This window comes from Oryza brachyantha, chromosome 12 (genome assembly GCF_000231095.2).
Source record: "Oryza brachyantha chromosome 12, ObraRS2, whole genome shotgun sequence".
NCBI classification, from domain to species: domain Eukaryota; kingdom Viridiplantae; phylum Streptophyta; class Magnoliopsida; order Poales; family Poaceae; genus Oryza; species Oryza brachyantha.
In genome coordinates this window covers 13,141,127-13,282,467 of record NC_023174.2, presented here as the reverse complement: position 1 = coordinate 13,282,467, position 141,341 = coordinate 13,141,127, and the positions used below count along the sequence as shown (strand labels likewise).

The 141,341-nt window shown below is 40.0% G+C and overlaps 17 protein-coding genes and 1 non-coding gene across 20 annotated transcripts; 5 read left to right on the top strand and 13 right to left on the bottom strand.

Moving 5' to 3' along the window:
* Positions 1-347: 347 nt before the first annotated feature.
* Positions 348-3,058, bottom strand: LOC102722637 (UPF0481 protein At3g47200-like). The gene is made up of 2 exons (XM_006664553.1): positions 2,438-3,058; positions 348-971 (listed from the first exon to the last, which is right to left on the bottom strand). The coding sequence occupies exons 1-2, from the start codon at positions 3,056-3,058 to the stop codon at positions 348-350; spliced, it is 1,245 nt and encodes a 414-aa protein (XP_006664616.1).
* Positions 3,059-9,955: 6,897 nt separating this feature from the next.
* On the top strand, positions 9,956-11,481 carry LOC121056006 (probable sarcosine oxidase). The gene has a single exon (XM_040529643.1). It carries the CDS (start codon positions 10,052-10,054, stop codon positions 11,258-11,260), a length of 1,209 nt encoding a protein of 402 aa, XP_040385577.1. The 5' UTR covers positions 9,956-10,051; the 3' UTR covers positions 11,261-11,481.
* A 25,402-nt stretch (positions 11,482-36,883) lies between these two features.
* On the top strand, positions 36,884-39,844 carry LOC102722357 (pollen-specific leucine-rich repeat extensin-like protein 3). The gene has a single exon (XM_015842701.2). It carries the CDS (start codon positions 36,938-36,940, stop codon positions 39,413-39,415), a length of 2,478 nt encoding a protein of 825 aa, XP_015698187.1. The 5' UTR covers positions 36,884-36,937; the 3' UTR covers positions 39,416-39,844.
* Positions 39,845-44,547: 4,703 nt separating this feature from the next.
* LOC121056064 (protein RALF-like 22) lies at positions 44,548-44,877 on the bottom strand. The gene has a single exon (XM_040529871.1). It carries the CDS (start codon positions 44,875-44,877, stop codon positions 44,548-44,550), a length of 330 nt encoding a protein of 109 aa, XP_040385805.1.
* Positions 44,878-49,785: 4,908 nt separating this feature from the next.
* On the bottom strand, positions 49,786-51,658 carry LOC102722074 (rapid alkalinization factor). Its single transcript, XM_040529538.1, has one exon. The coding sequence runs from the start codon at positions 51,389-51,391 to the stop codon at positions 51,002-51,004; it is 390 nt and encodes a 129-aa protein (XP_040385472.1). The 5' UTR covers positions 51,392-51,658; the 3' UTR covers positions 49,786-51,001.
* A 9,572-nt stretch (positions 51,659-61,230) lies between these two features.
* Positions 61,231-64,315, top strand: LOC102721794 (5'-adenylylsulfate reductase-like 6). Its single transcript, XM_006664551.3, has 4 exons — positions 61,231-61,568; positions 62,858-63,033; positions 63,139-63,263; positions 63,656-64,315. Exons 1-4 carry the CDS (start codon positions 61,374-61,376, stop codon positions 64,063-64,065), a joined length of 906 nt encoding a protein of 301 aa, XP_006664614.2. The 5' UTR covers positions 61,231-61,373; the 3' UTR covers positions 64,066-64,315.
* Positions 64,316-64,919: 604 nt separating this feature from the next.
* On the bottom strand, positions 64,920-70,506 carry LOC102715075 (polyprotein of EF-Ts, chloroplastic). The gene is made up of 4 exons (XM_040529748.1): positions 70,377-70,506; positions 67,557-69,705; positions 65,935-66,646; positions 64,920-65,792 (listed from the first exon to the last, which is right to left on the bottom strand). Exons 2-4 carry the CDS (start codon positions 69,643-69,645, stop codon positions 65,186-65,188), a joined length of 3,408 nt encoding a protein of 1,135 aa, XP_040385682.1. The 5' UTR covers positions 69,646-69,705; positions 70,377-70,506; the 3' UTR covers positions 64,920-65,185.
* A 1,081-nt stretch (positions 70,507-71,587) lies between these two features.
* Positions 71,588-74,889, bottom strand: LOC102714792. Of its 2 annotated transcripts, XM_040529517.1 has the most exons (9): positions 74,688-74,889; positions 74,551-74,589; positions 73,911-73,964; positions 73,451-73,504; positions 72,883-72,936; positions 72,701-72,772; positions 72,495-72,599; positions 72,246-72,302; positions 71,588-71,910 (listed from the first exon to the last, which is right to left on the bottom strand). In XM_040529517.1, exons 1-9 carry the CDS (start codon positions 74,796-74,798, stop codon positions 71,845-71,847), a joined length of 612 nt encoding a protein of 203 aa, XP_040385451.1. In that variant the 5' UTR covers positions 74,799-74,889; the 3' UTR covers positions 71,588-71,844. The 2 variants fall into 2 exon arrangements, with proteins under 2 accessions (XP_040385451.1, XP_040385452.1); XM_040529518.1 differs by lacking the exon at positions 72,246-72,302 and having other exon boundaries at positions 72,495-72,605.
* Positions 74,890-76,008: 1,119 nt separating this feature from the next.
* On the bottom strand, positions 76,009-81,022 carry LOC102721506 (respiratory burst oxidase homolog protein B-like). Its single transcript, XM_040529558.1, has 11 exons — positions 80,466-81,022; positions 80,207-80,366; positions 79,741-79,789; positions 79,519-79,632; positions 78,990-79,421; positions 78,071-78,457; positions 77,883-77,981; positions 77,642-77,757; positions 77,437-77,539; positions 77,255-77,328; positions 76,009-77,054 (listed from the first exon to the last, which is right to left on the bottom strand). The coding sequence occupies exons 1-11, from the start codon at positions 81,001-81,003 to the stop codon at positions 76,424-76,426; spliced, it is 2,703 nt and encodes a 900-aa protein (XP_040385492.1). The 5' UTR covers positions 81,004-81,022; the 3' UTR covers positions 76,009-76,423.
* Positions 81,023-90,059: 9,037 nt separating this feature from the next.
* TRNAG-CCC lies at positions 90,060-90,130 on the bottom strand. Its single transcript has one exon. It is a non-coding gene; the product is annotated as a tRNA-Gly (tRNA).
* A 26-nt stretch (positions 90,131-90,156) lies between these two features.
* On the bottom strand, positions 90,157-92,495 carry LOC121055981 (riboflavin synthase). Its single transcript, XM_040529408.1, has 2 exons — positions 91,432-92,495; positions 90,157-90,621 (listed from the first exon to the last, which is right to left on the bottom strand). Exon 1 carries the CDS (start codon positions 92,386-92,388, stop codon positions 91,477-91,479), a length of 912 nt encoding a protein of 303 aa, XP_040385342.1. The 5' UTR covers positions 92,389-92,495; the 3' UTR covers positions 90,157-90,621; positions 91,432-91,476.
* A 1,530-nt stretch (positions 92,496-94,025) lies between these two features.
* On the top strand, positions 94,026-97,968 carry LOC102721226 (tryptophan--tRNA ligase, cytoplasmic). The gene is made up of 11 exons (XM_040529407.1): positions 94,026-94,405; positions 94,518-94,637; positions 95,137-95,322; positions 95,452-95,503; positions 95,612-95,764; positions 95,984-96,076; positions 96,610-96,690; positions 96,845-96,916; positions 97,298-97,366; positions 97,471-97,581; positions 97,767-97,968. Exons 1-11 carry the CDS (start codon positions 94,152-94,154, stop codon positions 97,815-97,817), a joined length of 1,242 nt encoding a protein of 413 aa, XP_040385341.1. The 5' UTR covers positions 94,026-94,151; the 3' UTR covers positions 97,818-97,968.
* A 1,002-nt stretch (positions 97,969-98,970) lies between these two features.
* On the bottom strand, positions 98,971-105,410 carry LOC102720940 (acyl-CoA-binding domain-containing protein 6-like). Of its 2 annotated transcripts, XM_015842910.2 has the most exons (16): positions 105,211-105,410; positions 104,560-104,739; positions 104,372-104,449; positions 104,088-104,198; positions 103,922-103,988; positions 103,778-103,839; positions 103,529-103,668; positions 102,851-102,977; positions 102,657-102,771; positions 102,334-102,422; positions 101,941-102,024; positions 101,722-101,868; positions 100,637-100,792; positions 100,182-100,241; positions 99,461-99,630; positions 98,971-99,315 (listed from the first exon to the last, which is right to left on the bottom strand). In XM_015842910.2, exons 1-15 carry the CDS (start codon positions 105,214-105,216, stop codon positions 99,472-99,474), a joined length of 1,581 nt encoding a protein of 526 aa, XP_015698396.1. In that variant the 5' UTR covers positions 105,217-105,410; the 3' UTR covers positions 98,971-99,315; positions 99,461-99,471. The 2 variants fall into 2 exon arrangements, with proteins under 2 accessions (XP_015698396.1, XP_006664611.1); XM_006664548.3 differs by having other exon boundaries at positions 99,219-99,630; positions 105,211-105,403.
* Positions 105,411-107,197: 1,787 nt separating this feature from the next.
* Positions 107,198-110,235, bottom strand: LOC102714518 (microtubule-associated protein 1A). The gene is made up of 3 exons (XM_015843067.2): positions 109,954-110,235; positions 108,198-108,325; positions 107,198-107,776 (listed from the first exon to the last, which is right to left on the bottom strand). Exons 1-3 carry the CDS (start codon positions 110,117-110,119, stop codon positions 107,492-107,494), a joined length of 579 nt encoding a protein of 192 aa, XP_015698553.2. The 5' UTR covers positions 110,120-110,235; the 3' UTR covers positions 107,198-107,491.
* Positions 110,236-111,246: 1,011 nt separating this feature from the next.
* On the top strand, positions 111,247-118,395 carry LOC102714246 (golgin candidate 6). The gene is made up of 18 exons (XM_006664019.3): positions 111,247-111,620; positions 111,909-111,961; positions 112,039-112,166; positions 112,272-112,471; positions 112,563-112,636; positions 112,722-112,791; positions 113,336-113,389; positions 113,491-113,586; positions 113,734-113,784; positions 113,860-113,949; positions 114,082-114,198; positions 114,288-114,359; positions 114,491-114,676; positions 115,023-115,123; positions 115,259-115,307; positions 115,660-115,725; positions 116,134-116,892; positions 117,696-118,395. Exons 1-18 carry the CDS (start codon positions 111,558-111,560, stop codon positions 118,260-118,262), a joined length of 2,796 nt encoding a protein of 931 aa, XP_006664082.1. The 5' UTR covers positions 111,247-111,557; the 3' UTR covers positions 118,263-118,395.
* Positions 118,396-118,628: 233 nt separating this feature from the next.
* Positions 118,629-124,219, bottom strand: LOC102720666 (acyl-CoA-binding domain-containing protein 5-like). Its single transcript, XM_015843182.2, has 17 exons — positions 124,001-124,219; positions 123,466-123,577; positions 122,800-122,878; positions 122,544-122,702; positions 122,355-122,432; positions 122,160-122,264; positions 121,912-121,978; positions 121,759-121,820; positions 121,542-121,681; positions 121,214-121,340; positions 121,023-121,137; positions 120,809-120,897; positions 120,487-120,570; positions 119,913-120,275; positions 119,395-119,841; positions 119,244-119,303; positions 118,629-118,963 (listed from the first exon to the last, which is right to left on the bottom strand). Exons 2-17 carry the CDS (start codon positions 123,510-123,512, stop codon positions 118,889-118,891), a joined length of 2,097 nt encoding a protein of 698 aa, XP_015698668.1. The 5' UTR covers positions 123,513-123,577; positions 124,001-124,219; the 3' UTR covers positions 118,629-118,888.
* A 5,478-nt stretch (positions 124,220-129,697) lies between these two features.
* On the bottom strand, positions 129,698-130,168 carry LOC102713969 (glutaredoxin-C15). The gene has a single exon (XM_006664018.3). The coding sequence runs from the start codon at positions 130,038-130,040 to the stop codon at positions 129,729-129,731; it is 312 nt and encodes a 103-aa protein (XP_006664081.1). The 5' UTR covers positions 130,041-130,168; the 3' UTR covers positions 129,698-129,728.
* Positions 130,169-140,434: 10,266 nt separating this feature from the next.
* Positions 140,435-140,746, bottom strand: LOC102713698 (putative glutaredoxin-C14). The gene has a single exon (XM_006664017.3). The coding sequence runs from the start codon at positions 140,744-140,746 to the stop codon at positions 140,435-140,437; it is 312 nt and encodes a 103-aa protein (XP_006664080.1).
* Positions 140,747-141,341: the final 595 nt, after the last annotated feature.

Genomic DNA, 141,341 nt, shown 5'->3' with positions numbered 1-141,341 from the left:
GCATCTAGAAATACAACCAACCAAACACTATCTCAGATCATCTAGGACATATTCATGTAAGCAACCAAATAAGATCAATTGGACTACTCTAGCCAGGCTAATAGTAGCCTAGATGAAAGATATGGATCAAGCTGGGGACATTAAAGCAACCAAACAGATCCATATATACTAATGGTATATCTAGTCTCCCCTCTAGGCTTTTTCCAGCACCTTATTTAAGGGCATGTTTTATTGCAACATATATACACACACGTGCATGTGTATATATACATGTACCTAAGATATATAGACCACTCTGTGGAGGAGTTTATCTTGTGATGAACAGTAAGTATATAGTTGGAAAACATTCAGGATTTGTAGACGCCGAGGACAGAATAGACGGTCTGCAGGAGGGTGGCGACAAGCAGGATGGCAGCAGCAATGAGGGAAATCAAAACACATGGGTTGCTCATGTAGTTATGCTCCAGGATGGCCCTCCACCTGTTCCAGGGCCGCCTGCAGTGAGCGTTCACCTTGCGGCGCACGTCGTGCAGCCTGCTGAACGGGCTCAGCACGGCCCCCTTGCTCAGGTTGTTGAACAGCTGCGCCGCCTCGGTGTCGCTGCTCAGCAAGTTCCTGATGATCCCCTTGGATCGCAGCAGCGCCACGTCCCTCTCGGAGTTGACGATGTTGTCCATGAAGATCATGTAATCCGTCGCCTCGCTGCCGGCGTCGCCGTGCAGCCGCTCGAACGCCAGCAGGTTGAGGAAGATCTTCTCGGTGCCGTCGTGGATGGAGACCGTCGGGAGGCAAAGCACGCGGCTTCTGTAGTCGATCACATGGGTGCCCCTGCACTTCTTCAGATGGATCCCTGCTTCCGTCAGTTCTACAGCACAGGGCATGCTCGACTCCCACCACAGAAGTTCTTGTGATAAATGTCCAATGGGTGGAGGCACAGTTTGTTCTCGATGATGTCTTCCCTGGGCATCTCTCTATCCTTGAGAGGGTCATAGACAAAATTAAGCACCAGATTGTTGATATCTTTCTCGCTCTGCACAAAGATATATATATAGTATAAGAGCTAGCTAGCTAATTAAGTTCACATGTTACTACTCTAATCACAAATATAATTTGACATAGGGTTATTCGAAGTTAATTTTTGCTACATAGAGCTATTGAATTTTGCTGACTATCGATGTTATTTGAACATTCGTTTTATTAAAAAAAGCAATGTAAGGATATATTGCTGTCACCCTTTTTATTATTAAATGTATATACTTTATGTATAACATATATTTTTATATTTCTTTTGAATAAGATGAGGTAAAATGTCATGTACAAAATCAACACTGCCTTATATATACCATAAAAAGGAAGTATCTCGCAGATTAATCATCACAAACTTAACGTCTCTATTTAGCACATGTTGATTATCGAATTAAGTCATAAATTAATAATGGTAGTACAAATAATAGAAGGGGTGTTACAGTAGTAGTATTAGGTTGTGTTCTTTTGATAAATGAAAGATTATCTAATTTTTTTATCACTATTTCATGGCATAAACAATGGACTTAACTACTATAAGGTTAAAAAAATCTATTTTAGAAATATCATATGATTAAATTTTATATTAAAACATTTTATAAAAATTACATCATTTAGTAGTTTGAGAAGCGTGCGTACAAAAACCGAGTAACAATCTACATCATTTTAGTGCAAATGAAACCATAGATAAGAGCAAGGCTAATAATATAGCCAACGAGCTGACTATAAGACTCCTTGTAGTCTTTTTTTAGCCCACTCATATAGTAGTTAACTCTTTATTATTAATATATGACTCACATGTCTCTCATATATGTCCATGACTATAAGATTACAGCTCACTAATCCTCTCTCTTCTCCCTATCTCCTCCACTATAAGATTACATGTCTCTCACAAAGGTTTGCGTTCGGCTGCCGAGATAACTTATCCATATTCTCTCGTTTTTCGTGCGCACACTTCCCAAACTATTAACGGTGTATTTTTTGCGAAATTTTTTTATACGAAAGTTGCTTTAAAATATCATATTAATCTTTTATTTATAAAAGTTATTAATCATGTACTAATCTATTACTACGTTTTCCGCGCTGGATAACTTACCCCAAAACAACTCCAAACCAACACGGCCAAAGTATGCTAATTCATATATAATATAATGCACTGCTAGAGAGTGCTACTTAGAGCAGGTACAATAGGAGACTATAGGCTGGCAATAAATATATTTTAAAGAGAAAAGAGAGGAGAGAGAGGGTAGTGGACTACTAATTTGTAGCTAGCTACAGCACGGGCTCGAAGACGCTTAGTGTGTATGATATATGAGACCATGTATTAATATTTTATAAGTAGCTATTGTATGAATTGGCTATTAAATTGACTACAGATGTATTGAACTTGCTCTTAAAATCAAGTTGTACATACCAATGGTGTGTTGCCGCGCCAAACTTGTTCAAGCCTATACAGTGCAAGCAGAGGGATCTGGTTCTCAATGACGAGCATGTCGCCCCGGATGCCCACCCACAGACAGAGCATGCCATGCACGCTGAACACCGGGTCGTTGGGCGCGTAGTCATCGGGCGCCCGCCTGTCCGAGAGCCCCTTCATCATCTCCAGCAGGAAGCACCCGTCCAGCACCATCATCTCCACGAACCGGCGCCTGCCGCCTTCGTCCTCGCGGCGCCATCTGCCGCCCAGGTTATCGTATGCGTCCAGCAGCTCGTCGGCCACGCCCGCAATGGCGGCCGCGAACTCACCGAGCCGCTTGCGGGAGCGCTTCACGATGTGCAGCACCGCCCGGCGCTTGTGCTCCTCCATGGGCCTGAGGAGCTCGTCGTCGTGGTGGAAGGGACCGAGCGACACCAGCCGCGGCCGGTAGGCGCCGTCGTCGGTGGCCATGTCCTTGAGCCACTCCGGCACCCGGTAGATGGAGGGCTTGCTCCAGCGCGCCGTCTCCGCCGCCCGGTCTGCGCCATCTAGCATCTTCTCCATCTCCACTACCCAGTCTTTGCCAGAACCAGCACTGACAGGCTTCTCACACCACATCTTCTATCAAGATCTCCTCACGCGGTCGATGGTGTGATTTCATGCAAGTTAATGTGAGCAGTGTCACTCAGCTCTGTTACATAGAATATATAGAGAGATGGAATGGGTGACTGGAAGATGCTTCCTTAAAGATGTAGTATATGCATACTTGACATAGAGGACAGGAATAAACTTTGATGAGAAAAGCGGATACGTATAACGACACTGAAGATAAGAATCAGAGAAACTGCCTTTACATGCATCAACAGAGATCGACAAGTACTCCAAAACCGCTATAATCGTACGCTGCACGCACGTGCATAGCTATGCTGTAAGGATTGAGTTAAGATTATAGCCATGATCAATATTTTGTGATTAACAATTGGCTTGTAAATTGATAGAATTTGGTTTGGAAACCGTTATAGTCTTGATGTCGGTGCGTGTAACTAATGTAGGTCATGTTGCGATATCTATGCCCGAAAACGGTTGGTTTGTCTCTAAATGTGCAGGTGGCTTGAGGTCAACTGTGGTCAATAGCAAGAAACATGACTAGTTTAACTAAGGTCTGAATGGTCAGGATGCCATGTGACACGGTTGAACTAGAGTCGTGATCCTTGGAGTTAATATCGGTTAATGGCGGCGGGATCGTGACTAGGCTCAACAAGGAGGTGAGGTCTAGACGATCAAAGGATGCTAGGTGACAATGTTCAATACGAAGTGATATATGGTAAAGGAACTCCGCATGGGAATCGGATTAAAATTGAACGAGAAAAGAAAAGCAAATATACAGTGCTACAGTAGATCGGTACTGTAGCACACAGATCGCTGCTTTGGTTGGATGTTGGGCTGTGTATGTGGCACGTGGCTGAAGGCCCAAGTAGCTGGCTAAGTGGATCGTTTGGATCGTTATGGTGGTTGGTTCATGCAGCAACAGCCGACAACGATCGAGTCCGATGCATACGCGAAAAACATGTATGGTTGTCGTACGTGTCTATGCATGGCAGATGCTGTACATGAGCGGGAGTTCGGTTCAGCGGGCCGTACGGCTGCGAGCGTCCGCGGCCGAGTCAAATATAATCTAGACATAGATTATTTTTGCTATAAATAGGTATCGAATGGTGGTATATCTTCGTGTGTGTTTTTGTGAAATTTAGAATTAGAAAATTAGAGTTTAGAATAGCCGTTGATTCTATATCGATAATTTTCAGAGAAGCGTTGTTGATGCGCTTTTTCTAGTTGTTGCAATAAAGTCAAGATCATTCAATCTACGTTTTCGGCTTTCATCTACTAGTGATTTTCTGGATTCCGATGATTTGCTCGGTGGCATAGGAGCGGCGTGATCCGACGATTTGATCGGCGGCACAGGAGTGGCGCGATCAAGGTAGCAAGCTTTAGTAAATTTCTTCGATAAAGGTAATTTTTTATTCCGCGAAAGATTTTTTGGTTTTGGTTTTTCTTACCATTCACCCTCTAGTAGGTTTATTTGATCTTGTTCGATGTTACAACATCGTTATCTTATCTTGATGTAACGATCATCTAATCATTGATGAAAGATTAAAAAATTACTCCATGTTACGTATTGTATAACTTTCTAATATCATTTAGGTTTATTCAATTATCATGCGGTTTGTATATACGTCTAGATTTATTATCATTTATATGATCCAGGTAAATGCTTAAAAATCTTATATTGTGAAACGAGTGGAGCATATATCTCCAACGATGTGGCTACAAAGTCAATATAACATTTTACCTGTGGTCAAGGTGAGTACAGCACATCAAAAAATAAACACATTGACTGATACTCCCTAAATATTCACCAACGGTCCGCATGGAGACAGCTGGTAAGATCATGAATAGTACCGTCCATGATACCCGACTATGGAAACACCTGTAATATCCGCTTGTGATTATGGCCTTATTTGTACGGTTGGTTGACTTAAGCATCATATCCACATGTGAAAATGACCTTATTTACTTGTACAGTCGGTCGACTTAAGCATTGTTCTCCTTAGAAACCAATTTTATAGCAATCAACTTATTTATAAGAGAACACCCCTACAGAGAGATTGTCAGTTAGGGCCCTCCATGGAACTTGCCTGCAGAAACAACTCAGTGCAGCTGAAGCGTTTCCATGTGAAAATGACACCATTCATACAGTCAGTCGACTTAATCGTTTGCCTGTGAAAATCATCTTATTTATAAAGGTGGTCAAGTTTGCTACGTAGGAACCGATTTTTTATATTAACTCGAATAAAGATAAACTTTATATCATAACCGTAGGGCTTCACGAGATCTGTAAATTTGTAGATCGCAATTAACTTTTCTTTTTTTTTACAAAATGTCATATTTTACGTTTCAAACGAACTTTGATGGAGACATATATGTGCTCGATATTAAGAGTTACAGAGATTGATGAGGTCTATAATAACTTTTTAGTTGATGATATTGTCATTTAAAGTCATTCTCAGTGCTAATTAAACAAGTGTTGCCACTTTTGAAGAGGTGAAACCGAAATAATTGTATCTTCAATTTAGAAAATAAGTGATTGGTATATTTTATATGTCCATATGTAGAAATACATTTTTACATTCTGAAATATTAGGCACCAATTTGTTTTACCTTTTTTGTATCGATTTTAAAAGACCGACATATTAAGACAGCCGCAAGCGGCATTTTACTCACCTAAGTTGATGACCCATCAATACATGCATTTTGTTAGAGTCGGACAAGTTCTCTCCATCTATAAATAATGCCTTCTTACCACCCCTACAAATGGTTGTTATATTAGTGCTAGTTGTTCATAGCTGGTGTTTGAAGCTTCAAATTGGGAATTCAGCATCTCTGTTGTTTTTAAGCAATCTGTGCAAACGCATATAAAACATACCTACGCCTGGACTTTTTAATTCTAGTTTATTTTCTAGATTTAACTTTTAGATCGCTACGAACACGTATGTAAATGTTTTATTTATCGATTATTTTTCATTTGTAAATGTGCCGTCGCTTTTTTTTTTCTTTTGAAACCCAAAAAAGACTCCCCCTACAAGCTATAAACAATGGGCCGGCAGCTATATACCTGTACTACCCGCAAGCATCTTGTCAAAGCGGAAAGGATACACCATTTAGGGGCAAGCAAGCATCTCAGTAGACATGCTTTGCTTCCTTACTGTGGCACTGGTTAGAGCGTATCTAATATATATGGACTACTTAATCTATATAGATGGGATGCATATAGGTGGTCTTTTACTATTTTAATTTATATGATATATAAAGATAGCGATGGATATAAGGTAGGACTCATAAATCCTATCTAATAGTCCTAGCTCCCTCATAAGAGAGAACAGAGATGAGAGAGATAATATATTTTAATCAATATCGGTAGGGGTAGCTCATCCTATTTTACTCTCTAAGACCCAATCTCAATGCATGTTTCATGAAAGTGTCATGCACATTAAATAGGGTGCCGTACCAGCAAAATTACTGACTTAGCAGAGTCATTAAAAAATGGAGTTTCATGAGATGAGAGAGCAGCTTCATTCCCATGAAACTCATCTGGCTCGGTCACCTAGTTTATAGTCTTGGTAACTTTACAATAAAACTATGCATTGAGACTAGGATAATGTCCTCTTTCATAATAGTAAAGTAGTCTATATAGAGCTATAAGGACCAATTTTAATACATATTATGGATGCCGTTAGGGCTCAGGCCCAGACGAACATGGAACCACGCTTTATTGATCTTCGAGTGGGACAGTGGAGGGATATATTCGAGCAAATAGGAACATCGCCCGTGCGAATGTGTGTGCATGCATGTCAGGCGCTAAATTTGGGACACTTATATAAGGATGAAATAGCATCAACGACATAGATTATTCGTGAACGAGCACGGAAGAATAAATGAACCAACAAAGCACAAATAATACCAGTGTAGCTACTAGCTGCTGCTTGGAGTGAACGAGGTCTCGAAGGGATCGAGGTTTACGGTGCAACTTCTTCGGTTTTAAAATATATCATTACAATTTATAAAAATTTAAATACATGGTATTACAATTTAAGATGTATTTATGATATGTCACCTCTTATTAGAGGTGGATATAAAAAACAAAAGACCGAACACAACTACATAAGACCCGTAAAAAAAAATCACGACCGAACTCAATAAGACCGAAATCTCGTCGTCTTGTCGGTCAGCAATTCGGGCGCACAATATGAGAGACCGATCTGGCTCTGATGGATTCCGTCATTGTAATTGGCTACTCCCTCCGTCGCTAAATATTTGACGTCGTTGGCATTTTTATACATGTTTAACTATTCATCTTAAAAAAGCAAAAATAAACAAATTTCAGAATGTGTAGAAAAAACATACAAAAAATAAGAATGTGTAGAAAAATTAAAAAAAAGGTTTCTACCCAAATCATTTTGTGTAGAGAAAACACATAAAAAATAAATTTGAGATTGTGTAGAAGAAAGAAAGTGTAAACAAATAAAAAAGTTAATGTGTATAAAAATATAAAAAGTTTCTAAAAAGAATGAGCTAGATTATAATAATCTTAAGCTGAAAGAAATAGGGCCTAAGAATGGGTAAAGAAATAAAAATTCTCTTCGGGCCGACCTGGCATGGACACCTCCTCGACTAATAAAATTTTACCCATACAATTATTGAAAAGTCTAGATTATCCCTCTTCCAAACCAGGACAAGCTGCCTCCTTGACTAGTTTGCACGGTCGTTTTGTCTAAGTGTCGCATTAATCTAGTCCACCGTGCTGAGTTATCAACATGTTAACCTATCTAACACATGGAGAGCTATAAAAATGTTAATACTTTACTTTCCAAAACCTTAGATTTTGACTATAAATCGGCACTGCTAGCCGGTTTTGGCATCATCCACACATTGGTCATGCTTCAAGATCAAGATCAATTAAGGCGCTGCAAATTAATTTACTGTAAAGCATCAGGTGACAGTTTATGTTGGCCAAAAAAAAGACACCCACTGAATGCACAAGCGTTGGATGAAGCATAAAAGCAATGGATGAAAATAGCTGAGGTTCCCGTGCTCTCTAGAACACAACACAATGAAACATACCCAAGTTCATCGGTTTTGATTATGAATGCAATAGGTATGGTAGGCATTGGGAGCATACTGCTGGCAGATCAACTCACTGATTTAGGGTTTTTCATCATAAGAACCTTATCGTGCACCTCTAGAATCTAGTATATACATGTATATCAACCGAAATGTTTCGATCCCAGAACCTCCGGTGGCATTGCAGCTTTACTTACACACAAAAGAGAAAGAATCGAACGACCTGGGCAAGCCATATCTTATACAGCATAGAAGCATAAACAAGGCCAACCATACCTTACGCTTGTTAACAGTTAGATCATAGAACTAATCTGATCACTTCTTAAAATATTGTATGAAATTCATTGTCCTTTTCTTTTGTTTTGCCTCGGTGTCAAATTTAGCACAGAGTTGCAGCCTGAGTGCTAAACGGTATTATACATTTCATGCATGTCTGTGCCAATAGAACTAGGAGCTGTCAGCAATCTTGTCTACATGGTCTCATTATTAATTAAAACCTGATCATTCCTATAGCAATTATACCTAGTGCTTGACCTGGATGGTAGCTGTGGATTCCTATAGCAGTTATACCTAGTGCTTGACCTGGATGGTAACTGTAGATTCACTAGTGACATAAGTGAGGAAGGACCGAATTTGCACATATATGTTTGTGTTTAGGTCTGTTGAAAGCAGAGGTTGTCATCGGTCCTGGGTCTAAACTAGCATTAGTGCCGGTTCTTGAACCAACACTATGAACTAGACACCGATGATGCAGAGAGTCATCAGCGCTGAACTCATGGTACCAATCTGAGGCTCGAAGGAGCATTGACTTTTTAAAATTTGGGGTGGAAAAAAAGACAAAACCAATTTTTTTTTCAATTGAGCTTATTAACTTTTCATGGTTGGATTCAAACTCTAGACCTCTCCCTCATGTCCTACTTGGCTATCAATATTGTTTATTTTGATCCTTAAAATCCAAGGCTTGCAGCATATATTTGAACATTAACACGGTTTCAAATAAAATGGATCTCATTATGAGCTACAATTTCATATAAGGTTTATCTCCATCCGAGTTCGGATGTTAAAGTTACATTAATCTAGCTAAAAAAATGTACTTCTCATGTAAGGAGCTTTGTCTGCATAGAAATTTCATGGTCTAACTACTCTTTTTGTGTTTTTTTATATTTTGCGTTTTTTGATATTTCTGCCGGTATTCATATGTGTCAAATCAGTATTTCGGAACGACGTGAAGATGTTTCTTATTTTTGTCTTTTGATGAACAATCGCTATTTCAATAGACGAAAACTTGATGTTATATAATATACTCGTATACATCGAAAACGTTTCTTACTTCTTAGTATGTTACAATTGTGTTTCACGTGGAACAATTTTTTAAGTAAACAGTGCAAGAAATTATTTATATGTGATAACTGATAAAAAAACGCCGGATTTGTAGACTCGTCAATTAAAAATAGAGCCCAGATCCACCCATGCATCCAATATATTTAGGAAATACTTTTGAAGAAACCGTTGCAAATCTCCATCTCACACGCAATTCCGCGAACCAAACTCCGTGTAACGACATGACAGTCATATTCCATCGATCCAATCTCATCCACCCAAAATAACCGAACACACCATAAAATTATAAATTTCATTCTGATATTATTTTCACTATAAATGTTTAACTATATAAAAGCGAAAAATATTAAACTATATAAAAAGTGACACTACGCTTTAATATTATTTCCAAGTTTTTTTCGTGAATATTTCGGAGTTGAGATAGATATTGGAATCAATTTTGATCTCTTTGATGGCAGACAATAAAAAGAAATTATATAATTCCCTGGAGATCGATCGATAACAAAATCTACCTTATCTCTATTGCGTTGCGTTCGTTGATTGATTCCGCTGAGATAGATCGAAACCTGAGTGTTCGGCCGGTGCAGCGCCATGGCGGCGGCCGACGGCGGCGGCGGCTTCGACGTGATCGTGGTGGGCGCCGGCATCATGGGCAGCTGCGCGGCGTACGCGGCGTCGGCGCGCGGCGCGCGCGTGCTGCTCCTGGAGCGGCTCGACCTGCTCCACCGCCGGGGCTCGTCGCACGGCGAGTCCCGCGGCGTCCGCGCCACCTACGCGGGGGCGCACTACCCGCCCATGGTCCGCCTCGCCGCGCGCCTCTGGGACGACGCCCAGCGCGACGCCGGCCCCGGCCACCGCGTGCTCACCCCGACGCCGCAGCTCGACATGGGTCCCCGCGGCGACCCCGCGCTCCGCGCCGCCATTGAGAACGGCGCCGCCGCCGAGGTCGACGCTGCCTCGGCGTCGTGGCCGGGCTCAGGGGTGTTCAGGCTGCCCGAGGGGTGGACAGCGGCGAGGAGCGAGCTCGGCGGCGTGATCAGCGCGACCAAGGCGGTCGCCATGTTCCACTCGCTGGCCACCAAGAACGGCGTCGTTGTCCGGGACCGGACGGAGGTGGTCGACGTCGCCAAGGCCACGCGCGGCAACCGATCAATCGCGGTGAGGACGTCGGCCAGCGAGGAGTTCGACGGCGACAAGTGCATCATCACTGTGGGCGCCTGGACCAGCAAGCTTCTAAGGTCGGTCGCCGGCGTCGACCTACCGGTGCAGCCGCTGCACACCTTCATCTTCTACTGGAAGGTGAGGCCCGGCCGCGAGCACGAGCTCACCCCGGAGGCCGGCTTCCCGACGTTCGCCAGCTACGGCGACCCGTGCATCTACAGCACGCCGTCGATGGAGCGCCCGGGCCTGATCAAGGTCTGCGCCCACGGCGGCGCGCCGTGCGACCCGGACAGGAGGGACTGGTGCGCCACCGGCGACGACCTGGCCGAGACAGTGGCACGGTGGCTCGACCTGGTCATGCCCGGCCACGTCGACACCGCCGGCGGGCCGGTCCTCCGGGAGTCGTGCATGTACTCCATGACCCCCGACGAGGACTTCATCATCGACTTCGTCGGCGGGGAGTTCGGGACGGACGTGGTCGTCGGCGCTGGGTTCTCCGGCCATGGCTTCAAGATGGCTCCTGCCGTCGGGAGGATCCTCGCGGAGATGGCGCTCGACGGCGAGGCTAGAACAGCGGAGGAGGCCGGCGTCGAGCTCCGGCATTTCAGGATTAGCCGTTTCATGGGTACATCGGAGTGAAAACTTGCTGAAAATAGAGCGATTTTACTGTCGTTCACAAAGTCACTGGAAATACTATATTTTATTTGCTATTTACTTCGTACATTGATACAAATTTCGCGTTTAAATTTTAATCATTAGATATATTTTCTGAATGATAGTAAAATTGCCATTGAAAATAAGTCAACGTCAATATTTAGGGTTCTCATTTAGCGATATCTCTCATGTGAAATGCCGTTATCACCGTGTTTAAAAATAATTATATTATGTAACTTATACTTGCTCTGTTCCATTCCAGTTAGTTCTGGCTCTACCTATATTCTTATAACATTGGTAATATCTGTCTATTGGATCCTTGGACACTCCCTAATTTAGAAAAAACTGCTTTTTATAAACGAAGTTTTTTAATCTTAGGCAACTGCATATCCCCGTAGAAAATCGCTAAAGCTTTTTCAGTGATATTTCCCCTAACCTTTTGCTAGAAGCACAAAGGGTTCCTCATTATGGTTTTTCTCCCTTTTTGCTGCTCGGAGAGAATCGCACTAGTGCTATTACGAGGAGTTAAATGAAGGTTGCGGTGGTAACTGCCACCACCACCTAATTTCATAGTGAATTTACAAATTACCTCTTTGACTTTTTAATAGTCCTCGCTCCGTTTCACAATGTAAAACTTTCTAGACTCGCATGATTCAATGGATGCTAATGAATCTAGACATATATAAATTATATATATTCATCAATTGATGAATTTAGACGATGCTAGAAAGTCTTACGATATGAAACAGAGGTGGTAAGAGACAATCAAATCCAAAAGAAATCATAGCTAAATATAAAATTTAATTAAGCTGAATATTCTCTAAAGAAAAAGCATGCATAACATATTACACAAAATATATTTTTATTTATCTTTTTAGGCAATAGTATAATATATTTTTTTCTTTTGCAATAGTATTATATATATATATATATATATTGTTAGAGATATGATCCGAATTATTATATGTAATGTATTTGGATTATATTACTAGTTTTCTACTAGGTTTCTCCTAACCGTTTCCTACTTAGAGTAGGAGTAGGATTAATTTCCTAATAGAATTCTATTAGCATTTTTCTATTAGGATTTCTTGATTTTCCCTTATATATATCCTTTGAAAGCTGCGGGAAGGATCTATATATTGCCGGTTGACGCTCGTGGTTCTTCCCATAAAGGTTTTCATATTAAATATGCTTTTTGGTTATACGTCTATTTCCCTAACAAATAGTATCAGAGCTATCCAATCTAGTCTACCGCTGCGTTCTTTGTCCTGCGTTTTGGTCGGCCGCGACGACGTCTACTCGCACGGTGTAGCCGCAATCTTCGCTTCTCGTCGACAGCCAGCAGGAGCAGCAGTACAAACATCATCGGGCTAGTATTGTTGCCATTGCACGGTCCCCGGGGCAGGCATGAAACAACAGCAGCGAAAGCTTGTTTGTTCGTTCATGTTCAAGTGTCAAAAGGATTTTTTGGCAGAATTTTCTACGTGCACATCAGCCTTCGTACCAAGAAACTTTCTTTTCTTTTGGAATCTATTATCATATTTTTGATCTGTAATTTTTCTCAAAGTCATCTACTAAATTAGACATGGAGAAGTTTGATGGCAAGATCAATTTCAGCATATGATAGATTCAGATGAAAAAAGTATTTTTTTTCTACAAGCTGGTGTTTGGAAGGGAAAAACAATTCACCGAGGAGATTTTGGCTATTCCCCTTTATCACTTTGATCAAATTTATCAGGAGATTTCAATACTTCGTTTCGCTATTCTATTGGGTTCCCCCAATTTATACAAACAATTTTAGGATTTGATCCTATGGCGAGTTTTGAAGTATTATTCAATGCTCTTGTTTTGATCACGTGATTTCAGAGGAACTGTTATGAGCACATGACCAATTTTTCATAAGGTTTATCGGGAGATCCAAGTACTTCGTTTTGGTTCGCATCTCTGTTGGGTTCCACCAATTTATACCAACAGGTTTAGGGTTTTATTCCCATTATGAGTTTGAAGTACGGTTCGCTGTTCCTGTTTAAAACAAGCGAGGTTCTCGTTGTCCTCAAGTTTGGTTCATGCTTATTATAGTCCAAAAGACTATTTGCCACCAGGTAATTTTATCTACATGAGATTTCTGGTGATTTATGATTTTTATGCTTCAAAGGAATTCGTCTCAAGGTGGAGATTGTTAGAGATATTATCCAAATTATTATCTATAATATATTTGGATTACATTACTAGTTTCCTAGTAGGTTTCTACTAACCGTTTCCAACTAGGAGTAGGAATAGGATTAGTTTTCTAATAGGATTCTACTTTCCTTTCGCTACTAGAACTCCTTGATTTCCCCTTATAGCTGCACGGGAAGGGCGCGACCGCCCGGTGTATTCCCCTGCTATTGTAATCATCACCTCATAGTGGTTATTGCCGGTTGGCGTCCGTGGTTTTTTTCCGTAAGGGTTTCCATATTAAATCTGCTTCTTGGTTATCTAGCCAATTTCCCTAACACTTTTGATTTTTCAAGCAGATCTTCTTGATGTGCTTGAATTTCTAGGGATTTAATTCAATCTTTGAAATTCACTAAGCAAAAAACATCATCAGAAAGAACATGACCTGTTCTTCTTCGGAAAACAAAGCAATGGAACTAACCATAGTAGCTACTTATTACATCATGAGTGAACTGAATAACGTTCTTGAATTCTGCATGTATGCAGTAGCATTCCATCAACAAAGAAACTCTAAGTGTTCTCTCTTATGAAGAGTCGGTCCATCCATGAGAAAATTAGAGACAAGGGGCACTTTCGAGGAACCAACATGCTCTAATGTGCCACTACTATTCCTGAAACCTTCCATGCTAACTATTGATTCGAAGTGACTACATTTTGTAGTTTCTTGCATAGCTAGCAGTTCAAACCCTAAAGTTCACACTACTTAACTTGAGGTTATTTGTTACCTGTACTATTTTCTTACAAGAATTCAATCGTTCATCTCATGGCATACGAGACAAGCTCAATGGTTTGCAAAACTCTAAATGGGCGAACATAAAAACCTTACTTGTTATCCCTTCTCATAAATAAAATAGTACTTCCACTGTCCTAAAATGATTTCTAGAGATAAAGTTTTTTTGAGATGAACGTAGTAGTAGCGAAGGTTGTTGTTAGTTGGAAAGTTGGGATGGCTGTGATGCCCTCTTAGAAACAAGTGATGTTGTCTTCGAAATGACTTCAAACAAATTTTCTTATAGCCAACGGCCAGGGCCATCAACAAAAAGTTCATTGTTGTGGTGTTGTTAGTGGCGGTGTCCTACCGGATCCACCAACCTTGATGGCTATGGCATGGCAAGATCTAGGTGAATGACTAGTCTATAGCTAACATATAACTTAGCTCCTCTGATGCATTATCTTCTACTTTCTTTCGACGTCATTTATTGGCAGTGATGCAAGCGAATTGTGTCGACACAAGGATCGATGCATGATTTCAGATACTCTTTTTTTTAGGTTTGAGGAATACACGTACAAACATTTAACTTCTAAACCACTAGGGATAATCTATGTCTAAGCAGATTCTTTGGAATCATATACATTATTACTATATATTTTCTCCGTTCCACGTTATAAGACTTTTTGGACTTGCTTAAATTCATATACGTGCTAATAAATCTAGACGCCTATACAAAACATATGCAAAGCATAAGTAGGAAAGATATGAGGCTAAAAGATTGTGAAATGGAGGAAGAGAATGAATAAGTTTGCAAGAATGGGATGATATTTTCTCATTTACTTAATTAAGATAGAAGATATAAGATGGCGCATGCGCACATTATCCATTGCGAATGAATGAAGGTGCTAGTTAAAACATCTAGCAGCTATGATCCATCTCTGAATTAGATACGAGGCATCTTAGCAACCACAGTGTTGTATGAGCGTATGATACAAGGTAAGATCTACAAGCCAGCAGTAGAAATTTTCCTGAGGCCTACCATTCATAGGCTTGTTGGTAGAGGTTTTGTAATGGATGCTACTGCATCAGGACTTAATTAAGACTGAATGAGAAATAGGTTGTTTTGAAAACATCATGCATATGTGATGTCTACTGTTCTAGGGCATTTGTATTGGTGCGAATAGAATGACCAATTAATGCAGGTTCTCCGATGCATGGATCTGTCTATATATCTATACCGATACCACTATATTATAAGTTTTCATGTTAAGGAGAAAGATATAACTATTGATTAGATAGACCATATCATCGTAATCGTATATTGTATTGAAATTCCATATTGTATAAACAAGGCACCCATACACGTCATAAGTAAATTTGTGTTTCACTGACGTACTTGACTCCAACATCCTAATTCTCTCCCCACCTTATGTCGGACCTAATTCTCTCCCCACCTTATGTCGGACCTCAAAAAGATTTTACTGCTTCTTAGATATGTCGTATCATCATAACCATATATTATATTAAAAAACAATATTTTATAAAGAAGTCATTGGAAATATTATGGAGTCTATTTTGATTACTTTGGTGTGCGCCACTACTACAAAAAAGTATTTTCGTAGGCAGTTTGGGCAGCCCGCCTACAAAGTGGTCCATTATCATAGAAAGAGCTAGGTAGGTTGTTTATCTACCTGCGAAGATTGCTTCTGACCACCTGCAAAGCGGATTTCTACTGTAGAGCATTAAACGGGTTGCAAATAATTCTATCTTTCTCTTTCATGCTTGCCTCCAACTTCCAAATTATCTCCCCAACATACCTTAATGTACGATTTGTTGTCGTGCCTAATTGCAGTGCTCTGAAATTTATTTATATCTCATTGTCTTAAGAGATCAAAACAAATCGACAAGCATTTGATCAACTTGCCTAAAAAATTCAATATTGGGCAATAGGCATGTGGTCATTAATCAGTTTGGTGTTCTAGAGTGACATGAGTCATGTAATTCGGTATTAATATTAGACGTTTAGAACTATCCAATTATTTACACCGTGCAGCCAACGCATATGAGAATGTGAGGCCACATGTTCGACCTCTATGATCGAATGGTATGACTACCCATGTTTGCTCCATTGTCCCTAAGGAAGTATTGAATAGAGCCAAGGTAATTCCATTCTTTATCTATTGCCTTCTAAATCAAGTGTTGCTCAGATATCTCTGGAGCAGAATGCAGCAGTCCAGTGCAATCTTCCTTCTCTACAGAATGGTGAGTGAACCAACATCTGCTATATCATTTCATTATGCTTCGCATGCCTATGTTTGAATGTACCAAGGGAAGATAGGTCGACATATATAAGGGAATTAATCAAGCTCCTTTTACCCAATCATGCGTTGTTGATATTTTTGCTGGAATATAAATTGAACTACTGATCATTTGTCATCAGCTTAAGCTTTTGAGTTGAAATGACTAGTCCATATAACTCCATATGATGTCAGAGCTAGAGTTCTCAAGTTCGAATCCTAGTTGATGTTCAACTAAAATAAAAAAAATTACAGCTCCTCTTCTATAGCACATTTAGGGCTTGAAGGGGCCTCACATTAGGGAGTGTTGAAATGTAAAAGTAAATTGCCCATATTTCCTCATCAGCTTAAACTTTTGGCTTGAAATGGCGCTTTGTTGTTCTAACATCTCCAATTTATTAATGGAAAGTAAGACTCAACCTTTTATTTACACATGTTTTTTTAGATGGTGGACAAGAGTAAAGTGCACGGTTGGTGACTAAACTTATCCATTGTATCATCCAGGTCTCCATATTTTTTAAATGAACACGTAGGTCCAATAACTAGTTCAAATATGCATTCCTGTCCCAAAATACCACAAACCATATAGGAACCTATGTGGCATGCCACTCAAACATTGACAGGGCTGGGAGGACCAAAACACATTATCAAATTCTAAGACATTTATATGGACTTTAAGAGTATGTTAACAAATTCCAAATGAATGTGCTCATTAGAACATGACAATGATCCAATGTTGATGTTAGATAGATGCCAATCATGCTAGCTCACCACGAGAATACATTATTGCCAGTGGGGAGGCCATAAATTCTCTAGAGCTTGGAAACAACTCACAGGAGCTCGAGGCATTGATGTTGGCACCATATCGGTAGCTACTTATTAACATGTTGTTTTATAGATTTTCAGCGAGTCGGTGAGACCAGGAAGCTGGGCCTGGATCTGTTGGTGGTTGGTGCTATATAGCTTCCAGAGGCCACCCATGCCTAAATCTATGGAGTGCAAGTAACATATATATGCCAGCTCAAGTATCATTTGCAATGTCGCCTCCACCTCCTCTGTAGTTTATATTGCTCAATTTCATCTTTCGATTTTAGTAAACTTTATAAGGGCATACTGAAATGCCACACAACTCAATTCCATTTGCTAAACTTAGTTTTGCATTTAAGCCACGTGGATATCTCAAATTAAAGAAAAAAAACCGCTTCGCTTGACAACATGTAGTTGTTGGCACCCAATCGCACCTAGACACATGCGAGCACTCTGTATGCAACCCGCAGCGGCACATACATATGTATATGCTGAAAATAAAGATGAAGGTACTCACAGGCACCCCTACAATAAATGGGAAATCTGACAAAGGAGCAAAATCAAGCTCCCTGTGTAGAACAGCATGGTATGATTGGCCTATTCAGGTGATAGAAACACAAGTGCTACCAGTTAGACTCCCGTTAACCTCTTTTCAACTCTGCTACAGTAGGAACATGTAAAGATGTCAAGACCAAAAGCTGAAACTGTACAGAAGTTCTAGTGTTCAACAGCGTAGAAACTGCGCATTAATTGTGTTTAGCACCTCTGTTAGACTGTTACACTTTAGAAGAAATCACATCATCAAAGCCTTCAGAAAGCTGAATCTTGATCTGCAGAAAAACATAATTCTTGGTAATGGTTTCAGAACTAGTTTTAAGTTTCCTGACAAACGTAACATAGGCAATTTCAGGTAAACTTAATTAGATCTATTACCAGTTTCACATTTCCTAACTTGATTGAAACAATGTAGGCAAGCTACAGGGACGGACACAAAATGGCAAGAACAAATCAGAGATTAGAAGGGGAAGAGATACAGAGATATGGGTCTTTGGTCACCCTGGGGTGGTAGCAACACCAAAGATGTTAGTCATGAATAAATAGTACCACTAGGAGTTAAAGTCCTAGCCTTTTGCATGAGAGATTTGATTTTTTTTTGACAATATTAGGATTGATATTGGATTATTTGACAACATGGTAAATTATTCTTGACTCGGATGGTCCCACGTATTATACTTAGAAGTATCAACATAAATAATTTAGCAACGAAGAAAGTGTCAAATCGTCAAGTTTATCCTTTTGACCCTTATCTTTTCGTTTATGTTTAAGCTTATGGATCAAAATTTGAATTCTCAGCCTTAATTTAAAGTTGATTTGGGGTTTTTTTTCACCATAATTAATTTTCCAGCATGATTTTTAATCACTAAAAACATGTATATAAAAGTTTTTATTTATAAATTATTTTTTTATTTTTAAATATGTCATTTTGCCTATTCGTGCACTTTGTTTTACAAGATGAACATCGTGAGCAACTAAACTGATAATAATCGTCAATAATAAACACTTAGCCATCTCTTTTTGGTTCATATTTTTTTTATAAAAATTTTCGATCCATCCATGAAAATTAGATATAGTCATACAGTGGGTCATGTCAAGTTAATAAAAACCTAAATAAAAGAATGCACAAAATCAAATCCATATCTCAACTGTAAAACAGCAAAGGAGCAGCGAAATCCTGGCTCCAAGACACACTTGGGGTGATCTTTTATCTTTTTCAAACAAAAAGTCAAACGACATATTTATTAAAAAAACGTTCAATCGATAGTACGTGATTGTTATTATGCAAACAAAGGCAAGCTGGTGAACGAGTCTTGGCTTAATAGAACATGAGGATAGCGTGACAATACTTGAGAGGCCAACAAAACTATTTGCAGGCATCATATTTATACTCAACAAATCTTACATATGATTTTTCTTCTAGGGTTTGAACCTGGTGGATCGGGGGGTTACACAAGCTACTCACATTTAGGAAATTCGATATACCGACACATAAAGTCATAAATATATTATTTTGTTCCTCGCAAAAAAAACTGCATATAATTTTACATTTACTTTTTCCTGCATGTAGTGGCTCTACCATGAGATCTAATTATGATGCTCTACGTAGCTCTACGCTTTCTTGGCTTTTCTCTGTAGTTTTCTCAATGATGTATTTGCAGATGGATTTGTGAAACTTAAGAAGATCTCAGTTACTAGCTAGTGATGTTAGTACCTAGTAATTAATCAATATGATCGACTTAAGGAAGTTAGTGCAATTAATCAGTATGATCGACTTAAGGAAGTTAATGCTCCGGTGCATATTCTCAATTGTGGAAACTCAAAGCCCATCAAGAAAGTTGATGGTTTCAGTTCAAACTTTCAATTCATGAAGTTCAATTCAAAACTAAACAGACATGGTGCACTGGTTTTAAAGAAATCAAACTGTAGAGATGTTGGAGCGTCCCACTTAGTATAGTCTCATATCACCCTAAACTGGTAATACTCGGCAGTAAAAAGATCACCCTAAACTATTAATACTCACACCACAAAACTTAAAGGCTCACCTAAAACTAACAGCACTCATATGAGTGAAAGTCTACTGGTACGATGAGATGCACTAAACATCACTCTAAACTTAGTACTCACACTAGCGAGAGACTCCTTTATAATGAGACTACAGCAGAGCATGATGTACCGCCTTAGTACGAGCAAGCTCGATGTTGCGTTCACTCTCATTCTCTCAAGATTACCATTAACAACAGCAAGAAGGACCATGAATAGAGTTGGGAGCAGCAGTCTGAGTTTGACGCCAAGATTTTTTGATCCTCCTCCTGTTGCGGCCTCTCTCCTACCCTCCTCCATTTCCATCCAACTGTGCTCTGCTGCTGCCTCCTCTTACACTCCTCTATTTCCTGCTGCCTCCTATTCTCTAGCTCCTGCTCCTCCAGATGCCTATTATTCTCTTTCTCCTCCAGATGACTCTTCTCATCCCCTCCTCTCTCCCACCCCATACTATCCTTTGCCTTCTTGACTAGATAGAACGAATCAACAAATCAGCAATCCATCGAGATATATAACTTTTATATTTTGATATATATAAATATAAATTTATATTTATAAATATATATAATGTATGTTACACAGGATGAATCCATGTTAATGTGCAGTGCACGATTTTAGGTATACTACCTTTGATCTTCTGATAACATCTAGTGAACAGGTAGGCCCCAGTCCTAGCCAGTATCTGTATAGCAGTGGCTGAAAGTGTTGTTGATGTCATCAGCCCTTTCTTCGGTTCCGACGATATTACCTCTCATTTCATATTTAAGACTTTTTTGCTATAACTAGATTCATCTATTAATTAATATTATATATATATATATATATATATATATATTCTTTTAAATTTATATGAATCTCGGTAATACTAGAAAGTCTTACACTGTGAGAGGGAGGTGGTACCATTTTGATCCGTTCATATACATTCCGGTTTGCTGTGTACAAGGGGAAGAGCCTGACATAACTTTCAGATTATTTTCAAGGAGAGCTAAATAACACTGAACACCTAGCTGTCAAAATATTGTTTTAAAAAAATCACTCCACGAATCCATGAACAAACCACACCTATTGACAATCATCACCTGTCCACAGGTGAGAGAAAAGTCACAAATATACTAATTAAGCCCAACCATAATGTAGCACTTACCAAAGTTAAACCTGAACATAGAGGCATGCGTTAACTGCAAATTCAGTTACAGAATCTGAAGTATTGTGGATTTGCACTTGAACAAAACAAGCCAGGTAATAAGGGACACCAACTCTGAAGTAAGTGATGCTTTGGACATATTACTGTATGATCAACCTGACAGTGCTAAAAACCAACGCTTGCAAAACTCAAAAAAGAAAAAAAAACATTGCAGCTGTACTTCTCATAAAATGTTAAGCTGTTTAGGGAAAAAAAACATTAGGAGATTTCAAGGCATGTACAGGGTAACTGGTCACTGCTGGATCATCAAAATGTTTGAGCAACAGCTGTGAAACTGTCTGTCCAAGCTCACATATCTCTTACTATAAAGGTGTGACTCTGCACAGGTTCAGGATGGAGAAACAGCACAGCAGCTAGGATCGAACTCTGACACATGCAAACAAGATATCACAAACAATTCTGGAATTCGCGACAGCCCCCACTCTGGATCCACCCCATATATCATCAAAAACGAAGAATTTGAGAATAATTTGTTGTGTTCTGTTTCAGAGAACATGAGCTGGTATCATCTTTGCCCTCTTTATGCACAACTATTGCTTTTTCCGATCTTCTCAAGAATTTGAACCCAGTCGATGGGAAATTGTAGTGCTCCACCTATAGCTCAACAAGCTATCCATCTCCCATTTATTGATTATTCTTTCATAATTTTGTCAATGATGCATTAATTTGCAACTGACCTAGATTGTAGCAACATTGCATTAAGATTTAAGAACATGAACATATCCATTCTCTTTATACGTACTCTTCTATTTCTAACCCTTGATGTAATATTTACTCTTGCTTCTGCTTTCCCTTTCATTTGCATTAAGGACACAAACATATCCTGTTCATAAATATTATCTGTTCGGCAATAAATTAAGATAATCTTGGACTCAGTTCTACATGTGGCTCATTGGCTGTCTATAATGAAACAAAAAGTTAATGCTAGTCAGATACTCACATGACATTTTTGCTTGTGCAAGTTTGAGGCAACAATCAGATTTACAAACAGATGGGAATATATGCATAAAAATAGGCAAGCTTAGTTACATGGCTAAACATCATTGTTAAAAACATAAGAGAAGATTCACTTCTCTCATCCGGAGATGAATTCATCTTTGTTTTGCAACTAAAAGACCATCTTGTTATCTAAAGAATATTCTGCTCTCGACTTAACATTTTTTTTGTTGATTAATGATATTCCAGATAACATTATCTAAAAAATGATATTCCCGAGAATATTTGCTTGACACGTTCACATGCTACGTAAAATACAACTATTTTCAAAGAAAAACGAGTGAAAGAGAAACGCCATGGTAATCTTTACTGCTAGTATTGTACTACCAGTAGAATAGATCTAAATCATTGGTTTAAAATGATATATAAGTACTAAGGCTGCATTCGGTAAAGGGGTTAGTAACCCGTACGGAAAACTATGATTAATTATTTATTAACTATAAAAAACTTGAAAAATCGAATGATTTTTAAAACACCATTCCTAAAAAAATTGCTAAAAATATATACTTTAGCCGTTCGAGAAGCATACGTACAAAAAACGATGGAATCTGAATTAGTTAACCCAGGAGAAGAACACGATCTAACTCAGTAGGGTAATATTGGTATCTAGGATTTTATCAATCCTTCAAAAAACATGTTTATACACATAGTTGACGGCATATCCTTCTGTAAGGGTACATACGATTTTACCCCACTGTCCCATTTTCTTTGGCCCATTATGTCACTCCACGTTTCTACTACCGTCAGCTGAGGTAGCAATAGAAATAGATCTGCACCCTCCCCAATAAAATTAGATCAATGGTTCAGATTAATTTATAATATTAGAGCATTGTAGTGGAGCTCCACCAACGGTAAGAGGCCAAGACATGCTTAAATTTATTACCCCCATTTCTGTTTTGGCACTCCGTAAATTCATATCTGAAAACTTTGTTAATTCAGTCTTGCACTCCATGGATGTATGAACAGAACAAATTAAAATTAATTATATTACATGCATTTCGGAATGATGGAAACGTCTCCAGCTGAAAACCGTGACGCTGTATAAAAACAGCAAGGCTACGTTGCAGTTCTTTTTGTGCTCCAGCAGATGGGAGATCCAGAGTACTAAACTGCTACGAGTTTGAGAGAACTTAAACAGGTAAAAATGATTGTGGGTTCAATACCTACTACCCCTATAAGCACACCATGCTTTTCAGAATGCCATTGAACGTTTGCAGTATATTTATCATGCTGAAGAAGAATCTAACCATGACAAAGGTATGATATGAATTCACTTTCCTCCTATAATTTCTAAAATTCATAATCAAGGTATGACATGGAAATTAATTATTTTTTGCACAGAAAATGCCGAAGATGTGGGATAGGAGGAACTGAACAAAGCAAAGGTTACAAAGGGAGTTAGCAAGGAGAGAAGGTGGCAGCAGCTGATGATGAAATGCTGCTCTCAGATTGGCAGAAAAAAGCTGAAGGGAAAGCATGGCAAACAAAAGACAAGGCTGGCTGCAAAAACCAAGGTGTCAAATACTAAACTGATAGAAACTCCCAAAACTCGCTCATAAGTCACAGCGTAACCAACCGCATATCGACTACCACAAGGTCACCAGTTGTGGCTATTCTGTTGTGATACTAGTATCTGCACATCAGCGAGCCAGTTCACCTAGGCACTAATAACATTAACATAACGATGTAATTATTCAGCAAGAAGATGATAAGAGTGCCCGTGTTCATGTGGAATTCCTGGTGCCTACTATGCCAAGCATATAAGATGCTTAAGTTTTTCAAGGTGACAAGTTTTGTAAGTACACGATAGAATAAATCAAACTGAAATATTCCTGAAAGGTGTCTACATTTAACAGTTTGTCAATACCTCAATGGGTAATGTTACTCTTGGATCAAGGAATGGTCGATGTGTATTTATGTGAAGGAGTGGCCAATGGCCTGAACTGAGAAAGCTCTTTCAATCATCACTTGTATATAACTTTTCTACCTCCAACTCTAAAATCTTGAAGTAGAAGAGTACGTAGTATAGTGGTTGCAGTGACATGAGTAACGCCTAAAGTAATTTAAGATGCTAAGTTTTTAATTTAAAAAGGACTGCATATATGTAGCTGGAAAATACTCTTCTCTAAAAAAACCTCTAAACTCTTGAAGTAATGTCACTCTAGCTTTTAATAATCAATTTTCTATTTCATTTGCATTGAGGACAAAACTCATATCCTGATTATAAATACCAGGGCCGCGTTCGGGCAGTAAGCTTACTAACTCAGATTCCCCTCTTTTCCTGTGCGCACGCTTCCCAAACAGCTAAACGGTGTGTTTTTTGCAAAAATTTTCTATTTGAAAGTTGCTTTGAAATACCCTATTAATCTATTTTTATTTTTTATAATTAATAACTAATTAATCATGTACAAATTTGTTATTACGTTTTCCGTGCCAGATAACTTACGCTAAAAGTACGAACGCGGCCTCAGAGGAGTTTCTCTGTACTGATGGAAGATCACATTGGATTATGTTTTGCCTGTGGTTGTCTGCAAAGTAGAGCATGCAGACAGCCACATGAAACGATCATATCGGAGCTGATGTATTGCTTTTGTGTAAGCCCGCAATCATGCATGATGTATGCATATATCAGCAATTAGTGGAGATTTACTTCGGTCCAACAAAAAGTAACCCGAGATACCAAATCATTTTCTATCATTAGATCTAGCTAAATAGGATGTGCACTATTAGATCGAACGATCAGAAATGATTTGGTACCGCGAGGTACCGGTACCTCAAGGTACTTTTTGTTAGACCGAAGCAAATCTCTAATTAGTGATACTTTATTGCCAAGGTGTTGTTTTTTTATTTCCTTGTAACCTGTCTTTTTTTACTTCTTTTTAAATATAATTGGTAATTCTCCTATTTTGTTCAGTTTCAAAAAAAAACATGTTCTTCGCATATATAATCTGTTTATATAATTGACCAGGTTTCGACGCAAGTACAAGCTAGCTATCCTTGCACAAAGGCAGCCAGGCCATTGGGATGACAAAATTTGGATTTCTCTGCTCCAAAATACTTTCACAAGTACTGGCTGAGTTGCAACAAATAACAATATATGATTGTCTGCCTCCCATCCCAGTACTTGTAACACAGCATGAAGCATATATAACCACATCATGCCAGTCTACCTATGCACCAAGGGTTACACACATAGCTTTCTCTTCATGGTCAACTGAATATATTTGTCTTGATGCATATTATGCCAATATGATACTTTATCTGACGAGGTGAAACACTAACACAAAGAGACCAAGATCAGTCAATACAGAATTAAGAGAATTTTAAATGCACTGGTTTTAAGCATTTGGTATATCTGCCCGAATAAGAAAGTTGGATAATTGAGGCATGCCTATTACGATGTACTTGTTTAGGTTAGCAAGTACTTCATTATCAGCATAAGATGAAAGGTAAATTTCAGAACATACAGGCAAAAGCATATATAGGTTGACATGAGCGACTCTTGTAAATCGTTGCTATATTTATGGGTGCAAACCTACGCTATGGAACGGTCCATTATCTTCATTTTCAAGCTCTTAGCATTAAGAGAAGCTTTTGAGATCGATCATGGCTTCTAGAAAAAAATGCATAAGAAACATTGTGTTACATTTGTCTCAGAAGAGCACCTAATAGGACAGCATTCACCAACAGTATTCCCGATGTCTCCCAATCCTATAATGTATATTATCGAAGGCAATGATTTTATAGGGTGTTCATTTGTTTTATGTTGTACCTGAGGGAGTATGAGGGTCCAACTCTTTTAAGACTACATCATTATAATACAGCTCTTGTATAACCTTATCATCTTTGATTTCCATGGTTATTTGCCATGAAGTAAATGCAATTAACGCCTTCTTGATTAATCTCTCTAATTTTCTGATAGGTGTATCTGTAAATCTGTTTGATTCTGAAAGTCAATGGTTCAAGATTGTGAAATCGGCAGTTATTAATTAGCCGATTATAGTCTTACAGACTTTTGGAGGTCTCTTTTGCAAATTGTTGTGCAAATGCACTGGAGAAAAATAGTTTGTTGATACAAATCATCAATTCCTAACCACTTGGTGATTTGGACGAGAGTATATAATCGATATAGGACTGCCATTTTTTAGTTCCAACCAGAAAGGCATGGCACTAAACGTTATAGTACTGTCCACAGTGTCCATCTCCTAAAACTTTAAGCCATTAATTCAGGCAGAACAATCGGAAATTGCAAGGACAATTCACAGTTTATGTCCTTATTTATATATATGCCTTTGTATGTGTTAAGCTTATGGTTACGAGTCCTGCAACACCTAATATAATCAGTAAGCTCCAATGGTACTTTAATTTGTTGTATACAAGAGTAAGAACACTAAAATCTAACCATTCATTTATGTGGGTATTTTGTAATCGGCATGTTAAGTTTAAAAATTACTCCTTCCGTTTTATAATGTAAGAGTTTTAGTTATGCTTAAATTTATCTATTAATCAATGTATATTGTTTATATATATGTTTAGATTTATTGGTATTTATATGAATCTAAAAAATGTTAGAAAATATTATGGTATGAAACGGGGTACTATCCATCATACCATCGAAGCCTATATATTTTGGCTGAGATATCATATTCTCTTAATCCATTTTCGGTGCTCTCTACTGTTAATATTATACTGATAGTAGAATTAATCTATATCATTAATTAAAAATATATTTTAGTACTTTCTTAATTAATTGATTAAGAGAATTCTGTAAGCTGCAATTCTTTTAGCACGGGCACGCGGCACCTCAGCGCAAGCTGACGATCCGACGGCTGCGAGCACCCACACGCGGCGATCCAACGACCTGCGGCCACGAGCGGCCACTGCTTAAAAATGGTGTTTTCCTATCAACAATGGTGGACAGAGCCACGTGCATCCTTGGTCATTGGCACTCTGACTCTTCTCCTGAGAAATTTTTTTTAGAGAAGGGTATTTTTACATGGTCTTTATATCCAACCAGATATATCTAATATTTTTTTTATTTCCGAAATTTAGCCCCTCAAACAAAGTAGAGTACTTAGGCCGCGTTCGATATATAGGGTGGTAAGTTAACTTATCCGGCACGAAAAACGTAGTAATTAATTAGTACATGATTAATTAATTATTAGTTATTAAAAATAGAAAATAGATTAATACGATTTTTTAAAACAACTTTCCTATAGAAATTTTTTGCAAAAAATACACCGTTCAGCAGTTTGGGAAGTGTACGTGCGGAAAACGAGGAGGTTAAGTTAACTAACAAGCACCGGCGAACGCAGCCTTAGTCCCTCAAATACTCAATTTAAAATTCACGCTCCTATGGAGATTTAAACCTAAGACTTGGATGCTACTCAGGTCACTGCAACCACTAGGCTACATTTGCCTAAGAAATATGCATGAGATCGAACTGACCAGGAACCTGTATATCTTTCTCTGGTTGTTCTATAATACTCTCTAATAGTAATAGAACTAATCTAGATCATTTTTTTCTAATTCAATGGATCAGATATATTTATACTATCATAATAACTACTGGTATTATAATATTTTTTTACTGGCAGTAGAATTTTAAATCAATTGTTCAGATTCTTGTATTTATATTGATAGTAATACCGGCAGTAGAATATTATTAGTAGAAAATATTGTAGTCCAGCTCTATATCTTTTGCTCAGTAAAGGAACTCTATTTGAAAAACAGACATCCAATTTTACATTGCTGTTAATCATCAACCTATTGCAGCTACGTTATTTGGTGATACCTGGAACTCTCCAGCCTTGGCAAATTATACCCCGTTCTGCATTTGTCCATTCTGTACCTATTTGACGGTTAAGACAGCTGCCATTCTGGGATGAAATCCTGCTCCCAGTGAAAAATCAAAACACTGAATTCCCTGGAAGCATTGCAACCTACATTAGGAGTAGGAATAATATATGGAGATTTTATTAAAGCAAGGGTTATACTACATGTAATTAATTGCAATGTACTACATATTTAGGAAATTAATTAAGGCAAGTGTAAGGATTACATTGACACTGCCAATCCGAGTGCCTCCCAAGCCTACGATCAATGTACATTTTGTAGTTGTAAGGAAATGTTGCATGCATTGGTTTTAAGCATTTTGTATATCTACCAGAGTAAGCAAGCTGGATAATTGAGGCACGCCTATTCTGATATACTGGTTTAGCTTAGCAGTTACTTCGTTATCAGGATAAGCTGCAAGCTAAATTTCAGAACATGCATGCAAAAGCATAGGTTGACATGAGCGACTCTTGCAAATCGTTGCTACATTTATGGGTGCAAACCTACGCTATGGACCGGTCCATTATCTCCATTTTCAAGCTCTTAACATTAAGAGAAGCTTTTGAGATCGATTATGACTTCTAGAAAAAAAATGCATAAGAAACATTGTGTTATATTTATTTTAGAAAGGCAGGTAATAGAACAACGTTCACCAACAGTATTTACAGTGCCTCCCAAGCCTGCAAATGTATATTGTCGAAGGTAATGATTTTATAGGAGCATGAGGGTCGACACTCTTTTAAGAGGTGCTTTTACGGTACCCCTTACTTACAGACGCAGTAGTATAGTAGTTGTATCCATTAAAAGGTATTTTTGTCCTTTGTTTAAATAAAAAGAGGGATAAATTAGTTTTTTTTTATTTGCTAACTGGGCCAAGATAGCAGACCCGTAACCGCATGGCCAAGAAAAGAAAGAAAGAAAGAGTACGCAGTTGTTGCCGGAGAAAGAAGAGAATGATGATGATGGAGGCTGTGCAGCAGAAAAGCTTCTCCTGGTAGTGGGAAAGCCGGGAAATTTCCTCCATAAAAGTGGGTGCACTGCTTGAATTGTGTTGAAATTTGTTGCTTCCATGCTGATCGGGTAGCTGCGGGAGGGAAAGATTTCGATCGGAAGATGATAACTTGGACTCGGCGGCGAAGGAGAGGGAGCGGGAGAATGACAAGTGCCTGGACCCGCAGCTGTGGCACGCCTGCGCCGGCGGCATGGTCCAGATGCCGCCGGTGAACTCCAAGGTGTACTACTTCCCGCAGGCCACGCGGAGCACGTGCAGGGGCAGGGCCCCGTCGTGTTCCCCGCCGGGCGTGTCCCGGCGCTCGTGCTCTGCCGCGTCGCCAGCGTTAGGTTCATGGATGATCCGGACACCGACGAGGTGTTTGCCAAGATTCGCCTCGTCCCTGTGCGGGCCAACGAGCAGGGCTACCCCGCCAACGCCGACGACGGCATTGGCGCCACCGCCGCGGCCGGCGCACAGGAGGAGAAGCCCGTGCTCACGCAGTCCGACGCCAACAACGGCGGGAGGGGGGTTCTCCGCTGACGCCAACAACATCAGCTCGATGAGGCTGGCTATACCATTCAAACACTAACAAATTACAGTAATACCACAATAATTTTTACGCAAATTGCCCTTCTACTACACTACTACATGATTTAATCACTACACTATTAACATATCTCAGCCATTAGATTATCTTTAATGGATGGCTCACATACACTTGAGGGTACCTTAAAAAAATCCCTTTTAAGACTTCATCACTATAATACAGCTCTTGTATAACTTTAATTATCATCTTTGATTTCCATGGTTATTTGCCATGAAGTAAACGCTTTCCTGATTAATCTCTGTAATTTTCTGAACGGTGTATATGCAAATCAATTTGATTATGAAAGTCAATGGTTCAAAATTGTGAAATCGGCAGTTATTAATTAGCCGATTATAGTCTTGCAGAATTTTGCAGGTTTCTTTTGCAAATTCTTGTGGGAATGCATTGGATCGAGAAAAATAGTTTGTTGATATAAATCATCAATTCCTAACCACTTGAGATGATTTGGACGAGACTATACAATCGATATAGGACTGCCATTTTTTAGTTCAAACCAGAAAGGCGTGGCACTAAACGTTACAGTACTGTCCAGTGTCCATCTCTGAAAACTTTAAGCCACTCAGGCAGAACATTGGGAAATTGCAAGAACAATTCACAGTTTATGTCCTTATGTATATGCCTTTTGTACGTTAAGCTTATGGTTACAAGGAGAGGCATACACTGCTGCTAATCATCAGCCTATTGCAGCATGCAGCAATCATTTGGTGATACCTGGGACTCTCCAGCCTTGGCACCCTTCTCCATTCTCCATTCTCCATTCTGTGGCTATTTGACGGCTAAGACAGCTGCCGTTCTGGGATGAAATACTGCTACTGGTGAAAAATCAAAACTCTAAATTCCCTGGAAGCATTGCAACCTACATTGGACGGGGAATTTAACTATTTGCCACAGTTAAAAGTGTCAACTCTTCAAATGTCATTCTTATGTTTGGTCTTACATTTTTACCATCAGAGAGAGGAGATTGCCTAATATTTTGCCACTATCGCCTACATGGCATGCCACATCATGGTGCCAACATGGATATGATGTCCAAAAGGTCTATTTTGTCCATGGTCCAACGTATTTGATCTCTCCGTAGCGGTGTATTTGGGATTTTTATTTTGGTGATTCAACTTATATAATTTTTTTAATTGTCACAAATATAACATGGAATATATGTAACTATAATATAAAATTGATCAAAAATTTATTTTATATATGTAAATAAATAATATTTTTCTAATATTAGGCAATACAGGGACAATTAAAAATATTTTTCTAATAAATAAAAATATTATTTATTTACATATATAAAATAAATTTTTAATCAATTTTATATTACAGTTATATATATTCTATGTTATATTGTGGCAGTTAAAAATTATATAAGTTGAATCACCAAAATAAAAATCTCGAATACGCCACTACGGAGAGAGATGGAGATCAAATACATTGGACCATGGGCAAAATAGACTTTTTTGGCCATCATGTCCATGTTAGCACTATGACGTGGCATGCCATATAGCCGAAAGTGACAAAATTTTAGGCAATATTCTCTCTTCAATGGCAAAAATGTAAGACTAAATGTAAGAATGACATTTGAAGAGTTATCACTTTTAATAGTGGCAAATAGTTAAATTCCCCTACATTAGGAGTAAGATAATGAAGAGATTTTGTTAAAGCAAGGGTTATACTACATGTGATTAATTGCAATTTACATGTTTAGGAAATTAAGGCGGGTATAAGGATTACATAGACAGTGCCAATCCGGATGCCTCCAAGCCTACGATCGATGCACATTTTAGTGTTGAAGGGAGCATGAGCAATACCTCCATTTGTAACCGGGGCATTTAACTTTTTATCACTTTTACAAATGTTTATAATAGATTTTTTACTGGACTCACATGACATAGACTCATGAGGATCTACATGTCATAAACAGCGAGTGATAAATATATTTTGACCACTCGTAAGAGTGACAAAAAGTTAAATTTCCCTTGCGACCATGGTGCAGGCTCCTGAAGCAAGGACATGGTGCAGACGATGGCAGGCCAAATTCTTGACGCGATTCATCAGCTATGAACCCCGAGGGTTGGCATTGGCCGAGTCTTAAAAGAAAATAGAACTTTTACGGTAAGGCATTGTACATGATCCAAGGACGTGAATTGATTTGATCTACCACTTAGTTAGATATAATTATTAAAATTTGATAGGGTAAATTTATCTTAATTTCTGTGTTATTCGCTGTTCCCATTTTCATATATTTATATTGTACAAGCGGGAGCGATAGATAAGTGGAGCATGTAGGAGGAGTAATCACACCGCCCCCATGCATTCCACCGCTTGCCACACGCACACAGATTCATGTATGCACGAAAAGTAAGGTTACTATTATATTGATGAAGTGGAACACTAAATTAATTACTATAATGTCATATCTAATATTTTAACAAATTCATAATTTGACCTTATATCCAAGGGCAGTATATATTGTTAGTATATTGTACCGTAAAACTTCTAAAATAAAGGTTCAAACTCTTTTCGGACTTTATCTTTGTACATCCACTCTCTGTCTCACCATATCTTTCCGGATTTCCAATATCATATGCCACGAACGCATATAGTTTTGCAATTTCTGGATCAGCGGTACTATATGTACGATATTGCTTTATGATGGATTTACAAACAAATGCAGTAGCCACGGCGACGCCATTGTTCGGCTACGTTATCAGCACCGTTGTTCGGCTCCATTCACGGCGTTCATTGTTCGTGTTTGATCGTATGATAATCATACGCTAAAATTCGTACGCACAACACTTTCCTTCCTAGCTAGATTAAGTTTCACACATCATGGCTGTCCGAAAAGGGTGAATTATATGATGCCAAGCTTTCTCTCATTTTCTATGTGAATCTGTGATGTGCATGCTAATGATTTTGAGTGTGAAATTTACTTAAGATCTTAGTAATGAGTACTGCTAGCATTTAATAGTCAGAAAGTTTAAGTAGTACACCCTTTTGCTGTACAGGAGGAGCAGCCTGGACTGGCAGATTTACATGGACAGCTAAACTGCTAATAATCCTTACCAGTGAACACATATCCATCTTCCTCTCCATGATCCTTAGCCAAGGTGACATGGGGTAGTGATAACCCATACTCTTTGACAATGCCTTTGTCACCTGAAAAATAAACCCATGCTATATATCCAACAATGGGTGATCTGACATTGTGTATAACAAACCTAAATAAAAACATACACAAAATAAAATTCATACCTCAACTATGCCTGAAATCATATAGTGAAAACAACAAATCCGTGAAATCTGGACTCCAAGACACTAGAATAATTCCTGAATTCTGGGTGACAGCTCTTTCCCCGGTAGGAAGAACAGCTAGCACAGCTGAAGTCAGTTCTCTGTCCAGTAGCCAAGTGGTCTTAGAGTCTTGTGGATTCCCTGATGCCCACCATGCCTATGGTATGCTTTCATCAATGTAAAGAATTTGAGGATCACTATATGGGTAATTAGTGGCCTTTTGTCTAGAGAGTTGTACATGTCTTTTTTTGGCCTCAAACTCTCAAACAATATTTTCTCATTATTAGGGAATTGGCTGGTGAACTTTGAAAGCTTATTCTAGTAGTAGCATTTGTTTTATATTAGGGCATATGTCTTAGCTGGAATGATCCGGTTCTTCTCAAATCTCTAACTAAATTTTATATATTTACTTTTCGGGGCAACACATTGGCTCGGGTTTTAAGCTTAACTATACAAAGGTGTGATGACATTTGCTAATTTTGAATGGATATTTACAAATAGGATTGAATAAAATGCATTTATCTATTCGTGTTGGTTCGAGCCAAAAAATACGGTAATGAGTGGTTGTCCATTCTGTTGTTGAAGCAAAGAGCGGATTATCTGTTATCTTAAAAAAAGTGAGCACACTATGTGAGGAAGATAAGGAACCCAAAGTGAGAGGCAATGGATGAGAACTGGGTTGTTGTTAATCGCCCGCCTCATTATGGCTGTATTCTTCCCGATAGATTTGTTCCCCGGCTTTTACTCGTACGTTTGAACCGCTAAACGGTGAATTTTTAAAAAAAATCCATAGAGAAGTTCATCATCTCATATTTCTAAAATATCTTTTTAATTTTTTAGCAGTTAATTCCATCATTTATATCATTAAATAGCTATCACAAAATCATATAATCTTTTGTGAATGTCATCACATCTTTTGTCATTAATGACATAAATGTATTTCATGTCCACCTCTGGTTCCTCTGAAAATTGTGTATAGTGCCGGTTTGTTTAGCGGTACATCCAGTTCTGCTCCAAACGATTCTATATACATTTGTTTTAATTTTTTTCCTTTTTCTTGCAAAATCTAATTGAACAATTAACCTTTGGTAATATGTAAGGTTATCAATTTTATAGCACAATATCTATTGCAGCAAATGGATATTAGTTTCTTAACTATCGTACAAATTAGTATAACTTTGATGTGCCATTTCTTCCTTTCTTCTTGGCAAGATCAGTACATTAATTGGGATGCATACACTCAACACGCATCACACTCAAGCGTCATATCTGTACACTAGAAATTCTCCAAGGCACAAATGGTCTCTAAGTTCAGTTTTGTCTTGAATTTTTTTACTGTTGATTTTTTTTCTCTCATTCCATATCAATATCCTTCGGGATAAGTAAATCTCTTGTTGTTTACTCGTCACATAATCAGAAAATTGAGGGGGGCAGAAATTCCAATGCAACACCGTGGCTCTGACAGAACAGCCTAGTATCTATCATATATATATATATATATATATATATATATGCTTCCATAAAAAGAGCAGTGGTGATGGTGGTGGCCGGTGGGTCTGTCATTTACCCTACCACCAGCTCACTCATATTTTTTTAAAGAACAAATAACTGAGGCATATATATATATATATATATATAACTATTTTTATTAACTCTACTTTAATAACATGCTAATGATATTTTTAATAAAATTTCATCGCAATGCAAGGGCAACATGGTAGTGTTTTAGAAACACTAATTATTTGTTGAAAGTTCAAACGGCAGTAGTCATGCCATTCGTTCATTGATTTGGTCCAAACTCAGGTCTCGAAGGAAAAAAAAAGACAAGAAAAAATCAGGTCATTTGAACCTACATTTATGATTTGTCTAGAGTTGTTATTCATGAACATGAGAGTTTATTATAGTTCAAGGAAAAAGCCAAACAACATATTTACAAATAAAAAATAATTTATGAAAAAAAGCTTTATATATGTATTGTTAGCAATCTAAAAGCCAAGGATGAAAATAAACTTTAGCGAGAAAACTCTAAAATCAACTCTAAATTTTGATTTTTTTTCCATAATCAAATATCTTTAATTTGGGTCAAGTTTATGAAAAAAATATAATAACACTTTCAACAAAAAAATAAATATATTACATAAATATTTTCAACGATGGATTTGATAAAACTAATTAATTTGGTGCCGCGTAAGGCTAGAAAAAAAGCTTGGGCTCATGAGCTCGGCTTGGCCTCGGCTTAGCTCGGCTCGGTAGCTAAACGAGCCGAGCCCGAGCCGGCTCACGAGCCACTCGTTTGGCTCGTCAAGCCAGGTAAAATATGGTTTAGACCACCTAGCCCATTAACTGGTCCATCTAAAATAGTAAATCCTAAGTACTCCGTATACTCCTGGATACTCCTGGATAGCTGGATGTCTCTCTCGATCGGCACACATGACATACACATCGAATCGAGGGGCGAGGCCAAGGAGTCGAGGGCAAAAACAGGAAGGAGGCGGCAAGCCCGTAGCAGAACAAGCCAGCTCGAGCTGGCTCGAGCTTTCAAACGAGCCGAGCCGAGCAGGCTTTTTTGCTCATTTTCCCAACCGAGCCGAGCCGAGCCAAGCCTCCTCGTGACCGAGCTTTCACAAGCCGAGCCGAGCTTGGCTCGTTTCCAGCCTTAGTGCCGCAGATGTGAGTGTATAGCCTTGGTCAAACTTAATTATTTTTCTTAGGAATAACTCAAAGTGATTATAATAGAAACGAAGGAAGGATCACGTTATCATCCTACTACTTTCCAATGTTCTAAATTAGCCATGAAGACATGTAGTTTTACATTTTTTGCATATAGTTTTGCATATCGTGGAATATAGCTCGACCTAACTATATAAGTAATGTCCATCTTCGATTCTTTTTTTAGCTACTAGTCTTCGTAATTTTCTCAACTGTGAACTTGAAATGAATTTGATTGTGAAATTTAATTAAGAGATCAGTTACAAGTTTACTTGATTCGCAGTTAATTAATTAATAAGGAATTAGTATACTCCAATATAATAATGGCACTCTTCTGTTAGGGAAAGAGCCATATATAACATGCATGTCGATTTTCAACGACAGCTAAACTGACACTTAGCTACGACAATGAACACCTAATCATCTCTTCCTAAAAGTTTTTTCACCTCAATATTGGGATTTGATTTATCATCAAAGGATTATGCCAATGCCTTTGAAACTCCTCGTCCAAGTTCAGATATATCTTCCTATGAGGAGGTGACACTGCATGTCTTCATATGGAAAAACAACTGAGCTCTTGGGATGAAACCATGTACCACGGGCATGCTGATAAAGTATTGCTGGTTTTTGTATTCTTGATGTCTACCAAGCCTATATCATTCATCGCCAAAGGTTATTCGGCGATGAATTTGATAATTACATTTAGCTGTAAGGAGAATTTGAGAATATCCATTGTGTTGTATTGTGTTGGACAGAACTTGAGGATAGACCATCTTTATATGCCACAAAGTTGTTTTTTTTTCCCTTGCGATCTGAAATGCAATAATGGTCTACCTATCTCTATCTACTGTCCATCTACCCTTTATTAATTACTATTCCATAGTTTTCTCAATAATGAATTCACAAATGGATTAGATCATGTGAAACTTCACTAACTAACCTGGTAAAATACAGCATGCATCCATGCAAAAAATAATAATAAAGAACACCAAGACACAACCTTCTTCAACTCCAAAACTGAAATAAAAAATCACTTAAAAATATATATACAAAGCCCAAATTTAGCATATGATGATTCATTCATTCATGAGTTAAATGGCACCTCAAACACAGGGGAAAAAGAAATAAACCTAAACAGAGAACTGAAACGTGGGACCCATGCAACCGCTAGAGAGCATCTTCTCCAGCTCGATTCCCGCCAAAAATAGAGCGCCAACCAGCCGGCCGCGACGGCCACCACCCCGGAACGCGCGCGCCGCCGCACGGCCATGGCCACCGCCTCGTCTCCGCCGCTGGCTATATCTCCCCTCTCTCCGCGCCCTCCATATAGGCAGGCACCAACGCAGGGGGTGGCCCACCTCGCGCTTCCTCCCCCTCCCCCGCTCGCTCCACGCCATGGAGGCCGCCGCCGGCATGCCGCGCCGCCTCGCCGTGGCAGCCTGCCTCAGCGCCGCCGCCGCCGTCCTGCTGCTCGCGGCCACCTCGGTCGCCGCGCTCTCCGACGCCGAGGCGTCGTACATCGCCGGGAGGCAGCTGCTGTCCCTCAAGGTGGGCAGCGACCTCCCCGACGATTTCGAGTTCGACATCCGCGTGGACATCACCTTCGCCAACGACCGCCTCCGCCGCGCGTACATCGGGCTGCAGGCGCTCCGCCGCGCCATATACTCCGACCCCAAGAACTTCACCGGCGGGTGGGTCGGCGCCGACGTGTGCTCCTACTTCGGCATCACGTGCGAGGCGGCGCTCGATGACCCCAGCGTCACCGTCGTCGCCGGGGTCGACCTCAACGCCGGCGACATCGCCGGGTATCTCCCCGTCGAGCTCGGCCTGCTCACCGACCTCGCGCTGTTCCACATCAACTCCAACCGCTTCTGCGGCATCATCCCCGAGAGCTTCTCGCGGCTGACGCTGCTGCACGAGCTCGACGTCAGCAACAACCGCTTCGTCGGCGGCTTCCCGGAGGTGGTGCTGCAGATCCCGGTGCTCAAGTACCTCGACATCCGGTTCAACGACTTCGATGGCGAGCTGCCGCCGCAGCTGTTCGAGAAGAGCTTCGACGCCATCTTCGTCAACAGCAACCGGTTTGCCGGCCACATCCCGGAGACCTTCGGCAACTCGACGGCGACGGTGGTGGTGCTCGCCAACAACCGGTTCATCGGCTGCATCCCCCGCAGCGTCGGCTGCATGAAGGGCACGCTCGACGAGCTCGTGCTCCTCAACAACCGCCTCGACGGCTGCCTCCCGCCGGAGATCGGGGAGCTCGCCAACACCACGGTGGTGGACGTCAGCGGCAACCAGTTCGTCGGCTCACTGCCGGAGGAGCTCGCCAACATGACCAAGCTCGAGCAGCTCGACGTGTCGAGGAACCTGCTCGCCGGCACCGTGCCGGAGCCCGTCTGCAAGCTCCCGGCGCTCACCAACTTCAGCTTCGCGTACAACTTCTTCAGCGTGGAGCCGGCGGCGTGCGTGCCGGCGGAGACCGCCGTGGTGGAGCTCGACGACACGAGCAACTGCCTCGGCGGCGCGCGCCCGGGGCAGAAGACGTCGCTCGAGTGCGCGCCCGTGCTCTCGCGCCCCATCGACTGCCGCACGAACGTCTGCTCGGCGCGGCCGTCCTCACCGTCGTCTCCGAAGCCTACTCCAGCGCCGCCGACACCATCTTCCAAGCTGTCGCCGAAGCCGCAAACTCCGGCGCCACCCACGCCGGCACCGTCGCCAACACCTGTTTCGAAGCCATCGCCGAAGATGATGAGACATGCGCCGCCCCCGCCACCGCTGTCGCCTGAGCCGACGCCAATGCCTACCGCTGAGGTCCCGGCGCCCTCAGCGTTGGAGCCTCCTGAGGCGTACGCTCCGGAGCCCTCACCACCACCACCAACTCCGGTGAGCTCTCCACCTCCACCCGTTAAATCCCCTCCGCCACCTGTGCCGGTGCACTCTCCGCCCCCGCCAGTCAAATCCCCTCCGCCGCCTGTGCCGGTGCACTCTCCGCCCCCGCCAGTCAAATCTCCTCCACCACCGGCTCCATTGAGCTCTCCACCACCACCAGTCAAATCGCCACCACCACCTGCACCAGTGACCTCTCCTCCGCCACCGCCAGCACCAGTCAACTCGCCACCTCCTCCGGTGAAATCTCCACCACCGCCGACACCATTAAGCTCACCACCTCCGCCGATCAAATCTCCACCACCGCCGGCACCAGTGAGCTCTCCACCTCCACCCATCAAATTTCCTCCACCCCCAACGCCAGTTAGCTCTCCACCACCACCGGTAAAACCTCCTCCACCACCTGCACCGGTGAGCTCTCCTCCTCCACCAGTCAAATCCCCACCACCACCAGCGCCGGTGAGCTCACCACCACCACCTATCAAATCCCCTCCACCGCCAGCACCGGTGAGCTCTCCTCCCCCACCAGTCAAATCCCCACCACCACCGGCGCCAGTGAGCTCACCACCACCACCTATCAAATCCCCTCCACCGCCAGCACCAGTGAGCTCTCCTCCCCCACCAATCAAATCTCCACCACCACCGGCACCGGTGAGCTCACCACCTCCACCTGTAAAATCTCCACCGCCACCTGCACCAGTAAGCTCGCCGCCTCCTCCTGTAAAGTCTCCTCCTCCACCGACACCTATAAGTTCTCCCCCACCACCAGTAGCTTCACCGCCACCTCCATCCCCAGTGAGCTCTCCACCCCCGCCGGTCAAATCCCCACCACCACCGGTCTCATCTCCACCTCCTCCAGTCATCCCATCATCTCCACCACCAGCACCATCACTACCTCCTCCCCCACCAGAGGAGCTAGTCATCTTACCACCAATCTTAAGTCACACCTACGCATCGCCACCTCCTCCTCAATTCCAAGGGTACTAAATGGTGGTGACAACGCCAACAAGACATCCATGACAACGATGAGGAGCAACGGTGATCATCACAACTAGTTGCAATGCTTACCCTTTCTTCCTCACAATATCATGCGTCTATGGGTACAAATACATGTAAAATACATACATGTAGAGTATACGTGTACCCAGAGAAGAGGAGTGTGCAAAGTGTAGAAAAGGTGAAATATGCTCGATCAGCATGATGGAATTGTAAAATCTTTTCAAAATTCTACTGAAAATGCGAAAATGAAATGGTATTTTTGGGTCCTTTTTTGCAAACAATCCTGGTGCATTTTATAACCTCTAAATCAATCCATATCCTTCCATGCATGACGTGATCCACTATTAGAACTCTTAGTCATTGGATAAATAACTTATAATTCCTCCGGTTTAAATAAATGACATCACTAATTTCTTACACATGTGTTTAACCATTTATCTTATACAAAAGCTTTTTTGCATACATACATACATATTGTATGGTATGGTATGGTTAGAGTGTGTTTACCGGTGAGCGAACTGAGAACAAAACAAATAATAATTACATAACTTTTTAGAATGATATGAATGATGAAATGTACCTCTAAAATGAAAAATAAATGGTGTCATCTGTTAAACATAAGAGGGAGCATATGTTTGGTATAACATATTGTCATACCCTGCCCCAGACCTCACCAAAAAGGGTATGTTGCAGGAGAACAACAAGCCATCTCCTGCAAAACCATGACAATGATAATAGTCCTAGAAAAAGCGATAGTACTCATGGTAACATGATGAATCAGTGTAATTCTACTACAGATATACGCTATACATTTACATTGCAACTTCATGTAGGACCAAATGTACAAAATTCAGTCAAAAAAATACACCAATCCATGCGTATTGTCCTAGGTCTAGCGATGACACTCCAAAATCATCATCATCCTCCTCCTCCTCCTCCTAGACTTTACCCAGGGAGAGAAAAATAATGACAATAGATGGGTGAGTACTTTCGCACTCCACAAGTTTTTTGAAATGTATTCCAAGCTCTAAGTGTGAATTCTTACAACTACTCATCTTGATCCGTCCTCCTACAAACCATTAGGAAGGAAACTACCTATCTCGATATATCTATGAGTTTCTTTGCAACAATTTAAGTGTGAACCTCCAAATTTTAGTTTTACCATTGTTCATGTCCTTCTATTTTTTCTCTATTAGTTTATTTTACTTTCTCAGCATTTCCAACAATTATCATGACTTCTCATCGCACTCCACATCAACTCTTATATCTTGGCTCCTCTATTAAGCATGCATGTCCTATATCACTCCGCTCCCATCTACTATATGATGTCATTCCGCATCCTTGTGCATGCATGCTTGTATATTGGCCATGCATATCCTATATCACTCCACTTCCATCTACCATATGATGTTATTCCGCATCCTAGGGCATACATGCTTGTTTATAACCACACATGTCATCAATCAGTCATAAAGACTAATTTTGGCAATGATTCCCATCATGCAAACCAGTGCCATACAACACAAGCAAACAGCTCTATGCTAAGAGAATAACCTATATTCACGTATAACCGTGGGCACAATTGTTCGAACAATAAGTTAGATTATGTGGAAACTTTACATTTTACCCACACTACACTAGCTAACGCCGATATTGGTCAATGTTCAACAATTGTGACAAGACATTTCCTAACTAACCCAAAAAACCCATGCCATATAGTTGGTCGAGTTCATGACAAATATCAAGCAAGAACAACCATCATCTACTTAGGATATACCAAGAATACCACTATCATCCATTCACCTTTACAGAGGCAAGAGTATCACCCTCGAGAGGGCGATAAAGATCTTGACTATGCCTTCTTATTTCCAATGTTCCACAACCACTGGTATTTAGGATAATTATGAACTAATCAATTGCTCTTTCAAGGGATTGGTCATACCGTAGGATGTCCCGATGCTACTTATCAATAAATCAGTCCTGAAATGCGAATACGAAACCAAGCCACACAACCAAGATTGAACATTGTGAGCATTTTGCAATCCTTTCTCTTTACAAACCCATGGACTCTATGAGTTGAGTTTTTGCAAAGGTTTCACAACCCAATTTCTCATGTCGATAAACAATTGTGGATATCATGTTGTTCGTGGATATCTATCCCTAGAGAACGTAGATATCAAGGTGCCACTATGTGGAGGGACAATGGTTAGATTTATCAATTTCCTACAAAAAGTAATGCAACTAGCAGGTTGGTCCATCGGTGATGTGTTCGGAGACCGATGCCGATCAATTTAATATGAACACTAAACATGCAATTTTATAATAAATACATTTATAAACTAGGTGCAATATGGTTGAAAAGTGATTTGTCTTGCTTTAGATCTTCAAAACTATGAGACATCTGCTTCTGTTGAATTTCTAGAGCGACAATTACGAGCTCAACAAAATGAAGGAACCAAAACCCTACAAGGAGATAATCAATAACAATTACAGTAAATTTCACAAATCTAAACATATTTTGATTAAACCATTATTAATGGCACAGCAAATTAAACTGGCAATCAGCCACTTGCATGCCACCGCTAACATTTTCCCCCTATCCCCTTCTAGAGCAGCGGTTGTATTACCTCATCTTCACGATATAATTAAAATGTTGAAACCATCTCTAGATTTATATGGATACTAATAGATCTAAACAAATATATATATATATATATATATATATATATATATATAATTTATGTAATACCAACATATCTTGACATTTGATCTCACAATGTGCCATTTTGCAGAAACAGGGAGAAAAACCGATGCAATGCAGAGCCAGGCTGCTAGGACAGGTCATAAAGGAAATCTTTGACGCATGGCATGGATGGAGGGTGCCTACAGGAAGACTAAGACCCTACGACTCTGTTTGGATTTCCGGGGACTTTTTTTAAGTCATTGTTACATTGAATGCTTGATACTAGTTAAAAGTATTAAATATAGACTATTAATAAAACTCAACTCATACTCTGGACTATTTTGCAAGACGAATCTATTGAGCCTAATTAGTCCATAATTAGCGAATGTGATGCTAACCATTTGCTAATCGTGACTTAATTAGACTTAAAAAATTGTTTAATGAAATAGCCTTTATTTGTGTAATTAGTTTTATTATCAGTCTATATTTAATACTCCTAATTAACGTCCAACCATCCGATGTGACAAGAGACTAAAAAAGTCTCTGCATCCAAACAGCCCCTAAATATGGCGATGGATTGGAGAAAAGACGGGGAGAAGGAAGATGTCATTCCGCAGATTTCTAAATTTATTCTGGAGGATGTCACTGTTTTCTTTTCCTGTGGTCTTATTTTTTTCATTTATGCTTATGCTTATAAAAAATTAAATTTTTAACCTTAGATTTAGAGTCGATTTTATGGGTTTTTTCGTCATACTTTTGTTTTGATATCACGAAGAACGCATATATAAAAATTTTATTTATTTTTCACTGAAAAAGCAAAAAAAAAAAAACGCCCCCTTACTTTACCAAATGATTGCCGATGTGATGTCGTCCGTGATGGTTTGGTGTCAGGCTTATTTTTGATAGCTCTCAGTTTAGAAATTTCTAAATTGGACCCAAACCCAACCCATTGTCATCACTTTCAGTTTGTGTTGATGGCAAAATTTTGTTTTTTTTCTCAGCTTAAGTACTCTATAAAAGACTACTCTGTTTTGTTTCCTTAATGGAATTAGTAATTAATATTCTCTCCATTCCATAGCATAAGACTTTCTGATCTTATATAGATTTATATGTGCGCTAATAAATTTAAACACATATACAAAAATATATACATTGATATATGAATGAATTTAGTCAAATTCAGAAAATTATAATATGAAACGAAGGAAGTAAATTCGTAATTCTAATTGTTCGCTGCAGCGAAATGCACGGCATGGACGCAGTTGGAGGAGGATCTCGAGCAAGGGACCAGCGCAGGGGTCGAGGTCAGGCGACATGAAAATAAATATTAGAAGGGGTTGAACAAAAGATAACTGCTTTTAGTCCTTTCTTTTTTATTGCAAAGGCAAGGGGTGCTTCAAAGGCGTAGTCGCGTAGATAGGGTAGAGGGTGCTGAAGCCCCAGCCCGGGTGGTAGATCCGCCCCCGTTTGGTAACAACTCCAAAGTAATAAAAAAAACTTTGCTTGAGACCTAGTCCAAAGTACCACTTTGGTAATTATATCATATGAATCTCGTTTTTCTATACACCTAAAAAATTGTGCAATATGAAACGTAGGGATTATCTAAAGCAATATGTGTATAATTATACTATATAATTAACCTTGTTCCAAACATAGTCGATCAAGAAGAAAAATGAAATCGAATTAGCAGATAAAAGAGCCCAAATACCACCCAAGTCGTCATCACGAGAAAATCAAAGACAGAAACAACGATCAATATTTGACGCCATTGATTTTAAAACACTCTCACCCAACTTTTGTGCTTAACGTGCCAACGTCAAACATTTACAGGGAGTATTTACTTAACCACTTGTCTAATTCATTGTTTTCAAATATACAAAATTGGAACCACCTAAGTCAATCGCTTGAAAAAACTGAATCCATGCATCATCGATTTTGGGAGACGTTGGATTGAGATCGAACAGAAACAATGGAAACCAAATAAATTAGCACGTGAAGAACAAGCACGGATCTTCAAACAAATCTAATGAATAAAGCAATCGATTGATTGAGAAATAGCAAACCTGCACGAAACTATAAATCATAATTGTAGTTTATTTAAGGATGAAAAAACCTTACAACAAAGTAAATAATAATCACCCAAAAGTGAATGGCATCACACATACAAACAATTAATAGGGAGTGGCCAATAATAAACAGCACGTAGAGGTTAATTAGCCAGTGGCAGTGAAGCAAAAAACACAGTAACTTATTTATTTAACCTGGCGACGGACAACTAAACGATAGAGTGCATGCATGCAAGAATGCATGCATGCATGCAGCGTCCGTCCAGGATTGGACGAAAGGATCGATGCCATCTTTGGCCGGCCGGCCGATCGATCCGATCCGGCGGCGGCGGCGCCGGCGGATCGAGGAGGAAGACGGCGTCGATCTGCAGCTAGACGCGGCAGCGGGTGAGGATGGTGCAGCCGCGGTGGTAGGGGTTGGGCTTGGCGCCGCCGCCGGCGGCGCCGTGGTAGTAGCTGGCGGCGGGGATGCTCATGAACGGGACGCGGTCCGGGTGCAGCACGGCGTGGTGGCTGATGTACCCGCCGTCGGCGGCCTTCCAGAGCAGCGCGCGGCGGCTGCCGGAGCCCGCTGGCGACGACCCGAGGTCCATGCCGGTCGCCGGCATCCCCGACGCCGCCGGAGGGGACGCCACCATAGCCAGCACCACGACGACGGCGGCGAGAGAGATCGCGACGGAGGTTGCAGCGGCGGCAGCCATGGCGGCGATCGAGGAGAGATCAGGAAGGAAGGCGGCGGATCGAGGCGAGAGGAGAGGGAGGAGGGGGAAATGCTTGGAGGAGAGGAACGAAGAAAGCGAATACCGTTTACGGGTAAAGCAAACCGTTTTTAACGGGCGTAACACAAATAACTAGACAAAAAGGAGTAATTTTGTGTGGTTTAAGTGGTCCAGTTTGACCGAGTAAAATAAATGTTTTCTCTCGGAGCGTGTGACACGGATACCTCACACCAGATTAATTTCACTAGATATAATAATAAACACTGCGTTCATTTTATAATATAAGATTTTCTAGTATTTTTAATATCTAAATAAATAAATATTGATGAATCTAGACATATATATAATATGCATTAATCAATAAATGAATCTAGCCATAGCCAAAACGTCTTACACTATAAAATGGAGGATGTTTTAATACTATATTTGTTTTCCGTTTGAAATTTCTGCTACGTACATAAGCTATAATCCACCGATTATTTTTTAAATGCTTAGTTTAAAAGAAAAACAAATGATATTTTTACCTAGAAATGTACTATCATCTAAACTTGTTTGGTTTGATAAATTTATTTTAAGAAAAATTTGGTGGTCGGAATTTTAGAAGTTTGACTATTAAATCTGGTTCTAAAAGACAAATATTTTTGAACGGTGGAGTAATAATTATGACCTAATAAGTGATGAGTACTTGCGAATAGGAGTGTTGGTCTGCTTCTACGCTCAATACGTCATATTGAGTGTTTATTGGAACATGGTATATTCATATTTTCCCCTCATAAGAAATGAACATTAAAAAAAGAACTCTTTTGATTCAATCATCATTTTCTTAACTCCCGCAACATGAAGTATCAACTCCTTGTTGGTACAGGGAGACAGAAGGGACTAGGTTAGCCGAAAGATGGTTATGGGTTTAAGGACATAAGGCAACCTTGTCTTTCTTTTTAGGGTAGGAAGCCGTAGAGAAAATGTCTTGAGCCAAGATCCAAGTACCAAGCACTTCAATACTAAAATATAAGCCCCATCGACTAGCCTTTAATTCCCCCATGAGGCTCTTACCAGGGCCTATAGCATTGAAGTGTGTAACACTTGGATTCTCCAAGAAAAAGCTAGAATGACCTTCAACAAAGTGATATGTGCCGGAAACCAATACATGTGGATTGGTGGAGAATATCTAGGGGTGTTAGGCAAATCTCTTTAAGGAACTCGCAAAATAGTGGCGTAACTTCAGGAAAAAAAACTGCATGTAAATTCATGGTAGTGTTAGTTTCTTGCCATTACCTCTGATTTTTCTTGGAGGAATTCCTCATCCTAGTATCCATGGAACCTGCTACCAAAGTTTCTCTAGGTTTTTCTTCATTGCCATCAACTAAGAATACACCAAATCTGGACAGGTTAAGGTTGTGTTAACCATCATGCGTACCTCCGACGAGCTATTTACACGGAAAATAGTATCTTTCTTTGTTATCAGCAATGATTTTTTCTTAGACATATGAGTATTCTTATGCGCACCTCGAATGTCTTAACCAACATTCTCTAGAGACCCCATGGTGACATCTTCTACCATGTGTGCAATCTTTGTCCTAGTCTTAGGAATCAACTCTTTGGCTCTCTCTCCCTCGATGCTTCGGCTTCAATATTCGCCAATAACTTCAACTCTAGTAGTATTCATCCAAGACATGACTTTTTTCTAGACTGTTGAATGTTGGCTTTCCTGTCATGAGTTCACACCAACTTTCTTGACCTTCCTGCACTAGGCAAATATTTGTTGTTGAAGGATAACTCCTCGAGAAGCGATCGTGGGAGACCCCATTTTGAGGGTTCAGCCCAGGGGATGTGATCGAGAGAGAGCTAACCAAAGTTTTAGAGGAAATGGGTGGAGGTGCGCAAGAACCAATACCAGTGAGTATACAGGTTAAGGCACACGCTGCTCCTATGATGGTGATGATGATCTAAGAAAATTCAGCTATCCTCCCAGGCCAGGTCCATAGTGTCTAAGGGAGTGATGGTTACAGCAAAATAATAAATGCCTGTGGAAGGGGCGGCTGTAGTAACCCATAAATGTTTCTTGTGGCTTCCTAAGGAGCCATTTAATGTAGCTATGCTACTTATGTAAATGCACAGTGCCAAGCCGCATGTACATCGTCTGGCATTCCTTCAGTAATCTATCTCCTAGTGGTCAACACAACTCCCAAGGTCAAACAGCTCCATCTCATCGCACGCATCAGATAAGGTGAACCAGTGGGCAATAACGACGATGGAACAAGCAAGACATATGTGACACGGGTGTGCAGATACCAAACGCCCTTTGACGATAGGTACACATGCTCATTAAATGTCCTGACAAAGAAAGATAATGGTCCCTATGGTGTAAGTTTGACACCAGACATATGGATAAACAGTTGTCCATATCTCTACTTATTTGGGGCACGTATTGATAACCGTTGGGTAGTGCACTAGCCTAGCGCCCCCTTGTGTGTTAAGCAGGATGAGGTCCTCATTCTACTAGGACTACTTTCTGCTGTGAGGACTCGGATTTTCATACCACTGATTAAACCAACGTCCCACCTCGTAAGGAAACACTTAGAAGGTCCCCTTCTACTAGGGCTACTTTTCGCTATGAGGACACTGGTTTTCATATCACCAACGTCCGCCTAGGCCTTAGCCTCCATTCTTGTGAGAGCCCCATCACATTTGTGCTAAGCCATCATCTTTTTGCAGCTCGCATTGCTTCTTCTGTGTTCACCACCATCAGCCACAATAACCAAGCTGCCATCGTTATGGCTAGAGAAGATACAGGGACACGATTGGCTTTTCCTTCTTGTTGAGTCTTTGCATAAATTTGAACGCAATGTAATTTGAGAACCTTTAAGAGTGTTTTTTTTGGCAAAATTGGCTCTACTTCCACTTCCAATATCAATATATTTTGAGTCTCTATATTTTCGCTTATGTTTATGCTTATAAAACAACATTTGAATTTTAAAACATCAATTTAGAGTTGGTTTCGAAATTTTTTTCGACATATTTTATTTTCTAGTCTTTTATTATAAATAGCTAAGAACACATATGTAAAAGTTTTATATCTTAATTATTTTTAATCGTTAATAAGTTGTTTCGCTTATACTTAATTTCAGAAAAAACAATGATATCCCAAGGCTCTTAATTAGTCTTCAAAGAGGAGACGTTGAGTTGTTTAAAATGGTCATTTATATTTTGTCGCTGCTACAGCAGTACCGTATCACTTCTAGCAGTGGCAAACCACTGAATGGTCATGACACTACTTTGAACTTTTTGCACGAAGTATAAGTGCATAAAAGTATATGTGATAGCTGTGAGCTCCGTCGCCGCCGCCGCCGTCACCCCGAGCACCTGCCTCCATCGCCACGGACGTTTCCGCCTCTATCCGCAGCGTGGATCTGGATCTAGACGTGAAAGAATGAAGAGAGAGGGTGTGTGGATGAAGGGAGAAAAAGGCTGCATCATGGGCCCCCTCGAGGACACATGCATTGTAAAGGGTGTGGTCTTAAGACTGAATAATCCTAGCTGCCCACCTAGACCACTCGCTAAAACCTCAACGTTTTATATATGGCCTTAGATCCCGGGAGATACGGTACAAATATTGTCTAGACTTTGTTCTGAGCTAGCATGTAACAGTAGCTGGCCGGCGTCGTGTGGGTGTACTGTGGCTTATTGATGGTAGGATGCATGATTTCTTCGTCACAGCAAATTCTCACGTGCTCCACAGAAAGAAAATAGCAGTGTACAACACGTGTCTACGCGTATAAATACGTGTTAACATAGGTACATGTGACATATACGTGTATAAATACGTGTTAACATAGGTACATGTGACATATACGTGTACCCCCAGAGAATCAGGAGCGTGCAAAGGTAGAAAAGAGGAAATGTGGACCACTTGAGTATTATGGCCACGTTCTTTTTCACTAGATTATTGTTTACTAGCTTTTTCGTGTATATTTCTTAAACTGTTAAACGTCGTATCGTAACATCATTTCGAAATTCCATTGAATTTTTTCTTTGAGATAAATTCCATTGAAGATGTGAAAAAGAGAGAGGGCGTTTTGGGTCCTTTTGTGCAGACTCAATTCTGGCCCGTTGTGTTACCTCTTAGAAATCAATCAATTTGGGCCCAGAAGGCCCGCAAGTTTTTCATTAAGGAAACAAAAAATTTTGCTGCCCAAGTTTTGGGCTTAATTGGGCTCTGAAAATGAACTGGAAATCATATAGACAACTGTTGCCAAATATTAGAGGCAAAATCAAAACATGACCAAATTTGGCCAAAGGTGCCAAAGTTTGGTTCTCATGTGCACCAAACCAGACAACCCCTAATTAAGCCACCCAACTTAGCTAACTCTACCAAACCGTGTTTCAGATTAGAGTATTTTATGCTAGTACTAGTAGTTAGCAGTAGTAATATGGCATAGCCTATACTTAAAAAGTTCAGGGCCTCTCCGTGTTGGAAGGAATTTTGGAGGAAAATTAGAGAAATTGAACTGTTTCTTTTAAAAATCCTGTGAAATTCCAGTGTTCCGAAGAGTTGAACATGGATTGTAGAAACAAAAGAAAAGACCTCACCATGTATTCTGCAACCTGGATAATGCAGCTACTACCACTAGTAGGCTCAAAACTACAACAGCTAAAAAATGTTTGCAACTTGCAAGAGAAATCTCATGCTTGTTACAACTTCCAAGACCATATTCAGGGGCTCATCAGATTATCATCAGTGCTAAACTGCTAATAGCTTAAGACAGCAGACAAGCATGCCATATATATTCCCTCGCTAAGACAAAAATCCACGAGACACGCTGAATTAAAAGATTCCTCCCCAATCAATCACCAAGAACACGGCACTTATTCCTCTCACCCAATCCTCATTGCAACTGGCCACATCTTTCACTTCACCAAAAAAAACAAATTGATAGTAGCATAGGAGTAACATTTTGGGCCCCAAAAACTGGTACTCATCAGGCCACCAGCAAAGGGGTCAACCAGGTGATGCTGTCAACATCTACACCAACCTAAAGCTCCAAACAATGCCATTAATCTGTCACATTTCACAGGATCACAAGCATGGTGCTAATATGGCATACATGATTTGCTATATCAGCTTGGTACTTGCAAACTATGTCTATGAACAATCTGGATCCTGCATAAATGGGGAGGATTGAAGAGAGTCCTGCAAACAACATGGCTCTGCTGCCTACCAATATTGTCTTCTGGCCAACACATTTGAGTTTGCATCAAACAACTAACAGGTGGAAAACATTGTAAAGTGCTAATCCTTCTCCAAGAACCTAACAAACACTCCATGCTATTTGAATCCTAATAAAGTGGTGTGCAAGTATGCAGAAGCATAAAAGGGGAAAAGATTGCAAGTGGGAGCTGAGCTGTTCTTCCTTGCTCTTGGTGCTATGAGGCTATACATCATGCACAAATCTATTCATGTTCCCAAATTAACATTTCAGAGAATCAGATGTGACAGATGAGATCAAAGCACAATAGGGACAACCAGATCTACAAGGCAATGTACAATGAGCAGCACCTTCATCTCCAACCATATGGAAGGAATGGTTTGCTGCTCTAGATCTACATCTTACCACAATGCCAGGCAAAGCTTGAACCTTTCTTCCCCACAAACCAACCCAAACCATCTCCCCCATTTCAGAAGACCAAATCAACGCACCGATGATTCAAGAACAGCTATGCATGACTGAATCAAAAGGGAAGATGCAATCTTTGACTCTCTGACTAACACACTGGAATACTTGATTCAAAAGAATAAGAATATATATCTCTTGATATTAAGAGCCAGCCACAGGGGGGCACAAATCTCTCATACTTTACAAGACACAACAGATCCCAAATACAACAGCAGCATCATTAGCAGCAGCAAATCAAACGAAGGAATAGTAGCAGCTAATAAATAGTAGAGGTAGTGGCACTGCAAGAACACAAGAAGAACAGCTTATTTTGGGTTTTTTTTTTCATTTTTTTGGAACCTGGAGAGGAGGAACAACGCTAGCAGCGCGCGCCCAAAGAAGCAGGCAAAAGATGCCATCTTTGGCGGCGGATCCGGCGGCGGGAGGAGGGCTTAGCCGCGGCAGCGGGTGATGCGGGAGCAGCCGCGGTGGTAGGGGTTGGCGGCGCCGCCGGGGCGGCAGTTGTAGTAGCTGGCGCCGCGGCGGGAGCACGGCACGGAGTCCCGGCGCAGCGCGCCGTAGCTGATGTACGTGTTCCCGGCCAGCACGCGGCGGTGCGCCTCGGCGGAGGCCGACCCGAGCTCCCCCTCCTCCTCGCCGCCGTCGACCTCCCCCCGACCGAGGCACTCCCCCACCGTGCCCCGGCACTCCCCGCCGGTGGTGGACAGTATCCCCAGCTGCAGGTGGTGCTCCCCGCCGGCCAACGACGCCGCGGAAGCCGCCGCCGCCGCCACAGCAAGAACCACCACCAGGACCGCCAAGAACCTCACAGAAGCAGCCATGGCGTGGCGACCGTCGACGGCAGCAACGCCGGAGCAAAGAAGAACTCTCTGGCCGAAATGCGGCGGCGGCGGCCGGCGAGGAGGAGGAAAACGTGTGGGAAGCGAAGCCTCACGCAGCCTTAGCTGGCACTGCGCGATGGAGGAGGAGAGGTGGTGGTGGTGAAGAGAGAGAGAGAGAGAAGAGAGATAAGCGTGGGAGGGTGGCGAGGTGGGACTAAAAACGCGGAGGCGTGCGCTGCGCCGCGCCGCGACGCGGTGGGCGGTGCAGGACAACTGGACACAACTCATGGGGAGGAGGATTTGCGCAGATGGCTTTGCTTGCTTGCTGCTGGTTGCCGCTAATCCTGATGCTGCTGCTACCAGACTACGAGCAGTAGCTATCGATGAAAATCGGTTAGAAATGGTGTTATTATTTTGTTATATTTTTAATGGCATCAATTCTAATATAATGCCAAAAAAATAGAAAAACTAAATTTCAGAAACGGTAGTCGTCGGTAAATATATTATTGTTAAATTAGTCATCGAAAACAGTATCGATACGGTCGAAAAATTTCTATATAATTTTCATCACTATTATTAGTGGAGTCCATGTTCATAATCCAATAAAGAATAAAAACCTCTTAATAATGGTATCTTTGGATTTTTTAGAAAAAAAATAGTGATAATATAGGCTTTCTTGTCAATCAAAAGTTTAAAGCTTTGTCCTTTTTGCTTGAATTTGATAAAAACTGTTTTTGTTGATCGGATTTGAGAGGTCTGAGTGGTTTTTTTTGGGAGAGGGAGGTTAGTTTTATAAACCATGGCCAGAGGATATGGCATGATGCTAATCAAATGAAGGACAGTGACATGTGGCATGGAGGATGGGGTTAGGTTAACACTTAACAGTACCATGATTGCTAATCATCTAAGTTGCAAAAGGTGGCCGATGAAACTGTAGTACAAACTGAGACAAAAGAAGGGAAAAGGGTTAGGAGACCAGGGTGGTTTGTTTATGGTCTTAGAATGTTGATTGTGGACCATGGACATGTGGCGGATAGGTTAGCCATGGCTTTTTTTTATAAAAAAATTGGCTGCTGGGGCTATGGATGCTACTTTTGGTGGTGTCTCATGTTTTGTTTTAAATTTGCATGGTAACAATTTGGCCACGAAAGAATTACGCTTATAAGATGTGAAAAAGACATTGGGCAACGATTAAAGACATTCGGCAGTATATTCTTGGTTGCAATTGCTCTGAAAGCTCTGATCAAGCTATGGTTTATAAGATGTAAAAAAGTAAACAAAACAACAGGAGATATTTTGTATGTAAAAAATTTTATATTCGTATTGTAGTGGTTCAAAAACCATATCTAAAAAAGAGACTATAAAAAAAACTCAAAATCAATTTTAAATTAAGTTATAAAATTTAAATTTTGGTCATTGATGGTAATTAAGTTGCAAGCAGCGATGAAAGTTTAATGTTTGGACATAGATCATACATTCAAATTAATAAAAAAAAAGGTGTTTTTGTTAACAATTGGATTTTTTTAACAATGCTGGTGTCTAATCTAAAAGTAGAATTAATTGTTTTTAATATACAACTATATATAGCTTCTATTTCCAAATGCATTTTATATGTTTTGCATACAACCATTGGTTCCATTTTCCAAAGATCGAGTTGAATCTTTGGTGTAACTCTATCGATCAAATAACTAAAATTGTATTTTGTGAACAGCAATTGCTTATGTTTCTATTAGTACAATCTGTACTCATATACAACTGTGTCCATAAATTTGGCCAGATTTCAAGATGTTTAATTAGTAAAAGCACAAAACACTATTAGCATGTGAGTGGATTTTTAAGCCCAGGCTTGTCAAATCCCTGGACAAAATCCTTGGACTATCGACGTGCATGGAAGTGCCATAGTAGTATTTGCAGTGACAAGCTAGTTAATTAGCATAAAGTAGTTTTTTTTAAAGAAAGATGATCAAGCACGTTCACAAACCACACACTGACACACTCTCAATCTCCTACTAGAGTATTAATTGTAGCCACCAAGTTGGAACAAATCTTGGTATATACAAAAACAAATATGTTGAGATCAGCAGGGCATGCACTACTTCATGGCTTGAATTATTTGCAAATTCAAATGTGTAAATTTATATTAATACTGGTCTGAGGGAGACAAGTGCATGTAGAATGATTTAAGTTCATGATGGGTGCAACTTTGAGTTATGCAACCATCATATCCCTTATATACTAATTGTTTGTTTGTAGATGTTATATCTATACTACTTTAAAAGAAAACAATGGTGATGATAGTGAATCTGCTATTTTACTATCTATCTTTTTACCAACTACTCTAATCCTGATATAGTACTAAAAAATAGTCTTTCTATATGTTATTAATATCTTAGTTTATCTCTAGAATGCAAGTTATCTCTCTCAAAGAATCTATGAAGTATTTGATGTACCATTACAAAGCATGGTACTTTGCTAGTATAACCAAAATCTTACCGATAAGTTTGTAGGAAAGTCTGTCAAGGCAATCTTTTAGATGGGTGTAAGAGGTGAAAAAAAATTGTTGCATTCTTTTTCTTTTAGATGGGTATAAAATGATATTAATATATATCATGAAAAATGCCCTCATATTGTTATATTTTTAATAACTTCTTCAAACATTGTCCAAAACCTAGTGAAATATAACAATCATAGTAATTAAACCCTAATTACTTCTCTAATGGCCCTATCATGATATGAAGCTCATGTTGCGACCTCAAAAGTTCCAAATATATGGTCAGCTTATCAACAGAAAAGAGACATCCATATATTTTTTTTTCTAGAGGGAGCAGAAAGGCTGTCCTTAACAACCTTTTCTCTCTCTCTTTTTTTTTTCATCTCTTTCGGTGGAGCAGCAGCAGCCTCGTTCTGGAGGGTCACATGGGCATGCAGCTGTCTCCTCACATGGAGCCCGTTCATGTCATGGATCATTGGCCAAACCCCAAAATAAATGCAAAATCTTCCTTTAGTTCTAAAACATTTTCTAAAAAATATCACATCAAATCTCTAGACAACTAAATAAAGCATTAAATATATATAAACACTAAAACTAATTACATAGTTATGGAAAAAACCATGAGACGGATCTTTTAAGCCTAATTAATACGTGATTAGCTATAAGTGTTACAGTAATTAATATATGTTAATAACGGATTAATTAGACTCAAAAGATTCGTCTCGCGGTTTTCAAGCGGAATCTGAAATTTATTTTATAATTAGACTACGTTTAATACTTCAAATGTGTGACCGTATGCGTCGATGTGATCTCTCCCCCCCAAAACACAGCCTTAGTTGTACTCAATATGCAAATTTTGTTTATTTATGATTGTAAATGGGAATAGCATTTCATTCGATTGGGTTGAAATAAGGGTGGTAAATGTGTGCCAGTAAAAGTATTGTTTTACAATGTAGAGTTATTTTTGGAAGTTATGATATGCGATAATTAACCATGTGTGTCCATGTACGCAAAATGTTAATGTCCCCTTCAATAACTTAATCTTTCTTGAAAAATACAATTCAGGTAATTAGGTGGCATGGGTTAATTAATTTCTCTATCAACTGGGCCTCATGCTGTGCTGTGCTAATATCCTTGGACTAAAGCCCAGATACATGTATATATGGGCTTCTTTGTTTTCAAAGAAATGCATGTATGCATACAACCTGTTCCAGACGAAAAACATATTAGCATAAAAAGCACATATGGTGTGGATTAGAGATTATTTATGAGCCCACAACACATGATCCAGCCCATATTTGTGTCCTTGTGTGTGGTGTCCCCTATCATTAAATTGTGCATCTTTTGTTGTTATAATAAATAAATAGTAGTACTAATCATATTCTCCTCCTATGCAACTTGCCAAACAAAGCTCAGCAAAGTGTGCATGATGTTTTTTTTTCATTTGGTTTTCTAGACAGTTCTTGGGAGTTAGAACAGTGTTTCCTCACCTACACCAATTGGTGATAATGGTGCTGGTTGCCATTATTAGATTAGATGGTGAGGCTGGTTTTGTTGGTTAAACGAATCAGAGAATCATGGTGCCTACATACTATATAAACAATGTGGCAAATCTATCATACATAATATAGTGGGACCGAATTAATTAAGCCTATATGCGAAATTATCTCAAGCGCATCATGAATGACTGGCACTCCCAAGGTATTAGTCAGCCATGTGAATTTTTATCGAGGTTGAAATTGTGGATGAGCCTAATTAATCAAATATGATTAACACCAGCAATTATCTACAATAGAGGAAAAAATGGCACCGATAAGTCAAGTATGTGAGGCTAGGAAATGCTTTTCTATAGCATTTTTTGAGGCTGATCACCATATCACAACTGCTCACGATTTATTATCAAATTTGGCCCCAATATAATGTATGTGACCTGGCTAATAGTAAAGAATTTGTATTCCTTAAACTTCTTTCAACAAAACATTGAAATAAACCGTAAACTAAGTGTAGCTTTTGTGTAGGCCCCTTTGGTCCGACCTACCTAAGTACCTAACCGGTTTTAATTCCTAGACATAGTCCGCGTTCGACCGGGCCGATAACACAAGAGGGCGTTTAGTCGGTGAAATGAAAATTTTTGCATGTTATATCAGAATTTTGACTAGATGTCGGATGGAGTTTTCGGCTATGAATGAAAAAACGAATTTTACGGCTGGCCAGGAAACCACGAGACGAATTTTTTGAGCCTAATTAATCCGTCATCAGCGCTTGTGGGTTACTGTAGCACTTATGGCTAATCACGTACTAATTAGGCTCAAAAGATTCGTCTCACGATTTCTCATGTAACTCTGCAATTAGTTTTCTATCTATGTTTAATACTCTATTTAGGTGTCCAAAAATTCGATGTGATGTTTTTTGGGAAATTTTTTGGGAACTAAACAGCCCATAACTTAGCTCCCTCTTTTTTCACGTGCACGTTTCCCGAACTGCTAAACGATTTTTTACAAAAATTTTCTATAGGAAGGTTATTTTAAAAAATCATATTAATCTATTTTATATTTTTTAATACTTAATAATTAATTAATCATGTATTAATCTATTACTACGTTTTCCGCGTTGAATAAGTTAACTTATCCACTTCTTGCCGAACACGGCCTTTGACATATATGCTCATATTTACAACTAATTATTTTTTGAGTAGGATACATAAGGGTGCTCCTAAGTTACATGCAATATTTTGTAGAAAAAAACATCATGTATTGGTTACATGTAACCAATACAATACATAAAAAATAGTATATTAAATATTGTACATATAAGCAAGTAGGTTATATATTGCACAACTTGCCTGTTTAGATGTCTATTTATATAAAATAGACGACGATTATGTATACCGTTGTACATGCCCTAAATGATGTACACATTGACAATAACGTGCGCATGCTAAATTTATCAAACTCCATATAATGTGTTTATAGGTGTGCGTATAAATGTGAGATGAGTGTCTGAATTTATATTATGTTTCAAAAATATATTTGAAAACAAACCCATCTATTCCTTATGATTTTAATGTTTGACATCATTAATTTTTAACATATTTTAATTATCTGTCTTATTATATATATATATATAATACAAGCTATATTTGATAAAACAAATCATAATAAAATAAATAATAATTATATATTTTTATAAGACAAATAATTAAAAGCACGTCATTTGGCCACACCGCCAGCTGTAACATTTCCGTGTACTGATGCCATGCCCACACCGTTGACCAAGCCGTTGTTCTGTTGCCACGTCATAGCTAAACCATGATATTATTATCCAGGTGTACGGTGGTAGAGTTGGCCTGCCATATTGTTGAGGATAGCTTGATAAAATAATTTACATTTGAAACTAAGTTATTAGAGCAACTCCAACAAGTTAGCTATCCAACTCTCCAAGCCAAAATTTAAAGAGATTGGTGAAAAAAAGGCTTACAACAAGTCACATGGATGGCCAAACCAGCCCTCTCACTTGCCAAATTTGGCCATCCAAACTAAACTTACCATCCGTGGGTCCCATGCGTAAGGCCCACGGGACCCACACTGCAGTACTACTCAAACAAACCATCTGTCCATCCAGAGCAAGCCGTCGCCGGAGCAAGCCGTCGCCGGGCCATCGCCGGGTCATCGTCGGAGCAAGCCATCGCTGCGCCACGCCAGCGACGGCGCCGCTGCGGCGCCCCGCTGCCTTCCCGCCCCACGGCCGGCCATGCCACCGCCCGCTCCGGCGCTGCCTCCCCGTGGCCGGCCGCGCCGCCGCCTCCTCGCTCCGGCGCTGCATCCCCGCGGCCGGCCGCGCCGCCGCCTCCACGCGCCGCCGTCTTCCCGCCCTTCGGCCGGCCACGCCGCCTCCCCGCGTTGTTGTCTTCCCGTCTCGCGGCCGGCCGCCTCCTTGCGCCACCCGCTTCTCCCTGCACCACCGCTTGCCTCGACTGAGAAAGAGAAAGAGAGTGCCTTGGCTGAGAAAGAGAAGAAAAGAGGGAGAAAAGAGATTGAGGAAGAGGAAGAAAAGAGGATGACACGTGGGACCTAGCTGTCATAGACTCGAAATAGAGAGGGTGGATGGAGAGACTGTTGGAGTAAAAAATAAATTTGAGTGGCCAAATGAAATGGGGAGTGGCCAAATAGGTATTTGGAGAGTCTAATTTGGGTTGTGTGTTGGAGATGCTCTTAGACAGCTTTAGTTCTAAATTTTTCTTTAAGCGAATGTTAAAAGATAGTATCCATCTAGTTCAATCCCTCGAAATTTATGTTTGGTGGTACTGTGCCTATCTATAGAGCACATGGCCAAAATTTCAAAAATAAAGAAAGTGACAGGTAGTTTTGATGGACCAATTTGTTCATTGGAGAATATGGCCCCTAAAGTTTAGTTTTTTCTTTGAAAAATATCAAACAATATATTTACAAATAAAAAATAATTTGTAGATAGAAATTTTATATACATGTTTTGAATGATCAAAAAGAAATGATTGAAAAGAAATTTTGATTAAAAAATTACTAAATTAACTCTAAGTTAAAGGTTAAAGATTTAAACTTTCGCTTATAAATATTAAAAAAAGATGAAAATATAAGGGTGAATGATGTTTCTTTGACAGCCGATCTTGACGCTTGCATATTTTTCTACACAAAGGACAACGATGGTACATATACATGGCCTAGAAGGTGTAGAGAACAGAACAGATATCTAATTTTTCTGTGTAGGTAGTAAGCAGCCTCTGATATTATTGTTTGACATTTTCGACCACTACTGGACTTTTCATTTGTGTCCATCGATCAGTTGTACAGCTTAGATTCTACAGACGGTTGCATCGTCTGAAAAATATTTGCTCTTGTTCTAAATAACTTTTTTTTGATTGATATTCTAAATACTTGTTATTTGATACTATATATCCATCTTTTAACTTTTGATCGCTTTCGTGTTTTTTTAGAAATATGTATACTTAAAAATATAGCATATTGATATATTTAAAGTGTTGTAATATAATCATATAAAAATATTTAAAAGTTATTAATGGTTACCGTTAAAATATTGATGGTAAACCATGACAAATAAATGATGAATTAGGATACAGTTGTAGTACACACTGCACGTGAAAATTACTAGGTGAATAACATGACAAGATAGACCGGGATATGTACATTCTTTTCATAATTAAATGACATGACGATGTGATCGAATAGACTGGTTTTATGAGCTTGGCTAGTTGGCCTGTGTTGATATTTTGAGCATGATGTATTTAGAGTTATCTATTTAATATTAAGGATTAGGGACGGAACCAGCGGGGTACCGGGGGCTCAAGTCCCCTCCCCATAAAAAAAGTAAGAGAGAAAGAGAAGGAATTAGAGTAGGGGATTGAAGGACAAACACATCTAGCCTCTCTTTCTTCACCCAGCTGGATTTGCCCCTACTTAGGATATCACCGGCTCATATTTTTTTACCTTGAAAAGGATATTTTGATAAGTTCATACGTTCAAATAAAATGATTTAAAATCTCTATTTTAATTTGAGAATGAAAAAAATCCTCATCAAAACACCCTAAACTTTATCTAAACTCCAAGTATAGGTACCTAGCCCCTAAAGAATTTAGAGATAAAACATCTAAATAAGCCCAAATCGTCGCATCCAACTTGAAACTTGAAAGCCGGAAATGTTAATCTAATATAAAATAATTTATTTATGATACATATTATACTTTCTACGGCTTACCCATGGGGTTAAACATTTTTGGGCTTTGGTTTTACTTTATGCAGACAGGCCAGCATGGCAAGCAACCAGTACCATTCTTTTCAATTCATTTTCTGGGAGTTATTTTTTTTGCTTGTGTTAAACGCTTCTCCTACATGCCCATCAAATATTATTATGGCTTTCTGCGTTAGCCGTTAGGTGTCACTGTAGGCGTATTGATCACCATGTCCTGGCAGGCAGAATTATGTTCTTCATAATTTGATGGATATATCATCATATAATGGCATGATGAACATGGTATCCACATATTTGTTAAGCTGTTGTTATTTAATTTTAGATCAATAGCAACAGGTGATATACTTTTGGAACAATTGACAGTATATATATCAAATATAATGGTATTATAATATAAGGTATGGTCCAAATATAAATGCACTAAACATCCTTAAAGTCATGTGATCGATGGCAAGTTGTGGTCCTCGAGCATATGTGTGACTATTAAGCAAGCTCATTATTGACAAAATATTCAAATAAACAATTAAAGCATATCATTGGCACTACTAAAAGGACAGGGATCGATCGAGAGAAATAACGTACTTTTAACGTCAGAATGGCATCACAGTGAGCATGAGAGGATGATCGATTGAATTATTCATGAAAATAACAAATGATATATTTATAAATAAAAAATATTTTAATAGTTTTTTTTATATTTGTGTTCTTCACGTTCTAGAAACCAAGGGTAGAAAATAAAATATGATAAAATAATCTCAAACAAATCTAGATTAAAAATTTAAATTTTAGCTTATAAGCTCAAACGGGAGCGAAAAGATAGAGATGGGAGTAGTTCAAGAGTTAAATAAGTTTTTAGTTGTAGTGACATAAATTCCCTATAAAGAAAACAATTATAATACCAAATTCCCCAGAGAGAACCCTTTTACCTCCAATCTTTTTTTATCCGATCGAGAAAATCATTCACGGTTATTATAGAATAGATTTACTAAATGACATTGCGAATGTGAAGATATACAAGTTTTAAAATATCACTATATCAATAATAACATATCAAGTCTAAACCTACGTACCAAACGACTATTTGTAACTACAATATTACTTTACACATGTTCACCCACCGATGTTTCTAAGTGAAAAAGAGCATAAGATTTACAGGAGAATCAAAAAACTCTATAAATACCATACCAAATAACCAAAATACCATATACTCCAAAAGAATACAGGTTTAAGGGCACTCAGTTCTAGAAACTATCCTGTTTCTATACTCTGGGATATCGTGTCAAGAAACTATTTTACATAATTAACTTTTGTATCTTGTTATTATATGCTCCCCATTTATCTCTCTGATATGCAGTCTTGTTTTACGTAAAGATACTAGGTTTTAATCTGGAATCAGGTTGTTCATTTTTGCGTTAATCTATTCGATAAATGATCTGTCACATCAATAATTTGCTTACATAACAATGCAATAAATAAATATAGATAGAAACTTTGGTACTGGACGAGGAGTGCTCTAGATACAGCTACACTGACCAGCTACTTTCACATGAACACCAAAATACACGGAGACAGGAAAAGAAAAATAAAACTGTTAGAACTACGCTTTCCAACCCCCAACCACATGAGAAGGAAAAAAAATGAAAAAGATTGCAAAGCTGACCTCCAAAAATCAAGAAATCTCAAGTCCTCTCTCTCCCTCCTCCTCCTCCTCCGCAGCTCGCCTCACTCGGAGCCTCTCGCCTCGCCGCTATGGCCGCCCGCCTCCTCCTCCTCCTCCTCCTCGCGCAGCTGCTCCTCCTCGCGCCGGTGCCGGCGCGCGCGGGGGTGGAGGAGGGGGGAGGGCGGCGGTGCCCGAGGGTGCAGGAGGCGCCGCCGCCGTTCGTCGCCGCGCTCCGGCCGGCCTGCGGGGTCTCGTCGGCGGCGGAGGGGCGCCCGGCCGAGGAGGTGCGTGCTGGCTGCCTCCTGCCTGCCTACGTGTGTCTCCGAGAAAAAAAGAAATTTTTGTTGGGTCGCGCGAGTTGCTGCTGCTAGCCGGCCGCAAGATTTGATCTTTGGGTTCTTTTGTTTTCTTCTTTTTTGGGGGGGCGGAGATTCATCGATCAATCGCAAGATTCCCCCGTCCGGTTCTTCGTTGATCTCTCTTTCTCATCACAAAAATTCGATCTTGTGGTGCTTCTTACGCAGCTCCTTTTTGTTGCTGTTGCCGACAAATCTGTGGGTGTGAGTTCTCTTCGCGATTCAAATCTCACGTTTTTTTTCTTTCCTGATTCTCGAGCCGATTGGAGCCGCCTGATGCAGTTGCTCCTGATGAAACTTTTATTTCATTTCGAGTTGATTAGGTGATTGTTGATTCCTTCTAATATACTTATCTGGAAACAAGTTGTTTTTTTGTTTGTTTTATTTTTTTCGTAAGCTTGATAATGCTAGTATTAGTCAACGCAAGAGTGACAATATGAAAGTAGGGAGTAGCTCAGAGCTCTCGTCCTGCATTAAATCAGCTTTTGCTTCCGCTTCCGGCACTTCAGAATTTTGCATCTCTCGTTTTCGATTTTTGTCCTCACTTTGATTGGTTACTGCCTTAACAGGTGCCAACATTGTGACATTTCAGCTAAAGTTGCTATGATTTTTTTCTATATTTGAGTGGACTATTATCTTCTTTTCTTCAGCTTATTATTCATTTATTCTTATGGTGTTATAGTCCTTGTGGGAATGTCTCAAAGTGTATTCTTGTTGGCCAATAATATATCTTTTTGAGGAGAAGTAGAACACACTTTTTTAAGGCAACTAGAATAACATTTACTAGGAACAGAAAATTGCAACAATGGGAGATGCCTCCATTTAGGATGTTCTAATTTCTAAATAGGTTCAGGGGCAGAGATGGGATAAATTTGTTGGTGTCATTGAACTTAAATTGGTCACTGCATTGAATCAGTTTTGCTTTGCACAAATATTGGGGCTGATGGCTTAAATGTGTCAAGTGGTATGTGTAATGGGATGGGAGGTTGTTAATTCTACTTGTAGATTACTGGCAGTTGATACCCTACTATGGTAGGGTGATATGATGTGATGGCTAGTTCATCTTAGTTTTGTGCAGCTATGAGTCAAACCAGTTAATGTCATAGAATTGTTCGCAACATATACTGCCAAATTTTCTGCTAACAAAGGTTTCGTATGTGACTTCTGCTGAAACACATATGTGGTGTTTAATATGACCTCTCTGAAAATTTTGGAAGGTTAATGGACATGAACTTGTCAAGGAGTTGAGTGGCAAGGAAGAATGCACTGCTGTACTCTTCTATGCATCATGGTGCCCCTTCTCACAAATAACAAGGCCAATCTTCGAAGATCTTAGCTCAATGTTTCCACAGATTAAGCACATGGCCGTGGAACAAACTAATGTCATGCCAGCGTAAGGCCCCAGCTATGCATAATTTTCCAAGCTCCAATTATCTTTTTTGATTATTTGAATGACCAAAGGTCTTGACTAATACCTACCTGGTTGCACGGCTTGCAGTGTTTTATCAAGATATGGTGTTCGTAGCTTTCCTTCTATACTCTTAGCTTGTGGACCATATGCATTCTGGCCTGTCGGTTCTAAAGATCTTGACTCACTTGTTAACGTTTACACTGCTGTAACTGGTAAGCTTATTTATGCTCATCATGCCTTGCATTTACAATTGTAAACTCATGACATTCTTATGTGACAATCCAACAATATGCACTGTTGTGGTACATTAATTGATTGCCTAGAAAAGCAGCTTATGAGCACTAATGTCACCTCTTGAAAATGCCATTCATTCTATGGATAAAAACTGGCAATGACAATTTTATGAATGTCAAATATGCCATATGCACATCAGCACATATGCAAATACCATTATATCACTGATCCTGACCAGTATGCTTTTAGATGTCACACTGTCACTACTCGCTAGATAGTCATCAATGGATGTATTCATGGAAAAGTAGGAATTGGGTGATCATAAATCGATTTTGGTTAAGATAGATTTGGCTTGATCAATTTGATGCAGGTCAAGAACCAGTTGCGTATCTTGGTCCGAGGAAGTGGAGCGCAGCTGGAGCTGGAAGCACACATCATGCGAAACTTTGGAAAAAAACAATAAATGAAGCATTGAAGAGTGAACCCTACCTAGCATTCAGCATCCTATTTATTTGCCTGAAGATGCTGGTCGTCTTCTTCCCAAAGATTTCCGCCTGCATCAAAGGAATATGGGTCCAATACTTCCGGAATATCAACCTTGGCATCCTTGCCAAACTGACCCAGCTGCTCCAATGCGTGCCTCATGCTGTAGACCTGAGAAAGATTTGGAGCAAATGGAGACTCATGGGTGGAGCTATGAACAACAGGGTGTGGGCATCATCTCTCGCTTCCATGTCGTTCGGCGAGCGATCTTCTCCCCGAGCTGCTGTTTTGGATTAATTGGTTCAGCACTTTTAACAGCGATAAGAAGGCATGCAAATTCTTTGAATTGCACTGGATGTAGAAGCTCCTGTAACTCACATGAGCATGTAGTGAAAGATATGATCTATGCTCAGAGAAATTAATACGCCTTGTTTGTAGCATGTAAATCTTAGGGATACTGCTGAGCCGCTGTAAAGTATATGACATTTGTACCATTTATTGTCGGTACCCACCATCAGAATCAAGACTGGATCTGGTTTTTGAGCAACAGAACAGTCACACAAAGCTTAAGTCAGTATTCTTTAGAAGATGTTTGTCAGATTCACCATTTACACATGTAATCTGGAGCATGTTGGGGTATACCATGTTCAGGTAAGTTAGCATACTTGTAATGTTTCTGCACTTGCCTCTAATAAGAAGAAATAGGAGTAATTTCATCATTACCCTTGTTTCGATATCTAATATTGATTTTTTCTCTCTTTTTTTAGGGTTTTTATTTTTACCCGTGTATTCTTAATAGTGTTTTTGTCGATGAATATACAGTTGTGATTTAGAACGAAGGTAAAACCATAAATAATAAAAAATACATGGATAAAAATAAAATTTCTGACAAAGTGTAAAAGATTACTTTAACGACTGACTTAACATCGTTAGCATCCTCTGTCCAAAAGAGAGGTAGACTATGGATTGAGTTACAAAATCAAGAGAAAAAATGAAAACTCTTAAAAGGTAGGGTAAAATTAGTATTAGAGATCGAATCATGGGTAAGAACGAAATTATTTCGAAGAAGAAATATGGCACTTCGACCAATGTTTCTGTATGCAAGCTGGTGTAAAATGTGATAGTAATGGATTCAGCAAGAACTCTGCTTCCAAAGACAACCAGATACAATTTTGATTGGCCGTAGTGTTTATATTGACAATATTGCTCTCTCTTGTCATCTACAAAGGAGTGCTCAAAATTTGTTCTGTAAACAGCAACAGTAGTAACAGCAGCTGAAAAAAAAAGGGAGCAGTAATAACATGTAATACAGAATTACAGATGGAACTTATCATACTACCAACAGCTATGAACTTTGATGAATCAAAATGTGCCCAACTCCCTGGTGTCAGGTAGTGACCAAGACCACCGTCTCAATTCAGTTCTCACCAAGATTGTACCGGGCGAACCTCCGTACCTTGATGTTCTCCCCCAGGGTGGCGATCGTCTCCTTCACAAGATCCTTCACCGTCTTGCTGTCATCCTTGATGAAGGGCTGCTCCAGGAGGGCCAGCACGCCGAGCCTCTTCGATATCCGGCCTTCGACGATCTTCTCCCTGATGTTTTCAGGTTTGGACTGCAGGTCCTCCCTCTGCATCTCAATCTCCTTCTCCTTGCTGACAACACTCTCTGGGATGTCCTCCATGGAGACATACTCAACCTGTGGGCATGCCACTACCTGCATCGCGAGGTCATTCACCAGCTCCTTGAACTTCTCGTTGCGGGCCACGAAGTCTGTCTCGGAGTTGACCTCGATCATGCAACCAATGCGGTTGTCATGGATGTAGGCGCCAATCAGGCCTTCAGCGGTTAGGCGAGAGGACTTCTTGTCTGCAGACGACAGGCCCTTCTTCCTGAGGAACTCCTGAGCCTTCTGAATGTCACCTCCTGTCTCAGCTAGTGCTTTCTTGCAGTCCATCATGCCTGCACCAGTTTCATCTCGGAGTTGCTTTACCAATGCAGCTGAAATTGCCACAGCTGGTTTCCTGGAAACAATATAGCAAATGTAGGTTGAATCAATGCAAAGTTAGAAATACTTAAACAATAAACACATTCTGATGCAAAATTTATGCAACAAACAACAAACAGATGCAACACAGAGCAAGATGAGGCTGAGAGGGAAATTACTTCTCTTCAGTTTCTGTCGTTTCCTCAGCCTTCTCATCCTTTGGAGGAGGAGCTGGTGGTGCCTTCGCAGCTGTCTGGGCAGCTACTTCAGCAGCAAAATCCTGGCTTCTCTTCTCCAACCCTTCACCGAGGTTGTACCGGACAAACCTATTGACCTTCATGTTCTCTCCAATTGTGGCAATAGTTTGCTTAACCCATTCACTGATTGTAACCTTGTCATTTTTGATGAAGGGTTGCTCCAGCAATGCATATTCTCCAAGCCTCTTCTTTACACGACCCTCTACAATCTTAGACCGGATCTGCTCTGGCTTTGACAAGAGGTCTTCCCTCTGCATCTCCAGCTCTGTTTCCTTCTTCATAACCTCCTCAGGAACATCATCAAGAGAAATGTACTGTACTTGAGGGCAAGCGGCAACTTGCATAGCTAGATCATCTACCAGCTCTTTGAAGATGTCTCCACGGGATACAAAGTCAGTCTCGCAGTTCACTTCAATAAGAACACCAATTCTGTTGTCATGTATGTAAGAACCAATTCTTCCCTCTGCAGTGGCCCTGCCAGCCCTCTTGTCAGCAGCCGCCAAACCTTTTTTGCGGAGGAATTCTTGTGCTTTCTCAATGTCACCACCCGATTCTGCAAGAGCCTTCTTGCAGTCCATCATGCCTGCTCCAGTTGCTTCACGCAATTGCTTGACAAGAGCAGGAGAAATAGTTGCTGCAGATACACAAAAGAACCATCAGTCTTTTCTATTGCTATTTGAACATTTCAACATAAAGCGTAATATGCAGTGAATTTGTGCTGCAGAAATTGCGGGGCAGAGCATATAGGAGCATACAGGAAAATAAAGGAGAATAATGCAATTATAGAGAACAGGAAATCTAACTATAGCGTTGCATCTATTAATTTACACGAGTAGACAAGTTCTAGGACTAACTTCTGATATCCCATAGTAAAGTAAACCACAACAAGAATTTGGAAATATAAAATTAATCAAGAAGTCACAGGAATTTCCGCCATAATGAAGCCAACCTTTTTTGTTTATCATGCTTTCCCTTTAAAATTACTAGAAAACAAATCTGAAACACTTTGTTGTTGTAGACAAAAAATTGAAGATAATAGGTAGCTGCCACTTTATGCTAAACGAAAATCAGAACAAAAATGTTGAAAATGAGACAAATACGGAAGAATAACAAGCTTCCTAATGTAACATCCGAGAACTGAAGTCAAATCAAATTATCTTGTTGAGACTTGTCCAAGATAGTCCAAAATTTAGTGACAGCTGAGATGACATTTGGACATTGCATGATCCTCTAGAACCAGTGAATACCAACTGAGCTAACCATTTGAGACAGCAAGAAACAAACAAGTGTTGGCATAGATTGATCCTTTAACCCTCATACTAAACAAAGGAACTTTAATGAACAAATTTAACACAAGAAAAAAATGTAAACATAACTGGCAAAAGCAGTCACTTGAACATTTTACATGCAATTAATCTTAATATTCTCTTCCTAGTTAGGTAGAGTTGCTCGAAAAGCCTTCTGCAGACAGAATATGGCTGATGAAATTACTACATGTCAGGCCCTTTTGCAGATAAGATCTGGTTGACGGAATTACTGCTGACCTGTGGTGGTGCTTGCTTCATCTGCTACAGCAGCAACTTCTGCAGTTTTCTCACTTGAGGCTGCTACCTCCTCAGTTACTGCAGCGGGTTCTTTATCCTCGGACTCACTACTTGCAGTTACTGGAACCTGTTCTACCACGGAAGATTCTTCTGGCTCATTAGGCTCATCACTAGAGCTATCTGGAGCTCCATTCGAGGACAGCTCAACACCATCTGAAGGTGAACTATCATATTCTACAGTTAGGTCATCAGTGCTACCTTCCACAGTAACACTAGCAGAATCCTCAATTATCTCCTGAGATGGGGCCTCTGATACTAGAGGAGCAGGAACTTCAGCTACTGATGATACAGAAGTGGTCAAGTTTGCACTGCTTTCCTCATCTGCAAGAGCACTTTCCTCAACAACTGCGGAGACAGTTTCTGTTGAAGCAGCTTCAGTAGTCTCGGTAGTGACGGATTCTGCTGAAGCAGCTTCAGTGGTCTCGGTAGTGACGGATTCTGCTGAAGCAGCTTCAGTGGTCTCGGTAGTGACGGGTTCTGCTGAAGCAGCTTCAGTGGTCTCGGTAGTGACGGGTTCTGCTGAAGCAGCTTCAGTAGTCTCGGTAGTGACGGATTCTGCTGAAGCAGCTTCAGTGGTCTCGGTAGTGACGGATTCTGTTGAAGCAGCTTCAGTTGAAGAAACTGAAGCGGTAAGCTCAGTGAGTTTGTTATCAACTGTGCTATCATCTTCAGAAGCTACAACTGAACTAGCCGTCTCAACTGATTCAGTCTTACTCATTTCACTGTCCTCCACTGCAGCTGTACTATCAGTCTCTTTGACCTCTGTTATAGAACTATCGATTGCAAGTGATTCAGCATTACTTGTCTCAGGCAAGGAACTTTGCTCAATTCCTACTGCATCATCCAGTGCAGTACCCACTGATGCTACAGCAGCTTCTTGTACATCCGGAATTTTTGTCTTTTCCCTCTGATCCAAAAATGACGAGATTTCCTTATTCCTACGGAAAGCTAGCTCAAACGCGTTGGTCCCTCTGGACCAACCTTGCTTCAGCTCTGTGTTTAATGAAGACAGATCATCTTCATCATCTTCTCCCTCCTTCATTGTCAAAGTGACCTGGCCTCGTGCTACATTCAATACTTTCACCCTTACCTGCTGACCGACTTCAAGTGCAGAATGACCAATAAGGGTAAACAATGCCACTGCTTCCTCTTCTCTAGGAAGGAATCCTTCGCTTCCATCAGGTAGTGTCACAAATGATCCTGATCTTGTTGTACTTTTCACAGTGCCATTCAGAAATTGTCCTTGCACATAGTTTGTCTCGCTCTTGGCATCATCTCTTTCCCTTGTTTGCCTTGGTGAACCTCTGGACGCAGTCGCAGTGGTATTCCTCCCGCCGCTTGCAGCCTTAGGTGCTTCTGTTTTAGGCTTGACATAATCACCACCAGTTCGCATTGTCAATGAGATGCGCCCTGTCTCCTTATTTGCTTCCACCAATCTCACTGACACCTCTTGCCCAATGGTGAATAGGGTAGATATATCTTTTACAAATCCATCACTTACTCGAGAGATATGAACAAGGCCTTCAGTGAAAGCTCCGATGTCAACAAAAACACCAAATGGCTTGATAGACCTAACCTTCCCGGTAAAAGATGCACCAGGGACCAGATCCTCATCATTCAGTGCAGGCATTTCACTCTTTCTTATGTTGCGTCCTGCTTTGGGAGTGGAAGAAGTGCTTGCCTCAGCTTGCTCACTTGCTTCAGTGGTGGCAGGAGCATCCTCAGAGCTTTCTTCAGAAGTTTCTCCAGAAGGAGGTGGATTCGGATCCTCTACTGCAACATCAGTCCCAACAGTTGCTGCTGACAGAGTCCTTGGCCTGCGGGCAGAGGACCAACTGCTTCTTTTGTAGATACTGATCAAGTTGAATGCTCGTTGCGGTTGCAGCAGCCTACGGCGTGAAGGTGATGGTACTCTAGAATACCTCTCTGTGCTGTGGAACCTTCTTATTTGGATTTCATGGCTCGGCCTGAAACTTCCAATGTGAAACAGGCTGATATTGCCAACAGAACAATGAACCACTGGCGTCATTTTGAATTTAGGGACTGAGATGTCCGGCAACTATATCAGAATACCAATTCTTTCTGTACCCTGCACAAGCGTAGATAACTCTGGTTTTAGACAAAAGCCAATGAGAGCTTATAGGCAGTGGATTCAGCAGAAGAAATAACAGTATGCGATAAATGCGCTGCAATATCTGAAACAAACATTGCACAGTACAAATTAGAAATAACACTAGGAGCACGTGACATCGTGAGAAGGAGAAGCAGCACACCTAAGACAAAACGCAAGATTTTCCATCATGCATGTTAATCTCCGACCCTAAAATCTCTCTTATCCGGTTTCACCGCAAACAGGAACCGAATTCAGTTCCAGAGCATCGTAGCATGGCCAAAGCAGACTAGCAGAGCACCACAGGCCATTGAACCACTAAAGCAAAGCGCCTAACGCAGAAACCGCACTACACAAACCCAACCGATGCTATCACCAACTCAAGTACACTGCCGCGAGGCTGCTGCGGTGCGCGCCAGATAGCGCAACCAGCCATGGAACCACCCACTAGATAGCAGAGCAGAGCACCTCTCACTCTCTCAGCCCACCACCCAGAGCCAGCCAGGAACCGCGCACACACAGCAGCAGCAGCAGCAGCACGGGCACAGGCTGCGGCATATCCACAAACACGTGCCGCGCAGCGCAGCGCAGCGCAACGCGCACAGCAAGCACAGGCCGCCGGCGCCAGCCACGGAGGAGGGAGGCTTCACCTTGACATAAGAAGACCCGCGACGCGATGTTCCCGGCGGCGAGCGTCCAGCCCTTGCGCGCTTCGCCGGAGCCGAGCGGAGGGGAGGGGAGGAGAGGAGAGGGAGGTGGTGACTGCCGCCTTTTTATAGAGCCTTATCTGGAAAGGGGTCAGGTCAGGAGAGGCCATGAAGAACGAGCGTGGGAAGAGGAGTGTGGATGGGGTTTATGGGTTGGGTTGTGACTCGTGTCCAAACCTCCCCACTAATAAATCACCTGCAAAAATAATAATAGTATTTATTTATTTATTTATTTACTGTTGGTTTTTTATTGCACAACAAATCCACCCTATAGGTAGAAATGTGAAAAAGAGTACTCCTGATATTCATGTCGTAAGATTTTTTTAAACTATGTTTAGATTTATATGTTGATTCATGTTTATTATTAGTACATATGTCTAGATTCATTAGTATCTACATGAATCTGAGAAAAGCTATAATGTCTTACATCGTGAAACGAAGATAGTAGTATTAGGGAAGAAGGCTGAGATATAAATTAACGGAAGAATACATGTGTCTTGATTATTATTTTTATGCGTCGTGTAAACTCTTGAACGCCAAATTCTTGGTTTACGCATGTAGACTTAAAGGTTGGTACGAATGATCACTGGCTGATATGGTATTGGTACATTTGAAGCACTGGTGGCGACATCGGTGGGTAGAAATTTTTTTAGAGGCTAAATGTAAATCTATGATGTTTTGTTTCCAATTCATCGAAAAACATTTAAATTCTATTGCGCATCTATTTGACAAGTGTAGTCGGTTGTCTAGGGTTATGTTTCAATATGATTCTAGTAAGCTAGGTGATTTAGGCCAATTTCTTTGAAAGTGTTAAGAGAAGTGCAGTCACCGGTGTGTCCGTGTATTCACGTGGAGTGGGTGGGCAGTAGTGCATGTTTATATGCATGTATAATAAATAATCTAACTAGATGTGATAGTAAGGTTGGTGAATCTAGAATTCTGAGATTCACCGATTCAAGAAAAAGAAGCATTATGCTGTGTTGGTTAATTATAAATAATACTACAAATTTAACCAGTTTTATATTTGGATGATTCGCTTCAAATTCACCGTCCAAATGAAAACTATTTTATCAACCAACACTGCTTCAGGAGAAAAAAAAACATCCTTCTCCCACCTTACGCAGGCTGTCATCACATAGACAATAGACAAATGATTTGAAATGTATCAGCAAATTTTCACTGGAAAATTCCAGGGGACGACTATTCTTTAGATAACTTCCGCAATATAATTGTTATTCCAAAGGACTGGAATTTCACAAGTCACGATAGCGATCGACAAGACTACACGACAATAGAGCCATCAGAGAGCGTGGATTCGTTTCAGGAACCAAGTTATCTCTGTTCTAAAAATTACTACAGCTGAGCCGTGAAAAAGAAGCGCTCAAGTTATACTTTTGCTTCCTCTGCTACTTTATTCATCGCTTGTGCTCTCCGCCTTAACAGTTTTATCAACCGTGCTATCTTCAGCAGTAGTTTCCTGTAGCCACAAGAAATTAAGAGGTCAAGGGACTGTGTGGTCAAGTGCAGAAAACAAAACCATCAGCAGGACAAATATTTCCATCAAATTACTATTATGGATGCTAAAAAAGCCTTTAATCATATATTCGTCCAGGGTGATTCAAAGGTGTTTTGGTCCTCAAGACAAAATAAAAGTTTGCTCCTCTAAGATTTAAAGAGAAGGATAAGATGTTTTGCTCCTAGCCTCCTGTAAGGAAAAAAAAGTATGTGGATGCAGAAAATAAGGAAGATATTCCTCTAAATAGAGCCACGATTGATCATTACTAATATGATTTATCTAACACCAAAACTTACATCCTTTTCCTCATTGGCACTACTGCTTTCACTATGGTCTTTTGGATTATCATCCAACTGAAAAGGGGAAAAAGCAAATGTCACGGATCCTTTTCCATAATATTGGTTTTGGAACGCAGATTATACCACCATTAAAAGATAATAAAACACTGGTTAACTTAACTATACTATGGTTGCAAGTACTTATCTGAAAATTTTGCCAAAAGAACCAATCATTCCGCACGTAAATTAAGCTCAAATGATTCTTACTTTCAGCTTCTCTAGGGTATCTGAGACACCCTCACTTGCAATCCCTTCATCACTTCCCTTATTCCCTTCATCACTTCCTTTATTCCCTTCATTGTCAGTGGTATCCTGTAGCTGGAAGAAAAAGGTTTAGATACAACTGTACACACACAATTCTTAGCAAATATCTAATGTAAAATATTGCACCCTCAACAAAATAGAGGAAATACCCCCAAATTCTTCAAACTATTTGATACATCTTCCTGCTGCTTCTTAAGGGTGGTCCTCAATTCTTGGAAATCCTAGGTGCGAGAGAGAGGGGGGGGGAGGGGGGAGACATATCTTGTAAATAGAGCAAAATGCTGGAAACAAAAGTTGAGATCTGTTGCAGAAGATGGATTCATATGCTTACTGATCTCAGCTGTTCAATTTCGCTATTCAGAGCAGTTTTGATATCAGAGAGTTCCTGCAAAACATATAAAATGCGAACAAGATCAATAGACAAACTCCACTAACTGTGATATAGCCTATAGGATGTGCTGCATACATCCATCAGGGCGATTCTACTGCAGTAGTGTGCTATGGCATGTGTGCTGCATGCAAGAAATTCAAATAATGTTACAGCCAGTGCAAAAGTTTCCATGCATGAATGCAACCTTATCAAACCAGTCAATGAAATTTTTAACACATTTTAGAATAGGTACCCTAATAATGGCTCCAAGATAACAGAATAATATAGCTTTATTGTACTAAAATATCTCTAGTGGAAATTCTATTCTTTTTTGGGTTCAGAATCCATAGATAACATAGTCCAAATTAAAAAAAACTGCTTTTGTTCCAGTTGTAAAATATAAAAGTTACTCTGAAAATTGTGCATGGAAAGAATAATCATGGAGCCACTACAAGAAAGAATAGGTAGGACTCAGGATTTCCCCAACACAGAAAATATATAGCATCAAGTAAAGTGTGAAGAAACTTACAATTTTGTATTTGGTCACTTGTGTGTCTAAACTGGTCCTCCAATTCAGCAAATCCTGAAAAAAAAAATCAACAGTTCAGTTCCAGACCTAACAGTGTCAACCAGAGTAACAAAAAAGAAAGAACAAGCACAGGAGCATTTAAAAATATTGAAAAACACACCCATTGTCCCTTTGTAGGCTAGGCTGCTATATATTGAAACCATATCTCTTAACATTACAAAATTTAGGTGTTACATTATGTGCCACAAAAACATATCTTTCTATTCAAATCATCAAACTCTCCCTGATGATTGTTATTAAGATGCATAGAAAAAATTGTACAAACTAAAGATTGTATTTCATTCATGTTGACTGAACAAAAACTAATTCCAAAAAGCTAAACATTAATGAGAAAACAAATAAAGATGTAATAATGAAGAATGCAGCTAACTAGGAACCATTTTACAATATTTCAACAAACCTCCTTGAGTCCTCGAAGTCTCCCCATAAGCTTTGACTGCGATTCATCTAATTCCTGTCACTCGGAGGAACAAAAATGTTGTAACAAAAAATTAATAGGTGGTAAAGTTAAATCTGGGAGTATTTTATATACAAAAAGAATCAGCAAACTAAATATGGGTAACAATTAACATACTACAACTGACAACATGGTCAGCATCAGACCCAAGTATGGGGCCAGGGCACTAGCTAGCCAGCCTATGAAGGACTACCTTTGCCATACAATGGTGAAAATAGGGGCTACTTGGGTCATGGCCAAGTAGCCCCTATGAAGGATTTGCAGGAATCACACTTACAACCACAATACTAGTCTGCGTCTAGCTGTTGCCTGAAGCAGAATCTCTTAATTACCACCTCACTCCAGCTTTTTATACATTATTGGTGCTTGTTAGTGCCACATAAAATTAAAAACAAAATTGCAAAGCAAAGCACAGCACAGCAGCTAACATGATTACCCGCTAAAAACCCACAAATAATACCACAACCACAGCGCGCACTAAACATCGCCTCGTCGGCATCACAGATTGAAGGAATTTTTTTTAAAAAAAAAACTAAAGCTGAGAACAAACAAGTCAGTAAGCCCTAGGCGAGCGGATCCTCACCGAGATCTTCTCCTCCACGGGCAGCAGCTCCTCCTTCCTCTGCAACAACAGCAAAAACACAAACATCAGAAGCCAACCACCGAAGAGCGTGGGGACGGGAAAAAAAAGCAACGGGGGAGGAGGGGATGGGGACTCACCTCCAGAGACGGGGCCTCCACCTCGCCCGCTGGAGCCGCCGCGGCCGCCGCTGGCGACGCGGCGTCGTCGGCCACGGCCGGTGGGGGCGCGGCGGGTTCGGAATCGGACATGGCGAGCGAGTGAGGCGGAGCGTGGGCGGGGCCGAGGGCTAGGGTTTGGCGGTGCGTGGCGCGTGAGGAGGTTGGGAGGAGGAGGAGACGACGAGCGATTTGAAATTGAAAATGAAATGGGGCGCGTTTCTGTACCGGAGAAGTCTGGACGGAGGAAAGAGAACGGAAGTGGAGTGGAGGGGTCATCCCCGTTTTAAATTTAAATTTTTAACCCCATATTTGGGAATAATTTAGAGGTTTTTATTATAGTTTGTTTTTTATTTTGGCTTTTAGCATAAATTTATTAGATTTTATAAATTATTATAACACAAATAATTTCTCGAAATTTTTGAAATTGTACTAAATTTTATTCTAACTGATAAATATTTTTTCCTAGATGGAGTATAAATTGTTACACGGATGACTTTAGATATTACTGAAACATATTATAAGAATAAACAGAGTTTTTATTTGAAAAATAACTATATGGGTGGATTTGCTTGATACCATCGTAAATATTACATAGTTAGAAAATATCATTATATGTGTCATAGATATATGGGCAGGGGTGTAATGAGCTAATGTTTTATCTACAAAATTTGAAAAATGAGTTTAAAAAGGGGACTAGAATTCTATAAACATATAAGGATTGCTATGGGTTATGAAAGGAATCATGGGTCTTGACCTATTCCCACTATTGTTGTATGGCACATCATTGATTGGCTTAAATTAAGCATAAGTAAAATGATAAAGTAATTATTAAAAAATTTATGACTAAAGCTTTTATATATGTATTGTTTGTGATCTAAAAATAAAGGGTGAAAAATAAACTACTATTAAAAAATTATAAAATTAACTTCAAATTCAAATTTTAGAACTTAAATTTTGGCTTATAAACATAAGCATAGAGGGCTTATAAACATAAGCATAGGGAATAAGATGGCGGGGATAGAGTCCAGATTCGATATTTCATTGTTATATGTGATGATATTTTCCAAATTTTCTCTTATCAGGTAGTGATATTTACAAAAATCGTCAAAACAGTTACGATGTGTTTGATTACTTGCACTGAATCTTGGCTAGCATCTGTGTTTGCACTAGGATGAGTGTGTGCAAGATATGAGAGGGGTGCACACATCCCATCACCTCCATCTTCCCTATTCTGTCGTCCAATATTGTTACCAAGCATTGATGTACCAAATGAAGCACTATCAACCAAACATTTGCGGTGAGCATTTTATACCAAGTTTACTAATTTTGTACAAACCTTGTCAAACCATAAACAAAGGCTACTAACAAATCACCCCCTAACATATCTATGTGCAGAGCTTTTCTTCCCCTGGCATTTGATTCTACCTACACATAAAAATCGTTTAAAAGAAAACAAAAGAACGAACAAACAAACACTAAGCATCCTCTTAATTGTACATTTCGACCCTATCTGGTTTGGAGTAATTTTATGAGAAATTCTGTAGAAATTAAACCATTTCCTGTAAAATTCATGTGTGGTAAATTAGGCGGAGTGGATGGCTCGGGTTCGTCTGCAGTCGAAGTCAAGTGACTTTATCACTGACATATTAATCTTGGACCCATATGTTGGCAAAGCTACGGTGACTTCTGCTGCGAGGATCTCGGTCTGGAGTGGATCAGAAGTTCTCCTTGTGGAAGACGAACTTGGTGGTGGTCTTGTGGGAGAAGTCCTGGGCGAGGCGGCGGAGCTCCGGCGTGAGGGTCTGGTCGCCGCAGAAGAAGACGCCGACGCGCTGGCCCTGGTGGTTGACGGCGAGGCGCTTGAAGACGTCGCGCCAGTTGGGGCGGGCGAAGTGGGTGCGGACCCGGGTGCCGGAGACGACGTCGACGCCGTTCTTGGCGTGGTGGAGCGCCTGCAGCATCGTCACCAGCGCCGACCGGGCGTCCCCCTCCTCGTACACGCTGGTGCAGTGGTTGTGGAGCTCGATCCGCCCGCCGGCGTCGCGGTCGGCGACCTCGTTCATCACGCCGCGGAACCACTCGAACGACCCTTCCTCCCGCGTGCACCAGTAGAAGTACACCCGGTCCGTCATGAACGCCCTGGAGCCGGCGCCGCCGCCCTTGCCGTGGTTGTCCGCTGGCGAGGCGGGGTCCTCGGCGTCGTCCTGGATGTGGTTGAGGACGTCCTTGACGATGCTGATGAGAGGGGTGGCGCCGATGCCGAGGCCGATGAGGAGGAGCACGTCGTACTTCCAGTAGTCCTGCGCCGGCGCGCCGTACGGCCCGTCGATCAGCAGCTTCGGGAACCTGAACCACAGCCACAGCGGCGGCAGCGTCAGAATGGATTCAAAATGAACTCTTTTCGAGTAAATTTCACAAAACCGCAGCTGTTTAAATGCTCTTGTTCGACAAAATAGACGCCTTTTTGTCTGAAATTTACTCAAATGATTGAATTGGAGATGATTGACTGAAAATATGACCAAAAAAATCAGATAAAAAAACTGCACCTTGCATTGTGCTCCATGGACATGCAGTCTGCCCGGAGGAGGCCGCTCTGGCCGTTCATCGGAGGCCGGCATATCTGCAACCAAGATCACCACATTGTCAGTCAGCCAGTCATCATCTCCAAAAACCTCACAAAAAGCGGGAGTTTTTCCCCGATTCGCCATGGCGGCTCGGCGAAGCTTGCCTGAGAGAAGATGGCCCTGAAGCTGGAGGTCCAGTCGCCGCGGCACCGGATGTGCATGCTCAGGTAGCTGTCGCCAGGAGCCGAGGTGATGGTGAACGGGTGCCTGTCACATTGTCATGATCAGTTTATGAACAACTCTTAAAACCTTCGAAATCGGTGTCGGTTTCGCGCATCCCCGGAGAATGGAATCTCAAGAGATTTATACCACTCGAATGGCGAGACCTCGCCGCAGTTGACGTAGATGTACTGGCCACTCTTGTACTTGAATCCGGGGGGCTTGCTCATGTAGATGGCTATCACATTGCCAGGATAGATTGCAACCTGCACGCACATTTCAATTTCACCCACCCCCATTATTTCAAGTTACATGAACAGAATCGACTACGGAGAGATCTTTCGACGCGAGGTTTTCTTGTTGATGTTAATCGAAGAAAGTTTATTTTTACCTTCTCGATCCTTACGGTGGTGAAGCCATGAGACCTCAGAGCCCGGAAAATCCGCTCGCCGGCGTAGAGCAGGAGGGGGATGGCAAGGTACATCCATGTCTGAAAAAAATCACCACGCAAAGTTGCAGATTTTCATCAGAATTGAGGCCAGAAAGAAGCAGAAACCGACCGGAGGAGGCATCCCTCACCGTCTGCTTCCACCATGTCCGGTTGATGTAGAGGCAGACGCCATGGACGACGAAGGCGATGTAGACGACGACGAAGAGGTGGTGCGAGTACCAGAACATGTTGAAGCCGCTGAGCCGCTTCAGTGGGTTGCCCTCGCTGAGCTTGCTCCGCCGGAACCACGGGTGCGCCAGCGTGTAGGCGATGGCCATGAGCACCACCATGATCACGCCGGTGATCCCCTCCACGCCCTTCACGAACCACCAGTAGTTGGGCACCCGCGTCTGCCCGAAGTACTTCTTCATCGGCTCGTACACCGCGTCGCTCGCGTGCAGCAGCCTCGGGAAGTCGCACGTCAGGTGCGTCACCCCGTGCAGCGCCACCCCTACCACCACTCCCCCCGCCACCACCTGCCGTCGCCGGAGAAGACCGCCGTCAATAATGCACTTCAAATTTTACAATGGTCTCTACTGGTAACACAATTAATGTAGACATTTCATCTTTTTTTCATCTAATAGACCGTATTCTATTTATACTAGAGTCCCTCTCTGGTGCATTCTATAAGTGGTATTATACTGCCAGCATAACTAATCTTAGCCATTCATTAAAAAAAGTATATTGTACTTTGTTAATTAATTGATTTGATTTGTAGTATTTTGTAATTTTTTTAACAATAAAAATCACAATAAAATGAACAATATTACCCCTTCAAATTTCTACTCCACCTAATATTGTTAGTAGTATAATTTAATCGCATCCGTCCGATAAAAATAGAACAATGGTGTCGATTAAATTCTACTACAAGTAGAATGCATCGGAGACGATCCCACCTTAACTACTAGAATTTAGAAAAAAAAAAGGTTCATTGAAAGTAGAACTTGTAAATCGATAATATTTTGTTTCTACTGATGATAATGCTGGCATTGAAAGTAAAGATTGTACCTTGTGGAAGTTGATGTTGTCATTGAAGGGGATGGCGGCGTCGAGCTTGGTGCGGGAGCGGAGCCAGGTGATGGTGTTGCGGCAGACAGGGAGGAGGATGAGCGCCATGTTGAACTTGGTGGTCTCGGCGCCGCCCTTGGCGACGCAGACACAGTAGCCCATGACGTCGAACGTAGGGTGGCGCTTGTACGCCATGAACTTCCAGGTGAAGAGGCCGGCGTTGATGGCCAACCACAGCGCCACCACCCACACCCGCTTCCAGTTGTCCTCCATGAAGTACCCCAGCTTCCGGAGGCCTCGCCGGAGCGGGTTCCGGTCGTTCGTCGGCACCAGCTTCTGGCTGATCAGCTGGCTGATGTTGGAGCTGTGCGTCACCAGCTTTGACGGCGCCTGCGACGGCGGCAGCAGCAGCAGCGCCTCCAGGTTTGATATCTTTGGACATGGGAGGTGACGATGAACAGTGTCAGAATTCAGAATTGCAGATACAGTCATTCTGAACAATGTCAAATTCAGAATTCAGAGTTTGTACATCGATGTAGCCTAGTTGATCGGGGTCGAGCTCCTCCATGATCAACGCGGTGTACTCGTCGACACGCTCCAGGATCTTGGAGAGCTTGTTTGCAGAGGCCGTCAGGGTGAGGACCTGAAAATGAAAGAGAAATTCAGAATCCTCAATTATCCTGATGCTTACAATTATTTGCCTTTTTTTTCGCTTATTTTAATTTTGTGTTGCTTTCGTTCAATTCCATACCTCTTTGAGCTCCTCTTCAGTGATCTGACCATCTGCATTCTTGTCAACCCTGCAAGAATTTGAGAACTGAGATATCAGTAAACAAATATGAGACCGTCCAAAAGTCTGTCACAATCGAATCTGTTCATACTAATCCAAGGTACGGTGTCAAATTTCACTACTACAAGACTAAACACGTGCAATTAAACAAGTTTTAGACATAAATTTCACTACTAAGGCTGTAAGCTTTTTCAGATGAAAGACGAATCATGAAAGGTTATCTGATTTTTTTTATAACTATATAATGTTATAAACGATGAAATTAACTACGAAATCTACTTTAGAAAGATTGTTTTTTTAAAAAAAACGCCGTTTAGTAGTTCGATAAGCTTGCGTACAAAAACCGAAGAATAATCTAGGGATAAGTTGATAAAAGAACACGGTCTAAAAGGCTGAATTTAAACTTGAATTTGAACAAGACACATACATGTCAAAGAAAGTCTGCAGCTTGGCATCAAAGCCTGGATCAGAGAGCTGCTCCCAAAACTCCCGGACCTGATCCTTGGTGAGCAACTGAGCTGTGATCCCTCTTCGCCGCGCAAGCGCGTCGAAGATCTGAACCGCAAACTCCTCGGATCCAACCATCCCTGGAACACAATTCGGTGCAAAATTCAGTCAGTTTCGGATTTGAATTCTTCAGGATTCAGAGAAAATTCAGTCAAATTTTGAAGGGGAGGTGAGCTGACCGATGCACTGGCCGAAGCGAGAGCGGAGGAGGAAGCCGTCGACGGCGAGGCGGTCGAACCTCTTCTCCACCTCCGGCCAGCCATTGGTGACGACGCTGGAGTTGAGGAACTGAAGGCCCCGGAGCGCGCGGGCGGCGCCGGTCATGCTCCGGTCGAGCCGGCGGCGGTCGTTGGCCGCCGCCGCCGCCGGGGGAGGCGACGGCTCGCCGATGCCGCCGGGGAACTTCCACGACGCGAGCCGCCGCAGCTCGGTGCCCACCGCCTTGAGCCTCGACGACAGCCCGCCGGGTCCCGGCACCGCCGACGGCGGCGGCGGCGCCCGCGGCTCGAGGCCGCGCGCCAGCAGCGCCACCTCCGGCAGGTCGCCGCCGTTCCGGATGCTCTGGATGGCCACCGTGTCGTCGCCCTTGACGTCGAGCGTGATCTCCACGTACTCGTTGTCCTCCTTGAACCTCGTGCTCCGCCGGCTCGAGCTCCTGCTGTCCGAGCTCCGGTAGTCCGCCGCCGCCGGCGGCGTCCCGCCATTGCCGCTCGCCATCCCCAACCTCAGAACTTCATCAAAAGAAACAATGCCATGCAACCCAAAAAAAAGATTCAAAATTTCATCAAAAGAAACAAGAACACCACATTACACATACACAAAAGAAAGAAAATCTTCAAACTTTCTCCGGTGGTGACAACTGACAAGACATTCAAGAACAGCAACAACCAAAAACCTGAGCAAAAGCAAATGCAAATGCAGTACCTTCACAAACTCCAGCAGACTAAAGAATGTACTTATGTGGTTCAAATCTGAGCTTCTCAGCAAGAACAGTCAGGACACCAAGGAACACAAGAACAAGCTCAGCTCAACAAATGTATCTATGGGCAGGGAGCAAGAATGTGCAGAATATATATAGGCACCCACATGCCTAACCACAAACAAGGCCAGTAGGGAAAAAAAAAAAGTTGCAATATCATCATCTACTACTTCTAAACCACTTCATGCTTGGATAGAGCAAGTGGTGAGTTTTCTTTTCAAGGCATTTGGATGGTGCTTGTCTACTAGTGCTAGCTGCTAGCAGTGGTCAAAGGGGTTAGGGTAAGAGAGGACAGCTGCAATCCATGGCGGAATGGGGGAGGGGTGAGGTGGCGAATACAGGGGGCGCCGCCCACTGCAGCGATCCTGCCGCTAGTTCTGGAAGCCTTCAAAACCAGTGAAGCTGTTGGGTTTTCTCTTCTGCTCTATGTTATTATATAATCTGAGCTAGTACAGTGCATGGGGTTAGCCTGGTTTTTTAGCACATGATTGTTTCATGGGAGAATCGTTAATCATACGCGTGAGTGACATCGTATTTATCTCGTAAAAAAAGTTTAGATCATGTCTAACGGATTATCTATCTCATAATCTGTCTATTAAATTATTAAATGGTGATGTTTTAAGACATAAACGGTATAGTATATTTTATCTAATTTGTGGTAGCTATTTGAGGGTATAAATAATTTAATTAACTATTATAAAATTAAAATCTTACTTTATAAACATTAAAAGAGAAATTTATTTATACGAAGCATATTGTTTAGTGACTTGAAAAACGGGAGCATTTAATTTTTTGACAATTTTAAAATTGGATGATAACAGATTTCTCACTCACTATCTATGACACGTGATTCTCACGTGTCTATGACATGTGGGTTTAGTGATAAATATGGTAGGATCAATGCAAAAGTGGCAAAAAGTTAATTATTCCCTAGAAAACGTGTTCACGAAGAATCCAGCCTTAATTTTCTTTGTGCGTGTACGTTCTTCTCTGGATGTATGAGATTAGGCGAAGATTAGGAGACGTTCAACGTGGGAGATGACAAGTGAGCACTAAGCGAGGTTGGTGGTCAATGTGATGAAGTCTTTTTTTCCAAACTGGTAAACTCTTTGTGGTACCATGAAGGTAGAGTAGCTAAAAAGAATGTTCTTGCTTGAAATGTGTGAATTTTTATTAGCCGAAATTTTGTAATTTTGCTCTTAAGTTCATTTTAAAAAAATACAAAATCATGCCAAAAATATACAATTGCCTGGGAATATACACCGCTTAACAATGAACAGTGATGCATTTTCACCGTACTCCATAAACTTTATAATACGTGTTTTTTTACCATTCTTGAAAAGTATCTTGAGATATTAAAAATTTTAGTGCAACATTATAGAATCTCAAGGTACATTGTAGCTTAAAATACCAAAATTTTACGGTAAAAAATATGGTACCTAAATATTTTTTTAAAAATGATAAAAAAAAACTCTTACAATACACTGTCATTCATTATTTCTAAAGTCCAGATAAATGCTTGATTAAAAAAAACATGTGCCCACCAATAAAGCAGTTAGGCCAACAGAACTTTCTCTGTCATCTCATCTGCATGGATAACATCACAAACCAATCCAAGACAACACCGTTAAAAACAAGTCCACCCTACATGCAACTCCTAATCATCCTGGGACAAAAACAAATCAGCACAAAGTGGCTAAGGTTGGTGAGGCATTGCTCTCAGCACAGAAGGGGTTGTTGAGACACGCTTAAGAAAAGTTCTTAGGCCACAGGATATGAACACACACAGACACAGTTGCTGAGTTTGGTAGTTAAACAACAGAGCAGGAGCTGTGAAAAACCACTGGCCGTTGTCACCAGTTTTTGAGCCCCATCAAACCCTGAGAAAATGAAATTTGCCTACTAAAACCACCATTGTTTTCCTCTCTCTGCTCATTGTTTTCATCACAAATCATAGGTGACCATGAGAGATTCTTTGTGTCTATGTTCATCCCCTCTACACGGCCAACATATACATTCTCCTGTGTATATCGCTACCCGTACCAACGGAGCAGTTGCTTGTCACTGATAGTGGGCCCTGTAGGTGGGTTAGGGCTGTGGGCCCCACTTGTCATTGGGTGTTTGTTGGCAGGTTTTTTTTTTTTGGTGTGTGGGAGAAATGTTTGTGAGTTTATCTTTTTTTTTTGTGTGGTACAGAGAATTATAGGAACCAAAAGGCTGTCGTACCTAACATGCCTTTGTTTGGAATTTTGGATCACCCAAAGTACCTAACGACAAATTAAATCTTTGGCCTTTTTCTGAAAGGATATTTAGAGCAATTGAACAATTGGTCGGCACCCAAAAGTAATGGGGTAGATTTGCCTCGAAATGCAAAAACAATGCTGCTGTAGCTTTTACTTGTACGTACTATTTCTGCCCGAAATAAAATTATTTTTCAATTTTTTGATATAATGTTTTAACTCTTCGTCTTATTTAAAATCTTTTATACGATTAATATTTTTATTCTTCATAAATAGTACTTTATGCATAGTTTTTTTATAAATTTTTTAAATAAAATAAATGGTCAAATATTGGATATGGAAAAACAAAAAATAAAGTTATTTATGGGACGGTGCCTATGAATGCAGTGATTTGCATGCTCCAACATCAATGGTGGTTAATTCTGCGGCTCGAGTTACACGGATTCGGTGATTACTGATGACGATTGTCATGTTCTCACTATTGCAGACAAGCGTAACGGATCCATTTCTCTATTTTTTTTAAGGGCACATTTCTTTTTGTCTACAATCTTAACTTATGCCGTGCTTGCTTCAGTTTTTGGAATAACGGTTTTTAATTTTTTTAATGTTTGCTTTGTAAAATAAGACAAAGTTTCATAAAACTATATGTGTTATGGACCGAGTCTCAGGAAATCATAGGATTTTTGGTATGTAACAAATAACCACAGGTATTATAGTTTTATAATTTTATAACACCATGTTGACACACCATAATTAATATATGAGTTATAAAATTACATGTAAAATCATATTAGATTTATAAATTATTTGACACATCATATGCAAGTTACAGTCACCTAACATTAATGATTTTATTTTTGCTACAGCACAAAGGCCGCGTTCGGCACCACCAGTTAGTTAACCAAGTCCCCTTGTTTTTCGTGCGCACGCTTCCCGAATTGCTAAACGGTGTATTTTTTACAAAAATTTTCTATAGAAAAGTTGTTTTAAAAAATCATATTAATTTATTTTATATTTTTTTAATAATTAATAATTAATTAATCATGTACTAATCTATTAATACGTTTTTCGTTTTTCGTGCCAGATCACTTGTACCCCTATGCCGAACGCGGCCAAAGTTAAACTAGTTAATAGTGCGGCTTTAAGGAGCTTTTAGACCATAATATCAAGGATTACATGTTATGTGCAAAAAAATCCTGTAGTTTTGTGTACATCAGACCATAATATCTTGTGAAATTGCTCTAAAAGTAATTTTAGGGATATTCTTTTTTACTTGTTTTCGTAGCAGTCATAAAAGTGAGAGTTGGCTAAAAGAAGGAGATGAACAAGACCTCTAAAAGTAATCCTTAACTTAAATTCTAAAACTTAAAAATCAACTTTAGACTATAATGCGTAGCTCAGTTTATTACACCCTACGATCCGTAAAAGCGACTAAGAAACACATATTTAATTACATAAGTTAGAAATTGCTACTATATATTTTAGGATATGATGGGCCACCAGCCTACCATAGCAAAACAATTTTGATAAGCTCACCTCCCCTCTAGTATAATAATCAAACAATATTACATCAGTGATATTTGGAACTTCTAGTCATCATCTCGATGATACTAAAATACTAGTATCATATGGATTCCATGCTATACTTAATACTTAAAAGTTGTTAATTTGAATTTGAAATAATAGTATTTGATAAAGTATTTCGAGACATTAAATTTGTATGGTAAAATTCTTGTTACCGAAGTTTTATACTAGAAAATATAAAAGTGGTATCTCAAAAATATTTCTTTAAGAATAATAAAATAGTGCCAAAAAAAGCAAATACGCCATTCAACAAGGTAAATTAGTTTATTATTGGCTTCCCCGAAGATCAACCTCGCTCAATTGGATTTGGGTCGTTGATAACTTAGGAGTACTTTGGGTTCATTGGGAGGGAGAATTAACGTACGCTGACCAAAAATTTGAGATTATTTGTTAATCAATCAAGCAGGTTGTTAGCTGTCATGGCCATTATTTTGGGCAAGGTCGTGTGCATGCCACAGTGCGTACGAAGTCCTGATGAACAAATCAAAAACCGGAGGAAATCACTCGTCATGGTCATCCCATTGTTCTACTATAGTCTACTACTAAACTTGTCTTGGTTGCATACACGTTTCATATACGGTCAACCAACCCAGGAGCGACCAAACCCTAAGACCAAAGAAAATGTCTACTTAAACGTATAGTATGTTTGATGTACGGAAGTCGACATATACCTTTTTTATATATATGTGTTTACATATATGATTCACGCACAAGAATATATATAACGCTCCATCTGTTTTATGTTATAAGATATTTTTGATACTACTGTATATACATGTGTGTTTGTATTCATTAACGTCCCTACGAATTTAGAGAAGGCTAAAAAATTTTATTATGTGTAATTGATATAGTACAATTGTACCATGCCTTCTCGGTAATTTAATTGTTTTTTTCAGCTCCACGATACTACATAAATATAAGACATACCATATCATCACTAGTACGGATTGCCTCTATCGGGGACAGTGTTATCATAACAGCTCAACTCGGCCCGTTACGGGTGAATTAATCACATCCGAAAACTTCGCTTAGGTCACTTGGGCTAACTCATAGCCGCTTTTATCTTATCGTCTACTTATTAGGTTCTCAATCTCAATCACATCCGAAACTAACATTTTGTAAGTTATTTTATATTTGATTGTGAAGTTATTCCATCGTAATGGCATTGACTTCTAAATCACTGATATCATAGATATACAAGTTTTTTCTAAAAGTTATTTTAAATTGCTTTCTTAGAGCGTGCGAGACTTGTGTGATTTCAATCATAGCTAAAAAAATTTCTATAACAACATCACAAGAGATAGTGAGATACATACAAGATCCTGTGCCAAGGGGAAGCACGGGTGATCTGGTATTGGAGTTGTGGATCCATGACTTTATCCACGAGGATTCAAATCTTAGTGCGAATAAATATTATGTATATACGAGTAGGTGCGGGTATGTGAGTGTGATGTTTTCTATGCGGTGGTGTGGGCACGGGTGTCAGCCATATAATTGGAAAAAAAAAGAGAAATTCTCACCATAAAGAGAGTATATAAAGTTATAAACACACATGGTAGCCGATAGTGGCCGCGCGCATAGAGCCCCCAGGAGTTGGGCCTTAAAATTTTCATATTTTAAGTGAAGTCGATGTGTTTTAACATGTTTCAGGACCTTCGCTCCATTTTGAAAGTTCTTCTCTTCTCGCCCTAACGATTTGGTTTAGCAGCCTCAAAAAATTGATCTGTCTATTATATTATAAATCCAGCTCTAGAAAAAAGACATCCCGTTTGTTATGAAGGTTGGATATTACCACGGTAATTCAATAAAAAGAAAAGAAAAACTTAATTGTTAGATCATGGTGAGTCTAGATTATAACGATATAGATTGATCGATATAGTTGTATACAAAATACAGTTATACCTACACAACAAACAATTACCTACATAAAATGCAAACCTTAAAAATAATATCTAAGAGTTATATAAGAAATCCAAATATTACGAAATAGAAACTAAGAGTTATATATTAAGTTCAAATATACTTTTACATATAGGTTGCTTTCGTTTCATCAGATTATCTTCAGAGTTTTCCTAGGCTTTTACCCGTGCGCTTCCCGGACGACTAAATGACATATTTTTTTAGAAAATAGTTTCGATGTAAAAACTCAATATCTTGTTTTTCTAAAGTATGATTTCAACTTTATACTAGTTAATTTCATTATTTATACTAATAAACAACTATAAAAAATAGATAATCTTTCATTTGCAAAACAACGCAGCCCCATAGTAGGTACATATGGAAATACAATTTTAGCATTGTATATTAATTAAATCTAACATACATGTGTATTATCTCCGTGCAAGACTGTACATGTACAACAATTCCCTAGTTATAGCTTGTGATAACGATGTGAATGCAACATTCTAGATACTAAAGATTCTACTTTTCCAGGTATAGTCAAGAAAACTAGATCACTCTATCAGAACACCATTCTTATTCCTTGCCAGGGTGCAGCCTATTGCCAGTTTGGTGAGTATAGGGCTACGGTGGTAATCATTCCCAACTGATTATAACATACTTATATTATATGAAACAGTGGTTATAACCCTAGTGTGATAGCACCGAGGAAATTAAAGAACCAAAATACGCACTAGCCATGCATGCATGGGTCACTACACCAAAAGGACTTTTTTCATGTAATTGGGACCAATTTATCTTAGCTGGGTACGAGCAATCGCCTGAAAAAATTACAAAAAATCGCCTAACCGTCCTATCCCAGCGTTGGCCATCAGCTCCCTATTGATATTGATGTCATCATCAACGTCTTCGCCACCTTCGTCGGATCTTACCAATGTCGTTGTCGCCGCTACATTGTCGTTGTTGTAGTCACCACCGCGAGATCTGACTATCATCATTGTAGCCGCCTTCGTGAATTATCACGCACTGCTTGTTGCAGTTGTTGATGTCGCCTCTACTAGATCCCCAAATCCCCGAATCGCTATTGACGAGCCACCACGCACTACTCGTCACTACCACATTGCCTAGCCGATCACGTGCTGTTTACGAGAGAGAATGCACGGAGGAGAAGTGAGACGAGTGCGTGGAGAGATGAGAGAGTGAACTAGAGGTGATGGAGATGTGATCTTATCTTTACCTTATATGTGGCAGACATGTCACTTGATACCTCACATGAAAACAAACATTTTTACATCCGAAACATCATCTAACAGTCTCTTAGGCTAGTCTCAATGCATGTTTTATGGGGTGTCATGCACAATAAATACGATAACACATCAGTAAAATTGCTGACTTGGCAGGATCATTACATGAGGGAGTTTCGTGAGATGAGAAATGAGTTTTATCCCCATGAAACTCATCTGACTCGGCTACCTAGTTTACATTCTTAATAACTATACTACGCTACAAAACTATGCATTGAGATTTGCCTCATATAATTTTTTTACACCACAATTCACCCGCATATAATGTTTCATGTCCAATAATCACTAAAAAACTATTTTTTTATAGTGGTTTGGGCAAAGGCAGCGCAGGCCGGCACAGCCAGCAATCGCATCCGTGCGCCCGGCCCATAGGTTAGCTGCTTAAGACTCGATCATTAATTAGCCAATATATATATTTCAGGAGGAGCTAACGTACTCTACCTGCTTGGCATGTCTACGTAACGTAACGTGTGTACATGGCACCATCACACGCACACGTACACGCATAGCTATATACCAGGTGTCCAGGTGGGTTTCAACTTGCTAGATTTTAGCTAGCCAAGTGAGAAATTTGACAGCGATTTGATTTTTCGCAAACGTACTGTGTTAATTAGATTCTAGTTTTTCTTTATATTTGCTAAATTTTGGCTTGGTGAGCCATTAATTTGGAGATGCTTTAATGTGGTGCATCCGGGCTCAAATCGTGTTTCTCACAAGAGACTGCCTGGCTGTCTCAGACTTTTAGGCCCCTTTAATTAAAAAAGAAAATTCATAAGAATTTTTAGAGTATTTCATTCATGTATGAATTTTTCATACAAAGCTCATTTGAATCAAAGAAACGAACCCTATAAAATCCTACGAACTTTGAGTGAAATGCTTCTTCCCATATAAGTTTTAGAGGAAATTTAACAAGAATCCTTTGAGTCTTTATCTCTACTTAAATTTCTATGTTTTTTATGCAGTCCAATTAAACGGTCATTTCTATGTTTTTCCTGTGTTTTGTAATCCTCTGTTTTACACTTATAATCCTATCAAAATTCTATGTTTTTACTATTTCTCTGTTTTTTCATCCTGTTATTCAAATGAACCCTTATTGTTGTAAAATAGTACTAGATTACAAAACGTCAACTCCGATCAGGCGAGTAGTTACGGAGTACTAATGTGGAGAACATGCATACGGGTGTCATAATGCCATGGAGTAGTTTTTTTTTCTAAGAACTCATGGAGCAGGTCGAAATGACAAAACGTATGGCACAAATGGAAGTGTATCCAAATCCAGTATATACAGGTAGGTGCATAAATAGCACATGATCAAGTAGCGTGAAGGTGAACCTAATGCTGTTAGGGTTAGTAGTAGGGTGACCATGATTAATTCTTAAGCGTAATTTCTGGCGATCAAATCGGTTATCAGGGAGTTGGGGAAAACTGCTCTGATGAGCTACTTTGACTGCAACAGTGCAGCCTGCAAATGGTTTTCAAAAAGACACTCCAGAATCCTGATTGGCCATCGGAATGATGCATTTTGCTTCTGACGAGGAGTTAAAAATAAAAAGGGTGCCTGATTCATCATCAGAATGATGAATTTTTTTTTGCTTTTGAGGGGTTCAAAAAATTAAAACGACACCTGGTTGATCATGAGAGATTCAGAATGATGCATTTTGTTTTTCGAATCGAAAGAGAGAAATGACACTTGATTGTTCATCAGAATGATGCATTGTGTTTCTTAAAAGTAATTAAAAAACAAAAATGAGATAGTGATAAAAAAAATGCGCATCCGGGGAATCGAACCCCGGTCAGTACCGTGGGAGGGTACTATGATACCACTACACCAGATGCGCTTCATGCCAGAAATGAATCATTTATTTCTCTTATTGCATCGACCACTCAAAGTAAACTCTGCTTCCGCTTATCCTTGTCATCGAGGCAAAACTACCCTTCTGTTTATTTCAGGACAATATCGTCAGGGCAACAAATTGGCCAGCAGAAGAATTGCACAGGCAGCAGCACCAAACTCTATAATTCAATTATCATGTGGAACTGAACTCTTCAACTTTCAGTTTGACAGAGGGCAGTGTCTATAATGGGGGCAAGCGAGTAACAATTGTCAGGTGCTGCCATCTGCGGCTCAGTTGCACAGCGCAAGCTGCATTATTACAAGAACACAAACGCGGTAAGTACAATGTTTTGGTCGATGGAATGCAGCTGTGCAGAAGGGATCCAACTTTGCAAGTCTGAAAAAGGCTCTCGTTGTCCCTCTTGCTGTTGGTTCCCGAACGACTGAGCAAAGGCAACAACAAACCAGGCACCTTCCTTCCTTTCTCTTTCCTCCCTGCACAATGTATAGCAGCAAGTATATCAATTGTCAAGTACATAGAAGAATTGTATTTTCGCAGCATAGAGGTAGCATCATTTAAATCAATCTTGAGAATGCTGGTGCTAAACATCTGAATTACCCTCATCTAGCTTATATAGCATTTGTAATAGTTATTTGGCTTATATAAATTAATATTCAGTAAAATGTACCAAATGCACCTTCTACTTATATTACCATGGGTTATTTACCCAAGATGCCAAGTCCTTCGAAGAAGAATAGATGACCCTATATACAAATTCATAATTGCATTAAGAAACTATGCAGATAGATACTAAAACCAATGCAGTCCTACATCACATTCCATTTCCAGCAAATGCAATCTTCACGGCAGCAGAAAATCGCCCTAGTATGCTACTACCACCTAAAAACAGAACATAGTATTCTCAGGCAATGTACATATGCAAATATTATGACACTGCATGGAAACAATATATTGGAGAAAGAAATAACCAGTTGGCCACTAACCTCTTTAACATACATGACATGCCATTGATCAGACACTAACTTAAAGGCGGTCCTAGGATGAAACATTACGTGTATCGATAAAAACATGCAGCATTCCTAGCAAGCAACAACATCGTAACAACAAAACAATATGAATAAGGCAGTGTTCCCAAAATCAATTGGTCACAAGCATGCATCCATTATCAATTGCAGCCCACCCAATAGCTTTCCACTAGACATCTCACAGATAAGAAATGCACCATTACTCATAGAAATAGGATTGCAATTTATTCATCTCAAAAGATAGCACTTTATGGATACCACATAATTGACTGAGTAGTTGTTGTCAGCGCAACAATCTGCAATTCACGAATCCGCTTTCGACATCGCCTCCACCCTCCCGGCGAGGAGCTTCTCGACGTACTTGCCAAGTATATCGGCCTCAAGGTTCACCTTGTCCCCAACCTTCTTCTTGGGCAGCACGATGTTGTCCTGGGTGTACCTCACGAGCATGAAGTCGAACCACCCGGCATCCTCGTCCACATTGACGACGGTGAGGCTGGTGCCGTCGACGGCGACGAAGCCCTTGGGCACGAGCAGCCGCAGGATCTCGGGAGGCGCGCGCACGGTGACCCAGAGCGAGTCGCCCTCGGGCCGGAACGCGGCGATCTCGCCCGTGCCGTCGACGTGGCCCTGCACGAAGTGCCCCCCCATGCGGGACGCCGGCGTGAGCGCGCGCTCGAGGTTGACGCCGTCGCCGGGGGAGCGGTCGCCGAGGGACGTCCGGCGGAGGGTCTCCGGCGCGACGCCGAAGGTGAGGGTGGACGCCGCCGGGTCGATGGACGCGACGGTGAGGCAGGTGCCGTCGACCGCGACGCTGTCCCCGAGCTGCGTGCCGGCGAGGAGGGTCTTGGTCTCCACCTCGAGGTCAACGCCGGGGGCTTCGCCGCCGCCGCCCCAGCCTCCGGACGGCGGCGGGCCGATGCGGCGCACGCTGCCGACGTCCTCGACGATGCCGGTGAAGAGCGAGCGCACCGGAACATGCGACGACGACGAGGAGGAGAGCGTCTTGGGGATGGGGGAGAGGGAGAAGCGGGGCGGCGGGAGGCGGAGGGGCGAGGAGGCGGACGAGACACGGGACGCGAACGGGAGCGGGGAGGCCGGCGAGGGGAGGACTCCGCGGCGGAGGAAGTGCTGGCGGTGGCGGACGCCGGCGGCCATGGCGGTGGCTGCGGCTGCGGCGGCGGCGGCAGTGGTCGTCGTCGGCGGCGGCGCCATGGCGAGATTGGGAAGATTTTAGGATTGGGGTTTGGTTTGGTGGAGAGAGTAGCCTTCGAGTTGATGGCTCGGCTTGCTAACCTTTTTTCTTCGAGTAAATTTCACTATAGTTTATTACTCTCACGTTATAAGATTTTCTAAATTTGTATAAATTTATTCATATATTTATATATTTATGTATAGGTTATATATATATATATAGATTATTAGCATATAAATAAATCTAAATAAGGCTAAAAATCTTAGACGGAGGAAATAATAACCATAATAATAATCGATTGTTACATTGCTTCAATATTTACTAGATTTATACGAGTATAAATACCAATAAATCTAAATATACACAGACATATTAATCATTTATCTAGGTATAAATCTAGATATAATTAAAGTATTTTATAATATAAAATAGAGTGATTTGACCCATTATACTTTTCATGTAGCACCACGCATAGTTGACATTCTTTATGCTTTGAACTAAAGTTTACAACTATAAAAATATTGTTAGAAAACAGCTAATATTTCGTGTTACAGTAGATTCTGTGAAACAAATGGGTTCCCACTGCTACATATAAAAACATTCACAGATCAAATATAACTTAGTAAATTGATTGATTAGCAAACCAAGGGCGCTTAAACTTGATGTAGTACTCAAACTAAGAACAATAAAGTACTCAATGTTACTTCCAAAATACTAAAACCGAGTATTCTTCACAATAATCAAGCTCGCCTCTGCTAGAAATTCATAATACAACTAGCAACAAGCCAACAATACAATAACAATTCAACATATAATCTGTAAATATAATTTAAAAGTCTATCATAATAACTTATCAACATTATGGTGTGCGGTGGGAGCAGGAGAGCCACAGTGACTGTGTGGACGTAAAATTAGACAGTGAACACGGTTAATAATGGATTAGATCATTAGACGGACTGACTAATGTTATATGGAATAAATAGTGGTTATATGGGTCAACCAATTCAAAGTATCAACAAATGACATATCGAGTAATCCAATGAAAATATCGAACAATCCACATCTATATTATGTTGTGGATATTGCATCTACAACATAATATACGAATATATGTCTATATCAAACGAATTTTTGTAAACCTCTACCATATGCTCATTTTGGATGAATTTGAAACCAATCGAATCAGTTATTATATCCGATCCGTTTTTACCCCGGTAATTATACTGAATTTTGCGGAAACTATTTAGACATTCATAATGTGTACTGCTCCGTGCATTAAAACCCCCACTCTCTACCCGCGCGCTCCAAAAAAGAACTTTATCTTTTGAGCTTTTTATTATCCCACGTAGATTTTAGTTTTAAGCCATTATTATATTAGTGTTTGATAGAGTGGAATGCATTTCAATGTTTATAACTTTGCATTAGTATATATGAGGTTAACTATTTGCTACCGCTATAGTATTGTATTTAATAATTTGTTATTCTCTATATCTATAATGTGGGTCCATGATCTATAACAATGTCATAGATATGTATTTTAATTGACATATACAAGAGTGATAAATTCTTAAACCTTTCGTGTAAGGCAGATTAAACGAGGATTTGGAAGAGGGTTCGCCGCTCAGGTTCGGTCTCGGGTCAGCTACAAAAGCAGCCCACGCCACTGACTTGTGGGTCCCACACGTCAGCCAGGTCACCGCGAGGTTTATCTCCAATCCCCTCCCGCCGCCGCCGCCGCCGCCACCATCGCCGGCGAGGCAGAGCAAGCACGCGAGATCCCACCATGGCATCGTCGTCGTCGTCGGCGTCGGCCGTAGCCGAGGTGGATGCCACGAAGAAGGAGGCGGAGGCGGAGCAGCAGGAGCAGGTGGTGAACCCGTGGGAGGTGTCGGCGGGGAAGGGCGGGATCGACTACGACAAGCTGGTCGACCAGTTCGGCTGCCAGCGCCTCGACGACGCGCTCGTCGCCCGCGTCGCGCGCCTCACCGCCCGCCCGCCGCACCGCTTCCTCCGCCGCGGCCTCTTCTTCGCCCACCGGTGCGTGCCCCGCCCCGCCCCACCCCAAACCCTAGCCACCTCTCTCTCTGTGTGTACCGAATTGCTGACGAAAAGTTTGGATCTTTTTTTATATCTCCCCCTGTCTCTGCAGGGATTTGAACGAGATACTTGATCTGTATGAGCGAGGGGAGAAGTTCTACCTCTACACGGGGAGGGGGCCCTCGTCGGAGGCGCTTCACCTCGGCCATCTCATCCCCTTCATGTTCACTAAGTAAGCGCCGTGCTCCAATCTTGAGCGCTCTCTCCTCAGTGTTGTAATGTTCTGGACTTGCTTAGCTGGGCAATGCCGCGACAGGCGATGAGGGAATAGCTCTATGGTTAGCTAGAACAGCCGAGGTTGGATCAGAAATGGTTGTGTGCTATTTACTGGACAGACCTACTGAAATTTATCTAATTTCAGTGTTGAAAGAACCTTTGATGGTTATTGTAGTTTATGTGGTGAATCAAACAGAGCAACACAATAGATTACCGGACCGATTTGAAGGTGTTATCCTGTAACTTATCACCTTAACATATTCCTTGCAAGAAAGGATATCACAGTACACAATCTGTGGATTATAATGTTTCTTATGTTCTCTAGTCTGTATGTAGCTTCCAAACTTTGTTGCGATATCTTCTTTGATAAACCTTGCATTGCTGGCTTAATTCTAATTGTGTAACTGCGAAGGATTCATCGACAATGTCAACTAACTGACAGTGCCCCTCTTTAGATATTTGCAGGATGCTTTCAAGGTGCCTCTAGTGATACAGCTAACTGATGATGAGAAGTTCTTATGGAAGAACTTGACTGTTGAGGAAACTAAAAGGCTTGCCCGTGAAAATGCGAAAGACATCATAGCATGTGGATTCGATATTGAAAGGACTTTCATTTTCTCTGATTTTAATTATGTTGGAGGGTAAAATTCTTATTAAATGTACTCTATCTTTCATTTTATGACTAATTTAATGCCTATTCTTTTGCTGAGCAAGTAATTTTTTAGCTTTACTTATTTTACCAAAAAGAATCCTCTTTTTTTCCCTTACAGTGCTTTTTATCAAAACATGGTTAAAGTTGCCAAACGGGTGACGTTAAATCAGGTGAGCAGTTTAACTGAGACTAACAGTATTTTGGGCAATGGAGTGTTCGGTAACTCACTTGCGTCCAATCATTGTCTTTTGCTAATAGAGTTTACTCTTGAACAACAGGCTACTGGAATATTTGGATTCAGCCCAGAGGATCATATAGGAAAGATTAGTTTTCCTCCCGTGCAAGCTGTTCCATCATTCCCTTCTTCATTCCCCCATCTCTTCTCTGGCAATGACCAACTACGGTGCTTGATCCCATGTGCAATAGACCAGGTATAAAAATATTATGGGTGCCTAATTCCATCTACTTCCCTGTGTTTTGTGGTTTGTCTGCCTCCATGCTGCCATTGTACCATTTTGATCTAGGAACACCTGACCTCAACTATGCCATGATATATTTATTCTTTTAATTTCTATCAATATAGTGTGCTGTTGTAAGTGTTCATGTTTTGTTTTGCAAGTTTAAGTTGCTCACTGGATTTGTTCTTCCAGGATCCTTATTTCAGGATGACCCGTGACGTTGCTCCAAAACTTGGTTACCAGAAACCATCACTAATTGAATCGAGATTTTTCCCTGCTCTTCAGGTACAATTTTTAGGACCATGGATTTATAGCTTAATATCTTCATTCTTCACTGCGTAGAAGTGTAACATGGGCATAAAATAGAATTCATCAATGGAGGCATAATCAGAACTCATAATCAGTACTTCAATATGAAGTTATTCCTTCAATGTAGCAAAGTGATTGCTTATAAACGAAAATTCAATTGAAAGTAAGGGTATCTATTTTTGTGGCAGGAGAATCATTTAAAAAAAAATCAAACACAGTTCATTTTTTAGGATGAATCTGGACTTAAAGTTGAAGTCCTTTTGGGATGCAGGGAGCATTTTTTTAAGTGCAATTCCAGTTATTTCTCTGTGCTGTTTGACAGCTCCTAGTTAATTTTTGGCTGGCTATTTTCTTATGTTGCATTTTTCAATACCTGATAAGATTGCATCTTTATTTGCCAATTTCATTGCTCATTTCCATTGCCCAGCATTTGTTTTTATAGCTTCCTATTATGCATAGCAATTTTTGTGGACATTGATTTTTGTGAGTTGTTTATTTCCCTTTGACAGGGGGAGAACACGAAAATGTCTGCCAGTGATCCAAATTCTGCAATATATGTAACAGACAGTGCTAAAGAAATAAAGACAAAGGTTTGTCTTGAGCATTGTAATTTAGCTGAAAAGATAGTACACTTTTTTGGTGCCTGAGCCCATTCAAATTTTGGTGTTCAATTGAAACATGGACCTGTAGGCCTTATGGTTCTGCTTTTCATGGGTCTGTCATTTATTCAATCATTTTTTTCAGGTGAGTAAATATGCCTTCTCAGGTGGCCAGGACTCGATTGAGCTCCATAGAAAACTTGGAGCTAACCTTGATGTAAGTCATTTTCTTGTTATATTGAACATTATTGCTAAATGTGAAACTTGTGTACTTAGTAAGTATGTTGTCCCCTGATTGCCTGAATTATGCACTATTGAGATGTATTTGTTTGAAATGCAACTTCTGAATTAAAGAAATAATTTGAAAATTGGAAGACTGCTACCCCATAGGCCAGTAGGCCACAGTTCATGCAATTGAGGACCTTTACTTTTCGTTTTTACTTCTCATTTATTGAAGCCATCAATAATTTTTTTCCCCTGAATGCTAACACATGCAAAATATTGAGGCACTTCAGTTCTATAACGGGTGCAATGCTCATTTCTGTATTTTATGTTTTTTCCCTTAAATCAATGGATGAGTTGTGATTGTGGTGTTCAGGTGGATGTTCCAATTAAGTATCTAAACTTCTTCCTTGAAGATGATGATGAGCTTGAGCATGTAAAGAAGGTAATACAAGTTATGCTATATAATCTAGAGCTAATTTACCTGATGTGTTTCCTTAAGCCTGTATTCCTCAACTGATTTTCTCTAATATTTCTGAAACTCTTCAGGAGTACAAGGAAGGAAGGATGCTGACCGGTGAAGTGAAGCAGCGCCTTATTGCGGTTCTATCCGAACTGGTTGCAAGACATCAAAGAGCTAGAGCCCAAGTGACTGAGGAGGTACAATCTTGCGCATTGTTGTACATTCCGAAGTACATTTTTTTTTTCACACATCACGCAATCATATCTCACAAATGCCATGATACAGAAAACACAGGGATATGTGCTTTGATGAACTTCCTAAAACATGTAGCATGTCTGCAATAAATTTCTTGCATCATTTAAATTGTTTCCTGTTTGTGCAGATGGTTGATGCATTCATGGCAGTGAGACCCCTCCCCAATATGTTTGGCTGAGTCTGATGCGAAAAACGGCATGGAGATATCTGGAAGCAGCATTCGTGTGTTCCATGATTTATTTTTAGGCTGGCCACCTATCGTATATTGGTGGTACACTTGATTTTGCAAATCAGTACAGGATAAGTTTTATCTTAAAGCCTGCTTCATCAATGTAGAACCAACGTGTGGTTTTTTTTTTCATTGAATCAGAAAGGTTATAACAGTTTTGAGTTGAAGCATCACAATGAAACCTAAACAGCTTTGTTATCAGAATGGATTATTCTTAAGGACTCATTTGAAACGCAAGAATAGAAAATCACATGAACATGTTTTAATAGGGTAAGAATGTAAAACATAGAAAACTAAAAAAATATTTCAAATAGGGCAAAGGAAAAACTCGAGAATCTTGATTCATTCAGCCTCATCCTTATAATGAGTATAAGCGAATATTAGTAATTAAAAAATAATTTATGGATAAAACTTTGGCACGTATGTTCTTATTGATATAAAAGCATGGATGGTAAAACATAATACGATATAGCCCCAAAGCTATACAGTTAAGCTTTAAAACTTAAATTTTGGCTTATAAATAATACGATATAGCCCCAAAGTTAACTATACAGTTAAGCTTTAAAACTTAAATTTTGGCTTATGTTTATATGAGGTTGCCAAAATGATAATACCTATTATTAGAAGCTGTAACGGGGAAGTTTATTAGATTGTGCAAGCAACTGATGTGTGGGCCCGTAACCAATAAACCATCATTACAGTGGCTAATTGAGTTGATTTATTTCTTGCTTGCCTTGTCTAGGTCTTACGCGAAGCCAGTAGAAAAGATAAGGTTAGAGTTGGTTCTATTTTTTTTCCTATGGAATTCCCTCAAAAGTACTGAAAAGGTACAGCAATAGTAAGGGTGAATCCTATGTTCCGAATGCATAAACAGCGGCAAATTCATATAAACTGATTTCCTACGAAAAATCACACAAAATCCCTGTGATCCGAATGAGCCTAATTGCATGCCTGAAAGGTTCTCTCTCCAGCCGAAGAAACATGACCGAAACAATGAAAAATAATAGATAATTTTAGGATAAAACTTTTATATTTTTACTATGGGCAGTTCAAAGGCAAGGCTGAGTGACTGAAGCGACAAAACTTCTCTAAATTATTTGTAAATCTAAGCTTTAATAAAATTCAAATCGATTTCAGCTGTAGCTCAGACAAGCTGAACCTTTTATTTTTCTTTTCTGAACATAGAGGACAAAATCCTGCGATGAATTGCAGATTTTTGCAGGTTATTACTGACCTAAAACCTAGGGCACTTGTATTTGTTCTGTTAGCCAGCATTCAGGCCTAAAGATATGGAGCAAAATGATATTTTTCCTGATGTCATGATCGAACGAACATAAAAGGCTAAAGTTATTGAGATAGATAGAACCACCTGTTATCTTTATTAAATCCTTCGCATGGTTGATCGGTTCATCTTGATGGAACCGCAATCTGCTGCCATCCTGTTTCTCTGTGAGTAAAGAATTTTTGAGATTTTGATCTACTTGTGAATATTGGGTTCTCCAGGGAAAAGCAAAAAAACAACACGCCAAAAATCGAAAGAATATGCAACTCTACAGTAAATATCAACCATCCATCCAAATGCTACTACCTACATCAAGAACTTTTATCCATTCCACCTCCAGAAGCCCCTGTCACCAGGTCGCTGGTTGCTGCCTGAAGAGGAATCATCAGAATCTGCATCCTTTTCAAGCCGAAGCAACTCGGACTCCTTCTCCAGGGCCTCCATCTTCTGTAGCCTTTGTTGAAGCTCGGAAATTTCGCTCTGCCATTTGGACAAAATATCTTATCATTATATCAATGGGAGCAGTAGGACGTGAAAGGCTGAAAGCATGTATCGCTAAACTATGACAGTTCAATGCTTTCAATGCAAAGGGTGCCAATGAGCAATGCTATGCGCAAACAATAGAATCAGTCCATGGTCTTAAAATAGTTGAAAATATCACTATAATTTATTTCTGTAACATTTTTAAAAAAAATAAAGGTACTAGCTAGATAAGCTAAATGGCATGCACAAGTTCTAATTATTTACAGGGATAAACAGTTCGCCTTTCTACTTTCTGATTAGGTGGCATGCTAAGCTGATTTTTGATGTAATTTGTCAACAAGAGTTCCCTACCCATACAGAAGGTGATTTTTCCTTTACGATTAAGTCAACATGTCTTCAGGGAACAAATAATGCTGAGCAATTAAGTTGTTGCACATCATTCATAGCTTGGCATAAGAAAATGAGTATACATGTAAAATCAAATCCTATTTTCTGATCTGAACAATTCAATTGAACACATGTTCTTTCCCAAAATTCTCTCTGCCTACCTCAAGTTGTGATGCCCTCGCTTCTTCTGCAGAAAGTTGATTGCGGACTAAGTCAAGATCCTGCATAACAGAGATCACAACAATTAAACTTGATTGCGGAGAGACTAAAGTGTGTTTCTTGCTCAGCAGATAGCACCTAGCACTAGCAGAGGTAGTAGCTTCTATCCAGCCTATGTTTTCGAACTTTCACAGTGATTTTTGCTGTGATGTTTGACGCATTGAGGTTTTAACATTGAATGCACTCGATCACAGAATATTGATAGTACACAGCTGAAATAGCAGCCTAGAACTACAAATTTCGTTGAGGTACATTGCTTTGATAGTATTTTTTTTCTGAATTGCAGATAGTTGAGCCATAAATACCAAAAGAACTTAAGTGGAAATTATAGGTCATGAATAAGAGATGACATATAGGTAGAGATATAACTTCTGATAGTAAAAACTATGCAACTTGCCTTAGTAAGTTCCACATTTTTTGTCTCCGCATTAGCTAATTCCTGCTTCAGTCGGGAACTCTGCAGCTCTTCCTGGTTAAGTTTTTCTTGTATCTTGTTCTTCTCACCTGTAACTGCTTGCAACAAAGTTTTGCTAGTATCTGCCCTCTTAATAACCTGAAAGATTTAAGAAAACATAAGTTGTGCATGTCTCAGGAGCTATTCCCTCCGTTCTTAAATAGATATCATTTTAGGATGCATGTAGTCAAGCCTATAAATCTTAACCAAGTATGATTTGAGATATGAAAATGATGTTAGTAGATTTGTGATGAAAATTACTATCTTTTAGTTACATTTTAAATATTTTTTATGAATATATAAACAAAAGAAAACAGCAATCAAACAAAATCAGCTTTGACAGGATGACGATTGGCTCATCGCCAGTGCCGATAACAGATACGCGTGACACTTGATCTGGGGCCTAAGAGTCATTGGGTCTGAGATGTCTGTGTTCAGATCCATTGACGCAGTGGCAAACAGAGTTGGTGTGGCTTCTTCTTCATAGCCTCCCTTTATCGGCGAGCGAAGGCACTAGGGGCTGGGAGCTGTTGAATTTGGAGACTGGATTCGGTCATCAATGGGGGCAAGGTTGTGGAGGAGCCAATTCGACGTTGTTGAGGGGTTGCTGGAGTTTAGGCTGCTTCTTAGGATCGCCGTAGCGGTTTTGGGTGGCACAGCTCGTTAGGTAGCACAAGGCTGATCTTTGACAGGATGAACTGGACATCAAAGTTTCTAAGTGAACGAGTGGTGTGCTGGCTGTTGTTGCATAAGAAAGAAGCAAGTTTAAAGCAAGACAGAAGAAGATTTGAAGCTTAATCTTCTAGTCTTTTCTTTTTGCTAGTTGTTTTCTTTTCCTCAATTGTGAGGCCTGGAGTCTAAGTATTCGGCTGTGTGGATATCGAAGCAGGATTTCTACCCATTATCTAAAAAATGCACTGATGATTGTGTAGATGTCTTAACAAAGTAAAAAGAAACAAAGAGTATCCAGCCATCATGCTTATAAAAATAATTGGGGGAAAAAACGAATTTCTGCACCCTACCATTACCTTTTCATCTTGAAGTTCTTCAATTTCGAATATAACCCCTCTACTGGAATTTGCTTCCATAGATACGGAGGCCAAGCCATTTGTTTCAGGTTCATTTATTTGCCCAGATCGTAAATTGGACTTTTGACTTGATTTGAGAGCATAAACCTATACAAAAGAACTATTCAACAGAATACATGGATATGCATGAGAAGAAATAAACAGGTGGAGTAGACATGCCTCATTACTATAGCGTCCACTGTATCCTCCAAATGACACCAGAAAGTCTTCACCATTAACTTTGTGCAGCACTAAACTTGACCCCTGAGGTGCAACAGCTTCTCAATATCACTAACAGCTTGGGTGCATAACATATGACAGAAATGCAATTAAGCAGCATTACAAATATGTCACTGGTTAGAATAATATCAATCTCAATGCATGATAGGATTAAATGAAATAAAATTAATTGGATGAACCTAATTGGAATATGCAGTTCGAATTTCAAGATCCAAACCTTCTCATCCAAATTATCAGATGATTGAGAGTAAATAAACAGAACAAAGATGATGTAATGAAAAGCAGATGCTCCCAATTATTTGCTAGAGTAACCCAGTTACATAAAGAGCTAACCTCACTTGTTGGGGGTGCACGGCCTTCAAGACCAGTAACGACTGACCATGCAAATGTAGACATGTTAAGTACAAGTGTTTCTGATACACCTGCAATGCATTAGGATTAGCCAATTAGGCACATGTGAACGACAACTGTTTCGTGGGCTAGTTTTTTTTTTTCTAAAGAAAAGATAAAAAAACCATCAAGAAAATATATAAGAGATACATCAGTTGTAAATGGATAATGAGCTACACTCAAGGGTGATAAAACCATAGAAATTGAATAAGCTCGTTTGTTTTGGAAATCATAGTATAAGGTAGGTGCTGGATTTTCAATAATACCTTTCTTATTATTACCACCTCCAGTAATAAACCAGTTCTCACCAACTGTAACACCTGCATGCCCTGCTCTTGGTTCAGGAGTAATACCCTGATGTTGTGGTCTTGACCATTCCATCTACAATTAACAGCTAACTACTGATTTGGACTTCCTAAAGTAGTTAATACCAGCTCTAAAGAAAAGATTCAATTCTCACTGTTTGCATGTCAAGGAGATGTAGATCATTGAAACAAGTAGAATGAGAACCCCCGCCAAATATCAAGAGATAACGATCAGCATGGCATGCAGCAGCATGCTCTGACCTTGGGGAAGGGAGTGTGCCTCTGAAGAGAATCAGAAGAAATTTAAAGTCAGGTATCAGCTCTGCACCTCAATAACTAGGTAATGCATTTAGGCCCCGTTCGTTTGCCCCCAACAAGATAACTTACCCCCTTGTTTTTCGTGCGCACGCTTCCCAAACTGCTAAACAGTGTATTTTTTGGAAAAATTTTCTATAGGAAAGTTATTTTAAAAAATCATATTAATCTATTTTATATTTTTTTAATAATTAATAATTAATTAATCATGTACTAATCTATTACTACGTTTTCCGTGCCAGGGATAAGTTACCTTGCCCTCTTCAAGCCGAACACGGCCTTAGAACTATGATTTCATAATGTCTTAACAAGTATAATTTATGGAGTACAAATGACACTTGCAACAGCATTTGCACATGAGTTACAAAATTCAGCATATGCAGTAGAATTCTCATAAGGACCATATGGAGATCCAATCTAATTAAAATATTAATGCAATTTGTTCACTTTATAACAAATGGAAAACATGTTTTGTCACTTTGTAACAAATGGAAAACATGCTTTGTCATAAAGCTTACGTTGTCTCAAATTCATCCCAAGTCATGGTCTCAAGATCAAGAATATGCAGGTCATTCAGAAGGGACCTCCCATCAGCTTCACCTCCAAACACAACTAATGTGTCTCCAACAAGAGTCACTGATTGACCACCACGTGAGATCTAAAGGAAAACGTTAAATTATCACCAATATTCATAGAGAGAAAAAAAGCAAGCTTTGTTTGGATACTGTAGAGGCTCTCTGACAATATAAATAGACAAACAACCATACCGGTGATCTGCCATAAGTGCGCAAGGTTGACCAAGTGCATGTTTGTGGATCAAACACCTTAACTGACATAAATACTTTTATGTAAGAAATTATACTAGCATACTAGATAATATTAGAGAACAATGAGCAAAATATTGGGCTAACCACTGAGATTTTCGGTAGGTTCCCTGGTGTGTCCTGCAAGACAGAGGATCTTGTTTCCCCATGGAATCTGCAGGAGATAAAATGCCAGAAGGAAATACATTATACGGTTATATCTATCTGGGAGAAATTTCACACAGCACGATTATAAAGAGCATCTGGTGATTACCAGTCCATGGCCCGCACATGGAGCAAGTGAAGTTGTTCCAGTCAATTCTGAAGGTTCTGATTGGGATTTAACTTCTAGCTTTGACCATGACAAACTTTTGAAATCCAGAACCTGCAATGAAAATAGGATACAATTGTTGAGAAGCATATCATTCTTACACTGACTAAAAATTGTAACAAGCATGGTTAACCTCTATTAATGAGCAACTAAAGTAACTATACAGTTCCCTAGAAGTGCAATTACCAATAATAAAACAGTTTAAGTATCATGACAGACTAATATACCTGCATGTCACCAAGGTAACGACCATTGTAATTTCCACCAAAGACATACATCTTTTCCTGAACCACAGCAGCTGCATGCTGTATAAGATAATTGAATGCACTACGTCAAAACCACCGAGAGAAAACGAAGGCAGCACAACAGACAGGCTAGATGGAGTCTAGTGATCATGTGGTAAAAAAAAGAGGACCTTGTAGCGGGGTTTCGGAAGCGGTCCAGATGCGGCGAGCCGCGTCCACTGGTCATAAGAACTTATGGAACAGAGGCCTTCCATGGTAATCTCCTTGTCCTGAACATCAACCATCTTCCCATTCTCCGCCACCACTACTTTGGACTCTTCGGAGGCACCACTGCTGGCCGATTTTGCACTCTAATGATACGAAATGTAAAGGTTATCTGAGATCACACATCATTCATGGTTAAAACAAAAGGGAAGAAAACAACACAAAAACAAAGCTCTCCTGAATGCCAACAGATCACGGCCAAACCTACCGAACCCATGGAACACGCTACACCTAAACAGCAACCCGCAGAGAAATGCTACGAACACCGGATCGCGTGGCAGGTAAGCACACATTTCTGATCAAGCAGTGCGCCTGTGAGCAGCTCAGCGGCACGCCCCGTAGCTAAGATTTGCGATTTGAACAAGGCGATCACTGCTATAAAAAAAATTCAGAGCCCTAATGCACCATACAGAGCCAAACCGATGATCTGCTACCGCGGCTTGCAGATACCGCGGGTTTGATGCCCCACCAACTAACGAAATGGGGGGAGAATAAGAAGGGAAACTGCCGTTCGCCAGCGCAGAGGAGGCCTAAGATCACACACGCAGGCAACTCACCGCCATCTGGCCGCGCGGGTTCTAGAGGGCGGCAGCACACGGGCGGGCCTAACTTGGGAGGATCCCTCGCGCCGCCGCCGCCGACGAGTTGGGATCTGAGAGCGGGGGGGAGTGGGGGGAAGGACCCTCGGGATCCGGGCGGGCGGAAGCTTCTAGAAGGGTCGAGATCTGGCGCGGCGGGGGGAGGAGTGTCCGCGCGCGTGGCTGCTGCGCTCCGGCGACCCGGCGCCAATTGCGAGGGAGGCGACTGGGAGAGACGGGCCTCGTGATTCGTGCGGAATGGCGATCCGAGGGCTGGGATGCCTTGGAGCATCTCCAACTCCAACAGCTGAGCTAAAGCTTTACGGCTCGCTGAAGTTAGGCATATGTGAAAAAACTTACCGATTATTAAAAGATGATTTGTTAATAAAAAATTATATATTTGTTTTTAACGATCTAAAAGTAAATCTAAAAATAACCTACGATAAAATAATTCTAAAATCAACTTCAATTTAAGTTTTAAATTTTAAAATTTAGCTAGTAAGCAAGAGAAAAGATAATATACTAGCCACACGGTATTATGTCTATCTAAAAAATAGAAAGTATATTTTTCTTGCACTCTAGTTTATTGTCGGTAGTTTATATCTTTTGGTGGATCCTAACAATAAGTTGAGGTGGAGGATGGTTGCCTAGTTAGTCTATTTGATTAGTGAAATGGTTAGCAGTCAAATGATTAATTTTTTAGTGCCTTTTATTTCTATACTAGCCAAAATTTGGTATGCCTAGTATGATGACTAGTCTTTTGAATATGCTTTTAGATTGCTTCATGATAGCAGGACATCACCCAAAAATACACACCTGTGAATGATGCATTCCTTACTGTCTTTATAAGGTTTCGTTCTATAAGGGCTACTTCAAAATATATTAATTATACATGGTGTTAGCTAGAAAAAAGTTCATATTTTTTAAATTCTAATAAAATTTCTTTCAAACCGAATAGACTCTAACAATATAACACGTGCTTAGAGATATTGGTGACAAACTTGCTTAGAGATATTAGTAAGAGCATCTCCAAGAGATGTCCAAAATTAGAGTCCCGAAATTCATATATCGGTAACACCCAATAATTATTGGGCATCAAAATCACTTAATTTCCAAGAGTTGCCTTAAAAAAAGAGTTCTAAAGACTTTAAAATTTGCCTCATCATTAATTAATTGATAAATTCACCTATATGCTGCACCATTGAAATAAAGTTTTAACATGGACTTGACATAAATTCAATACATTGATGGTCACGGAAGTACCAAGAACAATAAAGCTCGCGACATATGCCACCTAATTTTGACTAAGTAGAATAGTAAAATGAGGTTTCCATACAATTCCCTCGACGGCTGCAGGGCGAGGGAGCAGGCTGGCTTGCGCGGTGCGGGGAGGACGCCTGAGGGCACGGCGGGGAGGGACGCTCGAGGGCGATGGGGCAGGGACGAAAAAATTTAGCGTCAGCTGAAAATTTTGGCGCGAACGTGTGATTGGCAACCCCACGAGAAGGCCAAAATTTGGGTCAAAACTGATCAATATTAGGGGTTACTAAAGAGTTGAGAGGTGATTTGGGCAACTGTGGAGGAATACTTTTAGTCTATAATGCCAAAATTTATATTTTAGGATTTATATTATGCACCTTTTGGAGGTGCTCCACCAAACCTAAACCTAACTGAAAACAGCATGTAAGTAAAATTAGTGGATTCTACGATTGTCTAGCTACCGGTTTCCGTCGGAAAGAGAAGGGCTGTCTAGTCCATGTTCATTGAGCTTTTTTTTGGAATTCTTTTACATGAATTGTGTTGTAAAAGTTGGAAAATGCAACCTGCCAGTCAAGGAAATTCCTGCAAAACAAAAGGGTTAATAATGTGATGGTGGAAAAAGAGCTGATGAAAATGGATAACAGAAAAAAAATCATTTTTTTTTACGTTCGATGGTTTTCTCAGTACACGCATTCATTAATGTTTGCAATATGGGAGTTGAATAAGGATAAGTTAATGTGAGAAAAAAGAGCATATAACAACCTATGCTTATTATGGGCATCATCGCCACCAGAAAAATGACAAATCAAGGGCCAAAACGCAGCCTTCACCTTTATTCAGATAGCATGTATTTTTCTAGTTCGATCAACACATCTCATATTCTCATCTCAGCAAAGAAGAAAGAAACCTGAGCAAGACTATGGAACTCCAGTAGTCAACCGAGTACACAGAAACATGAACAAAGGAATTATGTTAGCCAGCCTGCAAGATCACTTTCGACTCAGTTTTCCTCTTTCTTGTTAACATGTTCATCTTGTGGAAGCGAGACGAACTGCACAATGTTTTGGACCACGGAGGCTTCCACTCTGAACTTCGAGGCAATCTCGTCCACGCTCATTGGGCCAGGGTGGTTACTGGATTTCCCTTGGTACAGCTGAATGATTTCATGGACGTGCGACACGTTAATGGTTCCTGGTGGTAGCTGTCTGTGCCCACCTTCCCCGGGTTCAGATCTGGATGTTCTAACCTTTGGAAGTGGCCTGTTGTACCGATCTACGACGAATGCCTGCAAGGATAACCAAACTGAGTTAGTATGTCTGTTACACAAAGATAGATGGACATGTCAAGTGCAGAATGCAAGAACAGAACTTCTTTATTTCCCAGGAACACTGATATTATTACCTTAATATTTTCAGACTAAGGTGTTTCCAATTTTTCCCATAGTCCATTACTTGAAAGATATATATTGACAAAACTGATGTTTTAAAAATAGAAGTTTCATGGTCCAGACACATGCATGATTACATATATCACATCCTCCCACATTTGATCACCATAAGCATGGAATATTATCTCAAGGAGGTCACATTCAACAAGCTGTTTCTTTGAGTTCGGTTATTTGCAGATTAACACAATGAAATAAAATGACTAGTAGAGGAATGGTAGAATTTTGACATGGGAGAATAATTTGAAGAAACATGGCTTACTTCACCCATTTCTGGCTTTCCTCCTGGCTTTGTAGTGATTCTCCCAACCATGTGCTTAAGCATCTCATCGTAACTTGGATCACGCTCCTTTAGTACACCAGGGGCATCTTTTGGTGATGCGGTGACATCTGCAGTGTATTCGTACAAAAGAAGTTCATAAACTGCAGAGAGAAGCAATGCCCACCACAATCTGAAACCTTCCTCGAACAAAACTGTTGGTAGATCTTGATAAAGCTTGAACTGAAGACTTCGAAAAAAAATGAGGGCATTCAAGTACTCTAAAGTTTAAACATTTTTTTGGTAATAGCATTCAAATTTGGGAAGGCAGGTTCGCCCTATAATTAGAATTTTGGTACCTAAGATGCACAGCCTAAAAATACAGACAGTAAATTTTAGAATGAATTTATGAGGGTGGCATTTGAAGTACCACATAGGCACATACCAGTATTTTTAAGGGGAAACTTTGCTCAACCCTAATTGAACCCAAGGATTTAAAACCCATATGGGTACCAGTTCATAGAGAGCTGTAGTGCCCTTTACGGATTGTATTGGTTGGGATAAGTCACCTTTATGTTAATTAGAATCCCAATATATAGTGCAAACCCCTACCAAATGATCCACCAAACAATTAATTCTAGAAAAGATAACAAATTTCTGGTAGCAAAGTCCAGTTAATCTAACACTTTCTGATCTCAGTGCCCAGAAATAGACTGTAAACTGAGTGCTCAGTAGAGTCCACCAAACACAGCAACTTAACTGAAAATCGAAATCAGGTGAACAAACTGCGGTTACCATTTCTGCAGAAACATTGATCCTCCTCCAACACTGCTCAGATGGAAATAAACACAGCCTTAACAGACAACCAGAGACAGAGTTTGATGTCTGTTTGCTGTGAGGGTATGGTTGGCTTAGCTAAGGGCTGGTTTGCAGAGTTTTTTTGCTTCTTTTGTTTTGTCCAGATTCTGTAAGCTGGTAACCCCAACGTTCAAACCTTTTATTTTGCTTTATAAAAAGCAGGGCTGTTTCAGCCTTTCCTCTAAAAAAACAACCAGAGACGGAGTTTCTCTCACTAAGTATTCCACGTAGCATCAAAATTATATAACCCTTAAAGAGTGCAATCAGGGAACGAGTTTACTTGCCGGACCAATTTTACAACTAGCTGGAATGGTTGGGAATAGTTCATTCTTAACACAACTTTGGTTAAATTGTTGTAGTTGGCATCACATGGCATGCCCTAGTATTCACAGGGAAATTTGAACGATAATGTCCAGTGGACTATCAACTGTTGAGACCCAACATGCAACCCAGGAAAATGCTCCCCCGATGGGATCACATACCTGATTTCAAGAAATCGACATCATATACGCTCAATTAGACACACAATAGTACCCTAAATTCAATCAGGCCATGCGCGGACGGAATCCCTAAACGTACCATGACCGAAGAGCATCAATAATCAAGGTCAGATCATACATAGTTCTAAATTTATAGTAATCAATACATCATCCCCACTCCCACATGAACAAGCGCCTTAAACCCAAACCCCTTAGCAAGATGACTAGAGGTTCAAATTCCACCATGAACGAAGCTAATAATACTAGCCTTCTAGCCCGATGAAAGCTTCGATGTGTAGTGCACTAGCCGATGAAAGTTTCCAATATCGCACTCTTTGTGCAGATCATTCAGCGCGCATGTTCTGGCTAGAAGGTTGGAAGCAAGTTACTGAGAAATGAGAACCGAGCGAGGCAAACCGTACCGGACTGGGACACGCCGAGCCGGTCCTGCGCCCCGCCGCCGCCAGCGCTCGCCGGGGATGCCCTCTGCGGCGGCGGAGGACGAGGAGGAGGAGAGGGTCTCGCCGGCGGCGCGGGAGAGGGAGGGGCCCTCGCGCGCCCCGCGGCGCCGCGCAGGGCCTGGCCCATGTGGTTCCGGCTGCCGGCCGCCGAGAGGACGAGACGAGGCGCCGGGGAGGTGGCCACGCGTGCGGGGCGAGGCGAGAGAGAGCTTCGTCGGTTTGCTTCGCTCCGGTGGTGGGAGACGCCGGGGTTGGGTTTTTCGGCCCAGATCGGCGGCGTTCCGGCCCAAAAACAAATATAAACTGCTGAGACTTTGACAAATTTGACACTTTTATAAAAGAAAAGAATTATTTCAAAAATAAATCGTGCCAAGTGAACGCCCGACGAGAAAACCAATTTTAATAGACTGCCTCGTATTGGCTTTTAAAAAGTTTTGAGCGAAACCGGTTATCAACGATTAATAATTTGTGGGTAAAAAAATTTATATACGTGGTTGATAAAAAATAAAGCCTAGAAAATAAACTAAAATGAAAAACCTTATAATCAACGGCTAGAAACTATTAGAGAGAGGATCCTCGGTTGGTAGGGTTGGTAGAGAAGCAGTACCTTCCCAAAGAAGGTTTGTACTCACTTTCTCTGAGTGACCAAGCGATAGAAGTATGGTATTATGCCTCTCGACGATCCGAACTTATATAACTTTCCATGTTCCATTCATTCATTCACATGAACCCTTACCCTGCACCCTTGGTCTGAATCGAAAAAGGATTCAGTGAACTCCCGCTCGAGAAGCTTGCTCTCCGACAATATTAAATGAGGTTTGGATTAATTGTGATTCATTAAACCAAGATGATAGACTTAAATGTGCTATTTAAAGTTTAAATACGTAAATGACACCCGTTTCCAAGTTTAAGGATCTAGATATATAACTTTTAAGTTTACAAACCCATATGATATTTGCTCTCAAATTTAAGGATCAAACATGTATTTTACTCCTCAATTAACATGAAGGCTAGTTGGTACATAACTATAACTTTTGAGTACACGAAGGGACTCACTATGATTCATTAAGCCAAGATGGCGGATTTAAATGTGTAATTTAAAAGTTTATGGATCTAAATGATATAGGCTTTCAAGTTTAAGTATCTAGATATATGACTTCAAATTTACGACCCTAGATAACATCTGTTTTCAAGTTTAAGTACTATGCATATATTTTACTACTCCTTAATTAACATGAATGATATGTGGTATCACTGCAAACTGCAGGGAGTTAGGGAAGGCTCATCCCGGACGCCAGATCCCCCGTGACTCCACCTCCTCGCCTTGCTTCCGATTCCGACCCATCACTCCCCGATCCCCTCCTCGCCGCCGTCGCCGCCGCCGCCGCCGCCGCGTCGGTCTCACCCGCACTCTCCCTCTCCCCGTCCCCCTTCCCCGCTTCCCAGGTAAGCGCCCCCCCCCAACCCCACCCCACCCCTGCCGGGCGGGCCGGAGCGCTGCCGCGGGGGTGATCCGACCAAGCGCTGCTCCCCTCGCCTCGCTGCCGCAGGTGGCCGCGATCCCCATGGACTCCCGCTCCATCAACCTGCGGGGCTTCGCCGGGAACGCCGGCAAAAACATTATGCAGGTGAGAGCGGTTCCCACCTCTCGTGCTCGTCCGAGGAATGAATCCGCCCTAGGTGGGAGGGAGGGAGGAGGCGTGCTGCGTCTGGTCACAGAGACGAGTTCTAGGACTCCTAGGGCGTCACGATTTTTTTTAACCCCTTTTCTTATCTCGCGATGCTCTTTGAGAGCTCTCGTTGTGTGTGTGTAGCAGTTCTCGGTGCGATGCTGTGTGCCTTGCAAATGATGCTGTGATTCGATTTGTGCGGCTTGATGATGATTGTGGCTTGTGTTGGTGTGTACAATTTCGCAGGGAATTGGGGGATTTGTTTTCGGCAACGAGAGGTCTGAGTCCAAGGAAGACAGGTTGGTTGGCATTTCTGTATATGCTGTTAGTTCCCTTGTACAATCGCGAGCGCTTACCTGACTGTTCGGTGCTGCAGCTACGTGGAGAGATTCCTTGACCGCATAAGCAACGGCACCATACCTGACGACCGGAGGTCTGCAATGACCGAGCTGCAGTCGCTTGTTGCAGAGTCTCGTTCTGCTCAAATGTCATTTGGAGCCATGGGTAATCACTTACTCCAAGCCCAGGCATTCATTCACCAGCTATTAACCAGCTATTGGTTACGTCTGGTTGACGCCTAATAACATTTATGGCTAACTTGCAAAATAGGTTTTCCTGTTCTCCTCAATGTTTTAAAGGAAGACCGTGAAGATGTTGAGCTTGTGAGAGGTGCTCTAGAAACCTTTGTGAGTGCGCTGACTCCTATTGAAACCTCACAAGGACCAAAAACTGAGGTTCAGCCTGCATCAGTGAACTCCGATTTGCTTTCTCGAGAAACTGAGAATATCTCTCTTCTTTTGAGCTTATTGGTGAGTAAAAAAACTTTCTTTGTAAGGCAACTAATGAACCTCACCTCTTTCATTTATCATGACATATTTTCTCCTCATGCTTGTTTTGAAGTCAGAGGAGGATTTCTATGTGCGGTACTATACAATCCAGCTTTTGACAGCGCTACTTACGAACTCGCTGAAAAGGTGCCCCGTAAGTCATTTTCTGTCGAGATATCACTGATATATTATATCTGTATATAACTCCTTTTATTTTCTTTCCGAATTTCAGACTACAAGAGGCGATTTTATTGATTCCCCGGGGTATAACAGTTCTAATGGATATGCTTATGGATCGGGAGGTTTGAATACTAACTTCACTTGCCTTGTGTTCTGCATCATTTACTCTATCAAACTTCATCTGTCCTTGTGTCAATAGAAGTCTAAGGCCAAACACACATGTAATTATTTTATATGCACTCTTTGTACGCACAAAATGCAGTTGTAGTTTAGCTGGCATGACTTCCAACATGACCACTGTACACATTTAAGTTGAATCATGCTTGTGTCTATTATTCTGAAGGAGCTGTTATATGCATACTCAAGTACACAGTACACATTGCACTACTACTGGAAAACACTATCACTTCACTAGCACCTTGTTCTATTATAAGACTCCAGTGTGGGTTGGCCTTTTGGAACAGTTTTTTTTTGGGGGCAAATGATGATAAATTATTAAGATATTTAATTCTCCAGGGTACATTGGCAGTCATTAACTCCATTATGATTCCATATTTCTTAATCAGTTTATTACCATCTGTGTGTGTGTGTATGTGTTGCTTAACCTGTTTATTTTGGATTCTGATTATATAACTCATGTTGTGATACCTTTAATGTATCTTGAAGGTCATAAGGAATGAAGCGCTGTTACTTCTTACTTATCTGACCAGGGATGCAGAGGTTGAACTTTTCTCATATTCTTAGTTGATGTATTGGATTTTAATTCAATCAACTTCTATAATTTGTAGATAAAATGGCAATTAATTGATCTTATTTTTCAGGAAATTCAAAAAATTGTGGTATTTGAGGGTGTATTTGAGAAAATATTTAGCATTATCAGAGAGGAAGGATACTCTGATGGTGGTGTTGTTGTTCAGGTGATCATCTAATAATTAATAGCCATCACATAATTTAGTATTAATTACTGGAAATTAGTTTAACACCCTATTTGGTTAGTTTCCATTAAAAGGTTTTTGTGGAGATGCATGTGCAAGTTTGCTAATATATTCCTTTCCTTGGAGCAGGATTGCCTTGAACTGCTAAATAATTTAATCCGACACAATGCATCAAATCAGGTTTGTATTTGGCTCAAAATCTTTTGAACTTTTAAGTTGCCTGATTTAATTGACACTACTTAATGCTGATATCAGATGCTTTTGAAAGAGACAATTGGCTTTGATCCATTGATAGCAATACTAAAGATAAGGAGGGGCAGTGCATTCAATTTCACTCAACAAAAGGTGCGCTGTTAATTGTTCATCAAATCGGCTATTTGGCCTCACAGACCATCCTCAGAAGAATGTTTAGTTTGGTCTAACTTAGAATAATAACATTAGCAACATTTTAATCAAGTTAGAACTCTGTTTCTTTAGACAGTAAATCTTCTCGGTGCTTTAGATACTGTTGACTTGCTTTTGATGGGAGGTGGCTCATCTGGTGAGCCAGGTAAAGATGCTAACAAGGCCACCAACCAAACTGCTTTAGCTCAGGTATCCATTTCTCCCTCACATTTTCTTTTCTGCGACTGTTACGACACATAGTTAAGCGTCTTTCTTATGTATTCAACCAAACATGACAGAAAAATATTCTGGACCACCTTCTGCTGTTAGGCGTGGAGAGTCAGTGGGCCCCTGTAGCTCTTCGCTGTATGGTGAGTCCCTTGTTGTCGGTTGCGCTACCATGTACTTTTATAAACCATTAGTAGTTCTATTCAATTCTATTACTTAATCTGTACTATTGAGATTTTTGTGCTATTTTGGCAACTGACCATTATTTTTCTAGGCCTTGCGATGCATAGGTAATTTGGTGTTAAGGAATCCTCAGAATCTTGATTCTCTTGCGAGCAAGCAAGTTGGGGAAGAACCTCATGTTCAGCCTGCACTTAGTGCAATCTTTTCTATAATCTTGCGAACCTCCGTAGCACAAGAATTTGTTGCTGCTGATTATGTCTTCAAGTGTTTCTGTGAGGTGTTTTTCTTTCTCATATTTTCTTTGGTTTCAACAATAATATACTACTTCAAATGTGTTTCTGGACTAACCTAAGAAGATTATTTAGCATAATTGTACTTTCGGTTGCAAAAAAGGAAATGGTAATGAAAGAGTTTTAAAAGGATACAGTATCAAACATGTAATGGACTAAGATTATTTCTTTTTCTGGAATTCTTGATTAAATGCCCAATATTCCATGTTTTTTCTCTAAATTTTAAGGTGGAATGGTTGCTAGTGTCTGCTACACTTATTGGTCTCCCTTGTTTGTGTATATAAGATTATAAGTACAAAAGAATAATACGTACTTTTGTTGTTTGTGGAACAGAAAAATCCTAGTGGCCAGGCTTTACTAGCATCAACGATTGCTCCACATCCAAATCAACAACATGCTACATTTGGGGCTGCTAGTGACATGCCTTTTGGAAGGTTGATCTCTGAGTTTTTTTTGCATCTTATACTACAGGAGTTCCAGTATTGGCTGTGTACCTGTTTATGTGTATAGTCCCATTTCTGGCATGCATGCAATTCTATATTTGATTTATGTTTCTATTGTAATGACAGTATACTTCTTCAAGCTCTGGTATCCAGTGATGATAATGGAGATATGGAGGTAATGTCTTTTAAACCTAAGGAACCATTAATTTGCAAAGAAACTGGTCGACCATTTAACGCTGGAAGGGTATTGTTGGTTGACTATTTTGATGATGAAATTATACATGTTGAAAATTCATAAAAACCTGCAACTTCTATATGAAACAAACTAGGATTATAGCATTGCTCCAGTTGTTTTTGTACTGTATATGATGTGGCTTCAAGTTCTGATTTAGCATTGTTGTAGGAAAGCATTTTGTATATATTATAATAAATAATATTACAGTTTGACTTGTCTTTGATGCCTGTACTTTTATCCTTATGCTGTTATAAAAGTATGATTTTTAATTTTTGTCTCCTAAAATTTGCAGGCTTGTTGCAGAGCATCTAGTGTGCTTTCTCACATAATCAAGGACAACTTGCAATGCAAAGATCGCGTATGTGCCCTTGCATCATTTTTATCTCAGTGAATTCTTACATATAGAGTTGGGTAGAGAAGCAACTATCCAACTGGTAATAATTGATGTGTAACTACTAACTACACTATTGTTGCATAAATGTGATCAAATTGAGACAAGTTCTACATAGAGCATTGTGCATAGGCTCAGTTATATGATTCCCTTTCATTGATAGGTTATGCAAGAACTGGCTGACCTTGTTTTAATTGTAATTCACTCTTGTAGTTATTATGTTGATTATTTACATATTGCCTTATTTATTTCAATTATACATCTACTATATATTTTATATAATGAATGCAGACTTTAATCTGTGTATAATCTCTTATATATCCCCTGGTCCATACAACCTATAACACATTGCTTTCTAAAACCAATTTTTTGCAGGTACTGCAAATTCAGCTTGAAACACCTGCACCTTCCTTGGGACGCACTGAGCCGCTACTGCATCGCATTGTAACATGTTTGTCTATTGCAGCTTCAGCAGAAGGAGAAAATGGCCAAAGCAGTCAACTGGAAGATTCATATATTCAGCCTGTCATTCTCCGGCTACTTATCTTTTGGCTTGTGGATTGTGCTAATGCTGTAGATTGCCTTTTGGAATCAGCAGTACATCTGAACTACATGATTGAGCTTGCTTCAAGTAAACGCTACAGTGCTTGTGTTCGTGGATTGGCTGCTGTTGTTCTAGGTGCTTGTGTCCTGTATAATGCAAGCCGGGAGAAGGGCCGAGATGCCTTTGCTGTTGCTGATGCTATAAGCCAAAAGATTGGCCTTTCTACATACTTTTTGAGGTTTGATGAGTTGCGGAGAAGCTTCACCCATTCATCGTCAGGGCAGCACCAGCGCAAGCAGCTTTCGCGGTCAAGTGCAAATAGTATGTCAGATTTCCAAGAGATTGAAGAGCAGGAAATAAATAAAGGCGATCAGCATCCAGTCCTGTCAGAAATCTTTGATTTCCATTTTGTTAGTTTCCTCAGTAAGCTTGAGACTGATATTAGGGACAATATAATGGATATCTTTAGTCGAACAAAGACCGCAACTGCAATTATACCTGCTGAATTGGAGCAGAAGAATGGGGAAGTTGATGGCGAATACATCAAGCGGTTAAAGTCATTTGTAGAGAAACAATGCAATGAAATGCAGGTTAGTTACCTGTCAATTTTTTTACTTCATGGTAAAAGTTTTCTACTTTGTGTGCAAAAAAACAATTTTGGGTCAATTCCTTGCTACTTTTTTTACATGAGCTTCAGTCATTTTATATCTGAAGAAAAAATCTGGTCACTTGCCATTTGGTAAAGCTTTGCTCGACTACACTGTAATCTTTACTAAAGGACCTTGCCAGTAGGACACTAGGACCCTGTTTCATTTGAGACATAGGGCTACTTGACTCACTGTACTTCGAGATTGGGTTGTGTACAAGATGTTTTCCTGCATTTCTCACTGGATTAAGAAACATTTTCCCTTTTGATGAGAAGATCCAGGAACTTCTTGCCAGAGAATATTGGGTAACATACTAATCTGCAAAGAACATATCACCCACTACTAGCATTGGTATACAGCTAGTTGTAAAATCCCATAAACCCTAGCACCTGGCTCGATCAGTTACTAATTGGTTGCTCAGATATTGGGTGGCCGTGGGTGCCATTTGTTTTGACAACAATGTATTCTACTCCACCCATCTTAAAATATAGCTAACTTTAGCATTCAAATTTTGTCTGAAAATATAGCTGTCTGCCTGTCTCCACCTACCCCTTGTCTTAACCAATCACAACCATCCTCATTCAATTTCTCGATTTACTTTCTTATCTTAACCAATCACAAGTCACATCCATCCCGTGTTCAATACCACCAAATTAATCACTGTGCAAAACCTCAAAGGTAGCTGTATTTTGAGGTGGAGGGAATACCTGATAGAAGTTAACAATGATATTACTGGTCTTTTTCAGGACTTGCTAGCTCGGAATGCAATGCTTGCAGAAGAGTTAGTGAGAACTGGTGGTGGCAACAACGCAGATTCTTCCCAGAGACCGAGCAGCGGCCGAGAAAGGGTCCAAATCGAAGCCCTCAGACAAGAACTGGAAGGGACGACGCGACGCCTAGAGTTGCTCAAAGCCGAAAATACCCAGATCGAAGCCGAAGCTAGCAACCAACGAAACCTCGCGGCGAAGCTGGAGTCTGATCTCAAGAGCCTGTCGGATGCTTACAACAGCCTGGAGCAGGCCAACTTCCGCCTTGATGCCGAGGTGAAAGCCTTGCGGCAGGGAGGTGGTGGTGCCCCCTACCCTGATGTGGAGGCGATCAAAGCGGAAGCGAAGGAAGAGGCGGAGAAGGAGAGCGAGGCGGAGCTGAACGACCTCCTCGTCTGCCTCGGCCAGGAGCAGAGCAAGGTGGAGAAGCTGAGCGCGAGGCTGGCTGAGCTCGGTGAGGATGTGGACGCCCTGCTGCAAGGTATTGGTGACGACGCCGCCTTGCCAGATGACGACGATGACGAAGAAGATGAAGATGATGAGTGATAAACGTGTCTGTAATTCTGTCATCGTCTCATGGTGTAACCTGTTGGGATCATGATGCTGTGGCAACGATTGTACAGTGGATGATATGTAGACAAAAGGTGGTCATTTTTCATTTTAAGTTATTTGTGCTGGATGACTCGATTGCTGAATTTAGTTCTCAGAATTAAGCTCCATCAACTCATGTTAATTGCATTCTCTGTCCTCCGCCCCAAGGATATCAAACCACTAATTTAATCAAGTTAAAAGTCCTGTGAACAAATAAGAAAAAATGAAGTAAAAAAAAGGTGATTGGCAGTAAGAATTCACTTATACAGGACACACCTGAGAAACTAAGTAAAAAGTTAGCTCAAGTCAATATAAACAAGGACACATCTGAGAAACCAAGTAAAAATTAGCTCAAATCAATATAAACAGATCATGAGCAACTGTGTCAAATCCATAACTGCACACAAAAATCTCAGATAAATTACAACTCTGCATCAGTTCATATAACAGAATGGTTAACTAAACCCTGTTGCTAGATATACACTTCACTCCTGTAACAATTGATGTACAAGGCGATGTTACAAACACACTATAGTCCAGAGATGTAAACAAATAATCATGAACTAAACACACTAATTTGCTCAAAGAGGATTCTTTGGAGTTCCTGCTCTTCCTTCCACCATCTGCAGCCGTTGCTTGAGATGGAACACTTCAACCTGATGACAGCAGGATCAGCAGTCAAGTGAGATCCTTGTGATGAATGCATCAAACATGATGCAGAAAGCATCAGTGCAAGCAATCGTCGCTCAGTATTCAAATTATTTGACATGCTTTGAGAAATATATAGTCATAATTGTGTTCCGCATAGGCTTCAAACATGGTAAATATGTTTCCATATATTTCAGTTCATTGATAATTTCAGAACAGAGAAAAGAAAACTAGTGTAGATGGGGGACAAGTGGACAGCAACTCCGCCATCACTCAAACTTTAAATACCTGGAGCTGGAATGCCCTTGATTGTTCTCCTGCTAAAACTCGGCGAGTGGAATGGAGTTCCTGCATAGATGAAATTCAGTCAATACAACTATGCAAGCAAGCAGCTGAATTACTTCATACTCCATTATGAATCATACTGAGCATTTCTTGCCTTTTGAGTTTCATCTGTAATGGCCTTCAAGAATGCCACTTCACGTTCGAGACGCACATTATCAGCATGAACCGTGTTCGAGAGGTTGTTCGACTCTTCTTGTGCCAACTCTAAGCCTGCTATCTTCTCCTTCAGCACCTCAGCTTCCTTGTCCTTATTGGCAAGTCTCCTTTCCAGTTGTTCCCTGCTGTTGATGACCAGCGACAAATTCTTCTCTGCCTGGTCCTTGCTTGCCAATGCAGTTGCAAGCTGATCTTCAAGTGCAGAACTTCTTTTGATCAAGTCTGTTATTTTTGCATTGTATAGATGACTGATGTCTGAAGAGCACCTTGCTACCCTTCTTGCATTTGATCCTGCAGTCTCCAAATGTTCTTCCTTGCTGGATAAAATTCTGGCCATGTCAATCTGAATATCAGCTCCTGTTCTCTTGCTCCGGTACTCTTTTGGCTGTAAGTTACAATCTGTTATACAGGGGAAGAAATAATATGTTTTCTAGTGAATTGAAGGTGTACACTTACAGTGCTTGCTTGACATGAAGAACCATCATCAGTGTCATCATATCTGTCATCATCTATCGGTTTCTGCAGTTTTTGAGCTAAGCTGCAGGCTTCTGATTGCTGGAATTGCCTGTGGAGTGATGTGCCCAAATTTGTATTCTGTAACAATGACTCAGAGAGTGATTCCCTTCTAGGTGGGTGTTCTACCGTAGAAGCAAGACTGTGCCTTGCAACAGAACTATTGGAATACAAAGGTGCACAATTGTTGAGATGGCTGGCAAGCTCCTTTGTGCTTGGAGAATATTCATATAGCAAAGGGTCTACATCTGGGGCAGACCGCCTGCTAAAAGAATGCTCATTTTGTAGTACCACCAATATTTCAACCTGCAGGTAATCTCACATATTCAGCGGTGCATCTGTCGAAACAAAAGTTCCATGTCTGGAACAATTTAGGCAATGTTTGGTTCAAGCAAGTGGCAAAGATGAGTGCAAGTAGCAAAAAATTACAATTTACCCAATTCTTTTAGGTTCAAAATTAAGATTCACCCCTTCAAAATAAGAAAAATACTCTTATGCAAAATGTTAATTATTTCACCTTGTCGGATGGCTCCTTTTTGTTTCCTCCAAAAGCAACGAGCACAATTTTGTCCCTGTGGTACAAAGGAACCATGCTGAAACCCTGCGTGAATTTTTTACTTATTCAGCAAAAAGACGAAATGAGATAATGTAAGTAGTGTGAATACAAGATTATAAGCCCACTTTGAGCATTAAAAAAAATACATGAAGCTTTAATTTGGAATATAATTACTATTAGAGGAAAATTCACCATTTTTCCACTGCTTTTGCGACAGTTCTACAGAATGCCTCTAAAATTAAATTCATTTCCATAACAAGTGTCAAGATTGAAAACAACTTACTTTCTTTGTAGTAATCGAGGAGCTAGAGGGTACTACACAGACCGACCACTTATATTCTACGACATCCAAAACCCAGGTTTCTGCATGCCCTGAGAATTCGATCTTTTTTTAGTTAGAAACTGCCATAATCAAGACGAACCACTCTTGTAAAAATGAATGATTTCGCACAGAGAATGATTTCTAAATATATTTCCATTAAGAGCTTGAAACATACGTTTTTTCTTGCTTCCACCGCCAGCTATGTACAACTTAGTTCCACATAGAACTCCACTGCAACCAGCTCGAGGTGTTGGATGAGGACCATGGATTTTCACTCTTGACCATACCATCTGACAAAAAGATAAATATCTAAGTAACCTACTGAAGGCATCTCTTGTGAGGTTCAAGAATTCTCATGCAACATACCGTCTCAAAATCTAAAGAAAACAAGTCATTTAGGGTCTTCGATTTTGAGTGGCCTCCAAAAATAAGAAGGATCCTATCCTCATATAGTGCAGCTACATGATTGGATCTTGGAGAAGGTCCAGAGCCTCTGCAATGTTGAGGTTCAATTAATATAAAGATTCCATATTGAATTTAAAAATTCTGAAACTTGATATTTGTAGATCAGGACAGTTGGGAGTTAGGACACAAGTTGATTATTAGCTTCTACCAATCTTTACGTTTTAAAATCTAGTGCCAAAATAGTTTCTAGCAATGTGCCCATGCTAGCATCCTTGGAATAACGACTTACTTATAGTTCAAAGGAAGCCATGTTGATGACTTCAGGTCAAACATGTGAAGGTCATGTCGTTTCTTTCCTTTTGTGTCCTCACCACCAAAAAGTATCAGTGTGGCACCTGCTCTGGTTACTGTATGGCCACTTCGAGCTGCCTAAAATCAGTACCACAAGACAATCCTATTAGTTCAATTTCTGACCAAAACACAGTTCTGGATGTCTCATGACTTACAGGGATGTCACCCTTGGCTTCCATAAGTGACCAAACCTCGGTTTCCATATTGAAATTCCAGACTGAAGCAAACAAAGGATGTGTAACATATCTGGAAGAGGCTAATATCGCATAATTTCAAGAGATTTGCAGAATCAATTAGTATGAGCAAACCTGCTAAACGATCAGATGTAGGTTCGGTTTTACCTCCAACAAGAATGACACTATTCCCCCATGGAACCTAGACATCAGAAGAAACAAGTCAGATTCTTGCTTTATAAAAAAGTAATATTTACAAAAAGTTCCACTAAAAAAAAAGAGGACAGATATCCTTCCAACTTGAAAACACTAGTCAGAACAAAGAACTTGATCAATGGGAATCATTCATTCATACCAACAGCAGTAAGATACAAGAAATATACCAGACAGTGACCTTTGCAGGCTGGCAACTTCATCGAAGGTCTGTTTGGCGATGGACGAACCTTAGGAGTTACAGAGTCCCATGTAAGCTTCTCTAAATTAAGTATCTGATGGATACCATAACAGTTAGCTGACAAATAAATGATAGTGCTCAAGTGAAATTCCCTACCAACACACAAAAGTTAAAACGTCATTACCTTTGTATCATCCAACAACTGATGACCAGCATCACCACCAAACACTACCATCTTGCTCCCTAAAATGGCTGCCGCATGCTGTTTAAAAAAGGGAGTTGGATATGTCATATGTGAGTAGCAGATACTTGGATGTACTAATTAATGAAAGCTGCAGGCTTGATACTAGCTAGAGTTCAGATGAGTACTCACAGCGAAACGTGGTGATGGTCTGCTGCCCTCTGTAGAAAGGACAGCCCAGTTCCGTGAGCTAACCAAAGCACGGTCATCAAGATCATATGTATCAGATGAGCAACGGAAGGCGAGATCATCTGCACGGCCACTCACTGATGTTGTAATTTGGTCGTCCCCCTAAAACAAATGAGAGTGTTAAACCATCCAAATGTGTCCAAAATGCTCATATCAATACTAGAGAGTAGAGACAAGCACTACAGTTACAAAGGCTCACATTAGGCAAGCTGAGGTGCTTCACAAGGCCCGAAGGACTCTTAGAGCTGTCCAAAGGATCTGTCGAGTGGCCTTTCGATCTGTAAGAACACCAAATTCATAAATATACTTCTAAAATCATGATAAATGAGATAACAGCAAAACAAATATGTGAATATGATTGATTATAGGAAGATGAATTAGCACCAAAATATAACAGGGAAATCTGACTGTAATAAAAAAAGCAGACTCAAATAGAAATCACTCAAATAAGTAGGTTGACTGGGTTTCATCAAGCTAAATGGCTCGATAAATTTACAGTGGATTTTATCGATTTATATCAGCATTATTATTCAGAACATAGCAAGTTTACCGAAAAGATTTCCATACTAGGACCACATTTATAAATCATTAAAGCAAGAATAATATTCATTTGGCCAAGAACTAAACCAGATGAAGGCCCTTAACTGATTGCCAGGAATAACAGCTGTACTACTTACACACAAGAAACCGAATAAAAGGCCTTTCATTTGGATCAAAAGTTTACAAATTGGTACAATCTATCCACCCACCAGATTCCCATTACAGCAAGCACCTAATGCAAAACACAGTACATGTCTACCCAACAAAAGAAATTGCTAAAGATCAAAAGGTACCAAATTGGTACAATCTACGCAACAAATTTCACCTTCCGATCTTCATCCGGCTCCGCGAGAACCCGAACATATTCGGCATTACCCGTGTTTCGTCCCCCAATTCTTCTCAGAACCAGGTCACCTGCCTGCACATTGTCCTCTTAGCTGCAAAGAGCAGAAACAGGTCAACCAATGCAAGAATTTATAGTAAACAGTGAACAGCACACTGGAGTTGTTGGGCCGCTTGACCACACCAAATCATGCCCGGAAAACAGGGGAGTGAGACGACTAAAAAATCTCGAGCCAAATGGGGGCGTTACGATTTGGGGGCAAGAACAAGAAACCACCCAAAATAAACTGAAAGAAAGCAAAATCAACCCATCAATCCATCCATTGGTAAATCCAAGAAGGCAGAGAGGGGACACAAGAATGCAGTCAGAAATCTGCAGGGCAGGGCAGTCAAAGAAACGCTACAGGAGGCAAAGGAAGAAGAAGAACTCCGCCTCGGATTCATCGAATCGCAGTGAACAAGAAACAAACAAAGAAAGAACCAACAGCAGCAGAAAAAGATATGGTTTTTTTTCCTACCAAGAACTGCCAGCCCCCCGAGAGAGTCTCCGATGGAAGAAGAAGGCTCTGCTCTCACACACACTCTCACACTGTCACTCTGCTCTTGGGGAGAGGCGAAAAGGGTCGCATTGCGGCAGGAAAGGTGCGTGATCTACAGAGGCGGCAGCTGCAGGGGAAGCAGGACAAACGGTGGGTAGGTGGAAGAATGGAACGGGGACAAACAATTTTTTTTCTTTCTTCTTTCAGTTCTTCGCTTCACTTCACTGGTCACTCCTCACTCGTGAAGTTTCTACTGGTAGTTTCCTCTTTTTTTTTAAAGAAAAAAAGAGTTTTACTGCTCGCATCTGGGACGTCCGATCGGGATCCAACGGCGGAGGTGACAGTTTGGGGCTGGAGATATGTGAGTTATTTCTTTTTTTTTGGCATGTAGGCATTTTTCTCTGCCGTTGGATGAGCCACGGATGGTCCTGATGGGGGACAGCTGTCATAGTTGCTGACACATCATCTTTCGCTTCTATTTATGTATATAACTTATAAGCGAAAACTTGTATTTTTATTTTAAATTGAAGTTGATTTTTGTGTTTTTTATTATAAGCGAAAAATTTTATTTACAAGTTACTTTTCGTTTGTAATATGCCATTTGGCATTTTTCTTAAAAAAATAAAAGGTAATCTCCTAAGTGGGCTCTGCATTGACTAAATATACATGCATAAGACTATATTTGTCCTAGATTTTACCCATGACTCTATCATCATACTAATAATTCGTTGAGTGTCAAATATGTTTGTCTGACAACATTCACATATTGAATTGTTTATCTTAGCATTTTTTGTAAATAAGATTCATAGCCTAAACACATGTAGCGTTAAAAGTGACGATAAGTTAGGCTATGATTCCATTTACAAATATCACTAGAACGTTTCCTTAGGCAAAATAGATTTGGAAGCAAAACTTTGACAGGTCTTAAACCCAGAATTTATATGAATACCGAAACTATTTTTTCTCTTTTTTGCTTTTGTCATTCATGTGAAGTTGTGAACGGCGTGTAGGCGGTGCAACACGTATGGTATGACGCAGCCGACAGCCGCATTGAATCCGATCTGACAATGCACACCCCGTCATGGGTACTGTACTAACGAATGCACAGCCGGGATCTTATGTGCAGACACTATTTATATTTAGATCACTGATAACTTTGACTATTGATTGCTTTTAAATTATTAGACCAAACTACACGAAAGTTTACTAGTCAAAGTTTAAAATACATGCCGTAATATGTGAGTTATTAAAAAAAAGATAAAGTAGTTTTGTTACGTGGATGGTGGTTGATATTTTTTCATACTCCCAAGTCTTTATGCGGAGGAGACCAAAGTTTGTCAGTGTTAAGCCCATTTCAAAATATGGAGTCTTTATATGGGTAATTTTTATGTAACAACTAGTTAAATATCCATGCTTTGCTATGAATTTATGATGCGTTATCAAATTTTCTTATATGAAATAGTCACCTTAATTTGAATTTATATATGGATATCAATCTATATTTAACTGTTTTTAATATTAAGAAATTTAAGAGCTAAATTATAAAACTGTAGTGATGGTAGGTGGTGCCATCAGTACTCCTTTTTATAGGAGTACAGATATGAGTTTGTAGTCTCCTACTGTGTTCCATGAAAGGATTATTTTTCTAAAAAAATACCGTTGAATTTTAATACTACCTCTGTCCATTGTATAGAAGATTTTGGTATTTGTATAACTAAAATATCATATATTTTAGGACGTAATATATATCATGTCTGAACTACTCAGGTACAGTAAGATAATAAAAACTCAATCATATTAATTCTATACAAAATATTACTCCCTCCGTCTCTAAATGTTTGACACCGTTAACTTTTTAATACACGTTTGACTCTTCGTCTTATTAAAAAAATTTACATAATTATTAATTATTTTTATATCATTTCATTTATTGTCAAATATACTTTGATGCATATATATAAATTTACATATTGTACAAAAGAATTTGAATAAAACGCCAACGGCGTCAAACATCTAGTGACGAAGGCAGTATTTTAAACTAACTGAGAGCAAGACAAAAATAGAAAAACATAAACAAAACATATAAACAACAACAACAAACCCCAAAGGATGTTTCATATCAAAAGCCACAATATCATGTGCTCACACAGGATGTCACATTAACATAAGCCAGTGAAACATGGATGCATATGGGCCAGGGCCGCCAGACATGATTAACAGCACCTCATCTGCGGGCGCCAGCCATGATCTGCAGTGCACCTACCCCACACCGTCTATCCAGGATCCGACGGTCCAGATGATCCATCTCGTTAGCTGGTTGTCTGATGCAACTTGCATGCATTGACATGTGTAGGGCTCCTCCGTATGCTCTAGTTGTTTGTTGGCTTGGCTCATCTGAGCTTGAGAGTGAGAGTGACCATCCTGTCCATCCCATGTATATTTTCCAATCCTCTAAATATGACGCATTTTGTGTAAAATAATTCTATATAAAATTTATCATTTGATCTTAATAAAATAACTTTTGTAATTTAGAGTATGTAATTTAATCAATTATATCATTAAATGGCTATCACAAACTCAGATAAAATTACATGAGAACCAAATAGGGATGCAGTGCATGGATTATTGCTTTGGTTGGGAGTATGCCATGCCTCCAAGTAACCACCAACTCACATGCATGGCCTCTCCAAGTTTGTGTACTTTGTTGGTTTTGCATGTTACTTGTTAATAACAAATTATATCACATTAAAAAAAAGAGAGGGAACAAATAGTTCCAGCTGCTACCTCCCTTGTTTTTGGCATCTTTTGGACCACTTTGTTCATGCTTGGATGGAAGTTTCTGATGTTCAGCCATTTTTGCAAATAATGTATTATGCAGATCGGATGGACGATGCAAGATTGCCGGATTGTAGTTGCATTATTTTTTTAAACCCAAAATGCATTTCCCTAGGAATTGTAATTGCAATCTGAATAATCTTCATGGTACAATATAATGCAGGTTAAGTCTATGTCTTATGCATAATTAATTAGCGACAAAATATAGAAAAAAATGAGATAATTAATTATTCTCAGTGTGAATATATATGATGTTTACATTGGTTGGCTAGCTAGATAACTTGTATAGCAAAAGAGAAGATGGATTATTCACTACATATTCAGCAGATAAATAACATTAATCCATTTCTCTGAAACTTAATTTGCTACTAGCAGAAAACGCAGACTGCCAGGCAAAATAATTCTTCAGTTGGGCCAGGCCAATCTAACAATTCATTGGGCTGATTCAAATGTGTTTGTACCTGTTGATCTTTTCCTTAAAAAAATGAACCACACAAACCCATTTAAAGCTAGAGCAATGCACATGCGAAACATATAGTACTCCCTTTGTTTGAAATTACTCGTCACTCTAGCTTCCAATTTTTTTCTATCTAAATACTTTCCATTTTCACAAAGTATTTCGAAGGTAACCTGCCTACCTTAATCAATACATCCATATAGTCGGAGTTATTGTTGCTTTGGGAGATGATTGGGATGTAGTTAATGAGGGTGATGATTTTAATTTGCCACTTATCCTTGTTTGATGTGAAATTTGCTCGAAAATATGGCAAATGATATAAAATAAATGGAGTATAATATAAAGGGAGAAGATCCAATAAATGGCATGTCACATGGAATCTGATATGAGAATATATATATACATGATTTATCACTTGTAAAATGTGCTGGATGCAGCGTCACTACTTTTATAGGAGGTAGTGGTGGTGGTGGCCTACCTACAAAATAATTTTTCAATTCCACATTGTAAATTATTTTGCTCTCCGTGTCTCAAAATAAATTTATTTTTCACTTATCCTATACATACCAATACAAAAGCAAAAAGTCTAGAATACCCTCCACTTTAACAAATTACAATATATTTGTCCCCCACTTTATGTAGTCCCAATAAATTTGTTTCCTACTTTCATAAACTTTAATGAAATAGTTTCCTAAAGATGAAGTTTCTTTGGTACAACTAAGAGAAGACAAAGATAATCTTATTTTAGGATGGAAGGAGTAGTTTTTACTTAAGTCAAACTTCTCTGACTTTAACCAAGATTATATGAAAAATACAACGACATCTACAATTAATAACAAATATATATACCATCAAGACATATTTCATGGTGTACATACTAAAACTAATTTAATTAGTATTATAGATATTTGTGTATCTCTTTTATAAACTCGATCAAAGTTAGAGATTAACCAATATTATAGGAAAAATACAACAACGTCTACAATTAATAACAAATATATATACCATCAAGACATATTTCATGGTGTGCTTACTAGAACTAATATTTTAATTAGTATTATAGATGTTTGTGTATCTCTTTTATAAACTCGATCAAAGTTAGCGATGTTTGATTAGAATATAACTAAAATAACATATTGTATGGAATGGAGAGAGTAGTACTACGTACGCAGAGGATGACACTTCCAATGGAACATAAATTTTTGTTCATATACGAGCTGGCTCCTCCTAAAATTTCCGAGAGGTCATTTACCTACGTTAAGAAACCCACAACACTGCAAAAATACCCTAATAAAAATTATTTCAATTCAATTGACCTTTGCGGGCACAGCTTGATCAAATGGACGATTTATATAGCTAGTAGCATGATATGAGAAATCTTCATGCTTTGATCTATGCCGTCCATCTCATATATGCAATCTAGCTAGTTGCTGATATATATATGTATTTGAGCATACACACACACACACTATCTCTGTCTTAGAATATTGCATTGGAAAGGTGATTCCTACTAGATCTATTTGTTAGATTGCTTGGACCCAGACACACCAAGTGCACTCGTTGGAATATTTATGGGGGAAAAGTTATCTATTTATGGCCCTCAAAATATGGTTTTTTTTTTACCCTGAACTATAGAGTAATATGGTTTATTAATTAGTGTACCTTTTTGTCCGTTTTAAATTAAGTTCACAAAAAATGAACTTGGATAAAAGTTCAGGTGCCAAGAGCCAAAAATGGACTTTAATTACCTTATATTTTTAAAGTATTGATTGAATCAGATCAAGTTTATATATACATCTCTAGCACCTTTTTGGCTGAAGAAAGAGAAGGTCACTCTCTGCCTGTAAATTGCAACATCAGCTAGATATATGCTAGAGTTGCACCATATGTATGAATATGAGAATGGATAGATGTAGATGACACAAGTTTTTCATAGATGGATATATGATTAAAATGCTTCATTATTCCTGATCATGAGGTTACAAAATACAGCTCCCATTAGAAAAAAGAGCTACATAAGCCTGTTTTACATATAGAAAACTCACTGCATATTCCTCATCCTCATCTATATATAACTGCTAGTCAATGTTCATAAGCGGCAAAATTCACTCACTTTTTTTTTATATTCGACAGACAATTAAATACCGTCAATCCTCACGTAAGCATGATCGTCTCTATTAAATGTGGAGTTATTTTCTCATAGTGAGTAGTTGTACCTTTTTGTTTACGCACACGATGCATGCAATTAATGCAAAGATGCATACACGTGTGTGTGTGTGTGTATATATATATATATATATATATATATATATATATATATAACATATAAAACTCATATGTATTATATATATAGGTAATTAGTAATTAATATTAGACCAGTGCAGTCGAGAGGTTAATTTGGTGGGGCTTAGCTGCTCAGAGCCAAATGGCGCCGGCGCCCCTGAGCATGGGGACGAGCTTGCCGGCGAGGTGGAGGGACATGACGCGGTCGGTGGAGCCGACGAGCTTGCCGGCGATGAAGACGGCGGGGACGGGCGGGGAGCGGCCAAGGCGGCGGGCGAGGTCCCGCTCCATGTCGCGGCCGTGCGGGTCCCTGTCGAGCTCGTGCACGGCGGCGCCGACGCCGAGGTCGGAGAAGAGGCTCACCACCGTGTGGCACATCGGGCAGTTGCTCGCCGTGAAGATCACCACCGCCTTCTCCGTCGACAGCTTCGTCACCCTCTCCATCACTCACTGCTACGATTTCTTGCTATCTATGTAGCAATCAATCAAGCTGATGATCAATTAGTGTATGTGTGTGCCAGAGATCGATCGATGAGATGATGACGATCTGCTGCTGCTGCAGTGTCGTCTGATCGATGGCTTTGTGGTTTGCGAATGCAGGGTGTACATGCCTTTTTATAGCGTGTTCATGCATGACAGAGAGAGAGGGAGAGAGAAATCTAGAGAGAGAGTGGGCATAAGAATCTTTTGGACGTGTGGATCGCACGCTGAAAACGAGCCTGGACTCTCTTCTTTTTTTTTTTCTTTCTGGGCTCTTTCGGCGTAGGGTTTGCACGTATCTGTCGTCGTCGTCCTTGGTAATAGTGTATGTGATGCCGATCGATATTGTTGTGTTTCGGTTAATTGGTTGCTATGTGGATAGACGTGTGTGTGTAGTGGCTATAGCTAGCTATGGAGCAAAAGGAGAGTGCATGGATATATGCATCTATACTACTGTCGGCAGGCATGCCACACTCCTCTCACTAGCCACACCTAGGCCGTGTTCGGGGATTAGGGGTGTAAGTTAACTTATCCGGCGCGAAAAACATAGTAATAAATTAGTATATAATTAATTAGTTATTAAAAAAATATAAAACAGATTAATATAATTTTTTAAAACAATTTTCCTATAGAATTTTTTTGCAAAAAAATATACCGTTTAGCAGTTCGAAAAGCGTACACGAGGAAAATAAGGAAGGGTTAGTTAACTTACGGTCATGCCGACCGCGGCCCTAGTCGTTTTGCATAAATTAAAAAATATTTGATATGCTCCAATTATTAAACACATGACATTGTTGGTGTTTGGGTATACGATGTTCGACTATCTTTTTTATTGAATATATGCAAAAGTAAATTGTGGAAATTATTTTTACATGCAACCAAATGCCATATATTGAGGCGGTTGAGTCAACTGCCTCTAATAAAATAAAACAACAGTAAAAATCATCAATTTTAACAATTGATTCTGTAACCGTTTGTGAACCATCTATGTAAATCGATTTTATGAGCAGAACTGCACATGTTCATTATGCCCACTGACGACTGATAATGGTTTTCTACTAAAAGAACTAAAAATACAATTGACATCTGGGTTCGACAGTTTCTTCAGTAAATTCAATTTAACTCACAAACTGACATGGCTAGCATCCAATTTAGCTGACAAATCAATACGACAGTTTCTAACAAATCCACATGAGTTTCACTAGAAAAAGATCACATGAGTTCAACCAGGAAAATCCATGTGAGTTCTAGCAAATTGGGGAATGAGCAAATGAGCGGCAACAAGGGAAAGACATCGGTGTCGACAGAGTGTAGTGTCATAGTCAAGGCATCGTGATGGAAATGATAAATGCCATTGTAGTCTAAGTATCATGGATGAGGGTCCGATTGACAGAGTCAGCATCACGTCTGTACAAGCAAAGCTGCCTCAATGAAAGGTGAGCTAGGCATTTTAGGACTCACGTCATATCTAGGCCCCTAACTTCTATTTCTCTTCTACATCTATGGGAACTGATTTACCTTATTATTATTGTCACCAGATCACTAAGCGCTCCTACATCATCAGATTGGCTTTCTACAACCCTCCTCCATCCGTTTGACCCTGATCCTAGCTCCCCTAGACCTGGTCAGATGGAGGATTGTCTCCGAGTCTCCGTTGCCAATGTAGAGGAATCATGGGGAGCCAGATATAGTAAGCCTAGGCAAAGAGTTGCTGGATCTAGCCCTTAGGTCGCTAGTTCTAGCCCTGCATCATTGGTATAACAAAGGGACAGGTTGATGATACCTGTATAGGGTGTACCAGGCTCCATACAGCATGGTCCACAGCGGTGGTGGTCTAAAGGCTCAAGAAGGGGGAGTGGAAGACGGTAGTAGTAGAGTCAATACTCAAGGTAGGGGGACGTTTTATGGCTAAAGTCAATCCCATCCTTATTCTCCTGTCATGTAAAGAGAAAAAAATGTAGGGGCTTTTTAAAAATCTGTAGAATAGTTTAGATAAACAATTCATGTCTAACTAGCTAGCTACTCCCTCCATTTTTTAATAGATGATATCATTAACTTTCGGTCATATATTTGATCATTCGTATTGTTCAAAATTTTTATACAAATATACAAACATGCAAGTCATTCTTACAATGCCTTGAATGATAAATCTAATCACAACCAAATTAACAATAATCATGTAATATTTTTTGAATAATGTAAATTGTCAAATGAATATCCAAAAGTCAACAGTGTTAGCTATTAGTAAAAAACAGATGGAGTACTTATTGTTAAAAGGAAACCAGCTAGCTACTCATATATATATATATTGACCATTTGGCACATAGAGCAAAATAGCACTATACATGAATTAAACCATAGTTTTTCATTATACATGCATGTGTCCACATCCATCTGATAAAGTAGATCGGCAAGCGCGTACTACCAGATAACGTTTAAAACAACTTTAAATGGGGACTATAGCGCTAGCAAGATATATGGGGAATATTGGGATATTTTTGGATGCCAGCCACTGCACAAAAAAAAAAAGAAAAAAAAAGAGGAATCCCAGCAAAGCTTGAAAGATCCCTGCATACGTTTATGATAAGGTTTGAATCTGCCATATCTTTTTCATGACCAGGTCACATACAAGCATTAGATGCTGATGTATGCCAAAGACATATATACATATGCATGAATGGTTTACTCAATTATTGTACATATATATTGTCAGTATTTTAGATATAGTATACCCCTCCTATACATGGACTAACCATTTTCGGTAATAGTATGTACCTATACATAACCTATACATATACGGATATAGGATTCCTATAAAGATGAAAGTGTTTATGACTACGGAAGAAAATCGACTCTGGGCAAGGTAATGATAGTTTGATCTAAAGATGACTATACCAAATCAGTCATATTATCTAAATAGTTTTGGAGTCCTATTTGGATAAGGGATACCTACTGGTATAAATACAATGGCCTTCCAGAGAAGAAATGCATTAAATCGCAGGACAAACACAAGCTACATCAAGTCAAGATCTACAAAATTGTCTTGCTGCTAGCCACTAACTACATCTCTCCATTTAGGTTGTTACATCTACCCTATAGTGCACCAACTCAGTTTACTCATTTATTCATTGGATAAATCCAACAGACATAATCAATCTACGCTGGATCGGACGGCCCAGATCAGAATGCCTCCCTCCCTCCCATCTCGTGTGCGCACTCCCCTCGGCTCGAGCGCCTCCCAAACCCTATCCGCCGCCCCTCCTCCTCTTCGGTCGCCCTCCCGCCGCTGCCTCCGTCGCCCTCCCTCCTCGGTCGCCCTCCCGCCGTCGCGGCAATCCCGTGTCACTGCCGCCACCCTACCGTCCCTCCATCGCCGACTGCGCTGCCTCCGGCGCTGCCTTCGTCAACACCGCTGATGTGTTTGGCGCTGTCGGCCTCTCCTCCGACTGGCGATAAGGGTCGTCGTCGTCGGCGTCGTATGAGCAGCTCATGGCCACGAGCTTCATGATGGCAAGGTGAGTATGGTTTCTGACTTCTGAGCTATGCGTGTATCTGCGAGATGATGTTGATGCGAGTCATTGACAATGGTAGTACGCACTAGCAACATGCGTTAATTCTAAATTATAGTAGTAGTAGGACATGCATCTTGGATGAGTTAATTCTAAATTATGTTACCAGGGGAATGAAGATGTCAACCGGTGAAAACTTGCAGGCGGGTTTGTTGTCCATCTTGAAATCTACGGTTGAGATCAACTTGATTCAACCCACCCATGCATTTAGTCAGTATTGGAGCTCCTTGCAAATTATGCAGGAACCAAGTTTTCTGAAATAGTAGTTCAATGTGCACAACACCTGTATCCTAAGTGATATAAAAATCGAATCAAAATTCACTGCAATGATGCTACCTTTTCAGTTCATAAATAGTATTAGAAATAAAGATAGGTGAAGCTTCACTCACCTACCTTTTCAGTAAAGAGATATTTTGTTTTTGTTTATTTGTTTTTCCAGCTTGACGATTATATAATCTATCTTCAATTTCAATTAAAAACTGATGCTAGCTACTATGCTACTATCAGTTCAATTGTTTGCTGTCATACATTGCCGTAAGGTGTTGTTTCTTTATGACTTCGTTGTCTTCGTTTACAGTGTAAGAAAAACTTAATATTAAAAACAAAAATGGTCAGAAAAATATTTTTGATAGTAGTTTTCAGAAATCGTATCTTTTATATTAGTTTGCCCAGGGTCAGAATTTCTCCCCTAAAGTGTGCTTACTAGCTTGTAGCTGGAACTTGCAAGAACTCAATCAGAAAGAGATATCATTAGGTTTTATTTTTTTATGGTTTGTGAGACGCATGCTAGCAGTTTATCATAGTCTTCACATAATAAAAAATGTTTCCTCCTTAATATAACAAGTTAGGTGTGAAACCCTACGAAGCTTATCTGATTATATAACAATTTTCTCCTATTGACACCAAAAGACTAAAGCTCTCTGCTATGATAGGCAATTATGAATATCAGAATGTTATGTAGATTATTGGCCAAATCTTGCTAACAAAAATACAAGCTCTAAAAGATTTTATATGCCATTTGAAAATGCTGCCATCCATTTCAAAAAAAAAAACAAATTGAATCCTGGTTATGTCAGTATGACAGACAGGGCATGTTTTTCATATCAACACATCCAATAGCTTTATCTTCTTTGTTTTTTTGGTCCAAAAAAATTATGTGATCCATGTTTGAGTTTTGAGTTTTTATGCATCAAGGACAGGACCCCAAGTGATAGATACCTCTATGACAGGATTTGCACTTTGTGTCTCAAACTATAACTCTGAGCCCTCTGTTTTGACGTTAGAACTGACGGTAAAGGAGAGTGCATAGAATGCTTGAAAAGTAGGCCAGAAACAGTGGGCAAAGGGGGATGATTTGGAATGTCTGTTCATCAGAGTATGCAGCTTTCCCGTTATTGTTTTGTCACATTTGCTCTATCTCTCTTTTTTTTTAAGAAAAAAACTATGGTGCAGTTCACATGTCCTCTGGACAACAACTGTACTCCTCAAGGTCCTTTTTTCTTCTAAAAATTTGCAAGTACCGTCTATCATGTGCCTCAAGATTGTTGACATATTTTTTATAATTACTTGGCTAAGCATAGTGATAACAATTTGTGTGAAAATTGCATTTCTTGATTCTTATACATGCCCATTTTTGAAATATGCAAGCTGAATTTTGTATGAGTCATTTATTATTAATAGTATTATATGCCTGAGTATTTGATATATGTCCTAATATCTAAACTTTTGCAGGTCTATTGACTACAAGTACTTTAATTTTGGAAACCGGTTCATGTCCATTTGGGTCAAGCTGTTTCTACAGGGTACAAAACTATATCTGTGCATACTACAAAAATGTGAATTCAATATTTCTCTTATGGAAACTGCTCACCATATGCCCCCCCCCCCCTTTCCCGCTTACCTGCTTTTGGTGGACTTCTTTCTTTATTCAGTATTTGGATTTTAATTTTTGCTAATAGAGATTTTATTCTTAGCTGGGGTTTGCATGCTAACTTTGTTCCATTTGCTCTGGCTGGCACTTGTGTGCTATGATAGGCAACGTAGTTGTTCACTGGTGAGCTGATTCAACATCTCTGTATATTATTTTTCTTCTTCTTCCTACAAAAAGATTAGTCAGACTTGTTGAGCTCATTGCCTCTTTTGTCTTTTGTCTTAAAATACTTGAAGATTTGTAAAGCTTATTTGTTGTTGGTAAACTGGAAATGAAATGTGTGCTTTGAGCTAATTATTTTCTTGTCAAATAAATATAGTTCCGTTGCGAAGTACGGGCATATAACTAGTATTAGTTGATAGGCTAGACGGAGTAAATTCATTACCCTTTTGCACCTTATGTGGTTTTAGATCGTCAAATTATTACTCACATTGAGATTCAAATATGTAAAAAAAAATCCCTTGAATCTTCTTCTTATTACTGTCTCATAGATAACTTGGCATCAGTTGAACCCTATGTCTATAAATATCATAGTCGAGTATAACCCGTCGACACATATATATATATATATATATAATAGATAGTATAAATTAGCACGCATGAATGGCTACATATATTATATAGAACAAATGGGAAAATTGAAACATACACATGTTGAGGTCAGGCAATAATGTGAGAATTTCTTGCTTTCCATGCTTTTGGTCGCAAGAGATCAGCTTATAGCTAGTATATATATTTATATCCTTTAGGCTTACAAGACTGACTTTCTTCTTCTTGCCACCAAATACATGATCCTTGATATGAAGTTATCAACCAGGCATACATCATCATCATCATCATCATCATCATCATAATAGAGGAAAGTACATAACCGGTACTTAAACTTGTGCCACGGTACCACTTAGGTCCATAAACTTAGAAAATGCACGTTTAGTTCCATGAACTTATTTTAATGTACCATCCAGGTTCATAAACTTGTTTTAATATACCATCCAGGTCCATAAACTCGTTTTAATGTACCATCCAGATCCATGATTTTAGACGTTAAAACGAGTTCATGGACCTAAACGTGCATTTTCTAAGTTTATGGACCTAAGTGGTACCGCGCTACAAGTTTAAGGACTGACCATGTACTTTACTCGTAATAATAATAATAATAATAATAATAATAATAATAATAATAATAATAAAAGTGTGATTTTTCTCCAAATAACAGCATAACCAAGAAATGTGACAATTTCTCTCTCTACAAAATAAATCCACAGTTTTGACAAAAATGCATGAAATGGAAATGGATGGCCACATATAAAATCCGATGCTAGCTAGAAGAGAAGATGATTGGTTCTGATCTCAAACAAGAATCGTACGGCTCAACTCTAACATAATTATACACAATTAACCTAATATAGCGAGCTCTTTGGGGGTATTTGAATATACATTCCCCAAAGTTTCTGCTGCACAACCAATTATATATTACTTCTGTACAAACAGTAGCGTATCTTAATATGCATGTATAACCAGTTACATAAGGTAAGTATTGTATAACAACTCAGTTGTCCATGATTTTCTCCATTTTTCCATCTAAATATCTTAATATGGGCTCACAATCAATAACATGTTCACCATCAAGATTAATTAACGACCAGTTGAAGAACATCATGCATTGATGGATGGTGACTAGCTCTTTTCTTGTAAGCGGTAGACTCATATCATTTCTTTCTTAATTTAATATTCTATGGAAATGGATTATTCCATAATTAAATTCATCAAAATGAGGCTAATAAAAATGCAAAAAGTCTAAGACTAATAAGAAAATAAGAAATAAATGAACGATGATATATCAAAATTACTGTCACCTAATATCCAATTGAGGCCTGTAGCTTGGCAGATGTGGTAGATAGATGATTTCGTTTCACTATATTACACTATATCTTGTCTTTAAAACTATGACAAAAGAACCAATACACATATTAATTATATTATTGACAAAGATGCCCACTAGAAAGCCCAAAGCACACATGGTATCGTTCGTACAATACGTTACACGACACAAGACACATATATGCAGTGCATCACAATCGGCCTCTACCCATCAATCGATATGTCATCACATGCACTGGTACGGAATAAAATTTTATTCCACAGTAAAGAAAAGAAAAGCAAAAATAGAAAGTCAAAATTAAAGTGATTCCGCAGTAGGAGATTAATCGAGCCCTAGCTACCATATAAGAATTGAGCTCTTCATGCTCACAATGTGGCACCCAACAAGCCACGCCTTTGGCTATGTAGCTTGTATATGCTCCATCTATCTCACCTATCCATTCCATTGTGGTATTGGAATCCATCAAAATAAAGGTGTTGATGCAGAAAAAAAAGGTAAAGTAGCTAGTCACCAAATGCAAGTAGCTGGAGGCATCTCTCTCTCTCTCTAATCTCATCACCATTACCTCACTGGGATAGCGAGTGTATACAGTGTAAGTGTGATGCCGCGATCCGAGACCGATCACAATATATTATATCCTATTCATGAATGCCAATCGTCTTTATATCCATCTGTTACTCTATCTTAGTTGCATGCATGTATCCATGTGTGTACACCCTGAACGCTTGTAAAAGCTACGATATGTTCATCAAGTAGGGGTTTGCGGCTTTTCGCACATGCATGATATATATAAAATGCAACTTGCTAATATGATCCAAGCCGATTGATAAACTTTATGTCTACTTTCATATAATCAAAAAATGGCCGAGGGGAAAAGGAAATCTTGTTCATATACCAAGCTGTGGTTTATTAAGGAATAACTTGTTCTTTTATCAAGACTTAAAGAATTTTTATATTAATTGGTTCCATCTGTACATTGTCCAATCAATTATATGGATTAACACTAGGACAATATAAGTTAACATTGCGACTTTAATTTTGACAATAGGCTAAACTTAACCATCCCGTATATCATATTATGTCTATGCCTAGTTTATTAGTGGCCCAATTCTTTTTTCTAGCTACCTGATCATGCATCCAACATAGTATAAAAGAAACATCTTGCCTTTGAACTTTATTTCCAATTCAGGATCAACTTTAAGCCTAGATATATGATTAGAAGACTCAAGTAGATCATGTGCATATATTTAAATAGATTCTGAACAGAGAAATAAATAAATGCTACCTTTGTGGATATTAAAGTGGTTGTTTCTTGATTTATTAATTCTTGACTACATTACTTTTGCCTTTACTCTATATTATAGTACTTTCTTGCTTGGGTTCTTCTTGACTTTGGTAAAAAAGAAAAGCATGTTCTTTTTTAAAAAAAGAATTATATATATGTCCCCTCCAATTATGAAGAGATCAATGTGAAAATGCATTTGTATTTGGGAAACAAGAAAGAACATGGTGTCTTTATTTCAAAATCATTTTGAAAGATATATAACTTGCATTTTGTAATATTTTAGGACCTCCCGTCTTATTTGACGAAACATTGTAGTGTAATATAACATTCATGACAGAGATGGTCGGGGGAATCTTGAAGATTGTGAGGTCAAATCTTACATAGGCAACATGTGAAGCCCTTATAGGCCGCGTTCAGCAGTACCGCTAATAACTTAGATTTCCCTACGCACGCTTTCTAAACTGCTAAAATATGTGTTTTTTATGAAAATTTTCTATAGGAAAGTTGCTTTAAAATATCATATTAATCTATTTTTTATTTTTTTTATATTTAATAATTAATTAATCATATACTAATCTATTATTACGTTTTTCACGCCGGATAGCTGCCCCAAAACTACCTAAAACGAACGTGGCCATTGTTCCATCTGTCCTGGCCTTTCAACATCCTCATTATAAAGCAGGTAGCAGAAAATGGTGTAGAGCCTTAGTTAAGCATAAGAAATACTGATAAATTCCCAACCTCCTTAGAAAATGCATGAATGAATTAATCCATGTGTACTAATGATGCAATATTAATTACTTTCCACTTTTGGACTCTTCTTTGTGCATGTTTGCTATGTGTGGTTGAAGTTGAAAATACACTTAAGAAAACATCAATGATTATATTTGTGTATCACTACTAAAATTCAATAGTCTCTCTAGTGCTAAATCTCAAGGGAAAGGATCAGAGCAAAAACTCTAGGGAATATGTCCCCTCGGTGTGAGCACTACGGAATGCTCGATCTGTAGGAACCAATTTGTCCATGGGAAAATATGGTTGCCTAGGGAATATATGTATGCATCTCAAGAATGTGTCATATGTTCTAACCCACTCATTGCTACATGTTTGAGTAATTGTTTAGATATATGTACAAGGTTTGATTTGATTTTATATATTCTGCTTTGCATGATTGATACATATGTAGGATGTAGCTAGCAAATCTTACAAACAATTATTATATATCTAGCTTAATTTGTGTGTGCATGTGATGGCAGAAAATGTAGAGCAACCTTTGTGCATGGCAGTTAAAAGATGATCAATGCAATGAAATGCAAGTTTGTAAATATTTAACATGCACTTATCATTGGTTATTGACTCTCATACATATGTATATTCACTAGCTCATGGGAAAAAGGGTGAGTACACACATGATACATATAGATTGACCGAAGCTAAAATGGAACATCAAAAAGGAAGATTACACAAACCACATGTATGTGGTGTGTGAATCTCAATGCTCGCAAGCTAGTCAACCATATTATTGTCGGAGCAGGATTGAAAAAACCTACCCCGACGCAAAAGTTGCATGCTAGCGCCACATTTTATTCTATGTAAACACACGCCTCACACTCTCCAGCTATATACTTTTATTTTCTCCCGAGTGGTACTAGAGTTAGGTCTCTATCTCATGTGCACGGTGTCACCCCTTGATCACAGCCAAAGGGCGCCAGCATTCTTGAGCATGGGGATCAGCTCACCTCCAAGGTGGAGGGACATGATCTTGTTGGTTCCTCCGACGAGCTTCCCACCGATGAACACGGCCGGCACCGGTGGCCCCCTCCCGAGCAGCTTGAGGAGTGCCCTCTCCATCTCCTTCCCCCTAGGGTCCTGGTCCAGCTCATGCACTAGGGCATTGACACCAAGATCACAAAAGAGGCGTGTCACAGTGTGGCACATGCAGCATGAGCTCAGGGTGAAGATCACCACTGCACGCTCCGATGCCATCTTCATCACACGGTCCATATTTGTGTTCTCTGTCTGCCTAACAACAAGCTAACCCTAGCAGGTTAGTTTGTGTGTATATGTGCATGAAACTTGAGGCAATGGCTAGCTAATGAGAGCTTGTGTTTGTAGTAGTGACTTGGGATGGTTTGGTACAGCAGGGGGTGGCTGCCTTTTATAGAGTTGCAAAAGATGTTGCTAGGGTTTCCTTAACGGGTTTTGGATCCAGCACAAGCAAGAACAAGATAGATGTGTTTCGAACAGGCCAGCATAATCTAGCTCTGCCTAGAGATATATTGTACTATACATACATGCATCCTTTTTAATATTATTCTGAAAAGCATTATACTTTAGTTTGGATCGATGTTTCTAGAAAATTTATATGTGTGTGTGTTCCAAGGAATCCATAAGCTACTTGCTAACTAATATTAAGCTAGCTAGGACCTTGCATAACATATATATCTTTTCCCTAAATCTGTATATTAATTAAAAATAAAGTGAAGTGTACGCATATATACAATATATGTGCAGATGGTTTTGGACTTTTGGGCACAAAAGTTGTGCCCATTGGATAGATTGTTAAAAAGGTTGGCATGCATGAGATCAATTCAGATAA

Bases quoted from the DNA above. Each gene is read 5' to 3' on its own strand.
- LOC102722637 (XM_006664553.1), bottom strand. From the start codon at position 3,058: ATGTGGTGTGAGAAGCCTGTCAGTGCTGGTTCTGGCAAAGACTGGGTA. The intron at 972-2,437 runs GTATGTACAACT...TCTCAAGGATAG, and splicing joins GGCGCGGCAACACACCATTG to AGAGATGCCCAGGGAAGACA.
- LOC121056006 (XM_040529643.1), top strand. From the start codon at position 10,052: ATGGCGGCGGCCGACGGCGGCGGCGGCTTCGACGTGATCGTGGTGGGC.
- LOC102722357 (XM_015842701.2), top strand. From the start codon at position 36,938: ATGGAGGCCGCCGCCGGCATGCCGCGCCGCCTCGCCGTGGCAGCCTGC.
- LOC121056064 (XM_040529871.1), bottom strand. From the start codon at position 44,877: ATGGCTGCCGCCGCTGCAACCTCCGTCGCGATCTCTCTCGCCGCCGTC.
- LOC102722074 (XM_040529538.1), bottom strand. From the start codon at position 51,391: ATGGCTGCTTCTGTGAGGTTCTTGGCGGTCCTGGTGGTGGTTCTTGCT.
- LOC102721794 (XM_006664551.3), top strand. From the start codon at position 61,374: ATGGCCGCCCGCCTCCTCCTCCTCCTCCTCCTCGCGCAGCTGCTCCTC. The intron at 61,569-62,857 runs GTGCGTGCTGGC...AAATTTTGGAAG, and splicing joins AGGGGCGCCCGGCCGAGGAG to GTTAATGGACATGAACTTGT. The intron at 63,264-63,655 runs GTAAGCTTATTT...AATTTGATGCAG, and splicing joins CGTTTACACTGCTGTAACTG to GTCAAGAACCAGTTGCGTAT.
- LOC102715075 (XM_040529748.1), bottom strand. From the start codon at position 69,645: ATGACGCCAGTGGTTCATTGTTCTGTTGGCAATATCAGCCTGTTTCAC. The intron at 66,647-67,556 runs GTCAGCAGTAAT...GTGTATCTGCAG, and splicing joins TGAAGCAAGCACCACCACAG to CAACTATTTCTCCTGCTCTT. The intron at 65,793-65,934 runs GTAATTTCCCTC...TATTGTTTCCAG, and splicing joins ACGACAGAAACTGAAGAGAA to GAAACCAGCTGTGGCAATTT.
- LOC102714792 (XM_040529517.1), bottom strand. From the start codon at position 74,798: ATGTCCGATTCCGAACCCGCCGCGCCCCCACCGGCCGTGGCCGACGAC. The intron at 74,590-74,687 runs GTGAGTCCCCAT...CTGTTGTTGCAG, and splicing joins TGGAGGCCCCGTCTCTGGAG to AGGAAGGAGGAGCTGCTGCC. The intron at 72,937-73,450 runs GTAAGTTTCTTC...TATGTTTTGCAG, and splicing joins AAGTGACCAAATACAAAATT to GAACTCTCTGATATCAAAAC.
- LOC102721506 (XM_040529558.1), bottom strand. From the start codon at position 81,003: ATGGCGAGCGGCAATGGCGGGACGCCGCCGGCGGCGGCGGACTACCGG. The intron at 79,422-79,518 runs GTACAAACTCTG...CCATGTCCAAAG, and splicing joins ATCAACTAGGCTACATCGAT to ATATCAAACCTGGAGGCGCT. The intron at 77,055-77,254 runs GTGCAGTTTTTT...GCTGTGGTTCAG, and splicing joins TCCATGGAGCACAATGCAAG to GTTCCCGAAGCTGCTGATCG.
- LOC121055981 (XM_040529408.1), bottom strand. From the start codon at position 92,388: ATGGCGCCGCCGCCGACGACGACCACTGCCGCCGCCGCCGCAGCCGCA.
- LOC102721226 (XM_040529407.1), top strand. From the start codon at position 94,152: ATGGCATCGTCGTCGTCGTCGGCGTCGGCCGTAGCCGAGGTGGATGCC. The intron at 96,917-97,297 runs GTAAGTCATTTT...TGTGGTGTTCAG, and splicing joins AACTTGGAGCTAACCTTGAT to GTGGATGTTCCAATTAAGTA. The intron at 97,582-97,766 runs GTACAATCTTGC...CTGTTTGTGCAG, and splicing joins GAGCCCAAGTGACTGAGGAG to ATGGTTGATGCATTCATGGC.
- LOC102720940 (XM_015842910.2), bottom strand. The intron at 104,450-104,559 runs GTCCTCTTTTTT...TATCTTATACAG, and splicing joins TTCCGAAACCCCGCTACAAG to CATGCAGCTGCTGTGGTTCA. The intron at 99,631-100,181 runs GTAGGCAGAGAG...TCCAAATGGCAG, and splicing joins CGAGGGCATCACAACTTGAG to AGCGAAATTTCCGAGCTTCA.
- LOC102714518 (XM_015843067.2), bottom strand. From the start codon at position 110,119: ATGGGCCAGGCCCTGCGCGGCGCCGCGGGGCGCGCGAGGGCCCCTCCC. The intron at 108,326-109,953 runs GTACGGTTTGCC...AATACACTGCAG, and splicing joins GCTCGGCGTGTCCCAGTCCG to ATGTCACCGCATCACCAAAA. The intron at 107,777-108,197 runs GTAAGCCATGTT...TTATCCTTGCAG, and splicing joins GAAAGCCAGAAATGGGTGAA to GCATTCGTCGTAGATCGGTA.
- LOC102714246 (XM_006664019.3), top strand. From the start codon at position 111,558: ATGGACTCCCGCTCCATCAACCTGCGGGGCTTCGCCGGGAACGCCGGC. The intron at 113,587-113,733 runs GTGATCATCTAA...TCCTTGGAGCAG, and splicing joins ATGGTGGTGTTGTTGTTCAG to GATTGCCTTGAACTGCTAAA. The intron at 113,950-114,081 runs GTGCGCTGTTAA...CTGTTTCTTTAG, and splicing joins TCAATTTCACTCAACAAAAG to ACAGTAAATCTTCTCGGTGC.
- LOC102720666 (XM_015843182.2), bottom strand. From the start codon at position 123,512: ATGCCGAATATGTTCGGGTTCTCGCGGAGCCGGATGAAGATCGGAAG. The intron at 122,433-122,543 runs GTGAGTACTCAT...TTTTTTAAACAG, and splicing joins GACCATCACCACGTTTCGCT to CATGCGGCAGCCATTTTAGG. The intron at 121,138-121,213 runs GTATGTTGCATG...TCTTTTTGTCAG, and splicing joins TTTCTTTAGATTTTGAGACG to ATGGTATGGTCAAGAGTGAA.
- LOC102713969 (XM_006664018.3), bottom strand. From the start codon at position 130,040: ATGGAGAGGGTGACGAAGCTGTCGACGGAGAAGGCGGTGGTGATCTTC.
- LOC102713698 (XM_006664017.3), bottom strand. From the start codon at position 140,746: ATGGACCGTGTGATGAAGATGGCATCGGAGCGTGCAGTGGTGATCTTC.